Source organism: Triplophysa rosa, linkage group LG4 (genome assembly GCF_024868665.1).
Source record: "Triplophysa rosa linkage group LG4, Trosa_1v2, whole genome shotgun sequence".
In the NCBI taxonomy this organism is placed as follows: domain Eukaryota; kingdom Metazoa; phylum Chordata; class Actinopteri; order Cypriniformes; family Nemacheilidae; genus Triplophysa; species Triplophysa rosa.
In genome coordinates, this window is record NC_079893.1 from 20,853,209 (window position 1) to 20,988,274 (window position 135,066).

The 135,066-nt window shown below is 38.8% G+C and overlaps 5 protein-coding genes across 14 annotated transcripts; 3 read left to right on the forward strand and 2 right to left on the reverse strand.

Moving 5' to 3' along the window:
• Window positions 1-11,252: 11,252 nt before the first annotated feature.
• dclk2a (doublecortin-like kinase 2a) lies at window positions 11,253-55,911 on the forward strand. Of its 9 annotated transcripts, XR_008962720.1 has the most exons (19): window positions 11,253-12,051; window positions 19,916-20,256; window positions 32,506-32,635; window positions 34,644-34,751; window positions 35,667-35,717; window positions 36,842-36,936; window positions 38,264-38,311; window positions 39,269-39,353; window positions 40,495-40,600; window positions 41,078-41,135; window positions 41,675-41,794; window positions 42,150-42,296; window positions 43,584-43,717; window positions 43,862-43,939; window positions 44,630-44,726; window positions 48,553-48,639; window positions 48,751-48,864; window positions 51,364-51,439; window positions 54,510-54,624. XR_008962720.1 is itself a non-coding variant. In XM_057330577.1 (18 exons), exons 1-18 carry the CDS (start codon window positions 11,655-11,657, stop codon window positions 54,825-54,827), a joined length of 2,514 nt encoding a protein of 837 aa, XP_057186560.1. In that variant the 5' UTR covers window positions 11,253-11,654; the 3' UTR covers window positions 54,828-55,911. The 9 variants fall into 9 exon arrangements, 6 of the variants coding, with proteins under 6 accessions (XP_057186560.1, XP_057186561.1, XP_057186565.1 ...); XR_008962718.1 differs by having other exon boundaries at window positions 48,751-52,685; window positions 54,510-54,622; XR_008962719.1 differs by having other exon boundaries at window positions 48,751-51,439; window positions 54,510-54,544.
• A 501-nt stretch (window positions 55,912-56,412) lies between these two features.
• Window positions 56,413-88,584, forward strand: fam193a (family with sequence similarity 193 member A). Of its 2 annotated transcripts, none has more exons than XM_057330572.1 (23): window positions 56,413-56,716; window positions 69,997-70,065; window positions 70,320-70,598; window positions 72,485-72,654; window positions 72,777-72,944; window positions 73,037-73,268; window positions 74,640-74,764; window positions 74,846-74,993; window positions 75,458-75,532; window positions 75,634-75,711; window positions 77,437-77,555; window positions 81,792-82,031; window positions 82,434-82,566; window positions 82,650-82,793; window positions 83,088-83,354; window positions 83,848-84,061; window positions 84,196-84,420; window positions 84,707-84,989; window positions 85,753-85,936; window positions 86,282-86,512; window positions 86,592-87,405; window positions 87,497-87,578; window positions 87,655-88,584. In XM_057330572.1, the coding sequence occupies exons 1-23, from the start codon at window positions 56,573-56,575 to the stop codon at window positions 87,746-87,748; spliced, it is 4,518 nt and encodes a 1,505-aa protein (XP_057186555.1). In that variant the 5' UTR covers window positions 56,413-56,572; the 3' UTR covers window positions 87,749-88,584. The 2 variants fall into 2 exon arrangements, with proteins under 2 accessions (XP_057186555.1, XP_057186556.1); XM_057330573.1 differs by having other exon boundaries at window positions 70,320-70,550.
• Window positions 88,585-94,299: 5,715 nt separating this feature from the next.
• Window positions 94,300-98,282, reverse strand: tnip2 (TNFAIP3 interacting protein 2). Its single transcript, XM_057330586.1, has 6 exons — window positions 97,664-98,282; window positions 96,726-97,019; window positions 96,475-96,564; window positions 96,020-96,298; window positions 95,740-95,856; window positions 94,300-95,610 (listed from the first exon to the last, which is right to left on the reverse strand). Exons 1-6 carry the CDS (start codon window positions 97,982-97,984, stop codon window positions 95,365-95,367), a joined length of 1,347 nt encoding a protein of 448 aa, XP_057186569.1. The 5' UTR covers window positions 97,985-98,282; the 3' UTR covers window positions 94,300-95,364.
• Window positions 98,283-103,758: 5,476 nt separating this feature from the next.
• scpp1 (secretory calcium-binding phosphoprotein 1) lies at window positions 103,759-107,094 on the reverse strand. The gene is made up of 9 exons (XM_057330593.1): window positions 106,756-107,094; window positions 106,584-106,647; window positions 106,441-106,488; window positions 106,302-106,358; window positions 106,187-106,216; window positions 106,063-106,098; window positions 105,922-105,960; window positions 104,713-104,778; window positions 103,759-104,618 (listed from the first exon to the last, which is right to left on the reverse strand). The coding sequence occupies exons 2-9, from the start codon at window positions 106,635-106,637 to the stop codon at window positions 104,127-104,129; spliced, it is 822 nt and encodes a 273-aa protein (XP_057186576.1). The 5' UTR covers window positions 106,638-106,647; window positions 106,756-107,094; the 3' UTR covers window positions 103,759-104,126.
• A 1,292-nt stretch (window positions 107,095-108,386) lies between these two features.
• sparcl1 (SPARC-like 1) lies at window positions 108,387-121,689 on the forward strand. The gene is made up of 11 exons (XM_057330585.1): window positions 108,387-108,590; window positions 109,402-109,457; window positions 110,311-110,376; window positions 110,711-111,658; window positions 111,806-111,908; window positions 113,568-113,689; window positions 113,921-114,041; window positions 114,371-114,507; window positions 114,693-114,841; window positions 120,729-120,877; window positions 121,023-121,689. The coding sequence occupies exons 2-11, from the start codon at window positions 109,404-109,406 to the stop codon at window positions 121,049-121,051; spliced, it is 1,878 nt and encodes a 625-aa protein (XP_057186568.1). The 5' UTR covers window positions 108,387-108,590; window positions 109,402-109,403; the 3' UTR covers window positions 121,052-121,689.
• The last annotated feature ends 13,377 nt before the right edge of the window (window positions 121,690-135,066 follow it).

Sequence of the window (135,066 nt, forward strand, 5' to 3'; positions counted from 1 at the left end):
AAAATTTTAATATAAGCCATTTTTATAAGACTTTTTAGCCCATAAGTAACCAGTCTAACTAAATGAGCAATGCTCATTCACACCCTACGTTCTCTTGTAGTTCACTGAGCTTTGAACGATTCACTGATCTCTTACATTCTGTGTAAACGAATTGGTTCAAAGGAGTCATTTTTTTACGAGTCGTTCTGATCGCAATGTGCGTTCATACTGGCGAACTCGCTGTGTACAGAATAACGCTGATTCAACGAGCCAACTTCACAGCTAAAACATTAGAATGATGTACAGCAAGTTAGTTTAGGAAACCTTTTCAAGAAATTCAAGAAATTTGCGCCCATCGATCTGCGCAGCGGAGTCAAACAACCTTTCTACCCTTGAACTGGCCGCCCTCTCCTACCAAGCGCACAGCGCTCTTTGTTTGACAGATGTTTTGGTCGTCAGTTATTATTGTCGGTGTTCATGGAGAAATACTCACTATCATTGCTCGTGGCCGGGAGAGTGCTGTGTCTGGCAGGAGAGAGAGGCGCTGCTGCTGTAGGAGCAGCGGTGGAGTTTGTTTTGGGAAAAAGCAGAGACTTTGGCAACAATCTTTTGTAAATTGTCTTTTTTCCTCTCCGCTGGTGTAGCTGCGTTCTTTGTTGTTTTATTTCCCTGCGACTTTTACTTCGTTTTGCAGCTAATGTACCACACAGTGACACTCTCGCTGTGGGCAGATCTACTAATTCCGCTGCTGCGTTAACTTTCTCTAGCTGGTGTCGAACTCGTCTTGCGCATATACGGTGCTAATGGGATGGTCCACTCCAATCTATAATGGGGGGAGTGCCTTCGTACAGATGTAATAACGTAAAACGTTAACAGGTATATCCCGACTATTTTGATGATTACTTGGGGCTACGTGGCTGCTGACATGGCTTATTGGTTAAGTCCACCCCTTCCTTTTGGGGGCCCCTGTATTTCGGGGCCCCAGGCGATTGCCTACCTTTGCCTAATGGTAAGTCCGCCCCTGCATAGAGGTTTCATTTGGTTGAAATTCAAAAACATTGGACTGGAATGGCCACAATACATCTAGAAATGCTGATTTGAAATGAAAATTTGGAATGGTCTCATATTTTTTTCTGCGGCTGTATTTGCTTTTAATAAAACCTGTTCCAATTAATTAGAAAGAAAAGACAAAAGAAAGTGACATTCAAGAAAGAGTTTCTCACTATAATATTTCGCAACTGAATTATTAATTTTATGAACAACACAGGCTGCGTGCTTGAAATCGCATTCTTGCTATATATCTGTATTGTATTTCTAGCCCTATACTCACCTCACTGTATCTTTTACTGTATTTGAACACTGACCACATCAGTTAATGGAACAAAGAACAATTTTAACAGAGCATATAGCATTGAAGAATGCTTTGTTTTATCCCAAACTGAACCAGAAGAAATGGAAATGAGCAACAGATGGATGGCAAGAAAGAGAGCATGAGAGGAAATAAGCGAAAGAACCAACCGGAGATTTGAGAAGCATTAATTAATACTTTGCCAGAAGCATAATATCAGACACATTGAAGTGGTTTGGGGTATTTCGCACTCAATCCACAAATAGCGAATAACAAGTTGGAAGTGATTAAGTGGCCATACATATTTCTCTCCACTTCCAAGCCAATTTTCGTGCAGAGAGGTGATTGATCATTAGAGGCACCTCGAGAAAGGTTGGAGACCAGCTGAGGAGATTGAGGTGCAGGTTTCCTAGCAACCAGAGGAACCATTGTCTTGGTGAGGCAGTAGAACATCTGAGTGAGATTCTGTTCAGCTCTGGATCGTTTGAAATGCATTTCTCACAAATCAGATGAAAATCTGCTCATGAATATGGGCAAGCTATCCAGTGACATTGGAATTGATTTATCTCATGTCATCATTTTAAGCTATAATGTACAACGTAGTGTATTATTAATTTCCTCACATTGTGAAAATGAAATGTGCAGAAGACATGGGAATGACCAACAACACAAAGAAACTTTAAAGACGGGGTGTCCGATTTCTCTTATCCATTGTTGATGTTCAAATCACCAAAACAAACACACCCCTACCCCCATCTTTCGCTTTCGTCAGCGCTCGGCTAATGTCTGTCCTGTGCACTGTGCACCTTACTGCTGATTGGCTACATGGTTGTTTTGGTACTCGGCCTGACTCGGTTGTCTAAAGCGTAATTCGGAAATCTGTTACCCCGCCTTTAAATAAAGGGTCCCTAAAAACATCCAGTGCAGTATTTTTATTTTATTGATGCAATGACGGGTTGTCTATCACACAGAGTTTTGATGAATTGAAAATTCCGTGCACAGTTTAAACCAGGACAGAGAGTTTGAACGATACTCTGAGGATTGAAACCAAAAGACTGAACAACCAACCCAGTCTCACGGCAGTTCGTGACATAGACACGAAATTTGGAATCTATTCATTGGTGTTCATGGACACGAATATCCCCATTTTTTCGTGTCAGTGAGCACGACCTTTTTTTAATGTCACTCAGCACAACTTTATTTTCGTGTCACTCAGCACGATTTTCAATACACAGACTGCGTGTGTATTTACATATGAACTGACAGTTCCATCTATTGACCAGTCACACAGAATAGGCTATTTGTGGGTAAAACTTTTACAGTTTCTCTTCAACTTTAATAAAACACTTACATTTGAATATTATCTTCAGTGTTATAACATTTTAGAGCCCTTAGCTTACAACCCTTAAGTTGATTAGTTGTATTTGCTATTTTGCAGCGGAACGACACATGACAACATCGGTAGATGACATGACAGATATGTTAATGGCCATTTGTCAGTCATTATGGTCTTCTCACCTCAAAGTGTTGCGACTTGAATCATGTAAACTTTCTTTTTCAGCGTAAAAAAAATGTTACAGCACTAACAAAGAGTTGATATTTGGTGAAGAATTGCCCACATAGCGTTATCCCACAAAGAGTACTTGATATTCATTGTGAAATTAGCTGTCAATGAATTTGACTCATTTTGAAGCAATACATGTGGCGAATTCGTGAAAGAGAGGAAATAAGACAGGAACTGAACAATGACAAAAAATATAATGTAAAAAAGGAATATGGTGGGAAAGGATCTTGGTTTAGAATGTGATGATATAATAAATGATTCCCATGAGAATTACATAGACAGTAAGTGGTAAAATACTCAGCACAAATCTCTCAAAACGTTTATATCAAAAGCTCACGCATAACCCAATATGGATGACTTCTCATACAAAGGTTCACCGTCCTTACTCATATTATTAATGCAAGCATGTTCTCATCTGCTTGAAAAATTACCATATGTGTCCCAGCCTCATGGCCACAGCAGACATGCTGTTATTTCTCAAGGGAGGGTTTTTAGTGTGAGGCATATAAGCAGACGGGCTGCCCATTGAGGCCGTCCTGATGTGTGTAACCTTGGATCACTTTTGGGCCACAGATGAGACAGACGCTGCTTAGTAACAAATGGACTGGATGACAGATTGATGGCATTTTTAACTCGCGGATATTTTACTCGCCTGGTGCTATATGCTGTCAGCCAACATCTTCATTTGTAATAAAGAGCACTCTATTTTACGGATGCATCGTTTGCACAGATGCAAGGCCACTATTAATGAATGGCCAAGTGAAAAGTGTGTGTTTGTCAGTGTTCTTGTGTGTGTTCAGGAGTGTGTTTAGGTATGAATATATAAAAAATATTATAAAAATAGTTAAATAAAACGGTAATATAAAAAACACGTGTTTACGTACGTGTGTGCATATGTCTTTGCATGTGAAGTCATCCTTGTGTTTAGACCACTAGAATAATTTGCCACTGACAGGACTGACTTTATTAACATGCTAACTAGTCAAGAATAATTCTTATCAAGATTCATATGTCAAACAAATGTGCTTATACATAAATAGTTACCGGCACTTCTGTCAAACAGCCTGTGTCAACTTGTGTATTAGTGCATCCCCATGTGGCAAAAAGTGGAAATGCAGGCCAGTGTAGGGTGAATTCGGGTAATCTGGGACACCTAAACTCCAGTGTGTTTATTTCCTGTTCTAACAAATTTTAGTCAACAGGACTTTTACTGTCATTTTAGTATGGATGTCATGTGATGGGTCTAATATGATGAGTCTAATGTGTTAGATAGATATCGATATAAATCACAGGGGTCAAAATCGCAAAAACGGTCTCAGGTTTCATTTAGGTTGAAATTCAAAAACATTGGACTGGAATGGCCACAATACATCTGTGTATCGCAAAAACTATCTCAGATTACCCAAATTCACCCTATATTTCTGTACGTTACAATTATTCAATTCAAATGTATTGCTGTTATGCTTTTCACAATTTTTAACAGTGTTTGGGAAGCTACTCTGAGTTAGATAAGCTACAAGCTGCTCATAAATTAGAGTAGGGCCTATTAAGATACAGTTAAGCTAACCATCTGAAAAAGTGGTTAGCTACGCTACAGATGACTAACAAATTACTAAACTATTATGTTAAAGCATTTCTTCCATCTGGGAAATATTTTTAGGATGGGTGGACATGCTACAATGTTTAAAAAGTAACTGAACTACTGTCAAGCTACTGAAAAATGTATTTAAATTAGTAGCGTTACTACTAGTTAACTACTCCCCAACACAGATTTTTAAATGAAAGCATTTTAAAGACGCTTTACAATAAACAAATTTAAGCAACAAAAAATATATATAATTATAATTAAAAATATAATTAAAAACAGTACAATTATGAATACATGGTATTGTAAACAACCTTAATAAACAGGTGAAGGGCAGGTGACTCAAGTGTGGGGGATACAGAATAAATAAAGACTGAAGAATGTCATTGAAAAATCGGTTGATCAACCACTTCCTGTGTTTTTTTCATCTTTTCATGAGAGCAGTGACTAGGTTGATGATGTCAACAATGATGCTTTTCCCAGTTTTAAAAGTGACACAATCTGGAATATTTTACATACATAAAAACCACCAAGCATTTTTCTGTGGCATGATTCAACTTTCACCATTCTCTTTCCTTCTCGATGCTGCCGGCCAACATCCCACTCCTAATGGAATGTGAACAATCTGGGTCATGGGAAATGTGTTTCCCGCTAGCAGACACCCGCCCACTTGACTGCACAACCACTGGTGTAGAAGCTGGCTGTGCTGGTTGGTGGCCTAAGGTGGTATTTTTATTAAAGGAATAGTTCACCTTCAAAATGAAAATTCTGTCATCATTTACTCACCCTCTTGTCATTTCAAACCTGTATGACTTTCTTTCGTCCGCAGAACACAAAAGAAGATATTGGATTGGTTACAATAGAAGTGAATGGGGGGCTGTGCTGTTCTGTTACCAACATTTTCCAAAGATCTTCTGTTGTGTTCTGCAGAAGAAAGAAAGTCATACAGGTTTGAAATGACAAGAGGGCGTGTAAATGATGACAGAATTTTCATTTTGAAGGTGAACTACTTTAAATGGTTACAGTGTGTAGAATAAGAAAAGGGTCTTGTCTTTAGCCCAGGCGAGACGCTTCTGATGCTCCCTGCTGCTGACCAACTTTATGGAGATGCAGATTTCATTTTCCAACAGGACTTGGCACCTGCACACAGTGCCAAAGCTACCAGCTCCTGGTTTAAGGACCATGGCATCCCTGTTCTTAATTGGCCAGCAAACTCACTTGACCTTAACCCCATAGAAAATCTATGGGGTATTGTGAAGAGGAATATGCGATATGCCAGACCCAACAATGCAGAAGAGCTGAAGGCCACTATCAGAGCAACCTGGCCTCTCATAACACCCGAGCAGTGCCACAGACTGATCGACTCCATGCCACGCCGCATTGCTGCAGTAATTCAGGCAAAAGGAGCCCCAACTAAGTATTGAGTGATGTACATGCTCATACTTTTTATGTTCATACTTTTCAGTTGGCCAAGATTTCTAAAAATCCTTTCTTTGTATTGGTCTTAAGTAATATTCTAATTTTCTGAGATACTGAATTTGGGATTTTCATTAGTTGTCAGTTATAATCATCAAATTAAAAGAAATAAACATTTGAAATATATCAGTCTGTGTGTAATGAATGAATATAATATACAAGTTTCACTTTTTGAATGGAATTAGTGAAATAAATCAACTTTTTGATATTCTAATTATATGACCAGCACCTGTTTATATTTTGCAATTGTCCCTGTCTTGGTGTGTGTAACTTTTATCTAAAAACATAAATCTAGACAAAATTTATAAAACTTTCAAGCTGTTACATTTGCTGATGTATACAGCAGTCCGTTTTGTACATGGTGACAGTAATCTCTCACTCTTTCATTGTCCTTGCCTCCCTGACTATCATCTTGTGCATTCGCAGTTCATCCACTAGATGGCAAACTCTTACGTTTTTTTTTTTGTAAATGGATGCAGTGGTAAATGTGCAGAAAGTCTCCTGAGGTGTGCAGAAGTCTCCTGCAAGCATTCGTTGAGACACATTTGGACTTCAGTTATTATTCAGACATTCAGTGGCCTTCCAGTGATCTAAATTCACAGTAGGTACTTTTCTCCCTAAACTTATTTTATATTTTTGATTTGAAGACTTAACAATGTTGTAACCATTTACATAATGCAGGCACTGTATTTACTATTTAACCAAAACATGAAACCTCAAATAATGACATAAAACAAAAAAAATACTTTGGACAACCCTGCAAGTTCATCTTTAAAATTTAAACTGAATAAATTACAAATTTATATTTAAGATTGTTGTTCTTCCAGCTGAATGGTTTTAGTGATTATGTAAACCAGAGCCTTAGGCTGATCTTTCTCTGCAGAGAGAGGAATCTCCTGTCTCTCTCTCTCTTTCTTCATTGTGGGAGGGATTCTTCTCTGTAACTGCTATTGTCTTCAGGATTTCCTGTCTCCGGGGCTTTTCTTTCCCGTTGACATCCTCTCGAGAGGACTCAGCTGTTTTAAGTCTTCCTTTAATTTATTAAAGAACCACCATGTACGTATTTGTCCTAACTGAGGAGGGTATACTCACAGCAGAGACACCAGAGTACATTGTCTTGTCTGTGTTAATTTTGAGTCAGCTCTTTTACTGCTGTGTTATGTGACTGCAGCCTGTGGCTCAGGTGCAATTGTTGCTCTTATAAAGGTGCCTAATTTTTAAGATAAACTTGTGTGTTAAATTACCTTGAATGTCATATTCATGTTTACTGAAATATAAATACTGTGCAGAATATTGTATAAGCACCCTGAGTATTTGCATATTGATAAATTATGAGAACATGTTGTTTCTGTTAATATTCTACATTCCAGATTTTTCGGGGTGCCTCACATTGAAGGGCCAGCCCATACATTATTGCACTTTGTACTATTGCACTTTGAACATGCTTGACTGAACTTATATCTCATATGATGCTAAAAACAGATCAGTGGCTATGATTTAAATTTTTTAGACATTCCAAAAGTTTTTATAATGTTAATGTTAATATAATCTTTGAATAATATGATGTTAAAAACTGAATTTGATGATGGTTTCAAGCCTAAGACTCTAAATTTCTAACGATACCTACAAATTTTGGACTAAATAGCAGAGGTGTGGACTCGAGTCACATGACTTGGACTCGAGTCGGACTCGAGTCATGAATTTGATGACTTTTGACTCGACTTGGCAAAATGTAAAGAAACTTGCAACTCGACTTGGACTTTAACATCAGTAACTCGTGACTTCACTTGGACTTGAGCCTTTTGACTTGAAAAGACTTGCTACTTTCCCCAAAACCCAAAGATTAAAAAGTATGTTGACGTGGACCGCTCTATCTCTCTCTGTGTTTATGTGCATCTGTGTGTGTGTTAGAGGTGGGCGGATCGATCTAAATATCGATAGTATCGATGCCAACACTGGTATTGGTATCAGATCGATACAATTGTAATTGAATCGATATTTTAATTTAAATATCTCACCTCTACGTTCATTATACTTTGCTCGTGTCTTCTACCTCTACAATCCTGAGCAAACGCTGCTTTCACATCCTGGCCCACTTTGCTACTCCTCCCCCTCCTGCTGCGATTCGTTGTTGTGTCGTCACGTGACTCACTGACACAACGCGCCGAGGAGCAGCGAACTGAGTGAGCGAAGCTGATAGCACATTGAATGAGAGATCAGGATGGCCGAGAGGAAGAGAAGCGTTGTGACTTCAATACATTAATAAAAAATATTGTCTAAAGAATTGATCATTCATTCACCTGAGAAACAATGACATACTGCTCTCCCCTACACAAAAGTATTTTTTTTAAGTAAAAAGTATCGTATTGGTATTGGTATCGGCAATACTGACCCTATATGTATTTGGTATCGGATCGATACCAAATTTTGCAGTATCGCCCACCATCTGACTGTGTGTGTGGTGTGTGTGGTGTGTGTGTGGTGTGTGTGTGTGTGCTGTCGGCACAAATCCAATCAATTTAGATCCACGTTGTTTTGATCCGACAGCATCCATCCAATCAAATTGCAGGACAACCAATGAAGAAAACTGTCAAACAACGCGCCAGTTGGCAAAAATGATACCAAAGATAGTTTCGTTCGGGTATAAAAACTACGAGGTGGTCAACAAAAAACGAATTGCAATATGCAAAACATGCGGGTCGAAGATTACAGATGGAGACGCAACAACTTCTAACTTCTTCGACATTTGAAGTTGCACAAAGAACGGTAAGTTTTGAATGACGCTAACGTTAGCTTATCGGCTAAGTAACTTTGCTAGCTGCATAGTTAAATCAATGAGACTGTAAACTCACTGTTAACGTTACATTGCAAACACGTTAAAAGGATCCCTGGGTATAGAGCGATGTATGGCTTAATATATGAACAATGGCATTGACTTTATAATTGTGAAATAAAAAAAACAGTGTAACTGTCACAGTATTCATAAACTTTAAAAAATATTTTTACTGGAGGCCGCCATTTTTTTGCGTCAGAATCCGTGATGTCAAATGGTTGCGACCTAAACCTGTTCTCTTTCGCAACAGCGAAGCACACACTTTTCCATATATAACAGTAAAATATGACACGTAAAACATAAGATCAGATATAAAACACACAGGGACAGTAGGTGGCGGTATGTCCTCTTGACACAAGCCAGCCTGCCAGCCATAAAAGAACGCGTTCAGTATTAGACGTCTGTTCAAGGTGAGCGTGCATTAAATCATAGCTTTAAACTACCGCCTTTGAGACATTTAAGACTATTTAAGACATCAGCATCCACCTAATCGTATACTTTATACATTATGAGAATATACTGATAAACACAATAATAATGCTTGCGGTTTGGTTATTTATTCTGTATTAGAGCACACGTGAATATTAGCCCCCGTCAGCTAATGACCGAGGGAGAGAAGACAATAACGTTAGGCTACTGATGTTGATAAATCAACATCAAAAAGTCAAAATCTGGATAAAATGCATTGTATAATGGCTAAAACATCGTGTATATGATAAATTCGAAATGATTTTGGTTATTAATATGCATGTTTGTGTTGTTTCTGACAAACAATATTAAAATGTAGGAAAATACACCAAATAGCGTCTTTATTTTCTTTCTTTCTTTTTTTAGCATTATATAAAAGGAGGAGCGACAACAGTAAAGGACGAGAGAGAACCAGGCCTGGACTTTACGTTATGTTTTATTATGTGTGACCGGCAGTCGACCGTGAGGGAGCTGCCGGCATTTTACTTTCGTTTTGTTGTTTGTTTATTTTATTAAAGTTTTGTTGTTCAACGTTCGCCGGTTCCCTCCTCCTTCTTCCTTGCTGTGAACATTGTTACACACACACACACACACACATATATATATATATATATATAATCCTACAGAACCTTATATTTACTGAAGAACTGATTAGTGTGTCGGTGTTTAGTTTGGCTGCCTAGCTGTGCTTGCAACCAGTTTACCTCATCGAAAAAGAACATGGCGGCCTCCTTAGGTTAAAATTAGTATTACATTTAGGGTTTTTTTTAAGAACTGAAAATATTTGATGTGTTTCTAAAGACAAATGCTAATAGTGTAAGGCTATTACAACGCATTAAGCCATACATCTCTCTATACACCGGGTTCGCTTTAAAGGGACTCGAAAGGACTCGAAACTCAAACTGTAGGACTTGGGACTTGACTTGAGACTTGTCGGTCTTGACTTGGGACTTAACTCGGGACTTGTCTGTCTTGACTTGGGACTTGACTCGGGACTTGAGGGCAAAGACTTGAGACTTACTTGTGACTTGCAATACAATGACTTGGTCCCACCTCTGCTAAATAGACATAAAAGTAGAAATGAGGAGGTGGAGACAGTTACGCTTACTTTTGTATTAGATAAGCATGAACTTTAATTTGGAACGTCATGTAACTTCTAGAACATTGCTGTAAAAACACAATTTTAGACTTGATCTCAGGATTTTTGATATTTTGGAGGAACTGTAACAATAAAATATTGTCATCTTGGAATTATAAGGTTATAATTGACATTTGTGTCAGTTATTCGCATATTCTTATTCTGTGACACACATTTACATAAATCCATAAGTTTTTCTTTATGTTGTACGTTTGGGAATTTTGTAGAAAACAGAAAGGTTCTATCTACCAAATCTAAGTCATATGGAATGCCAAAACATGAAATCTCTTCAAATATCTCAAAACTGCTTAGAATTCCAAGGAGGCGATATGCATTGTTTGAACTACAATAAAAGCATAGAATGTAATAAATGTTCTGGTATGATGAAGAACTGTATTGTTTCACTCACTGATGTAAGTTGCTTTGTTTAAGTGTTTACGAAATGGTTAAATGTAAACATAAACCTAATATCTATTAATAGGTATTATTAGATAAAAGCTTACCCCACAACTAAAATATCTGAATAATGACTAAATAATATTAATAATAAAATTGATAATAACGATAATAATAATACCCATAAATAAAAATTAAAAATGTAACACAAAGAATTACAAAGCAAATAACAAAATTATACAAATAAGAAAAAAACCTTGGCAGAGAATTCTGGGAATGCACCTTTACACACAAAACAAATTATATTATATTATTATTATTATATGAAATTATAAATATTATTATCATTATTAATTTTAGTGCATGGTTCCCGTAAGACCAAAATATATCCGATGTTTTTAGGACCGTGAGGAGGAGCAGATCTCGCTCCTCCAGTGGCGCTGCTGAGGTAGGTGTGTGTTGTTCTGATTGTGTGCCAGTGGAGGGATGAATAGAGCGGCGTATGGTCACGCGTGTCCAGCATGCGCACATACAACTCTATGCGTTTCATCAGGATGATCGGGGCTCATGCGAAGGATATTATTTGTCCAGAGAGCACACATTTGTCTTAACATCGTTGTTCTTGGACTTGTGGACTACTGGGCCTCTTACAACCTTGTAAATTCTAAATTTATTCATTCTTTTGCTGGGTTTAAAGTAGCTCGAAAGCTGCTTTTGATCCAGTAGGTACAGTTGTAGCCTACTAAAAGAAAGCGCGTCCAATTTGATAAAAGTCAAAGGAAGCAACTGATAGCCTACATTGTTTAGAAATAACACGTAAAAGTTCTTATATTAAAGAATCAGTGCTTTGACTTCAGGGAAATAAACATGTCCAGCAGAAGTATCGAGTGGGAGCATTTCGAGGAGCGCGAGAAGAGTCACCGTTCTCCGCGCGGCAGCGCCGGTACTCACTCCGGCTCGCGGGGTAACGGGCTCGTGCCAAGTCCCGCACACAGCGCGCACTGTAGCTTCTACCGCACGCGCACCCTGCAGTCGCTCACCACCGAGAAGAAAGCGAAGAAAGTTCGCTTTTATCGAAACGGCGACCGATATTTCAAGGGCTTGGTGTACGCGGTGTCCCATGACAGATTCAGGTCAGTGGATGCGCTGCTGATGGAGCTGACCCGCTCTCTGTCGGACAATGTAAACTTACCACAGGGAGTCCGGAGCATCTACACTATAGACGGGACGAAGAAGATCACCAGCCTGGATGAGTTAATAGAAGGTGAGGTGTAACACTTCTGCATACTGTAGATGTCTATTTAGACACAAAAGACCATTAAAATGCTTTTTAGACATCCAGGCGTTTAATCATCTCTGGTGTAATCATAATAGCCTACTTTATAATTCAAGAACTTTATTTAACAATGCATTTTAATTTAATTTTTAACTTAATACTTTCATTGTATAACAAAATATTGTTATTGTTTTATAATAATTATTCATAATAATAATAATTTATCACGAATTGTAAGGATTCATTGTTTGCAAAGTGCATTGATGATAAGTTTGAGTAAAACTTTTCCATAGGATTCCATAGGTCCACTAATTCTGTTTTTTTTTCAGCACCCTTGTTACTCTTTACTTGACTGACTTGACTACTAACTGATGAAATATGTAGAGTAAGATGTGGTTGTATGTAATTGGCCACTTAAAGGCTCAAGTCACTTAAGGTCAAAGCCATTATTATCTCCATTCTTTTATAGACTGAACTTGACTGTAGACAGTAATAGGAGCTTAGCTGACATTTGCAAGTCAAAGCCAGTCAACCGTGCTAGAACAAGAATGTTTTATTTTATCATAAGGACTAAATGTGAGCATGTCACTCAAAGCACACTTTTTGTAATAGATGGCATTGTAGAATATTTTTTAAACTGATGATAAAATGCATGTTGTTTGTAGATTTTGTACATAGTCACACAATCCAAACTATTTTTACTAAATTGGTATGTGGTATCTGCTTTGGCCCAGAATGCGAGTTTGTGACGCAGAATGTGCCTTTGTGTTTGCTCTGTAATGCAATTGTCCGTGAGCGTTGCATCTGAAGTGCCGAGCTGAGCATCTCTTCACAGGACTGGCGTAGGTCTATTTGTGTTTCAAAGACTTATACACTGCGTGAGCAAAGCTATGAATGCTTTTCGTTAAACAACCAGCAATAGGCAGCCATGTGAGAAAGTGTTTGTAGCTGGTGACATGTCTTGACACATGGCCCCACTAAGCTTTGTTGAATGAGGGGCACATCAGGGTCCCATCTGCACATCTGATTATGAGGGTGTGGTAGAGGGTTAATAACCCATGTGGCTGTTTCACACCTGAGTCCCATGTGAACGACATCCATTCTATGATACTTTATTCCCCAGATTTCTTTGTCGCCACACGTATAAAGTGTCAAGTAGCTTTCATTCCATTCGTATTTTAGGACAGTTTATACATCAGTATTGCTGACCCCATCTGGTGTCGATTAATTAGCCTTTTGTTAATTTCTCAGCTTAATAAAGCCCAGTGCCTTGGGAGCCCCTCCCTCCTGTTTCAGAGCAAACTGAGTAAAATTGATATTTTAATCCAGTGGCAATGAAATGACGTTTATATTGTGGATGAATGGCCAAACGTTTGCCGTGTCCTTAAAGATCTATTAGTATGATGTATTAACTTTGTTATTGTCTATCTGAAAATGCTTTCAAATATTGGATACATTATATTCTTCTATACAATATTGAATTTTATTAAATACAATTTGGCCTTAATCTTGTCTGTTTAAATTTGGACTACAAAACATGCAATATACTAGACTTTATAGAGTTTTGGGTTTTGTGTATCAGGACTGAGTCCAATCACACCGCCTGTATACTCTCATGTGAATAAACAAATGTTTAATTCACACTAGCTGAGTCACCGGTTCCAGATGCCTGATTCCCTTAGCAACTGAGATCAGAACTACCGCATATATCATATTTTCTTTGTCACATTTTTGGGTTCCTAATTCCTCTGAATGTTTATAAATATATTGTGCTTTTATGGTGAAATTCAAAAAAGCTATGACGTTTCCACGATCTGCGTTGTGTGCAAGTGGTTAGACATCACCAATATCACTTTTGCTTAGTTATATGACATCTACAGCTTGACATCCATAAACCCAGTCTCTAAAACTAAATGTTACACTTACATAGGCTTGCATGATTAATCTTATTTGAATTGTGATAGAGATTTCTGCCTCTTACGATTAAGTAAGCATAATTGTTGCCATACTAATATGTTAATAGGAAGCACAAAACATTAATGTGAAACATTTTGGTTTGATAATTTGTTTACATTATCCCATGTTTTTTTTAAATATGTACATTTTTGGACTTTTTTTAAGAAAACAAAAAGGTTCGATCTACAAAATTGAATTATAATTTGGTTCTATAAGGTTCTGTCTGCGAGCCAGTCAGCACTTTGAATGCACACAAGAGGACCAATCAGGATAAGCTTTCTTGGTTTTGTTTTAGGTTTTATTGAGGATTAGGATTTTTTTATATTTAAAGACACAACAGCTCCTAATACCTGTGTTTACATAGACTCTCATAATGCTTTAAGGATTTTTTTGCAATTAGAACCTTATAATTCTAAGCAGAAAGTGATTTTTCAGAATTAGAAGGTTCTAATGTATCTGCGTTTGACCTGTTCCAAAAATCCCCGTTTAGAAAATTCAGAAAATGTTGATATTGTACATGTAGAATACATTTACAAGAGATATACAAGAGATATTAGAATACAAGAGATTTGTTCCTCATATAATTTTTGCTATGAAATGCAAAAACTTTGAAGCTCATTATCTACCATTATCTCATAACCTTAAATTTCCAAGGTGACGATTTTTGTGCATGGTTAGGTATATTTATCAATTTGGGTGTTCCCTGTGAACCACCAAGATTTTCCACAATCTATGTTTTTTAAAGTGGTAAGTTTAATTTAACTGTTTGTTAATACAACCCGATTCCAAAAAAGTTGTGACACTGTACAAATTGTGAATAAAAACAGAATGCAATGATGTGGAAGTTTCAAATTTCAATATTTTATTCAGAATACAACATAGATGACATATCAAATGTTTAAACTGAGAGAATGTATCATTTTAAGAGAAAAATAAGTTGATTTTAAATTTCATGGCATCAACACATCTCAAAAAAGTTGGGACAAGGCCATGTTTACCACTGTGTGGCATCCCCTCTTCTTTTTATAACAGTCTGCAAACGTCTGGGGACTGAGGAGACAAGTTGCTCAAGTTTAGGAATAGGAATGTTGTCCCATTCTTGTCTAATACAGGCTTCTAGTTGCTCGACTGTCTTAGGTCTTCTTTGTCGCATCTTCCTCTTTATGATGCGCCAAATGTTTTCTATGGGTGAAAGATCTGGACTGCAGGCTGGCCATTTCAGTACCCGGATCCTTCTTCTACGCAGCCATGATGTTGTAATTGATGCAGTATGTGGTCTGGCATTGTCATGTTGGAAAATGCAAGGTCTTCCCTGAAAGAGACGACGTCTGGATGGGAGCATATGTTGTTCTAGAACTTGGATATACCTTTCAGCATTGATGGTGCCTTTCCAGATGTGTAAGCTGCCCATGCCACACGCACTCATGCAACCCCATACCATCAGAGATGCAGGCTTCTGAACTGAGCGCTGATAACAACTTGGGTTGTCCTTGTCCTCTTTAGTCCGGATGACATGGCGTCCCAGTTTTCCAAAAAGAACTTCAAATTTTGATTCGTCTGACCACAGAACAGTTTTCCACTTTGCCACAGTCCATTTTAAATGAGCCTTGGCCCAGAGAAAACGCCTGCGCTTCTGGATCATGTTTAGATATGGCTTCTTTTTTGACCTATAGAGTTTTAGCCGGCAACGGCGAATGGCACGGTGGATTGTGTTCACCGACAATGTTTTCTGGAAGTATTCCTGAGCCCATGTTGTGATTTCCATTACAGTAGCATTCCTGTATGTGATGCAGTGCCGTCTAAGGGCCCGAAGATCACGGGCATCCAGTATGGTTTTCCGGCCTTGACCCTTACGCACAGAGATTGTTCCAGATTCTCTGAATCTTTGGATGATATTATGCACTGTAGATGATGATAACTTCAAACTCTTTGCAATTTTTCTCTGAGAAACTCCTTTCTGATATTGCTCCACTATTTTTCGCCGCAGCATTGGGGGAATTGGTGATCCTCTGCCCATCTTGACTTCTGAGAGACACTGCCACTCTGAGAGGCTCTTTTTATACCCAATCATGTTGCCAATTGACCTAATAAGTTGCAAATTGGTCCTCCAGCTGTTCCTTATATGTACATTTAACTTTTCCGGCCTCTTACTGCTACCTGTCCCAACTTTTTTGGAATGTGTAGCTCTCATGAAATCCAAAATGAGCCAATATTTGGCATGACATTTCAAAATGTCTCACTTTCAACATTTGATATGTTATCTATATTCTATTTTGAATAAAATATAAGTTTATGAGATTCGTAAATTATTGCATTCCTTTTTTATTCACAATTTGTACAGTGTCCCAACTTTTTTGGAATCGGGTTTGTACTTTGCATCTGTTAAGTGAAAATTATGTCATCATTTACTCACCCTCTTGTCATTTCAAACCTGTATGACTTTCTTGCTTCCGCAAAACAGAAAAGAAGATATTTTGAAGAATGCTGGTAACTGAAGGCGGTACCCATTCACTTTAATTGTATAGACAACATCAATGCAAGTCGATGGGTAACGCCATTGTGTTCTGCAGAACAACGAAAGTCACACAGGTTTGAAATGGAAAGATATGCATATAAATGATGACAGAATCTTTGTTTTTGGGTGAACTATCACTTTAAGCGAGACAATTCACTGATTAAAGGGATAGTTCACCCAAAAATGAAAATTCTGTCATCATTTACCCACACTCAGATTGTTTCAAACCTGTATAAATTTCTATGTTCTGCTAAACACAAAGGAAAATATTTTGTCAGTAACCAATCAGATCTCATCCCTATTGACTCCCATAGTATTTATTTTTCCTACTATGGCAGTAAATGGGGAATGAGATCTGTTTGGTTACTGACATTCTTCCAAATATCTTCTTTTGTGTTCCTAAGAACAAAGCATTCATGCAGGTTTGGAACAACTTGAGGTTAAATAATTCATGACAGAATTTTCATTTTTGGGTGAACTATCCCTTTAAGACTGTGCCTCTTTTCAAGGGGAACTATTTCAATATATAATTTATATTTATATTATTTTGGGGATCTTTTCATTGTATCACATTCTGGTTTCCTTCCATATAATTACCTCATTCAGGTTTTCAATAAAGCAGGTTTTACAGTATCTGTATAGCATACTAAGCATTTTTTCACTAAACATTATTTCAGGCTATTTTTTCCCACATCACTGGCAGCAAAGAGCTTATGTGCTTCCAACAGACCCTTCCTGGACTACACCAAGAATTTTAATATCAATTTATAAGATGTGTTGTTTTATAACCGTCTGGCTATCCTGTCTAATGACCCCATCAACCTTAACATCAAGATAGGTTTACCACCATAAAGCTTACGCAGTCCGTTTAGTCGATACCTCTCTCACTGTTTGCTGATGGAAGTGGCTCACCTGCTTCAACAAGAGCATCATTCATCATACAATTGTCATAGTCATGATAAGTTCATCATTATGGCCATACTTGTGTATCTTACTAATTCACGCCTTCATTATGAACATGTCGCTCAGACGTATTTCCACTGAGGGAGGGTGAGAGTGTCAGCGGATGTTTGGAGTCGATGGTTGTTTGTCTTGTTTTGATACACTAGCATGTCTTTTGCAGTGACAGCCCTACTCTTCTTACGATGACAAAGCTCCATTTTCAGACCAGCTGCCTCTGTGGTAGTGCCAAGATGTGCCATCTCACATACACAACAAACATGCCCTTTATGCTGTCATAAACAATTTCACAGGCTTTAAAAACTTAGCAAAACAACAGCTATCAAACAAGCAGGTGCAAAAGTTCCTTCGTGAGTGCATTTAATCAGCATTTGTTAGCAAATCATATGTTTTTAAAAAAAACTTGTCCATCTTGTGGTTTTTGTTTACTAAGACCTTTGGGTTTGAGGTGTAAGTGCAAACTGGCTGGCATTTATGTTGGACGTTGTCCAGAACTACAGCTGAAAAGTGCCGAGAGGGAGAACTAAACACCTCACCCCTACAATATGTTTTGGGTGTTCTAGGGTTCATATCTGGACTTTGTGCAGACCAGTCAAGTTCTTCCAGATGCATTTCTTCACTGTTGCAACAGAGTTGGAAGCACACAATTCCCTAGAACGTCATTGTAGGCTGCAGCAATACCATTTTCTTCAATGCAACTTTACCCAAAAATGAAAGTTAACTCATAATTCACTCATTCTCATGCCATACTAGTTGGATGTTATGCCTTTTCCTCAGCTAAAGATAATCTAAGATTTTTATAACAACATCCTTCATAAAAGTACTTTTGTGAGTTCATAAATGTGTTGTTAGTTTGTGTGAGAAACGGTTAACATAGTATGCAATACTGCAACAGACACATATTAGCCCTCAAATCAAACATGGCAGCACATCAATATCTCAAAATCATATTGGACCATGCGTATCTTGTGACAACTAGCCATGAGACATGAACACAATAAGATTAAATTATGAGATCATTCTTCCTTTAAAGCAACACTAGATATCTTTTGCTTATGGTTCCCACGTGTGGTTGATAAGCGCAATTGTCTGTTATCAGTGTCGTAAATACTGTCACTGTATAAGCTTCCCTGTCGGCAGGGCAATACACGTGAATTTGTTGACTAAGCAGAGACCGCTGTTACATCATGTCACTTCATAAACTGTGCATGTACTAAAGCACTCTTTTGGCTCCCGCGGGTATACTACTGGGCTATACTAATAGCTCAAACTAGATTCTGAGGTAGCAGCTGGTTGTTAGCCGTTAGTGCACATTTGCTGTCACCCCAAAACACAACGCATGGACGTGAATGTGTTTTGTAACCAATGAAAATCATTTTCTGTAGTTATATTTTCTGAAACACACTTGCAACCAGGCTTGTGCTTTGTGTAATACACACAACTCGCTATGGGAATAGTGCCTAGCATAGTAACTATACCGATTAGTCTACGTGCGTGAACTAAGGAATCAGCAACTTTTGACCATACAACATTTATTGTGGTTTGGTAGTCATCGGAATACACTCAGTTCGAGACGAGGCACAATCATGCTACGTAAGCTATTGAGACCCGGCAAAATTACATTATCTCTAGTCTACCTTACAGTTATAAATTGTGAACCAGTAACTTTAGTGCGCCAATAAACAACCTGAGCACAGCCTAATAACTAATAAGCTCAAATCCAGTAGCAGGAAGGCTAGATTTTGCCACCCGTTGCCTCTTGCAGCTCGCGCCACCGAGTGTAAGTCCGTCAGATATTGATTCATGTTCGGGCTCGTGTCCGATCACTCTCTCTCTTTTCCTCTTTGTTTTTTTTGCTAGCTCTGCCATGATGGTTTGAAGACTTGCATTGAACTAGATCGTTTCGTTTTATTGTTAGCTGTTCGCTAACTTAACACGAGTAAAACGTGACGTATGCCGTAAAGCAGGTGATGGGTGGGGCTTGTGAACCTACCAAAGTTACAAGTGTAATTTCAGCCGATAGACGGCTGCTTAGGTAGCAGCGGCAGTAAAATGCGTCCAGTTAAGAGTTGTCCTACCACTAAAATAATTTTAGAGAGATTATTTTAAAGTCGAAAAACTCTCTAGTGTTGCTTTAAAGGGCCTTGAAGCCATAAATTAGAGGGGGGCGTCCACAAATTTTGGCAACATAGTAAATTTGCTAATTAACCTTTTGGTACTTGTACAGAGATGTAGTATCATATTGACTCATATTAATGCTAGATTGTGTGTTTTGTGTGTGTGTGTGGTTCAGTATTTTAAGTAAAAAAGATATTTAGAAATGAATTAATGATTCACATTTCCAAAAAAAATCATTATTTGCATACTAAGCATTTGGCACTAAACATCATTCCATTCCTCTTATTCCTTCCCCTCTGGCAGGAGAGAGCTATGTGTGCTCCTCAAACGAACCCTACCGTAAAGTGGACTACACCAAGAACGTTAACCCAAACTGGTCGGTCAACGTGAAAACGGTCATGTCGCGCTCGCTACCGTCACTTATCACCACTAAGAATGAGCAGAGAGAACGGGAGAGCAAAGACTTCATCAAACCCAAGCTGGTGACGGTCATCCGTAGCGGCGTCAAACCGCGCAAGGCCGTCCGGATCCTACTGAACAAAAAAACGGCTCACTCCTTTGAGCAGGTGCTCACGGACATTACCGACGCCATTAAACTGGACTCGGGGGCCGTGAAGAGACTCTATACTCTGGAAGGCAAACAAGTAAGTGATGTATCGAAAAAGCCATTTAGTAAAACGATTTAAATAAAGATATTAGCTAAAACCCCACGGGGTTGTGCAATGGACCCTATATTGCCAAAGGGCATCATTAATCCATGTTTTCCAAGTGAGTGGGTGGTTATGTTATCCTCTCTGTTCACGAGGTACTGTAGGCTGGCATGAATTGGCCGTTGTGACACTTATGCAAATTTAACATCTTTTAGGTTGTTTCTTGAGCCGAATAACCTTATTTTCTCCCTGAAGTGCCAGTAGAGCATTGTCTTGTAAAAAATGGCCACACTTTTTATCACCTAATAAATGTGAATGCTTGCCTGGTGCTGTCCTCAAGGGAACCTCAAATAATGATCTAAGCCGTTGTAGAATTTACATATAGATAGTACAGAATTATACACCAGGAGCTGGTAATGACCACCTGAACCCTCCTCAATTCTCAACATGCTTGAGCCAGACAGGAAACCCAGATGGGACATGTCTGTGGTCACCTCTGTGGTTATTAGAACGGTAAAACAATCTTCCTTGTGTTATTTCCGGGGTTATGACCCAAAAACGAATAGTAAAATTCTTTACCAAGTTTTATAAACAGGCTAGAAAGAACAAAGCTATTACATGCAATGAGAAATGCATTGACACTGAGGGAGGAGTCTTATTGAGACTCCTGTCACTTTCTGTTGTCACTTTCTGGCGTCTTGATGATGTCATCAGGGATTCGACTTTGCAGTAGTGTATTGTTGATCTGTCATAATTATGCACAAGTGTCTGCAAAAGGTGAATGCAGAATTATTATGGTAATGTCCTTGACTGGTTTTTGCATGAGTAAAAATGCTGGTTGTTGGTAGTCTCTATTCAGACTGTGATTTGGATTTGTAGTATTTTTAAAGTGAAAGTGACCTATTTGTCAGATATGGTGACCCATACCCAAAATGGAGATAACTTATTTACGAAACCGTACAGCAGTTTGTCTGTTTAGAGCTACTGTAGACACAACATGGCAAATTCCATGAAAGGGGACCCGCGGTGTATGTAGATAGAAAAAGCTCATTCTAAGGTTATAAAAACATAACGCTTCATTGTGTACGGTCTTTATACATTATATTGCATTTATGTCAATAGATCCTGGACCTTTGTCCATTGGACCTTTAATAAAACTTTTGAGTATCCTTTTTAAATTGAGAGGTTTTTGCCTTTACTGATTTATTGTATGTAGTCTCTGGGGAATGAAATTTAATAATGTAATATTTTATTTTACACTAGTATTGGTTATTAAAGCAGCATCAAGTTCATTTTGTTCATGTTTTAAGCCTCAGAAGAGCAAATGTTGTGCAAACTTATAGATATTTGTAAGAATGTCAGTAACCAAACAGATCTCATCCCTCATTAGCTCCCATAGTATTTATTTTCCCTACTATGGCAGTAAATGGGGGATTGAGATCTGTTTGGTAACTGACATTCTTACAAATATCTTCCTTTTTGTTCAACAGAACAGATAAATTTATACATGTTTGGAACAATCTGAGGGTGAGTAAATGATGACAGAATTTTCATTTTTGGGTGAACTATCCCTTTAATGCTCTCGGATTGAACCTTCTGTCATTATCTACTGCTAAGTGAGTTACATTGCTGGTAGGTCCTAAAATGTGTCACACAATCTTATGACAGTTTGTAAATATTTGGCAAATTCATATGAATCTAATTTTTACGTTTTAGTCGATCTGCTTTCACGCCAGTGGTCAGAGTTGGGAGTAAAGCTTCATTCTTGCTTTTTTTCAAATAATCTTCTGTTTCTATATTCATCATACCAATTCATACGAAATTGCCACCTCTTAAAATAATTTTGTTTCCTGTGAGAACAGGTTGTACATGCCCATTAAAGCAACTGTTAGATATCAATTAAAAGACAATTTGATTATTGTTGGGTGGGGAATGTTTCAAGTAAATTGGTCCGGTCTCTTGTACTTTTATGCTGGAATGAGCCATGATGGTGTGGGGTTGGACAAGTGGCACTCTCACGGTTTGTCTGTTCTTAGCCTTGTGAGTAAGATTAAGTTCTTTGATTAATCTCTTGATCTTTCAAGGTTTGACCTAAACACATCCTGCTCATTTTCCATGGAAGTGCTGATGGGATAAGAAAGTAAAACTTTAAAATATTCCGATATTTTCTGGAATCTTATCAACTAATGCATCTGCCAAATTATGAAAGCTTTTTCAAATCCATTAAACTGATTTAGATGTGACCTGTCTTACAGTTAAGCTTCTTTTCACACATTAAATGCACATGTTGTTGCTTTCAGGCTACGTGTGCATGTATGAGTATATATATGAGTAAGCACATGCGCACGAGGAGAGAATTTCACTTGGCATTGTGTTGACTTGAGAGTTCTTGAGATCTGGTTCAGGCAAGGCATTCCTGCCTATGATATGTGATTACGCCCGCACCAGGAGTGTAAAGAGTTTAGGGTGGAGTGACCACGACGCACAGCTGCAAACACACCCGATTTCATCCCTCATAGATGAAATGCCTTTGTTTGACCATTATTACAATTAGTCTCAAATAATATGGGTCAAAAACACTTCACAGCCTCAGCATCATTCACGCATAAAACCAGTCTTAAGTAGTACGGGAACATTTTTAGTAATCGGCAAAAATACATGGTATGGGTAAAAATTAACGATTTTTCTTTTTGCCAAAAATCATTAGGATATTAAGTAAAGATCATGTTCCATGAAGATATTTTGTAAATTTCCTACTGTGTATAAAAACTTTATTTTTGTGAGTGGATGGTCTGCTACAGTGCCTCAGATTAACAACTTCAAAGGCAATTTTCTCAATATTTTGATTTTTTTGCACCCTCAGATTCCAGCTTTGTAAATAGTTGTTGTTCCGCCAGATAGTATCCTATCCTAACAAACCATATATCAATAGAAAGCTTATTTCTTCAGCTTTCAGATGATGTAAAAATCTCAATTTTGAAAAATTGACCCTTAAGACTGGTTTTGTCGTCCACGGTCACATATGAATATTTAGGGGTGGCATTCATGTTAACTCGAGAGCCACTGGGTACCATCTGCTTCTGAGCATTCCGAGCCTAATTCTCGGCAGGTGGGGGTGGGGCGGAGAGGCGTGGGCACCCCACTGCGACTCCATCCAGCTCTGCTGTAATTGAACCTAAAGGCTGGGGGATTTAAAGTGCAGCTGGCAGGTGTGGGACGCACGAGAGGGGGCCAGCAGTAGGCAACACAAGATTCTCAGTCAGACATGCTCCTTAACGCCTATCTCCATGAATGCCAATCGCCTTTTTCCTTTCTTCTTAAAAAGCTTTGCTTGGTTTTACATCTCAACAGCAGATGGACAGAAAGAAGCCACACACTTTCTTTGGCAGAAGTTCGGATTTGCTGTGCCAAATCAGTAATCGGTAAATAAGACTAACAAGTTTGATGCATTGAAGCTGTTAACTTGGTTATGTCCCCTCCGATCTGTCTGCTTTGTGTTTAGCCGATAATGGCATCCAATTACATGGTAATAGACCCTCTATAATTGTTTTATAAGTCGGCGCAAGGACAAGTCTGTTTCTAGGGCAACAGCAAAGGGGAGGTACATGTTATAGTCAAGCCAAAAGAGGGTTCATACACTTAAGTTATCATTAGTATCCTATAAGCAGTGTTGGGGAAAGTTACTTTTAAAAGTAACTAGTTACAATATTGAGTTACTCTATAAAAAGTAACTAAATACGGTACTTCAGTACTTTTTGTGGAAAGTAACTGAAAGTACTTTTTGCGTTACTTTAGCGTTACTATTTCTCACCTAACTGATGCTCATGCTTTTCAGACTTTGCTGTTCTTTAGTGTTTAACACTGTAATGCATTTAACAATCCTATATAGTCTATAACACACCTTTATTTTCTTTAAAAAAAGACATTTCAAATATTTTCTGACCAGCAGTCCTCCACCTCATCAGAGCTCAGCCTACTGTTGACACTGCTAACTTCGGTGTCACTCTCCATATTTATTGTGTTTTGACAGCGCGGCAAGTTGCACAAGATGGCGCCGGTGAGCTTTTGGGATGGCAGAGTCGGTTCCAGTCATATAACACTGTGTGGGAAAAGGAGGATTTTGGGCCAGAAAATATAGGTGGTTTTTTTTAGATTTAAAAAAGTAATATATAAGCAATATGACAGATCCTCTTTGCATTGCTGAGCACTTCGTTGAGCCAAAACAACTTGATAGTGTTATACAAAATTATGATTAATCTAATATATAATGTATTACTAATATTATATCATATTATTTTGAGGGGAAAATGACATTTAACATATTATGTTGTATATATGCTGGTATTTGGTGAGGAGACTAACAGATGACAGTTGTTTCATCTCTTTCTCCCGTGCTCCGCCCACTCCCCAACCCTTCTTCTAACAGTGACCATGCCCATTTAAATCTGCAGATCTGTATTGACTGCCACAAACAGTTGAACACAGCATATGTTTACATTCATGAGGCATGAGACCATTGATTGGCTGTTGCGTGTCATGACTTGCGCTAATTTCGCGATCTGAAAGTTATCTTCCAAACATGATCGGCATTTGCAGGACAATTGATTGCTGTTGCGACTCGTGACTCGCGCTAATTTCACGATCTGAAAGTTGTCTATTGAGCATGACCGGCATTTGCAGGCATTTTGTCCATGGTGGCGAGTGCGGCCACACTATAGCTCCGCGTCTGAGCTCTGGCCTCCCATCACTGTGTCAAGGGTTGCCAGATTTGCGTAACAAAAACGAAGCCAGAACACTGCAGCACTGCAGACATGGCAACACTGCCTATGTCTGACTAGCGACTGTTTCTGCGCAAGCATGAGCGATCATGTCTACACTACTTTTAATTCAGAATTTCACTTCTGCAGTTTAAAAAATGTTCATATAAATCAATGATTAGACTGAAAAGTAACTCGAGTTACATGAAAAACAAAGTAACTTGAGTATTTATATGTAAATTTATAAAGTAACTGCATTACATTATTCGTTACTTAAAAAATACTCTGATTACGTAACGCACGTTACTTGTAACGCGTTACCCCCAACACTGCCTATAAGTAGCACACGGATCACCTAAAAGCTCAAGAGCATTTTTATAATCATTTGTACATTCTTTGAAAACATTGTATAGGCCTTTTCTCAAAGATCTCAAAATATGTTTGGAAATGATAAACAAGCATGTTAGGTTCCCAACACCACACATGTTCTGTACCCTAGCTAGTTATCTCAATGTATTTCTTAATAGACTTAGTTAGAAATCAGATTTACAAATTTGTAAACTTCAGCAAAAGCAAAATAGTTTTTTTAAATGTAGGTAAGGGTCTAAAAATTAATACATAACCCAGTAGCAAAAATATTTACTTTCTTTCTTTAAAGTTTACTTTATCAAAGGTTGGTTTATCTTTGTTTTGAGGTCAAGAGTAAATGGAAGTGACCTAGAATGTTACAAAGTAGGACAAATAAAGCATCAGCTAAAGATTTTCATTGTTTTCCATCTTGTAGTCATACTAATTAACAATAAGCTAAACGATGTTACTTATTACTCCACCTTGCTACAAACTCAATGTTATTTATTTCATTTGATGTGCATTTTAGCAGATGACAGAGATACTGAGTGTAGATGAGAGTGTTGTAGTGTTTGAAATGAGTGATAAGGGTTGTGATGGACAGTGGGGGCTGGTGATTGACATGTAGTCCCTCGAGTGCATTAGCATAATAAAAGCCTTTCAGTGTTCGCACAACATCAGGATAATGTTCACAGTCAACCGATCTCTGATCTGTCAGATATCCCCTGCATACAGTCTCATGGCAAAGACAACAGACTTCAGAATCAGATCACATTCTTTGAGGACGTGATTCACATTAGATCATGGACTCATCAATAAATAGGACACTTTGTTTTAAAGGTCCAGTGTTTGAAATTTAGTGGCATCCAGGGGTGAGTTTGCGAATTGCAACCAACGGCTCACTCCCCCCCTCCCCCCTCCCTTTCAAAGCACAACGGTGGCTGACACAAGCATTAGATGTCGTCACGTTTTCACTTCTTTGCTGAAAGAGATAACGTATTTATGAAACGCACTCTGTAAAGCAGTTTGTCCATTTACAACATGGTGAATTCCATTCAAGGAGACCTGCGGTGAATGTAGATAGAAATAGCTCATTCTAAGGTTATAACAACATTGTTATGTAAGGTCTTTATACACATCTGAAAACATAGTTATGTAAATTATATTGCTTTATTTTTTTGTCAATAGATCTTCCAAATATAACACACTTGACCTTTAATACTTCACAATCTATCTGTTAGCATTTATTTAGACCAACCTGATCTCTGTATTACCTTGCAGTCAGAGCTTTAATAATGAAGTTGATATTAATTTATCTCTGAATGGATTATATTTCACACTAAACATTTTTACAAAGAAAATTAAGTTTAGTTGCTTTCATTTCAGATAGCTTTCAGGTAGGTGACTGCAAAATGTCATACATTTTGTGTGCTTCACACTTTTTAATAAATAATTAAGGTCAGACCTACAAGATACAATCATTGTTTGACTTCAAACTGTTATTACGCCACCATCTGCACCCCCATCAACATAACTATTGTGCACAAGTAACAGGAAAAAATAGAAAGTTAAACCCAAAGAATTTCATGTCCTGTCTATGGCCTTTCTCAGCAGGCATCGCTAGAAGACACAGGGCTGGCACACGAGCAGAAATGTGTCAGTGGAGCCAACCGGGGTCATTGTGTGATCTCAATGCCCTCTTTTGTGTTTGTCTGTCTGGAGACTTTATCAAGTGAGGAAAGCCTTTCCATGTGCCTCATTGTTCACCGGCATCACTTTTCCTGTTGGTTCATTTTTGTTTGTACTAGGGCTGACAAAGTCAACTCATTTAAATGATTAATTAGAGATGTTTAGGGAACTTTTTTTGGAATGATATGAATGTATTTCATGTCTTTAGCAAAGCATCGTATCAGTCAGTCACTACATGATGTGTCTTGTTTTTCAAAACAAGCCATTATTTATGCTTTTAGTCGAGTTTAAAATATAACACTAATTATATTCTGAACATATGAAAAATATATTTGAATAGTGACAGATAAGTCTACCCAAGAAGCACTTTGACTTTAACCAACACAGATTTGGGGGGGGGGCATGGTGCTGATGTTGCTGTGGTTGGACAGCTCATGTCATCACAGTGAGAAATTAAAGCTGATGTTCTATTCGCTGCCTCATCCTCATCAGTTGATGACCGACTTCTCAAACGGTGTTCATTTTCTTTTTGCAAGCATTAGTCTCTGTAAGAGTTGCTTGTGAAAACAAACAACTAATATGGTATGTAATGTGTTTAGTTTATTAGGCCTACTTCATTCTTGATGTTTTTCTTGTATTCTCTTTTACTTATTTTGTTCCCTTGCATTGAACTCTTTGGGAACAGAAGCACCCCATTAAATGTAACTTTAAACTTATCAGTCTCTTAACGCATAGTCATTACTGGGAAATTGTCTGTGAAAGGCTCATTTATCAACACTGCCTTTAACGGTCCATTAGCTATTACTGAGGAAAAGAGAGCATTTTTTCTTCAACTGCCACTCCTTTGCTTTAGTAGCTAATGGTTGTTAAACATATCCAAACATAGTTGTTGTGACGAAGGTTCCACCCCATTCAAATCCCCTGAGCCATCACTTCTACTTGAAAGTAAAGCTAACACAGTACATTAGCACTAATAAAACACTGGCTGAGGAAGGTACAGGTAATGCAGAGTTTTATTTGTGTGCGGTTTCCTTCTCCCAGACAGTTTTATCCAAAGCAACTTACAAATTAGAGAGCAATTAATGTTCACATGTTTCTTAGTGTGTGAAGTGCATTGCCCAGACTTTGGTCTTAGAAAAATGTAATGAGATCATCTTAGCTTTACTATATACTGTATATATGTAGATAACTTTCAGTTGACTATGATGGCAGTTTATGTTAAATTATTGATTGCAGAATTTGATATCTATTCTAACCGATGTGACAGTATAGGCTGTTTGTCACTTTCCTCAAATATGACCTATGGGTGTGTTTACTAAATTAGCTTCTCTGCTGTCTTTTTCTAAATGGATATTGTGGTCAAGGGATCGTGTAAAAAGTGCACACACTGCTTATTAACGAACCCGCATTTTGAGTGATAACGATGGTCAAACATCATTATACGATGCACACAACACTACACTGCAGATTTTTTACATAATCTATAGGGGGTGCCTAACTTTTAAAAGCAACTATAGGTCATAATAAGCAGCCTACAACTTATGGGCTCATTTTTAGAGGAGGACAGGCTCTTTCTTAACCCTAATGTTTGGGGTCTATAGAGACCCCAGGCAACAAAAGGTTTTTTGTAACAAAATATATATATATTTTTAACAAATGTAATTTTAAACTTTACTCTGTTTATTAATGTTTTTACTCAACATATGTGAAATTTTCAGAGGATTTATGATATTTAAAAAATTTATATATATAAAAAAAGTTTTTATACAATAGCAGCTTTTTATATAAAATTCACTTTATAAAAGACCCACATTTCTAACTTACATTCATGGGCATAACATGGATAATTTGACATGGTTTAGTATAAGAGTTTTGACCATCTTTTGGAAAATGTCGTTTTAAAAGTTAAAAATGATCACTTTTACCATGTAGATTGCTGCAGAGCTCCACTATTTGCTATGTGCTATAAGACCAACTGAAAGAAATATTTTCACAAGTTGTTCCAGTTGGATTCGTGTTATGGATTGGATTCATATTATACATATTATGAAATCACAATTATAACAGTAAAAATAACTTTTTGTCAAAGTTTAGCATTTTTTGTACTGAAAAAAAATCTGTTTTTCAATAATGTTACTTTATGATTAGAATTAATCCTGAACAAGGTGTTACAAAGAGAAAAGTTGCAGTCTTCAGAGTTTACAATTTATTTCAATCATCTGATTTTCATATAATTCTACAAATTTAATCTAAACAACTAACTGTAAGAGAACTTTGTGTGTGTGCTAAATTGTTTAGTCTCATCCTTTCATCTCTCTCTCTCTCTCTCTGTGTGTGCGCATGTGAGCAAGATCATTTTGCATTGCGGATGTTTTTGCATTGTTTGAAGTTTGCCACTTTATTTCTGTCTATGTGTGATCTGCGTTGTTTCTGATTTTGAGGATGAATTTTGTCCATTTTCTAAGTGGGTACCCCGAAGTGTGAGTGTGACTTTTTTTACACACCAACGTAAAATCAAAATATTGTTACAATTTTTTTTTATTTGTAGATCTAGAAAGTGTTGACCACTTTACAAAGTATCATACCATTTGGACAAAGAGAAAAACATTTTTTATTTTATTTTAGCATACGTCATTTGCGGGTCAAAAAGACCCCGAAGACCGCATAAGGGTTAAACAATCCTTGAGAAAGACCTTTGTTTTGATAAAAAAATGTATCTCTTCATTCCATTTATATGCCTTCTATTTCTCAGTCCCTTCTTTTATGGTCTTGACACAGTGTAGAAGGGAGCTGCTCTTACACCCTTCATTATTGTCATGTGAATAAAGCAGGGCTGTTATTATACTCAGCACGCTGTCAGGTCTCTGAGTGCAGGCCTGTATTTTACTGGTCTTCAGAGGGCAGACAAGATGTCAAGGAGCTTAATAATACAAGTCTTAATGAAAACTTTTAAGATACTTAAAATAAAAAGATAAACCAAAGACTTGGTTAAATTTTTTTGTGTTAAGTATAATGATTGTATAATGATATTTTGAATAATGAAGTATAATGACTTTTTGCGTTAAGTGTAATGATTGGTCACCTTTGAGATCATCATTTGCTAATGTAAGCATTACAACTGTGATTGCTCATACTTGGCGATGCTTAGCTCATACTTGATACATAATATTGTGTCTGTGGGATTATAAAAGTGATGGAACAATCATGTAGATCTGCATGAATGGAGGGACCCAAATGATTTCTAAAGACATGAATATTAGAAAGATTTTTAGTGAGTTTTATTACATGTAACGTTTAAGTAATGTTTAATGTGCGTGGACACTGGATGTGCAGCCAGCGTGTTTACAGCATGGATGAGGCATGCGTTTATACTAGATTTTGTGGCTGTCTGTCTATATAAGAGCACAATATAACAGTTTTGATTTCCTTGTTTTTTGTGAAAACATAATTCCTGTAGTTACATATTAGCTATTCCATAGTTTTGATGAGTTCTATATGTATTATGTGTAAAATTAAGATGTAGTCAACATTTTGTTTTAGATGCTTATATAAAGAATGTGGCATGCAGTTACTTTACAGAAAGTTATAAGACATTATAAAACATATTTCAATCTAACATCTAATTAAAATTGGTGGTTCTTGAGATTATACCTGGTTGAGTGTCACGGATTAAACACGTTTGGGAACCCCGTTCATAAAAAACTAGGAAAGCAGGCTATGCGCAAAAAATAATAAATAAGTGTAATTTACTAAGAATGTTTTTCCAAGAATTGCAGTCGCTAAAGCTGCTGTTGTGTTTGACTCCATTAATATAAGTTTTTAATTCTAGGATGATTTTTCTCATCACACACAGAAAAGATTTGGAATGACAAATACATCACAGAAAAACTCCAAAAAGGCTCCATTCCAGACTGTATTTTGTTTGACAGATCCAAGATATCAGCTAAAACATATCAGGCATAGTAAATAGTCTCCCAGTGTGGGTTTAGTCTGTAACTGTACTCAGGCCAGCAACTGTGCCCATATGCTCCTCTGATCATTTGACTGATGGGAACACAACTTAAGATCTGTCCCACAGACCTGTCATTTGTAGAGTATAGCACTTTGGTAGCAGCTCCATTTAAAGGAAGACATTTTATGTGGTTCATTAAGAAAAAGTGTTTTCAGTAACACTTTGCAATAAAGTTACAATTTAATGAAATGAACATGTATTATTATTTACTCATCCTCATCAAATCTAATGTGTTATGTGGTACACAGTAGGAAAGATCTTAAACGCTAGTTTACTTTAATATTGTAAGCTATATAGTAAGCTATATCACTTTAATAATGCTAAATTGGCTAAATAAGTCTAAGCATATGAACTGAATGATACTTCTCATCTTTGTTTCTGTGGGGAAGTGTGGTTATTGTGTTTTTCAAAGAATGCCCATTGAGCCTGTTGAATAGCAGATTCATCATTAACATTTTTAACATGTAAACAAGAGAGACTCCAGAGCTTTATCTCCCACCAGTTCTCTCTTGTCCCTGTTTGTCATGCTCTGTACCCTCTCTTTCACTATTTTCACTATTTTCATTATTCTGTCTAATGTTGTGTCAACCTTATAAAGAGGAGGATGGGCCTCTGTACCTCTGCTTTCCATCTGTGACCATTCTGTCAGTTCTGTGTGTGTGTGTGTGTGTGTGTTTGATGGAGCTCCACATTAGGACCATCTGTTTCTTGCTGCCCACCTTCATGAGAAGAGGAGAGTGGGCTGAGATCCGGACATCACTCCTTGCCCACTTCCACCGAGGTTGTGTGTGTATGGGGGTGTTTGCATGGTACTTCCAAAATGTGACACACTGTATGTGTTACTCAGCTGGACTGCAGATTTGGTGAACTTTTCAAAAAAAATCCATGTGTGGCTTTTGTAGGTTTATTTTCTAGAGGAAAAATTATATGGCAACAGTAAGGATTTGAATTGCATGCTTTCTACTTTTCCTGTATTTAAAGTGAATATGCCATTTTTTAAGCAATAGAGGCACTAACAGCATGTTTTGTTAATGAGAAGTATTACTTATGTCAGATACACATAAAAAGTAGCTGTTCATTAATAATCAATATATTTAATCAAATGCACAGCTAATTTATGTTATTATTTATTATCACAAACAGTAACTTAATATGGTAGGAAGATATGGTTTTTACTACCCTGTTACCAAGTTTATGAAAAAGACATAAACTTACATTTATTAATAACTTTCAAACAATACATTTATTTAATTTAAACAATCGTACGAGTTTTGGGCACTACTTTTTGTTTTGGGGTATTTCAAATGTTCTCTGAAACTTTGTTGTGAACGACATGCTTTATCAGTTCATCAATATCTGTTTCTGTCACATGATTACGTCCATTCATTTCTCAAACAGTGTTTCCCTCTTTCTCTCTCTCCACCCCTCTCTGTGTAGATTACATGTTTGCTGGATTTTTTCGGGGAGGATGACGTGTTCATTGCATGCGGGCCTGAGAAATTCCGCTATGCACAGGATGATTTTGTGTTGGATCACAGTGGTAAGGCTTCTGCAGCCTTTCTAACCGGTAGGATCAGCTAAGCACTAACTTCATTTTTACTTCATTATTGCATTTCAAATGCCATACTTTAAAGATAATTTGCATTTAACTTCTTTTACAGATAACGTGCATTCAACTCAAATCATGAAAATGAGGGTTTATAAAAATGTCATTTATAAACATTTTAAATGCAGTCAAGAATAAATCTCTTGCATATTTAGTTGTCCTCAGTGAGAGTATCATCTCATTTGTAGCTTTATTTATTGTTGTATTGTTATTGTTACTGACTTGAAGGAACAGTTCACCCAAATTCTGTCATCATTTACTCACCCTCAAGTTGTTCCAAATCTCTTACAATTCTTAGTTCTGATGAACACAGAAAGATATTTGGAAGAGTGCTTGTAAGCAAACAGTTATTGGCCACGATTGACTACCATAGTAGGACAAATTGCTTTTTACATTTCTTTGTTCTGTCAAAGAATATATTTTGAAGAATGAAGGAAAGCAAACAGTTCTGGGGCACTTTTGACCACCATTGGTAGTCAATGGTGGCCAAGAACTGTTTAGTTACAAGCATTCTTCCAAATATGTTTCTCTGTGTTCATCAGAACAAAGCAATTTATACAGATTTGGAACAATTTAAGGGTGAGTAAATGATGACAGAATTTGTATTTTTGGGTGAACTATCCCTTTAACAGCACACAGTTGTCTTTTATAAGGAAAAGTATTCAATAGTATCTGTTCCAAAATGGAGTCATTCATTCAAATGCAAGGTTTAAAAAATTAACCCTCTTCATGCCCAAAAGCCATTGGACAAGAGACTGCATGATTGCCATTGTCATGAAGTGACCCTGTTATCCGAAGTGCCCCACAATTGTTTCATGTGCACTTTGTCTCATTGTGAACTCGATAGGTGGGGAAGTGAAGATAGTCTGTGATTTATGGTTAAGTTTGAAATAAAATAATATGAGCTTCCTGTTTCTCTGAAATACATCCAGTTTTTGTAGCTTTTCCCACACATGAACTGTGATAGCTTGATTCATAGCCGTGTGAATTTAGTTCATCTGGTTGGCATTTTGTCCCAGTTCTTCACCACTGCCCCACTTAGACTAAGTAGGACTTTTCCAAAAATATAAAGAAACTGTAAGTTAGCGTCTGACGGTATTTACTCCTTTTCTTCTTACAGCAGCGTGAATGCTTCAATACGTCAACCCACCACAAACCTAAATTCTCTGTAACTAAAGAGCTCATTACATTTTGTCTCTCAGAAGCTGCTAATAAATTCTTACATTAATCCCCATGAAATATATTATATTGATAGTAATGACATTTCAATTTCACTGTTTAGCTTGTTTTATTTTTGTCATTTTGCAATCTGCTGTTTATCAGTTTATTTGTGAATAACATGTGCCTTGAAATCAATGGAATGGATCAAGTCCGGCTGCCTAGAAAAAGCTTTAAAGTTTTGCACCTACTTCTCTCATTATAGCGATGGGCTGTTCTCATAGGCCTTGGGCAGGCAATTTCATTACGCCTCTGCATAGCGCTTCAAAGTCTTGGCACATGCAAAGCTGAAATATTTCTGCTGATGTTTCTTCACAACTCACTTACTCTATATGTTTAACTGTACGTATAGGACAATCGGTTTGTGATCATTACAGTAATTGGTCAAACATGATATCAGCTCTGATTTGAGCTTGACTGTGTAGTGTATGTTTGTTGTGTGTGTCAAGAACATTCTGTATCTTCCTTTCAGTGTGTCAATTGTACTGCTTTAAAGGGTAAATTATATATTTTTAAATGAGGAAATGAATCACAGACAGATTTGTACAGTTAGTCAAACTGTTAAATCAAAAAGTTAATCTTGGAATAAAGACAATAAGTGCTCCTAATTCTTGTACCTTTGTAAAATCTCTGAAACCACTGATTCATACCAACCTAACACTTTAACCTCAAACAGCTTTTAATTCTGTGTTATTATGAGACATCAAGTAAGTTATCCTCTCCCAAATAATAGAGTCTGTGTTATTTCCAGAGTGTCGAGTAATCAAGTCGTCTTACTCTCCTCGTTCTCCTGCCCCTGTGAGATACTCTGGAATTAAAAGTCCAGGTGTGACCCGACGCAGCAAATCCCCTGGATCAGGTGAGGATACACAGAGCACTGTGCTGGGGGGGACAACCAAGACACTAAAGACACTAGGGGGCACTAAATGCATCTTCACACTAAACAAGTTTATGCATAAGCCACTCAATTTTTTTAGTTTTAACTGCTACTTTTAGTTCTCCCTCCTTTTAAAGGAACAGTACACATAACAAAATCTGTCATCATTTACTAGCCCTCACATTATTCCAGAACTGTATGATTTTCTTTCATTCATGTAGCACAAAAGGATATATTACGATATATGACATGTGTTCTTTGTTCCTTGTCTCCTGAAATGGTACGATAGTGTGTTAGGAATATTACCTGAAAAGTCACTGACAAACTAACTTCATCATACAGTATATGAGATTTGTTGGCTGTAGAAGTGGAAATGTTTTATTGAATAAATTAAGCTTGACTTGTTTACCAAACAATGTAATATGAGGTTGAGATAAGACAAATTGTGGGAAATATACAGAGAATTGACAATAATTCAAATACCGGCTGATTATATTGGCCACTGCAATATATCAGTATATGACTACTTTTATACTTTTTAAAATTTGACAACCGCTGTGGTCTTGTTATTTATTTATATTAAAAAGTTCAACAAAAACATTCAAGTAAACTTCATATTTAGTCCAACACGAGGATGAGTAAATGTTGACAGAATGAGTGAACTATCTCTTTATCTGCAATTCAGAGTTTGGTTCAGTGCTCACAGCAAAAGTTTGGAAAAGAATAACAAAAACAGAAACTGAATTTCTGACTTTGATTTATTGCGATTGACATGTCCCTGAATCATGTGTCTTTCAGTTAGTCCTATTCCCACTCCTGTCACAGTGTTTTGCTCTTCGTCATGCTCTTTCAGTCTTCTACCTTTCTCACTCTCTTCTTTTCCTTTTGCCTTTATAGTGAGAAGAACTGCAGGACACTTCTCTAGTCAGTCTCCAGTTAAATCACCAAGTAAGTTTTGCTGCTAAAACTACAACCTTAATATTACAAATGTATTTGTAAATATGTTTTTATATCTAATAGTAATCCCTAGTATATAATAGTCTAAAATTAATAGTTTCCAATGTGGTACAATATTTTGCGGTAGACTCACAGACCGATCTTCATTTTTTAAGGCATATTTGCCCACAATTCCATTTAAAAAAAGGATACAAAATAGAAATTGGGACTTCATGTGTTCTTGAACCGGAAGTCAGTAATTGTTCTCATCTGAAAAATGAGCTGACACCCGATGAAGTTCTTGAGGATATTGAAAGGAATTTAAAACATTTTGAAGTGGCCTAAAGGACATTCATCTGTGGAATTAACTGTATGTGACCTCCTGCCCTTCAGTGTAGCATTCAATCATGCTAATAGCTCTGCTTCATGGCCTCCAAATCCATCAAATAGTCTACAGGGCTATTTCAAACTCCCTCGCTGGCCACAGCTCCGCACTTTGACACCCACACACTTAAACCCATGCAGACTATTTGGATGTGGATGCTCAGGCAGTCTCATATGCCTTTTGCTTAAAGCAGCTAATGCAGGACACGCACCCCTGAAGTCCTTTGCCCCTTAACTACAAGGTCCCTATCACATGTCTCATGAGAATTCTGCTCATGCCACCATCAAAACACTCAGCGGGAAACGCAAGAGCTGCTTTTCTACAAAGCTGTGCCCCCTGCGGAGACTGACGTACTTGGGATGCAGTCCATAATGTGCTGTGCTTTGTGCTGCTGACTTGTCCTGCTACAAAATATGTGGGACATTAGTGAAAGGGAATTTGCTGTGTTTATTTATATATAATATATATATGGCCTTTTGTAGTCTGACTGAAGTGTGTATTTGAGCTCAAGTAAATTGTGCATGTGAAGTCTTATGTTTGTGTGTTGAGAGACTTGTCGATAGCCTATTTAATGCATTTACCAAATGCACCTCAAACACATTACAGTAGATGGATGGTGCGGATGTCCTAATCATTATAATAAATGAAGACGTAATAGTGACCATAAGGGCACATGATGAAGTGAGAAGAGAAGTAATAAGGACAAAAAGTAATGTTCTAATATCTCCTTCCATCTTGTCTCTTTCTTCAGTAAATGGAGCACCCAACAGCCAAATCACAACCCCCAAATCTGCCAAATCCTCCAGCTCCTCCCCAACCAGCCCCCGCAGCATGCGCAACTTTAAGGTAAACCCGTTGGCATAGCAACAAGCTTCCTCTGTGCTGCTAATCCGTTTACTGTCAAAACGTCCCAAGTTTTAGAATAGATTATTTTTTGTCAAGTCAGAAATAGGATCAGGCATCTGGATGCTGACTCGTGGATGATAGCATCACATCACTCGTAGACGTAATTGTTGTGATTAAGAAAGAGTAGAGCTAAGATGGCCAAAACCACTCACTGCCAAAAACATACACAAAACATACTTTAGCAATTTCCACTAGACCCTTCAAGATGACCAAAAATGCATCTTTTGCCATCTGCCATATATAATGTTTTCCTAATGTAATCTATATTTTATACAAACAGGGTTTTTCTGGTTCACGTACAATAGACACAAAGTGCCCTGGTATGAAATGCTTCATCATGTCACATTTCTTTCCTGCCCATAGTAAGAATAATATTTCTTTAATTTTTACAAATTGTTTGCAAAATAACAATTTATATCATATTTATATTATAAGGAATATTTTGTAAACTTATTTTGTACATTTTGTACAATACATGATCCAGACAAACAAAATAAATGTGTTAAGTTGATATAGTTTCTTGATCTGGACAACAATCTACAGTACAAAAGTTGTAATGGAAAATCCGCTAATCACACCTATTCTTAGAAACATTGTGAGTCGATCCATTGATACTGACGTCTTACTGCAGCAAACTGTAGTTTAACCAAAGGTCAAAGTCAAATACAATCAAAAGCTTGAGAACTGAACTCTGGGGTTAATCTACTTAACTCACTGCCTGTCAGACAGATACTGTAAGCTTCTTGTTGTGTCAAGGAGGAACTGCTGAAGAGACACTTTCATGCATTCAGGAAAATCAAGTGCTTGATTTTTAGAGAGGATTTTTTAGATAGTGGATTATTCGATGCACCCTCACAGAGAAAATAAGATCTCAATTGTTATTTCTAGACAGCAAAGGGATTGAAAAGAGAGCTGAAGGACTTCTCATGTTTTTCTCTAAAGAAAACCATCTTCTCCAAATTTTAGAAGATATCTCAACACATGCCAGAATAGTTAAGTCTGCAAATAAAGATTTCAATACAAAAACAACCTTTTGTTGTTTGTTAACCTTTTTTACACTATTTTCTAAGAATATCTATTTTGAAACTGGTCTCAATGAATTATTCATAATATTTAACCATTTTTTCTTTTCTTACTGAATAAGTGGTTTGGCAGAAAACTGCCCTTCAGCAAGGTTCTTTGCACATTGCTCCTGAGAATCCAAGCTTATTTTAGACCAAATGCACCAACGCTGAAGTTACATAAATATCTTCCCACTTGCCTTTAGTTTAGTTGCAACAAGCGGATGGGAGTCCCCCTCCGTCTCACTCGACAGGTATTATGAAACTCTATAGCAGCATTTCTGATTGGTTGAAGTTCCCTTTGGGTATTCATATCATGACTTGGGATCTTGCATCAATGATTTTTAAATCAAGAATGTCATTCAATAGCATAGAGTTTGGCATTATATTGAATTCAGCAATACATCACGTTACAGTATATGTTTATGCTGAAAACACCATGTATACCCAGCTACCTGTGTACCCAGAGGAATCCTTCAGCCTGTATTAAACCAGCTTTAACCAAAATGCTGCTGGCGTTTGTCTTTTCTTTGGATTACTTAGTCTTTTCTCATGTCAATGTCACATCAGTTTAATTCTTATTTTGCTGCTGATTTAAGATAACAAGCAAGCTTTTTAACCATGTAGATTGTCACATCATTTTAAATCCTTTAAGACAAGGTTCATTATTTGTTATTTCAGTCATCCAATTTGTCTTTCAGGCAGTTGTTTATTTAGTTAACTCTTGTTGTTTATTCATTAGTTATTTACTTTCTTAATAATAATGCTTAGTGTACGATAGCAATATGTTATTGTGGATAAAATGGAAGTGCTTCATGCTTTATTATTCTTCAGCTTCTATAACCAGGTTACATCATTTAGTTTTTTTGGCTGGGCCAATCAATTGACTGATAATATTGATGATATAGGATGAAAATGTGTAAAAATAGACCAAAAATACGAATGCCTCATTAATGACTCGTCCTGCACAGCACAAATTTTTGTCCAATCGGATGTTCTAAAAATGAAAAAGTGATAACCTATTGAGTCTTTTTTTTTAAGTAATTTTTTTACATTTTACATACATACTTTCTCAGAAGGCTAACAAATTGAGTATATTTGTATATATATTTTTTGGCTTTATCACCCAGCTCTATTCTAATGCTTGTGATCCTTTTATTATTATTTCTCTAATTTTTAAGGTGATTTATTTGTTTTCTGTCTGTCTGCAGATTCCAGCACATCACTCTTCTATAACCAATGTGAACGGCTCCTCTGAGCAGCCCCAGCAACATAACAACAGTGTGAGCCCTGAAGGTACATGTCCATCCGCTGTGTCTCTCTCTCTCCTTCTTGATCACCGTCATGCACTCGCTCACCTTGCCTCTCACTGTGGCTTTCAGGCCCAGAAGTCCCCAAAGGGCATTTCAGGGGCATGGCAGTCTGGAGAGAAAGTGCTGACACACATGCCACTCTTTGCCACATTTGCACCACACACTCTCTCACACTGTGGCGACAGTGTATTAGGAAACATCCCTGCTCAGCAGCGCATGAGTCAATTGACCTTGAGTTGTTTGTCTGTGTAAGGCAGACGCAGACGCACACACACGCACGCACGCACGCACACACACACGCACGCACGCACGCACGCACGCACGCACGCACGCACACACACACACACACACACACACACGCACACACACACACACACAAAGTTGAAGGTGAAGGTGAAGGCGAAGTGTGTGATTCTTGTGCCAAAAGCTTCACTAAACAGAGTTGCAGTGTGTTTTTTGGAGTACTTGACCAGGCTGGAAATAACAACATTGGCTCAACCAATGATGTGAGCTTGGGGCGGGGCTATCTGTTTTCTGACCAATGGTGAAGGAATTATTACATTTTTATATTACACACTTCACCTTTAACACCTTTGTGGTTTATATATTGTTTGGACATAGTATTGTGTATTGTTAAAGGAACAGTTCACCCAAAAATACAAATTCTGTCTTTGTTTACACACCCTCAAGTTGATTCAAATCTGTATAAATTTCTTTGTTGCTGATGAACACGGAGAAATATATTTGGAAGAGTGCTTGGAACCATACAGTTCTTGGCCACTATTGACTACCGTAGTAGGAAAATTTGCTTTATAAATTTCTTTGTTCTGCTGAACACAAAAGAAGATATTTTGAATAATGTAGGAAAACAAACAGTGCTGGGGCACTTTTAATTACCATTATATTTTTTCCTACTATGGTAGTCAATGGTGGCCAAGAACTCTTTGGTTACAAGCATTCTTCCAAATACCTTTCTATGTGTTCATCAGAACAAAGAAATGTTTACAGATTTGGAACAACTCAAGGGGGAGTAAATGATGACAGAATTTTGGGGGTGAAATGTTCCTTTAAGACGTCACAATTGTCTCAAAATATGTGTAAGATATTGCTTTGTTCTTTTTTAGTTAATGGCAATCGGAACCTTGCTGCCTCCACTATTTTGGACAAGTACAAAATTGGCAAAGTTATAGGTGATGGAAACTTTGCTGTTGTAAAGGAGTGTGTTGAGCGGTAAGAAAACCACCAAGGCTTATTTTATCTGATGTTATTTCTGTTCTGTCAGAGAAAAACAGGCCTTGTGCAAACTGTGCATACTGCCATTTTGCAAGTGATATGATCTGATCTGTTGGTTCAGTCATTGTCATCATCATCAATATCCAAGTATATCTACATTAACACCCATAGTTATGGTGTCATGTGTTTTTGGATGTTTTTTGCAAGTGTTTAGATTTCAGTCAAACATGCCAAAAAGTATTCTAAATTGTTGCTTGATGGTCAATACAACTGTAATCCATTGTACTGTAAGATGTTTCTCCTTTCTTGAAGTACACAATAGCATCACCATTTGGATTCTGTTTACGGTTCTTTTTTTTGCCTTAAACATTTATAGCACACCTCTCTACTGAAAGGAAATGAACCGTATAAATTGATTCTTAAGGGTCATAAGCACTGTAAACCTATTGTTCTGTTTTATCTTTCTCTGCACAGATGCACCGGAAAGGAGTTTGCACTAAAAATCATTGACAAAAACAAATGCCGTGGAAAAGTGAGTTACCTTAGGGGTATTCACGCTGGTTTGGATATTGAGATGTGAATTATTTATATTCCGCTGTTGATCCTGAGGTTGTGGGGCATTGGCTGAATTAGATAATGGTTATTAGATTATGTTTTATTTATTGTCATACATCTATCATTATGCTTGCATGCAAGTTTTTGTAGACAATGGCCAAACGCTGGCCAACATCTAAGGACAACAAAAATTTCACTAAAGTTCACTAGTCTCTGGAATCACTAGTTGATTGGTTTTTAATGTAAAACTGATTCAACTATGATGTACCGATAAAATTAATGTAATGGCCTGTTGTTTAAGCAAACAGCGGTTATGTGTAAGGTGCAAATGTATTATGGTCTAGTTTCAGCCTGTGCTTTAACTGAGGACGTTAGTTTCCTGTTTGCCTGTTTCCTGCAAAAGCAAACCTCAGGAGTTCATGTAAATGTATGCCTCAGCAGCTAAAGACAAAAGAATGCTGAGATGCTGTAGGGTACGGTTGGGAATTTTTAGTGACACATGCTTTGAACACTCAGGAGCACCTGATCGAGAATGAGGTGGCGGTGCTGAGGCGTGTGAAGCATCCTAATATAATTATGCTGATTGAGGAGGTGGATACGCCCACTGAGCTCTATCTAGTCATGGAACTTGTGAAGGTATTGTTCATTTTATCTCTTCTCAACAACAACACACTTATACACACATTATACTTTTCCTCTAACCAAGGCCGTACAGGCACGAAAAATCAACTTTTCATGATTTCCCAGAGAGAAAATCTGATCCATTCTGATTTTATTTTTATCAAATTTTCTTTTTTAATTATGTTAAAATGAGTTGCAAATTCTGTTTGTTGTTATTAACCTAAGCTACATACATTTTACTAAATTTACTCTTTAAATATTGATCAGACCCATACAAATAGTAAGCAGTAACCCCTGTGTGAAAGTGTTTTTCTTTCAAAATACAACTTTATTTTTCTATTTATATTTTAACCTGTGTGTTTGTTACCAGGGTGGAGATCTATTTGATGCAATCACCTCCTCCACAAAATACACTGAAAGAGATGCTAGTGCAATGGTTTTCAACCTGGCTGCGGCTCTCAAATATCTGCACAGAATGAGTATCGTCCATCGAGACATCAAACCTGAGAATCTGCTGGTATGCAAATTCCCATTCGTTTGATGAAGAGCATGTGCGCTCGAAACGCTACACGTTTTGTGAAAGTCGATTAAAACTTTTGATATTGTTGGAGCATTGGTGTGCCGATTTTGTATATATATTTTTATGCAAATTCCCACAAACACCTTTAAAGGTGTATTAGTGAGGACCTCTCATAGACGCAATAGTGACATAGGCTACTAATATTGTCATATTTACCATAACCAACCCCTTTCCCTGACTCACACAAACCTGTTAACTTTACATTTTACATCAATAAATGCTGTGGCTGATTTATGAGCCCTTCCTATAGTAAAGCCAACTCAGATGTTCTCAGAGGAATGTTTTTTACCGTTTTCAATCTCTTCTCACAGCTAAACATATACATCCACACACACACTTCCTCAGATACAATATTCAGGTATTGATGAACAGGGTAGTTCCAGTCCTGGATTCTAATTGGTCCACAGCAGTAGTTTAGTCATGATAAAGCATTGCTATGACCCCTACTGAGCCACTTGAGGGATAGTTTACCCAAATAACAATTGTCATCATTTACCCTCATGTCATTTAAAACTTGTATATGACTCTTTCTTCCGCCGAACATAAAAAAATATTTTGAGAAATGTCTCAGTGGTTTTGTGTCCATACAATGGAAGTCAATGAATTTTCATTTTGGGTAAACTATCCCTTTAAGCCTATAGCATCTGTTTTTAAAGCCTGCTATTAACCCATCTAAAGAGATGTTTTACACTAGTAATTTAATGATTTAATTACTGAAGTATAAAACACTTGTATCTGTAATATTTTGATTAGGGACACAATATGTTTTATAAAAAATGTTATATAAAAATAATAGGGCTCTTGTGGCTAGAATATGTGAATATGGTCGAATATACTCATGGCTAAAGGGTGAAGGGAATCTATTCACAACATAGAGTAGACTCTCATAGTACATACTAGACTACAAATCTGAAGATACTCCAGCTCATAAACAAACCCACACACCAACATACAAACCCACACATAAACGCACCTAAAGAACCTTTTTTAGCATACACATGTAGAGGCACGAAGCTTGTGAATCATCGAGTATATACACACCTACACACACCTACTCCAAATCATTTAACCAGTACGCACAAACACACTGTCACTCATGACTTCATGTAACCAAATATAGAAAAACATGTAGCAAGTTTGTACATAACAATTGACATGAGGTATGTCAAATGGAGAAATGAAAAGTCTGGAGGATTAAACAATAACTGAGTTTATATTTTCAAGGTGTGTGAGTACCCTGATGGCACCAAGTCTTTAAAGCTGGGTGATTTTGGCTTGGCCACAGTGGTAGAGGGGCCGCTGTACACTGTGTGTGGAACACCCACTTACGTAGCCCCAGAGATCATAGCGGAGTCAGGGTAAGAATCACTGGATATAAATCATTGGATATAAACAATATTTCTATCGCTACAATGTGTGCAAGAATAACATTTGTTTAAGCCTTCTAAATAATGCGGTTTGAATGTTTTTGACTCTGTCTTCATGTTTGGGCATTGCTGTAGCTACGGGTTAAAGGTGGACATCTGGGCAGCTGGTGTGATTACCTACATCCTACTGTGTGGCTTCCCACCATTCCGCAGGTACAACAAGATAAAACCTGCTGCTCAGTTCTTAATGTTTGTATCACTACTTAAGATAGTCTCTTAGTTTTAAAGGGATACTTCACCCAAAAATGAAAATTCTGTCATCATTTGTTCACCTTCGAATTGTATATATTTTTTTGTTCTGATGAACACAGAGAAAGGTATTTGGAAGAATGCTTATAACCCGACATATCCCCCCCCCATTGACCACCATAGTAGGAAAAGATACAAGTCAAAAGTGCCCTCATTCTTCAAAATGTCTTCTTTTGTGTTCAACATAACAAAAAAATGATAAAGTAATTTTTCCTACTATAAGAATTCTTCAAAATACCTTTCTATGTGTTCATCAGAACAAAGAAATTCATACAAATTTGGAACAACTCGAAGTTGACTAAATAATGACAGATTTTTCATTCTTGGGTGAAGTATCCCTTTAAGTACATGTCCAGAATTTAGTCTCATGACAATAGATACAACTCAACATTACTGCACATTTTTTATATTCATTTATTTATATTAATGAATTTTAATATTAATTAAACTTGTAAGAATAGTCTAAGCTGTTCATGCAACCAAACACATGGTGTTAGATTTGCTAACATGGTGCTTATAATGTATTTGTCAGTTATTGGTCGTAATGCATATACTGTACATTATTATCTGTACGCACTGCATTTGTTTTTGTAGTGAAAACAACTTTCAGGAAGACCTTTTTGATCAGATCCTGGTGGGCCGCTTAGAGTTTCCTTCACCCTTCTGGGACAATATCACAGATTCTGCTAAAGTAAGTGCAGTCAAACACACATCATCACCTACACACATGAAGGTTATCCGCAAGCACACAAATAGACACCCTCTCGCTTGCTCACTCATTTACTGTACCACCACATTGTTCGTTCCTCATCTTGCTTTCTCTATATTGACTGCATCCTACACTCTGTCATCCTACTCACTTTATCATCTCATTCACATCCACCCCCTCTCATACTCCACCACATCCAGCTTCAGAACTGTAGGATTTTACTGTATAAGTTTTGTTTCTCACGTCTTTTTCAGCACTGCATTGCAGAATTTTTAGCTGTGTTTGCAAACATCAAAATCCAGACCTTAATGTTTGGATGATTTAACAATATGAGCAATGTTTGTGTTGTTTTGGTTGTTTTTTAAAGCAGGGTGGTACTTAAAGGGATAGGTCACCCAAAAATGAAAATTCTGTCATCATTTACTCACCCTCTTGTCATTCCAAACCTATATATGACAGTCGTCTTCAATTGGCGGACCACGGTCCGGATCCGGACCTTTGCTTCGTTCCGTCCGGACCGCGAGACATAGCCTAATAAACCATTTAAAACTTTAGACTATTTTGGTTGTTTAAATTGAGCCGCGCATCTACACAATGAAGAATCACACACGCTCTCAGGAACATTTATGTAATTGATCTTTTGCCGCTATATTCTCTAATATCTTGCGCCAAACACTTAATTTTAATAACCCTTTCGCGCGCGCGCTGCTTCTCTAACGCCAAAGATGCGCCGCATGGAGAGCAGCAGAAACGTGCTTATTTTAACAACACTAGTGCAGACACGCAGAGCACGTAAATGGACACACAGTAATGGACAGTAAACAAAACGCAGCAATATTAAAGTATTTGTATCAGTCAGTCTGTTTACTGTTTGCTAAATGTCTTTAACTTTTCAACCAGATTTGTGATATTTTATGAACCATAACGTTTTATCTACATTTAGCATTAGCATTATTGATCAGCATGTAAACATTTGTGACTCTGTGCAAACCCAAGCTAAAGTCTCATAATCTAATTAATTATTAGATAACAAGCATCAAATATTAATTTCAAGCATTAATTTCACTAGGATTTTGGCATTATTCAGTCAATATTGAAGATATTGTTATATTTTCTCAGAATATTCTGTAGGAGAAATTTATGAAGGACCTTTGCTGGGTTTTCACAAGCAGGGTCGCATTTTGTAATGATCAACGCTCTAATTGGGAGATTATTTAAAGATAGAAGTAGTTCTGGTATGAATGGCATGGAAAGTCTAGTTTAGTAAGTAACTTTGTTTTCTGTTTATGATGAGAGCATTTTAATTGTTACATTACATTTGCTGTTTGCATGTTGTCAGTAGTTTTTTTATTTACAAATATTAATTATCAGACTTCTATTAAGAGGGTATTCCCCTAAAGCCACAGAGCCTACAATACATACATACATACTGTGGATATCAAAATATAAAATGGCCTGATAAAAGATCATATCTTTTATAGAGTGTATCCAACTCGGCTAAATTGTTTAAATATTTATTAATAAAAACATTGTCCGGACCTCCGTTTGGAAGAAAATATAAAGACCGGACGTCTTGGAACTTTAATTGAATACCCCTGCTTTATGACTTTCTTTCTTCTCTGGATTTGAACAAAAGAAGATATTTTGAGGAATGTTGGTAACCGAACAATGGCTGGACCCATTCAGGGTTTTTCCTATTGAAATGTTTTTGGTGGCTGCCAAAATGAAATTTTGCCCCACCAAAGGTTTATTTGATCATTGAATGTGATTTATGAGCAATGAATGACATAGAGAGAGTCTCCAAACTAAGGTGTGTGTTTGATTTAATTTTGTGTTGCGCAGATCGATCGGCATATGACGTGAAGTAGCCCTTCAAAACGCTCTGGCGGAAGTTTGATATCAAATGCTGATTGGTCTGCGCAGCGCTGAATGAAGTCGAACATGTGCGTCTCCCTCACACATTTTAAGTGTGTTTAGGTCATTAAGCAAGAGCGGTTAGTAAGATTTAGTCTAAATAATCTACAGTATTTACAGTTGATTTATATGACAAAATGTGTAGTAACTAAACTAAATCATTTAGTTTACACAGAGAGAGGTGAAACCAGAACAAATCACAAGTTGTTGTTAGCTAGCTGGTAATAAAATAAAATAAAATGTAATTGTATGTGGTGAAAATAAGAACTGTTACTTAAAATAAGGATGGGATATTTACTTTTTTTATGCTTTTTAATGCCCTCAAAGGGAAAGAAAGGAGTGAGAGTGACAGGTAATAGCTGTGACACATAATTTTATACCCATTATGTAACTATCAAATGTTTCTTTGCATTTAATTTGGATTTTTTGTCAATATTGGGCTCGCAGTTCAAGAGTAGGGTACATTTAAAGCAACACTAGAGAGTTTTTCGACTTTAAAATAATCTCTCTTAAATTATTTTAGTGGTAGGACAACTCTTAACTAGACTAATTTTACTGCCGCTGCTACCTAAGCAGCCCTCTATCGGCTGAAATTACACTTGTAACTTTGGTGTGCGGGAAGGTTCACAAGCCCCGTCCATCACCTGCTTAACGGCATAAGTCACATTTTACTCGTAGCCTGGGTGATCTAGTTCAACTTAAGCCTCCAAACCATCACCATGGCAGAGCCAGCAAAAAAAGAACAAGAGGAAAAGAGAGAGAGTGATCGGACACGAGCCCGAACATGAATCAATATCTGACGGACTTACACTCAGTGGCGCGAGTTGCAAGAGGCAACGGGTTGCAAAACGGATAGAGACCTAGCCTTTCTGCTACTGGATTTGAAAGTCTTATATGTACAGTTTTTCTTACTGTCCTGTACTCTTGAGCTTATTAGTTATTAGGCTGTGCTGAGGTTGTTTATTGGCGCCCTAACATTACTGGTTCACAGTTTATAACCGTAAGGAAGACTAGAGATAATGTAATGTTGCCGGGTCTCAATAGCTTACGTAGCATGATCGTGCCTCGTCTCGAATTTAGTATTATGCTTGTAAACGATGACTACCAAACCACAATAAATATTGTATGGTCAAAAGTTGCTGATTCCTTAGTTCATGCACGTAGACTAATGTTATCGGTATCTATAGTTACTATGCTAGGCACTATTCCCATAGCGAGGTGAGTGTAAGTTAGTGATTGCACCTATTACACAAAGCACAATGCCTGGTCGCGAGTGTGTTTCCGAAAATATAACTACAGAAAATAATTTCCATTGGTTACTAAACACATTCACGTCCATGCGTTGTGTTTTGGGTGACTGCAAATGGCTGCTATGTAGCTAGCGCGCTATGCGCTAACGGCTAACAACCAGCTGCTACCTCAGAATCTAGTTTGAGCTATTAGTATAGCCCAGTAGTATACCCGCGGGAGCCAAAAGAGTGCTTTAGTACATGCACAGTTTATGAAGTGACATGATGTAACAGCGGTCTCTGCTTAGTCAACAAATTCACGTGTTGAGCAGCCCACGGGGAAGCTTATACAGTCAGCGACAGTACAGTATTTACGACACTGATGATAACAGGCAATTGCGCTTATCAACCACATGGGGGAACCATAAGCAAAAGTTATCTAATGTTGCTTTAACAGGTTGATGGATGATGTTCATCAGCCACCACTGAAGACCCATTTTGACCCAGGAAAAACCCTGCCATTGACTTCTAGACACGCCAGTGCAAATCAACGTGTACCGCCGTTGTTCGGTCACCAACATTGTCTTTCTAATTGGCTACTGTGATTTGTCTGCTTTGGAAATTTGACAAGTCACCTGTTATATTCCTATTCAATATTCCTACAGGAGCTGATTGGTCATATGCTGCATGTGAATGTGGAGGCCAGATACACTGCAGAAGATGTTCTCTGTCATCACTGGGTCACTGTAAATGTGGGTGTGAATGTACCATGAATTGCCATAAGGACTGTTACTCAATTATTTTAATCACAAAACTGTATTTAAATCTATGCATGACTACTTAAACATGTACTACTGTCCCAGGAGGATACTGCAATGGATAACAATATGAAGATGGAGGTGGCAGGTAAACTCAAAAAGCACTTTAACTCTGTGCAGAAACAGAGCAACACTACTCCTGGAGTCTCTGTGATTATGGTGAGAACACACACTGATGTTTGTGATAGTTTGCGCTTAAAAACACAATCCTCATATTCCTGGGCTGGGTTTCCCGAAACCTTCTTAACGCTACGCCACTCTTAAGTTATACCTTAAAGATGGGGTACACACGCAGTTTCTGCCAATCTCATATTAATGTTGAGTACCTATACAGTAGTATTGCATACTTTGTATATTCAAAGAGTATTTAGTTTGATCAAATTTATAAAAGAGAGATATAGCTGTATGATTATTTCCGGAAAAAGACGAGCTGCTGGAGGCAAGCAGGGGCGACGGAACTACATCACGAGCACACAATACATCATCACAATATCCCTTCGTGTTGTTTACATTATGCACATACGCGCCGATTGCCAACAAAACACAGACATATGAGTTTGATTTACAACGTGAGGTTCATGTCCGGCATCTTTTAGCGCTGGGACCGCACCATCTATCAGTTTTAAACGATCTCCAAATTCAGCGTTATATCCACCGTTTATAAAACACTCATCACTGAAATGCAGTGTGCAAACAAACACAGCTAAACTTCCGTCAGCTGAGTGAACCGGCATAGATGGACGTTGTAACGCGTGGCCTTGCTCTTTATCTCCCGCTAGCGCGTGGTCCTTCGCTCGGTGGATGATGCGTGGGCTTGCTTTTCCAGGAGAATGGCCAATAAAAGGAATAGGTTACGAAACAGGGATCCAGGCTTATAAAAAACCGAAACAAGTTGGAGTGCTGGGGGAGTGTATCGAGCACAGAAATACTACGTCATACGTCCAACTCATTTTTTAACAAGTTGACCATGTTAAGCATGAGATGCCAGCAGGCTTAACAGTGTAAAGAAGTCAGAATGCATGAAATAGCATGTTACCCCATCTTTAAGAGTGGTAGCGATATATTCTTCAGAATGACGTAGTGATACAAAGGTTTTGGGAAACCCAGCCCTGGTCTCTACTGATTAGTATTTGGATTACACATAATTCCAACACATAGCGTCACTGAAATTCCAGCTGCTGTATAAAATACAAATCAATCAGTTTCTGGCCCCAACGCTCATGATTTACATAACTGACAAATCTCAGCAAGAGCATTAGGGATTATTGTATTGTAAGCAAGCACATCACAAAATATGCCAGATCTATGAAATTAGAAAAGTCTTCTGGGAACAGCACACTGGCCCCAGAGCTTTCACAGTGCTTGACTACGGCAGAATAACTCATCATAATCCTTTTATTATTTGGCAGAATGTGCTCTTTGAGGCACGAGTGAAGCATTTTCAGCCATTTCCACCCTCACATTCAACTGAGCTCTCATTCCAAACACATTGAACAAGGAAGTGATGGTGTTAATACTCATTTGTGCACCTTCTGCACCATACTCTGCCTTGTGTCTCAGTTCGTCTCCCTGTTAGTCTCTGTTGTATTCAATGTTTTTAGTGGTCTGTCGTGCAGCTTCATTGCTACATATTGTTTGTTCACTTATTCTTAAACTTTGGACTAGGAAAAGTGATCTTAAATTAAAGATCACAGTCTACATTTAAACAGAAACATCCTTTTTTATTATTATTTTAATAAACATTTACTCGGTAACACTTTACATTTGTTAAAAGGATTGTCCACCCAAAAATGAAAATTCTGTCATGAATTACTCACCCTCAAGTTGTGACAAACCTGTATACAAAATTTGGTTGAACACAAATAAAGATAGATAGATAATAGATGGATGAATGTTACCAACTGAGATTTCTGGGGCATAATTGACTACCATAGTAGGAAAACTTATTGTATAATCAAGAATTTAGGAAAGCAAACAGTTCTGGGGCACCTTTGACTACCATTAAAATTTTCCTACAGTGGTAGTCAAAAATCTCAGTTGCTAACATTCATCCAAATATCTTTGTGTTCAACCAAACAAAGAAATGTATACAGGTTTGGAACAACTTGAGGTTGAGTAATTCATGACAGAATTTTCATTTTTTGGTGGACTATCCCTTTTTACGCTCTAGCATCCATCAACCAACAATAAACATTATATTTTATAGCATTTATTAATCTTTGTTAATGATAATTAATATAAATACACATTTTGAAAAACGTGTAGCAAATAGTAAACTAAGGTTAATAAATGCTGTATGTTAATGAAGGTAGTAAACTAATGTTATGAATAAAACCTTATTATAACGTGTTACCATTTACTTTACTTTTTGGTTTAAATATTAGTTCCTCCACTTGAAAGAAATTCCTCTTTTTAGCCCAGCATATATGTCATTTTTGGAGAAAATTGTTTTATTATAGCATATAAATATACATTTTAATACATTGTAATATATTGCAATATAATATTGTAATGCATTATATTTAAATTTTTTAAAAATAAGAAATTATTATTGCTCATTTTCCATTGAAAAACAAAAGGAGTGTTCTGGAGCAATTTTTTAAAAGCAGCAGTGGGGACTCTGCCTGAATGTGTATTGATGTTAATCTCATTTGACAGTTTGAACTGTAAAGGGCAGTATCTACACCCCCTTGCTTTCCCGAGACCCGAAGTGATGTCTGCCACTGGAAATTGGGTATTTGACTCCAAGTCTAAACCTGTTTTTAATATGCTGCAGTTCTTTATGACTCTGTACTAAAACACTCAAGTCTGTCTAAAATCTGAGCTTGACCAAGAACTCTGTAGATTTTGACTGACATTTGTTAATTCTCACAGGGCTTATTTTATTTAGCCTGGTCTTGCTTCTAATTCCAGTCTCTTTTCAATCTTGCCATTTTTACATTCCACTCCATGGCTGTTTTAGATAGCTACTTTGTCACATTGTTTTCGTTGCACATTATTGTATAATGTTTTTTCTGGGCTCTAGCTGGAAGGTTTGTATTGGCGTGCATGCATTACTGACCGAATTAACACAGCAATGCGATAGCTTCTCTCTCTTTCTGTCAAGTAATCCAGAGACAGTTTACTGGCAGTATTTTCACCTCATGCCATTGCCATCTCAATTGGAAAGAAAATGGTTTAAACATGTAAAAAACCTGCCACCTTCTGGCCAAGTGCTATAAAATAAAACAATCAATCTACCTGTCAATTCTTTAGATGACAGAGATGGACAGATGCAAAATTATTCCCAGAAATTGCCTTGGATGAAATATTTACTGAAGGTTTTTGAAAATACATCAAATGGCATTTTGTTTATTTTTGCAGCCGCTATATTTACTGGTTGTAGTCACTTTGCCAGTTTTCTTTGCGTTACTGACGTTAGACTTTAGATCATGATATAACGGGGTAATTTACGCAAAATTCAGGCATTTGCCGAACAACCTTGTTCCAAACCTGTATGTTGTTAATACTTCTGTGGTCCATAAATCTTTACTGATAATCTTTTGCAGCTCTTACATCAAATGTGCCACTGAATTTACTTAAATTGAATCGTTTACCACACAAAGCTATAAGGTTTCAGAAAAGTTAAAATATAAAGAACACGTCGCACGGGCTATTTTTATTCTGCTTTTATAGCCTGTGGAAGAGAGTGTTTAAAAGACCTATACAGCACGTGAAGATACTTATTTACAAAATGAATATGGGTTTGGAATAACATTAGTTTTTTTTATAAATTATCCCTAAAGTGGCTACTTTAATTAAGTGTCCCAATTTAGGACCCGACACTGGTATTAATTATGTAGTCCTTGTGTTAGAGGTTATATGTTAGAACGGTGTGTATGAATTTGTGCTGTATGTGCTCTGTGAGTAAGACTAGTCTCTGTCCTCTGCTTCTGCTTTCCCCTTGGCATTGCTATTCTCTGACTAGCTCCAAGGCAATGGTATGTACTAACACTAACTGCTATGCTCCTCCCTTCCCGCCTGTCTCTATACACTCTTTCACCAGAAGTGGGAGAAAGTGACAACAACATCACTTAAGATACTAATCTGACCCAAAAAGAAAACAAAATTGTAGCAACAGAAATTGAATTGAAACTAAATTTTTGACGTTCTTTAATCCCTCAGTGGTGTTTCTCACTTTCTGCCTTTTTCTGTGACAGTCTTTTCTATAGCAGTCTCTTTCACTGTGGTCTTCTTCTACCTGTGAGGTGATCAATACGATTGACTTCACAGTTAAATCAGGTCATACGTACTGTCCTCTATCTGACACTAGTATGAACATTTTTTTCCGACAGCAAAGGGAAAAACTGTAGGAAACATTGAAGAGCTAAAAAAAGTAATCTTTAGGACTAAATTTATCTCTCTTTTGACATTCCTGGTCTTAAAGGGATAGTTCACCCCAAAAGAAAAAACTGTTTTATTTACTCTCCCTCTTGTTTTTCTGAAGTCATATTTTTTTCTGTGGAACACAAAAGGTGACATTTTGAAGCAGTTGCTAGCAGCTGCAAAAAACAACAGGGCAAAGCTTGATGATGCTATGAAGGAACATGGAATGATGGCGGGAGTTGTAGTCTTCACCTCCTCTGCTGATGGAAATCAATCTGATGGGACTCACAAATCATAGATAACGAAATGAAATGAGGTTTTATAACTGTTGCGTTATAAGGTAAACCGTCAGGGTTGCTTGATAGAAACAACAACAGAGTGGTGTGCTAGATGCTACAACAACAAATGTATAGTCATAGTTTTGCCATGACTGCATGCACTGTGCAGATCGATCGGTATATGACAGGTTTTGCGAGAGCGACTCAACAAACTGCTTTAAATTGCTCTCGCGATTCTTTGTTGCCGATCGGTCTACTCAGCGTCACATGAAAGTCAAACATATCTTTGAAATCTACGGCAGTTAAAGTGGAAACCAAGGATAACGTGGACATGACGTCATTGACAGGCGACATGATGATACCTGTGCTAGTGGTTTTAAGATATTTTCAAGCAAACGTATTACATATTGCGTCTTTAATGAAATTGAATATAAATAGATGAATGAATAATATGTGACCCTGGATCACAAAACCAGTCTTAAGTAGCATGGGAACATTTTTAGTAAAAGACAAAAATACATTGTGTGGGTCAAGATTATCGATTTTTCTTTTATGCCAAAAATCATTAGGATATTAAGTAAAGATCATGTTCCATGAAGATATTTTGTAAATTTCCTACCTTAAATATATAAAAACTTTATTTTTGTGAGTGGATGGTCTGCCACAGTGCCCCCGATTAACAACTTCAAAGGCAATTTTCTCAATATTTTGATTTTTTGCACTCTCAGATTCCAGAGTTTTAAACAGTTGTATCTCACCCAGATATTGTCCTATTCTAACAACTCATACATCAATAGAACGTTTATTTATTCAGCTTTCAGATTATGTAAAAATCTCAATTTCGAAAAATTGACCCATATGACTGGTTTTGTTGTCCAGGGTCACATATGTCAAATCTGTGTGCTGTAATCCAAGAAACGCCATGAAATTATTTTAAAATTCACCTTTTAAATTCCACTGAAGGAAAAAATGCAATGCGCATTTGAGTAAATAAAGGGATGAGTAAATAAATTATGTTGATGAAATGATGAAATAAACTGTTTCTTTAATTTCATATCAGTCACTTTTCCTAAAAAACATTTTCACTTTCCTTTCCATTTTGTGGTTGGGTGCAACTCAGCAGACGTGTAAATTTTAACACAAGCATTGTCTCCTCTGTAGAACACAGCTCTAGATAAGGAAACCATCCAGTTTACTCGTCTTCGCCAGGATCGCAGTTCCCCTCTAGGAAAGAGCCCCTCCTCCACACAGCCAGAGAGAAGACGCTCCTACAAGAGAAGGTCGTCTGCCCAATCGGAGGACTCAAAGAGTGCTGCTTCTGTTGAGCCTCTAGCTTCAACAACCCCTAATGCACCATCTGCACAGCCTCTGCCCTCCCCTTCCTCTGCCCCACCCCTACCCCCATCTCCCATCACCTCTCCCTCATTTCTCCAATGCAGTGAGGCTGAAGCCAGCAAGGGCTTTCCAAAGGAAGAATAATATATTGACCCACCAATATAAAAAGATAAAAAATACAGTAGAAGAAAACAATCTAAAACAAGGCACATGCAGATTTTTTAATCTTCATCCTATTAACATAATATGGTCGTAGATGTCTGTATAGTGGTCAGCTGCTTGTCTCTCCCAGGCTCTGTGCTTATACTTTATGCTTTCAATTTACAACACCCATTAATGGCTTAAGACTTAATGTGCCATTGACTGTATATATAGGTGTATTGATCGACTCCCCATCTTAGTATTTGTCCACATCTGTGAGCTAATGGTTCGGTTATAAGTATCAAATGAATTAGGGTGCTGCTGGGCTTAAGGATGCTACTTAGAAAAAAATGGCAAGAAACTTGTCCTGCTGAAACTTGAAGTTTGTTCTTTTTTCTTTGAGTGTGTTTGATGATAGACTGCTTGACTTTTTACTCTACTACTACTCAGAAAGGCAACTCACATTTAACGCGTGTGGTGCTGAGTGGGTTTTTCTAAGATGGTGTTCCCACACTACTGTGTTAGAGTAATTTTGCAGTAGTTTATAGTTGCCTTTATAAGAGCCAGCAAACTAAGAAATCTGTAGGAATTGTTCATAGTTATTTTATTTTTTGCTAACTTATTTGTACAGGTTAGAAATAATGTGAAAATGTACTTTTAGAATGGTTTGATTTGTCAAAAGCATTAAGTGCACAATGTTTTATTTTCTTTATCCCTATAGAGCCAACAAACGGAATAGTGACTCTGTGTTTGTTTACAATCTTTTTTGCATTAGTCATCAATTGCTTATTGTAATAGTTTCTCTGTACTGTGCCAGTGCTCAGTGGTCCCAGTTTCCCAAAGTATTTAAAGCATACAAAAAAGTCTGCACCCAAGGACATTGATAAAGCTGATTGTTGATATTGATATATGATGGTGCACAGATTTGCGACTTTTTGACATGTTTCGAAGGTTTTGAGAAATGTGGCACTAGGCAAATATGGCAATCTGCAGTGTCATTGCTGGATTTCATATGTAATTTTTAATAGTGTTCTTATCATCACAAGAATCAAAAGGAAATGCAATAAATTTGTCTTGTTTATCCTTGTCTTATTGTTTGTCACGGTTCTCTTAAGAATTTTTTTTTTTTGTGAAGTAAACGGTATCTTCAAAAGCTGCAATGTAACATCGCCATCTGTTGGCTGAAGAATGACACTAGGAAAATATTTTTTAATTCCAAACTGCAGCTTTTACAAAACAAGACACATATGACAAAGTTATATAAAAACAATTGTCGCAAGAACTATGAGAGACACCACATTTGCTTTTTTATCTGAAACAAAATATATTTCTATAATGTCACAATTAATAATAAAAATTGCATCGTCTCCGTATATCGTCCTAGTACAATTATCTGCTTTGCCTTTCTAACTGCAAAACTAGTTTTGGCCCAGATTTATCTTCAAGTGAAATAAAAAAAGTCGTATAACGTGAATACGTGGATGTCTTCTTATAAAACACCATTTCCCATAAACCCTTGACGTGCCATACGCTATTGCGTCATGGCGTAACACCATTGGCCAATTCTTGTTGAGTCGGCCATATTGGAATTTCAAGTCTGCTTTACTACGAGCAATTCGGCAGGCTCTTAGAATATATTTAAAATTCAGCTAAATTTCACCTCTACCAGCAGCGCCAGAGCCTGGCATTGCACCCGAGACCCCGTTGTTTGTGGACGGGACGCTGTCTGTGTATTTCGTGGGGTAAAAATGAGTCCTACAGACGCCAAACGCGGAGCAAAGCGCAGGAAGAATAAGCGGGGCGGCGGCGCAGGGAAGGCCGGAGCTCCGCCAACACCCTCTAGCAGCGTAGCTCACGGAGACCCTAGCACTATCCCCAGCCTTAATGGAGAGGTTAGTACGGGCTGGGGCATACGGGGCTGTTGATGGTGCATCGGACCTCAACTATGGTGCAGTTTAATCCAGATCTTGTGATGTTTGGGGCCTTATAATGGCTCCTGTAGTTGATCTCACGTTTACACGCAGGCTGAACATTAAGTTACTGGTGTAAAGCTTGAATTGTAAATAATTCGTCATGTGACCACAGGAAAGGAAGTGTGGAAATATTTGTAAAGCTCGTTAAAAGTGATTTCATCCTTCATAACAGTCTGTAGATTCCAGAGTTTGTGGTTGTGTCACTCGCGGTTATATCAAGCTAACTTGTCAAATGAAGTCTAGTGCTAGTTAACACAGTTATAGTGTGTGTTACGTTCACTATATTTAAATCAATAAGTTCATTTCATGCTAAATGTAGTTTTAGGCTAAATCTAAAGCTTTTTATCCTCCACAGTTCACCATATGTTTCCATGTTGATAGACTGACCCGATGCTAACAGCCCATCTTGTGTTTTGGTATTGACGATTTGTTGCATTGCTAATTGGCTAAATGAACAATTAGACTTCGAAGAATATAACCACTCTCTATTTAAAACCATTTTATTGGGTTATTGGTATTAAGTGAGTGTAATAGTTGCCCTTATGCACTCTAGCAATGGTTTCAAGTATGAACAAGCAGGAAGTAGATGTGAATGTCAACAAACCCCTTTAATAGATCTGTCATTGGTTTAGAAATGGGTCTTGTGCAAAATTTGGGCTCTAGACATCACAAAGGTGATCAGACTTACCTTGCCTAGTTACTATAAAACTACCTTCAACCACACAGCGTCATGGTAGACAATCACAGGAATATACACTTACTTGCCTAATGTTATCAGATGCTTTTAGTTGTTACAGTTGTCTGTTTATGTTGTTCACTCGATTGTTTGTTAAAGCACTGAAAGTGTCAGGGTATGAATAGGCCACTCAGGGTCCAGTGTGCAGGGCTTTGTCAGACACTTATTCCTTCTGGTAGTAGGCCTGTTTCCAAGGAGACCACATCTGTAGTTTAACAAGATTATCAGTCTGTGTTGACAGACTGGACTGAATCATGGCTTTCACTCAAAGTGAATTGAACAAACCTGGGTTAATGCAGTTTTAGTATCTATTCCAGAGTACCCAACATTGTGTGTATAAATTGAAGTTGTCTAGTTGAATTCAAAGCTAACTGTCAGAAAAACACGTTTGAAGAAGAGTGTGGCAGCTGTATGTATAATTATTATTTTGCCATGCTTGTGGAGTACATAAACAGCTTGTTGTCCCTCAGACAGGTTGACTTGAACTGACAGTCTGATTGAAGGTACATTCAGGTGAAGCTGCTGTAATCTACTGTACAGAGTTTGTTGCTGGAGGTTTCATTCTCAGACAGGTTTTGTGTTAAATTAAAGGGGTCATATGGCGGAAGTACGTGTTTTTCTGTGTTTTTGGTGTGTTATAAGTTGCCCATGCATGTATTAGACACGTAAAATGGCACAAATGAAAGTGTGGGAACAAAAGATGCATTCTATCTAAAAGCGGATGCTCAACCAGACTTGCCTGAAACGCCTCGTGTAACCACACCCCGGCGAATCTACGTAACTTCGTAACATGATTTGACTAAGACCGCCCAAATCTACACAGTTAATGTGGGCGTAATTGTAAATCTCATTGTATCGTCTTGTCAGTACAATTGCTTTGGAACCTGATGTTCCGAATATGGTAAGAGGCGTTACATTTCCGTCACACGCTTGCAGTATTCGACCAATCACTACGCACTGGTGAACTGGCCAATCATAGCACACCCCGCTTTTCAGAGCGATGAGCTTTGTAAAAAAATCAGCGCGTTTCAGAGAGGCGGGGCAAAGAGGGCAAAACTGGAATATCGCATAAAACATTTTCGAATAAGCACCGTTTCCATCCAACTAATCAACCGTCACTTCCTAATAAACTGCTACTAAATATCAGTAAGAAAAGTAAGAGAAGCCACTGAATATAATAATTTTCATATATAATAAAACTTGCGCAAGCAGACGATTACGAAACACAATAAATGCGGTGCTTTTGTGGATGCCTGCTGTTTGGGAAACACAGTCGTGACAGTTCTAAGAGGCAATTACAGAATACTTTGACGACTTTGCTCAGGCATTTAAGAATGACCATCACAACATTTCTGATGCTGTGTCACAAGATCAGTAGTCTGGTTAGTCAGGTTATGCAGTCTCATAAGCCGGGTTTCCATCCAAAGTTGCGAATTTATCTTATGCGCAAAACTGGAATATCGCATAAAACATTTTAGAATAAGCACCGTTTCCATCCAAATGGTCAACCGTCACTTCCTAATAAACTGCCACTAAATATCAGTAAGAAAAGTAAGAGAAGCCACTGAATATAATAATTTTCATATATAATAAAACTTGCGCAAGCAGACGATTACGAAACACAATAAATGCGGTGCTTTTGTGGATGCCTGCTGTTTGGGAAACACAGTTGTGACAGTTCTAAGAGGCAATTACAGAAATACTTGACGACTTTGCTCAGGCATTTAAGAATGACCATATCAATATTTCTGATGCTGTGTAACAAGATCAGTACTCTGGTTAGTCAGGTTACGCCGTCTCATAGTGCAATTACCTGACTTTTTGGAGGAATTTATTCGGCAAATGCGTTTCCATCTCCCATTATTCGCATTAACCCTTTTTCGCAAAAATGAAAAACCACCTCAAGCGAGCGTAAAAACTTTTTGCGAGTTAAGGGTTTTTAATTCAAAATTTGGCGTTTCCATCACTCGTTTCTGATGCGAAACTTCAAAATGAAAAAAACCAGAGTGATGGAAACCCGCTTAGTAACAGTGACAGAATTTTGGAAACGCTGTTTTGTTAGGTCAGTTGAATGTGACAAAGAGAAAGACGAGCTGCGTCGGCAAAGCAAAACCTCATGCTCGTGGGGCTGTACCGGTGTTCGAATTGTCCTACCCTGTCAGATTTTCCTACCGCAGGGCAAAACTTAATATAATTTAATCCACATCAAGAAAATAAACAGGTAGGATGATTTTACAATGCAAAATACCCTGTCAGACAGTCCTACCATCTTAAAATAATCACACAAAATAAATTTATATCGTAAATACCCTGTCAGATCAAATTGTACTATAGGTATTAAATAATATGTAGAATGATTTAACAACGAAAATCAATACTGAATCATATTCCCGTAGCAGTATAAAATAAACAGGTAGGATCATTTTATAGCGCAAAAAAATGAAGTAACATTGATGTGCGCATTCCTGGTAGGATATTCTGACGGGTAGGATGATATTTCAGGGCATTGCAACATTTTTCTACTGCATAAAAACTGTGGTTTATCTACGCGCTTTACATGATGAAAGAAGTCACTGGTTTGTGCGCACGGCGTGCCTGTGTGTGTGTGTGTGTGTGTGTGTGTGTGCACATGCGTGTGCGTGCACACATGCCTGCGTTTGTGTTTGTTTGGCACTTGGCGGGTCCAGAACGAATTCCCCCCGGTCCGTATCCGCAGATTGATCATCTGCGCAATGTTGCATGAAGTCTAACTGAAGTCAAACATATTATCGGATATCGCGATGTCGATTGTCGATAAAAAATTTAAACACATCGCCCAGCCCTTGGTTACACTATGGAAAATCATTCATCAAATGGCTTTTTATAGTTTCGATCCATGCTTCAGCTTTCAGTTTTCAACCGAAACTTTCAAGAAAAGTTTTTGAATAAAGCTCTGATTTTATTGTAGCGGAAACAGTCTAAACAAGCATAACAAGGTTTATTGACTAACTGATAACCCGTCTGATATTTATGGTACATTCTGTTTACATTAGGGATGCTAATGATAAATCGACGATTGATTAATTGTCGATAACAGTTTACTCGAAATAACTTAATGATGACCGAGTTCAAAGTCATGCATGTGCGTGTGGCTTATGCGCATAATACATACAGCACACTCATAGAAAAACGCAATGGCTATCCACTTATTACACTACTTGGCTACCGACACACCTTAGTTTTGCATTTTTCTTTTATAGAAAGTTCATTTGAACAATGGACGCAAAGCGCGATAATTGACTTTGAAACCTTTTTATTCAGGTGAGGATGGCGTTTTGCGTTGCTTTTGCGCGCTGTCATGCCTATATGCCACTGCAGAGGCATATTTCAGTATTAATTTTAAGAGTAATCGATTAATTGATCGTTAATGTAAATGAAAATCGATTATGGGAATTTGTCTAAATTGACATGCCTAGTGTACATAACAAATATGTCATGATTTACATCACCACGCAATTATGTACTCCTGCATATTCATGTAGTCATATACTATAGCAGGGGTTCCCAAAGTAGGGGTCAGAACCCCCGAGGGGTCACAAGTCCACGATGGTCGGGTCCCAAGATGATTTCCAGAAATATATTTTATTATTAGGAATAGCGTATTTAATCAACAAGTGTAACAAAACATAAAAATATTAGTTAAGTTAAAAATAAAACCATGCAAATAAAAAGCCATCAGCCTTTGGAATTTCCTCCTCCTCGTTCATGACAGGTGAGGTGATTACGTCATATTAGCAACCGCATTAGGTTAGGTGCAGCAAGTCAATTTACAGCACCACGTTAAACATTCCCATATGTGCACGCAGATTATTTTTCAGGCTTTAAGTTTAGTTTTAAGTTAAGTTTTGTCAAAATTAAACGTTCGTGGGGTGAAGAAGCACCACAGACAGAAAGGCCATCGTCCTCATGTAGCTACGAAAAGAGGCTGGCATTTGAATAAAGATGACATCCATCAGCACTCGAATCAGTTTGATTAAATTTGACCATCTGTAGTAATAGTTCATGGTTTATGTTTAATAACAAGTAAAATAATTAGTAAATAACTATAAAGTCAGATTATGTTAGACTGTGTTCTTTTGTGTTGTCATTATGCGCCTGTTTGGATAGACCTAATTGGCGCATGTGCACGCAATGCTTGTATACTTTAGCCGCCTCTGAGGATAGTGGGGGTCTCGAGTCCCTGGCACTGTTATTTTGGGGGTCGCGGGCTGAAAAGTTTGGGAACCCCTGTACTATAGTATGACTACACATCTTGGCCCTATGTTTAGGTTGTTTTAAATTATTTTAGTTGATTTTAAAGAGTCATTTCAAAGTTTTAATCTATAACAAGTTTATAATGCTTACAAGTTTTAAAATAGATGCTCACATGGTCAGTAGGGCTGTTCAACGATTAATCGCATCCCGAATAAAAGTTTGTGTTTACATAATGTGTCTGTAAACTGTGCATATTCATTTTGTATTTATAAACACACACATATACAAACATATATTTAAGAAACATACACTAAACACAATTATAAATGCAACACTTTTGTTTTTGCCCCCATTTTTCATGAGCTGATGAAATATGCCACACCTGTGAGGTGGATGGATTGTCTCGGCAAAGGAGAAGTGCTCACTAACACAGATTTAGACAGATTTGTGAACAAAGTGAGAAATAGGCCTTTTGTGTAAATAGAAAAATTCTTAGATCTTTGAGTTCAGCTCATGAAAAAAATGTTGCGTTTATAATTTTGTTCAGTGTATATATTACAAAAATGAATAAATATTTTTATTAGGGCTGCAACTAACGATTATTTTAATTGTCGACTAATCTAACGATTATTTTTTCGATTGGTCGACTAATCTAACGATTATTATTATTTTTTATCTAATAAAGATTTTTTGGAATACATTATTAATCCTTTGGCAAACTTTGCAAATAAACAATAAGTTCTAGTATTTTCTTACATTATAAAGCAAATCATACTTTTTACTCCACTACATTTTATAAATAAATATTGTTGTTTTAACATTTTAATCCGTGTTTACATTAAAATCACCATCTTCTTTTAATTAAGTAGTTTTAATTTTAAAAGTAAAAAAATACTGATTTTTTATGTACTTAAGTACTGTATTAAAGGTAAAAAAAAATGTTTTATTGCACTTATGCTTTTTGTTGTCCTTATGTTGTTCCAATTGCTTCCATTGTTTCCCTCATCTGTAGGTCGCTTTGGATAAAAGCATCTGCTAAATGACTAAATGTAAATGTAAAAACATAAAAAAATGTGTATATGAAATACTAGAGCATAATATATCCTCTGTATTTTTTTCCTCCAAGTAATATCCGACTCTATTTTCAGTCTCATAATGTAATTGAGTAAAAGTAAAATACTACTATCTGTCTCTGTTTATTGTACAAAACTATCACCGTATAAAAGACTTTAATGCAGAGTTGCGTTAAAGCGAGCACACCCGGAACTCAGAATGATGCGCTTAATGCATTCGCTTCGTTATTTACAGTTATGCGCATCCCGGATGCACAATGATGCGCTTAAAGCACCTACTCCTTCTGAAGTCCCGTGGATCATTTTGCTCCCCAAAGTAAATAATAGTTAGAACACAACGAGAAGAGATGATATGTTACATGTTTAACACATAGTGCGTTGCATCAATCCGACAGTATACAGTTAAATCAGAGGTTTAAAAATAGTTATTTCGTATGAAGACGCAACATATTCAGACCGCTTCCAGTGCTTCTAACAAACTAAGCTATACTCAGCGAGTAACGTTAACTCACGGTCTCTAGTAAAATACATTTTAAACAAAACCATAGACTATCATCTTGTCATTATGAAGAATAATGAAAACATTGGAACATCTTGGAAAGAGTAGCGTCCTGACCGTCACCGTACATACGCATGCTGACTGGAGATTGACAGACAGCACAAGCAGAGGTCAGAGTTTCTTAATTATGCTATATTGGTTTATTCCTCGCATAAAGCTATCGAATGACATAAAAAGTGCATTGGTGGTTTCATGATAGTCAGTCATTTTTGAAGCTTAAGAGTAATTTAAGCAGGGTCACAATCTGCAAAGGTTCACATTAGGGCTGTGCGATTTGGGGAAAATATCTAATTGCGATATTTTTGACAGACATTGCGATTGCGATTTGATTTGCGATTTTAACTTTTCTAATTCAAGCTTCAATTCAATATTGTTGTGTGGAGCACAGTATGGGTATAGTTACCCTGAAAGAAAACAACAAAAAATAAACATTTAATTGTTTCCATTAAAACCATTACAAAATACATTTTTGTAGTGTGCTTTGGGCATTATTCAAATAGGGCTTACTGTTGTTCAATTGATTCCCAATTTCCAGATTACATCACACCAATAGAATCCAAATACCAGTGTACACTATTATAGTTTTCATTAAAACAAATTCAACTCCCATTGTAACCCTTAAATCCATAACATTTTCTATTGTGTTAGTGAATTATTAAAATAGTTCATAGTTTACATAGGCTGATTTATTATTGTTTAAGTATGTGGGATTTTTTAAAACAAGTAAAAAATGTGCTGAATGTTTAATTTCATCCAAGTGAAATTAGCAAAACAGTTAGATAGAATTTACATTTGTTTGAAACGCGGAGCTAGGCGTGAGTTTACACAGGGTGCGCACGCGTGCGTCAAGCCTCGTCCATATTGCCAGATGCCCGAGCCGGACTCAAGTAGGCTACTATAAACGTCATTACGAAACAGGCTGTGTATTATGGGGTGTGTATGCGCGTCAAGTTTAAACGGCTCGTCCGCGAGACGCGCAACGCGGGGCAGAGAAGCGCGAGTATGACACAGGCTGTGTGTGCGCGTCAAGTTTAAACGGCTCGTCCGCGAGACGCACAACGCGGGGAAGAGTCGCGCGAGTATGACACAGGCTGTGTGTGCGGTCTTCTGAATTGGACGGTTCTTTAGTATTTATTTGCCTAATATGATCGATTTGGCTCTGCAGATGCCATAATAACACACACTGTCTCTCTCCTGCCTTCTGTATGTTTGTTTTTTTTAATGACGGACGTTTATGCAGTTGGCTGGGGCAGTGCTGATTAGGCATAACAGAGGTGCGTTTACTCAGTTGGTTAGCAAGAATGCCACTCAAAGCGGGCTTGGAACAGACGCGTTTCCTATTTTTCACATCGCTTACACATCGCAGCCTCTTGCGATTAGCAAATCGCAACGTCTCACATCGCGATTGCGATTCGATTTCGATTAATTGTTCAGCCCTAGTTCACATACACTAACTTACACTACTACAATAGCGTTAATGTAAATCATTAATGTAAAGCGTAGTTTTACATTACAAAAAAGTAAATTACAAAAAAGTAATTTTTTTTGAAAGTCTACATCTACATGCCCCTCTCCGTCCGTTTGTGATTGCGTGTCCATGCTGTGATGATCGCATTCCGGGGGTAACGTTAGGGGGAATTCCTCCGTCCATTCACTAACTTACTGCGTCCGAGGCTCTCGATCGCTTTTTGTCGGGTGTATTATACTTTCTCTTGTTCTGCTGATTAACTTACACTAGCCCGGGAACAGAAACTGCTATTACAGCAGATAAATGTAAATTATACGAAGCGTCGACGCATTTCACACATGTCGACGTATTTTAGTAGTCGACGTAATCGACGATGTCGACGCGTCGTTGCAGCACTAATTTTTATTAAAGAGTACATAACTAGGGATTTTTAAGGTCCTACTTTGGTTTATGGAGTGTCCAACAACAAGTTTATGTACATAGGTGTAAAAACTAAGAGTGTAACGGTTCTCGGTAAATAATTGAACCGCACGGTTCTCCACCAACGGTTTGGCACACGGTCCAACGCGCTTGGACCGCGGCTCATCTTAAATCTGACGACACATTTATAATATGGTTCTTAAAAATTATAATGCATAAAACAGACTGACAAAGTTCAGCTAATGTATGTTTGTCGATAGATACACATTTAATACCTACAACAAATCAAATAACGTAGACAAATTTCAATAGGATTGAGGTATGCTGTAATATGATCAGTCATTTATGCTTTCATCACCCGGGTGTTGTGAGCGCGCGAGTGCAGGTGAGACCTGAACAGCACATGTTGCTGTTTAAACTACACTCATTCAAGCCTTGCCAATTTAAACATTTAAGTGCTAGATGATGCACAAGAAAACTCGCTTGCGCGCTGTGAGAAGATCCGAAGCGCGCATAAGGAAAGTCTCAGACATGGCGCAAATATTGAGTTGTCTTTGAAGCACTTAAACGGACAAATTCACACACGAAGTAGGTCAACATGCCCCTCTTGTCGAGTATCTTAACATAGTAGGTTATGTCTTAAGTGAACAGACGAAACGGACGAAAAACAACGCATGTGTACAGTATCAGTGTACTGGATCCGTTTCATTCCTCTTAAAGCGACAGCAGCATATTCCTGCTGTCTGTTAAAAGTCAAGGAAATCACTCACTGCTTGTGACTCAATAGCTTCTGTAACTTCAATTATGATTCGTCTTTATTTAATTTGTACATATTCAATGTTATGTTTTATTTGATTACTTTAATCCATTTCTACCTTAAAAGGTATATATATACAGTATCTTATTTCATTTTCTGCTATGCTCTGTTGTTTTATTGGTGCTGTTACTTGTAGCTTGTTTATTTGTTCTTACTTTTATTTGTCAGTAGTTCCTTTTCCCTGAACATAGCACAAATCGAACCGAACCGAAACCCTAAAACCGTGACACAGACCGAACCGTGAGTAATTTGAACCGTTACACCCCTAGTAAAAACACTATTATTTTGTAATAATAGGCAGTTATTCTTGCCTTACTTATTGACTGAGTCTCAAATGATGCCTTCCGCGATTCATCTGTCTAATCCCCTCCTTTCCACTATAGCCTAGTCTGCTGTGATTGGTCTACCGCGATTGAGGCTCACGAGGTACAGTGTTTGGGGGAGAAGAGTAAAGTTTTCGCAGGCAGTCCTAGCAAAACATAGGCGGGGACTATATGTAGTGACGTAAATCCGCGGCGGTTAGCGAATCAGACTAGGGACAACTCGTTTGCGTGATTCAGAATCGACTCCCTTTTTTCCAAGCCAATAACTTTATTCATTCACCTTCGGATTTACAACTTGGCAGAATGCTTACTTTTAAACATGAAAATTACGTTTCAGGCAGTGTGTAACGTTTCCATGATCTCATGTTATGTACTCTTTAAATGTAATTAAATGTATTATTTATACATGCAAATAAATATATACATGCAAATAATTTTCTCAATATATACACGTGTACGTCTATGTGTTTATTAATTATTTTACTTTACTACTTTTATTGTAGTCTTGCAAGTAAGAAAAAAACAGACTAGAAGCATTTCTATGACTGATAGCATTTTAATGGTGGCTTCAATTCACTCCTGATCAATTTACTTAATTTACAAGTATTTGGTGTTTGTATTATTGACAAGTAAAAGCCTAAACCTTAAATATATGACCCAATTTTTTCTGATGTTTTTCCAAGAAAAAAACATAGTCTTATACTCAGAACAATGTGGTCGTTTCAAAGCTGAATAAAAAATGTATGAGAATTAAACGTCAAAGCTCTAAAACAGACAATTAGCCGTCAAAGTCCTAAAAGAGACAATTAATCGTCATAATCGCAATGATTTATTAGACAATTAATCGTCAGCCAAATTTCATAATCGTGACAGCCCTATAGGAAATATTTAAATATTTAATATTTCGGAACAGGGATCCTATTCCTTTTATTGGGAAAATCTCCCGGAAAAGCACGGCAAGGCGAAAGAAAGAGCCCTCCCATGTGCCAACCAACGAGCAAGATCCTCTTGCCATCAAGATTGGCTTTGCTGCGCTGCAGCTCGGCACTCTCATGATAGTGAAGTTTAGGTGTGTCTGTTTGTTCATGGTTTGATAGATGGCGCGGTCCCAGTGCTAAAAGATGCTGGACATGAACTGCACATCATATGTCTGTGTTTTGTTGGCAATCGGTGTGTACGTGCATAATTGTGTGCTCGTGCTGTAGTTCCGTCCCACTGTCAGCCTCCAGCAGCTCGTGTTTTTCCCGAAGTAATCGTACAGCTGTATCTATCTTTTATAAATGTGATCACTCTTCGAAGATACGACGTATTCAATACTACTCTATAGGTACTCAAGAATAATATGAGATTGGCAGAAACTGCGTGTGATACCTGATCTTTAAGCTTTGCATTTCAGAATTTTCTTAAATGTATGCTAGTATGTTTTAATGTTTATAAAAACAAAATGAATATGCACAGTACACAGACATGTAAACACAAACTTTTATTCTGCATGGGATAAATCGTGATAAATCATTTGACAGCCCTATTATTAATATAAAATAAATATGCACAGTGCACAGATATACATTATGTAAACACAAACTTTTATTCTGGATGGGATTAATTGCGATTAATTGTTGAACCGCACTAAGGCCGGCATAACACTAGTTATAGTAGTAATTCTAAATCAGTATAGTATTTCCCTCTTCCTCTCATTGAATAAATTATTTATGGATGATTTTGCATGTAGCAAATTTCACTGGCCCGAAAACTATTGCAATTTAAGTTTACCTGCATAGGATGGATAATCCTCACAAATTTTCCCTTCAACAGAAATATTAAACACGCACTGTGGTTTGATACTGTCAAGGGTTCATTTTAGGTCAGCCTCCTTCCAGTGAACTCCGTGCCGCACGTTGCTACAAAGTGCATTTACTAGCATCTGAGAGCTATAGTAAATTTACTAGCATCTGAGAGCTATAGTAAATTTATTTGTTGTATTTAGGGATGCTCATTTCGGTTAATTTTCCCTAACCGAGAACCGACACTTGTTATCCGAACATTAACCGTTAACCGATAAGATTCTAATAATAAATTGGAATTAAAAAAAATACATGCTGCATCTCATTTCGAAGGCTGCGTCCTCCGGAGGTTGCGTTTGTCCGCCGCATGCGACATCCGGAGGATGCAGACTTCGAAATGAGACACAGCTACAGTTGACGAGGGTCTGTGACACGTTAAATATACAAACATTTTTTTCACAGATTTATTTTAACATGCAAACAACAGCATAACGAATACATCAACAACAGCACCTGCATTCACATATTATCACATTTTCACGAACCTGCAGCGTTTTGGACAATGGAGAAAAACTAAAATAATATATAAATCCAAAGCATAAAATAAACAGGCAAGAAAAAAAATGAATTAATTAACAAAATATGACAAAACGAAAACACAGAAGAACCGGCAAAGTTTATTTCTGTCAAAGTTTTTTCATCAAATAAAAATAGCAGGCCTACCTCAATCCAAAGCTTGGAGTTTTTATTTAATAAAGTAACATGTTTACGTGTTGTGGTGACAGTCTGGAGCTTGTTGACAATTAGACCCGTGGCAGAAAATACCCTTTCAGATGGCACGGATGTCCCGGGAATGTAGAGATAACGCCTCGGGAAGCGCGTCACATTTGCTTTCCACCAGCCAGTCTTAGCTAAACATATATAAATCCGATCTGCTATACCACCCAAAATACAAACATTATTTTTTACTTATTCATATTTCACATTCGTATTTTTACGTCACGTCTAAAAGAAGGCAGGGAAACCACCAGTCGCACCGTTTTCTTCTCCAAAGCGCATGGGCAGCCGATGCTAAGCATCCATGAGATAAGTTTATGTAAAGGATAAATTGATGGCTTGCACCGAAATTCCCTTGCAGTAGCTCTGCTATTAGCTTTGCTGAGCCGTAGACACGCCGGGAAGACAGAGAGAATGTCACAGCGCATTGTGAGCACGATTGTCCCGTGTCTACATTTAAAACAAAGATCAATTTCTTTTTTTTTAATGTAGACACGGGACAATCAGCAAGGCTGCCAGTGGCACTCCGTTTGGAGGAGTAAAGCCCTGACAAAGGTGGCCTCAACAATCAGATGAATTACACGTGTCCTGTTTCGTCAAGTGACTTGCGTGATCGGATTTTAATCGGTCTCGAAAACGTTTCGGAGGGCATTTACACCTAGTTGCTCGCGTCTTAATGCTTAGCATGTTTTTCTTTCACCATACAGAAAACTAAAAACATGTACGATTTAATAGTCATTTAAAAACGTATTATTAAATTATTTTTATTATTAATATTATTAAACTTAAAATAAACATACCTTTTAAATCGTAAAGTGATAGTATTATCATAGTAGTATACTGATAGTATTAACCGGTCAAAATTTTAACGATCAGTTAACGGTTAAACTGTCAATATGAGCATCCCTAGTTGTATTGTATGAGCTCTGAGCTGGAGAGGTCTACAATATTGTTTCTGCAATTCCATTGAAACAGGGACGAGTTGATTTTATGAAATTTTCTCCTTCAGGTTCCATTGAACGGCGCACCACAGTTTTCAGAAGGGCCTGTAAATGCTGATTTCTCAGGAGTCCTTCAGGTAAACAGGCAAATCACCTCTGAAGTATTCTGACACATTTGCATTTCCTCTGTATGGCAGCACAGCTGTGATTTTCTGAAAGACTGCTCTGCTGAAAGTCGAGTCTGTATTGAAGCATTTCACTCGGTGTCATTTAAAGTGTTACGTCATTGATCTGTACTAGATGCGTATTAATGCTGTCTGAGAATATTTCCACAAGCATTTTGCCTCACAAGCTCTAAGCATTGGCCTGTTTCTTTTTCTTACATGTCTAGACCCCATTCACTTTCGGTGTGAACCAGAGGGCCCCCTACACCACAGGTGACCGTTGTCTGCTATGTCGCAGCGAACGCAAGGACACCCAGGACGTGGGAGGATCACAGAATGGACCGACCCAATCGCCCAAATCTTCCAGTGCCCTTCAGCTGCCTCTGTATGTCTGCTCCGACTGCAAGCGAACCGTGGAGAAGGACGACCGCCAGCCACCCCTCGACCAGTCTCTGTTGGTACGTCCCTTAAGCCTCCAACACCGGCATGTTTCTCCTCTGCCTCCGGTTAGTAGAATTAGACAAATAATGATTGTGAATTGCCGTAATAAAGTCTGGGTTGTGTTTGTTGTTGGATGAGTCACATGAGTCTCATTTTTTTTTTAAGTGTGATTGTCAGTCAGGTAAAATATCTGTGGGTTATGTTTTTCTGCCAGTAGGAACAGTTGATTTTTTTTTTTTTACCAATTTTGTGTTTTCTATGCACCTGTGATAGACAGCTGTGAGACCACTGACAATTTGTATTAATGGATTAGAAATCGTTTAATTTTCACAGCACTTGGATTGCAGATGGAATCAGGCAGATGCACATCTTTTTTTCTTTGAAAGTTTTTATTTAATTGCAAGTACCATTTGCTTAAGTTTTGGATGTGACTTTGGGACTCATGTTGTGTTCCAGACAATTCAGGAATTCTCACACCTTGAAAAGAACAAATATAACAACTGTTTATTAGGAAGCTGTATGATAATGTCAAAATTTTACGTTTTTTTGCTTTTCAGTGACTGTTAAACATGATTTTTTTTGTTGACAGCTTGTACAATAATTGGCCTTAGAAAGCAAAATTGTATTGTTGAATCATGACACGGTCTTGTTTTGTTTACATTGACAGTGATGTATATATGATGGGAATGATGTAAATTGAGATGTGGGTAGGTTCATCTCAACTTAGCTGTGGTGTAGGATCATCTCAATTTAGCTGTGGTGTAGGATCATTGCTTAGGTACAACTCTCATGATAAACACCAAACTTTAATAGAATAACTCTTAATTTAATGTAGTCATTTGAATCCTGTTGTGGAATTAATACACTTGGTATTTATGTAAGGAATTCACATTTAGCACATTTAAGCACAAGTCAGTTCCCTGTTGAGTTGCACTTGCACTAGTTTATAATTTAATAAGGTTCTTGTTGCCTCAGGGGTCTTTTTCCACACTGTAGGGTGTATATGGAAAATTTAGCATGTATCGAAGGTGGAAAAGACATTTTTTCAAACGGTAAAGTTAATTTAAAATGGCAAGAGGGGTTATTCCCGTTATACCAAGCTTAAAGGGATAGGTCACCCAAAAATGAAAATTCTTTCATTATTTACACACCACCTTTTCATTTCAAACCTGTATGACTTTCTTCTGCAGAGCACAAAAGAAGATATTTTATAGAATGTTGGTAACAAAAACAGTTTGTTCCCATTGGTTTTGTTTCCATGCAGTAGAAGTCAATGGAGACCAACGGTTTTTGGTTACCTACATTCTTAAAAATAATTTTCATTTTTCTGGAAACAACATCGACTGCTGTACATCTTTTCTGATAGTCATTACTCTCTATATAGCTGTTTTTTCTGATAGTCTTTATACTGTAGTATTTTATGACGTGTCTGCTTTGAACATTGTACAATATCTTTGTTTAATCAATGCAAAGTATTCTGGCAATTTATTTTTATTTAAAGCAACACTAGAGAACTTTTGCTTATGGTTCCCCATGTGGATGATGAGCGCAATTGTCTGTTATCAGTGTCGTAAATACTGTCGATGTATAAGCTTCCCCGTGGGCTGCGCAATGCATGTGAATTTGTTGACTAAGCAGAAACCGCTGTTACATCATGGCACTTCATAAACTGTGCATGTACTAAAGCACTTTTTTGGCTCCCGCGGGGTATACTACTGGCCTATACTAATAGCTCAAACTAGATTCTGAGGTAGCGGTCAGTTAAATTCGTCCGGTTAAGAGTTGTCCTACCACTAAAATAATTTTTGAGAGATTATTTTAAGGTCGAAAAACTCCCTAGTGTTGCTTTAAGTGAATGAGTATTGATGTTCAAAGGAAGCAGCAAAAGAAGCCCGTTTTTGAGATACCGAGTTTTTATATTTAATTGTACGACATTATCATTCTTCTTCAGAATCAGGACTTCTTATTGCACATGCCGATGGCTAACGGAGGTTTGTATCAGGAGCCCATGGGGTCTGGTGGGAGACTTGCTGTCGGAGCTCCTACACTACCTGCACCAGATCTCAGTTCTCCCCTCAACACAGAAACAGTGTGCAGCTGTGAGGCCTGTTATGAGCGGAGGTGAGTCATCCATCAGCCATCATGTTTTCAGCTCACACAACCATGACATGTTCTATCCTGATTCAGAGATTTGAGGTGTCATATTTTTTCTCAAACTGCAATGGTGTCATTTCATTGGTCAGGGAGATCACGGCTGAGTCCGAGCGGGAGTCACAACAGCTGCAGAATCACTGGTCTGAGGTGAGATACCTGGTCAGGTGCATTTACCGTCAAACTGGAACTCCACTGGCTGATGATCAGGATCAGCCTCTGGACCGGGACAACGAGAGCATGAAGGAGCTTGTTGACAGGTATCGTTGAGAAACAGGCAGACTACTCCAAATAAACAATGAAACCAGGTGTTGGAAGTTAAATGAATTTGCTGTGCTTGGACATTATTCAGGCTTTGCGAGAAGGATCCGTACCAGCTGTACCAGCGTCTGGAGCAGCAGGCGAGAGAGTACGTGTTAGAGATGAAGGTGCGGTTACTGAAGCATCTGTCCGCAGGCTCCAAGGCGACTGTGGCAGTGGCTCAGGGTCCTCCACAGGCCTACCAGTTCATCTCGCTGCTGCTCGAGGAGTACAACGCTCTCTGCCAGGCTGCCCGCACCATCAGCAGCTTCCTGCTCACCCTGGTATGTTAATGAAACCACCTTGATGATAATAATTCTTAAAGTTGCCGTTCCCTTTGATGCCAATTTTCAAACTTTAGTTAGTGTGTTATGTTGCTGTTAGAGCATAAATAATATCTGCAAAATGATAAAGCTCAAAGTTCAATACCAAGCGAGATATTGTCTTTAACAGAATTCGCTTTCTGAGGATGGCTGGAATCGGACTACAGCCCTTTGTTTCCCGGGTAAATGATGTTACTATTCCGAGTTTTTGAATAACCTCCGCCCAAAGGAATACTCCAAAAAAGGGGCGAGGCCTTCCTTAAAGAAGAGGAAGAGCCGCTGGAGTAGTGTTTGGTTATCAGAGATTGTAAACATTTAACTTAGCTACGCGCTTAATTACTTTCACTTTCATCACAGTCCTACAACTCGTAATAAGAATTCAGCTACACGCATTCGAAGATAACCAATGGTCAAATAACAGCTTCTATGACTTTAACATCGACTGTGAAAACTGTTCTGTGTAATACACTGATATTGTGTGTGTGTTTGCGCATACCTCTAAAACACTTCTATGAAACGTCCTTTGAAGTCCTGCTTGCAAATGTCTCCTAGTCAATCTGCTTGTTTTATTATCCAACTTAGGTCCAATATAAAACGGTAACATTTAATGCTTCTTTTATTAGTGTTAATTAATATAACCGGTCTGACACAATCGGTCCGGTGTCATTTCCCTCGCCATAGTAGGAAAAAAATCGCGATCTCTAACAAAGATTGATGTTTGCACATGCACTAGCAGGCCTCCGTTACACTTCGATCGATCTGCATTTTTTTAACTGATGAAGTGAAGTTGACGCCATTGTTACTGTTTATTGCTTATGAATACACGTGCACTGAGAGGGGGACCGACCAATCACAACAGCCTGAGAAGCAGAAGCTTGCTGATATGGTATGGCTGGGACATCTTTAGACACATGCTCTAAGCGGGGAACCAATCACGACAGATTGGGTCAGCAGCGATTCGGAAGGAGGGACTTTATAGAAACCGGAAAAAATCCAATCGTTTTGTGAGAAGAGGGACAGCGGTGAACTATTGAATTGAATTTGAAACTAGAAACATGAAAATCCATTGTTAAACACCCAAAACACACAATCAAAGCTTTGAAAACAGCCAAAGAACAGCACGTCACCGTCATATTAAGACATTTAAATTACATTTACATTATGTCATTTAGCAGACGCTTTTATCCAAAGCGACTTACAAATGAGGTAAACAATGGAAGCAATTGGAACAACATCAGGACAACAAAAAGCATAAGTGCAGTAAAACTGGTCTCGAATCTACCACAGAAGACCTTGTCCTTGTAACTGACCTTTGCTGTTCTTCATACGCAGGAGAACGAGCATCTGCAGAAGTTCCAAGTTACATGGGAGCTCCACAATAAGCACCTTTTTGAGAACCTGGTGTTCTCTGAACCCATCCTGCACAACAGTCTACCTGCCTTAGTGGCCCAGCTCAGGTACGATCTTCTTTGATTCACAAAACTCCACTTTCAATATCTTAAATGCGGTGGTTCCATTATTGTTTTCTTTTTTATCAGGCAGGGCACGACATCCCATGATTCATACAGTGAAGATATGTACCGTACTCTACTGGAGAGATACCACCAGCTGGACCAGGAGATGAGTGCAGTGGCTCTAGAATGGCTGGAGTGTGAAAAGAGGATTGACGACTATGTGGATGAGCAGGCATGTTTCTTTTCAGATAGTTTCTGATCATCTTTGTAAACTTAGATTTATTTAAGGAGCGGTGTGTAATTTTTGGAGGATCTATTGACAGAAATGCAATATAATAAACATAGCTATGTCTTCAGAGGTGTATAAAGACCTTACATAATGAAGTGTTATGTTTTTATTATCTTAGAATGAGCTGTTTCTATCTACATTCCTCTTACATGGAATTCACCATGTTGTTTCTACAGTAGCCTTAAACTGACAAACTGCTCTACAGCGCGTGGTTCGTAAATACGTTATGTCCTTTGGCGACCGTAGTGCTTCGAAAGTGAGGGGTGAAGTGAGCTGTTGTTTGTGATTCGCAACCTCACCGCTAGATGTCGCTAAAATCTCCACATTGCACCTTTAATGTTAACCTAGCCTTATTGCAAGTCTTTGGCGTCTCTGAAGGCTTGCGTCTAATAGCTATTTGTTTACAGTTGCTTTTCAAGGTCGAAGGTCAGAATCTCACAAATCAAAGGGCAGAACCGCACAAGTCTTTAATTAATAGAAATGTAAGTCACATCACAATTCATTCAGTCATATTATCCGTGTTTATCCGTGGGTTGTTCCTTGAGGAGAGTTTATGTCCAACTGACGTTCTCCACTTTTCCAGATGTCTTTAAGAACAAAGCAGCGGATGCTCAAAGAAGATGCAGAGATCTTCAAACAGAAACGATTTTTTGAAGAGCAGGTAATATTTCCTCCAGAAATTTCACCCAAATGCCCGATTCACACATATTCCATGTGCAGTGCGTATGCAATGTGTAGAGCAACACGTATGCATTACGGATCCGTCATGCGCCATTGTGCTTTCACACATGCTACGTTTGTAGCACGCTAGCGGCCCGCGTCTTCTGTGTGATTCAGTCAACAATGGCAATTTCCCAATATTTGGATGATTAATCGAAACGTACGTTTTTTATAAGGGTTTATGAAACACTATTTTTATCACTGTGATTCTCTGTTTTATGTTTAGTGAGAGTGGTTGATAGATATATATAACAGCATCCACCGTGAACTTCCATGGTGTATCCAGATTAAAAATCATGACTTTGAATTAAGTGTAGGACAACACAGAAATAAAATGACAAACATTTTCAGGACTAAACACAATAGCTGAAAAGAACATACTATTTAAATTGTTTTATCTGTAGTTTTGATGTTACGATGGTACTTCAAAACACTTGATGCTTACGTGAAGTTATATTAGCCTATAGCCTATTAAAAGAGTTTCAAAATAACTTGCCATCCATTTTAGTGGCAGATGAAACTGCCTCCCATGCCTTTTCTTTAGCATTCAGGTCTTTATAAAAACAGTCCTGGGGGTCATAAATCACTTTGTATTTCTCTACCTCAATTATTAGCCGAGTGTCATCCATGTCTTGTACTTTTTGGGCCACCTGCTTATCACTATCTGCATAGAAGCACCTTCCCCACTCAATATAAACACTGTAGAATATTTGTACTACACAACATTTTAATCGGACTCCTGGTAAGTGTTTTGCTTTTATTGCTTAATTAAACAAATAACATAAATAAAAAATGGTAGTAAATTTAATTTGTATGCATTTATGGTGAAATTGCTGCATTTTTGTGTCAATTCGTGTTCATTTTGAGCATGATACGTGTGCTATCGCTTTAAATCAGTCTGTGCTGTACAGCAAAAATAGACTTGATGCGTAAACGATCGCTGCACTGACGCACCGCATCTGCAACGGATGGACCGCACCGCATCCGTGTGCTGTGTGAATGATCTAATCCGTTAACATGGGCATGTAATAACGCACTACCGCATACGCACTGCACACGGGGAATGTGTGAAACAGACGGGAGGTCTAAATAAGAACATGAATGAGGGTAAATGGAATTGCCTTCTCATTAACAAGCAACAATAAAAGTTTTTAATGAACTATTAAAAATAATAGTTTAATTTAATATTTAGTGTTTCTGATCAACAAGAATGCAGTTCATGAACCAAACCTTTAAAGATGTTATTCATTAACATTTACTATTATTTATATGTTTTACTATTAGCTCATTATTATGAGGGCATTCTCCAAAGGGCATGTAGGAACTTTCCTCTTTCTCTAGCCTTCTATACCTCTTCAAAAATATTCTTAGTGTTCTTTGTAAAACCAGTTTTAAGGTCAGTGCCATTGTCTAGTGGTTGTCTACAGCTTTTACGTAGTGCAATTAGTAGAACACGGTCTAGGGCATGGACATACTCATAAAATGTATAGCTTAAATGCACTGGAAGTCTGTTTGGATAAAGAATCTGGCAAATGTGTTTGTTTGATTAATTAAATGTTAGCTCACATTGAGCTGTGGTGCTCATGCTGTGAATTTGGCTTTGGTATTAAAATACAAATTGCATTCCCCTAAAATTTACAATCTTTTTTTACGTGTAATTTTGCAGTTCTTATCAAATAGTAAGAAGTCTCTGGGTGGCGACAATAAGTTCACAGACACGGTGAAACAGATGTTGTCCTCCAGGCTGAGCATTCCAGACTGTCCCAACTGCAACTATCGACGGAGGTACATTTACTTTTTTTAAAGGCCCCCTAATCTAGCCCTTTTACAAAATGTATTATAAATCTTAGGAGTCCACAAAATGTGTCTGTGAAGTTTCAGCTCAAAATACACCACATATATTTTATTATACTATGCCCTACATGTCCATTTTTGCCTGTGAGGAAAAACAGGCTGTTTTGGTGTGTGTCTCTTTAAATGCAAATGAGCTGCTGGTCTCTGCCCCCTTTCCAGTGGAATGCGAAGGTCTTTGTGAGTCGGTGCTTCCAGTAACAACAAAACTGAAGATAATCGTCATTAAGTGAATGAGAAACACTGTCTCATCTTTAAAAACCAAACACATTGTTTTGTATAAGTGAGAGTACATAAGACAAACGTGTTATTTGTTTAAAAACTCCGCAGACTGTTTTCTGAGTGAATGCAGAAAATGCGTTACGTCTTTAAAGTCTGAGTAAAGTGACATTGAAATATGTGTTTGTCACACAACAGAAAAGTGTGTTATTAACCACCCAGCCAAATTTGAATGGAGAAAAAAACATCCAAGTAAATAAAATAAATTATCAAAATCTTGGAAAAATAAGCAGGACTCACTGCTCTCAAACGCTGGGGGCGTGTCTGCTGTTGCCACGCCCACTCAAATCACTCAACCTGAGTCCCCAGCCCAGTAAGTTAGGCTATATGTGAATTATGTAAATATGTTTTATGGGAGGATTTGAATTCAAACACGCGCAAGTCAATGCGCACGATATTCTTCAATAGATAATTCAGGTATGCATAGTTGGCGTGCTATATCGGTGAGAGGGCTCTGAGCCCGGCAATTTCTTTCGAACACGGAGTACTCTCCCCATGTCCGGGGAGAAGGCTCCGGGCCCGGTATTAGCCCGAACCCAGAGCGCGTTGTGGTTACAAATAGCAGTCGGCAATGTTCAAAGATAGCATTTGTGCACGGAGGTAACTTCATAGGCAGCGTGAAGTTACATATTTAAAAACTACAATACTAATTTCATACTAAATACAATGGGTGTTTCGGACACCATTTTTTTGAGCTTGAGCCTTCTCGACCAATCACGTTCCTCACATGTTGTTATGGAAATGACAGGTCTCCGTCATTGGTTAGCTTTGAAAAAGGTGCTTGACAGGACGTTTTTTCAGAAAAGTTTAACTTTTTTCAACCTCAAAAGACGCTCTGAGCTGCAGAAAAAGACACTGGCGTTTTAAAAAAGCGCTTAGGACTTTTTTGAAAACACGATTTACTCCATGTGATTATAATTTAAAACAGACGCTAGCAGCCTCAAAAAAGAAGTGAAGTGTGAACACAGACAGCTTTGTCTATTTGTAGTGGTTCTCTCTTGAGCTGATAAGGTAGATGCTGAGATTGCTGATAGCGAACCAGCCGGGTGGATTATTTACTCGTGCTCGTCTTGAAATTTGTTAATTAAATATCATTCACTGAAGCACGTCACGATAACGCGCAGTGATCCTCCTTCCGTTCGCGTTATTCTCCTCCATCCATTCGTGTCTGCGTTACCATTTGCTTGTTATTTGGCGTGAAATTTGTTTAGTTGGGCAAAGTGAGAGCCTGAAAGTGTGTGATTGAGCAGACATCTGATGCTAGGTGCTCTAGTTGATAGGGGAGGGGCCATGCATGCTCAGATGCTCCATTGCGTCATCGATCCCCCATTTTAGCCCTGCCCAAAAAATCCTGAAAAGAGAATCAGTGAAAAATGGTTTAATGGTTTAACTCCACAATTCAGTACTACATACTTATGAGTCTTTGTAATGTGTTTCAGCAATACATTTCTAACATCTATAATGTGTTTAGAAACAATTCTCAGAATTCTCTTTACCCGGACTTTAAACCCGGCACATTGCTCTTATAAGTGAAAGTTAACATGATAAACGCATGATTTCTATAAAAACTGAAAACATGCTCTCTATGAGTGAATGCACAAATGCGTTATGTCTTTACAATGTGCACATTGTATTTATAAGTGACACAATACATGGGAAAATCGCATCATATGTTTAAAAACTGAAAACATGACCCATTATGAAGCCAGCATTTTACATTCGTTTGTGAAGCATTCCGGTGTAAAGTGACTTCACCTGATGTATTCTGCACATTTCTTTGAGAAGTAAAACTAATCCACAGTGTCTTCAGAGGCTCAGATTTCGGGAGTAAATTAGGGCGGAGACAGCACAGTCCATCAGCAGTCATGGGGCAGGGCTTAACCAGTGTGACGTCAGGTTACTGAGAGAATGACAACAGCTCGTTCAAGAGGACAGTTGAGCTTTATTGGGCAGAGGTTGCGCTAGACTTTTTCCGGACAGGCTTGTAAAAATCTGTCATGATGTTACGGGCTAATTACCCAATAAAGTTGAAGTCGTTTACATATTTAATGTTTCTGTTGTCAAAATAATAATTGCAGACAAATGTTTACAATTGTATGTCCAGTCAGTAATAATGACAGGTGCTTGTAAACGCTGTTTTGTAATCATTCATTCATTCACTTACAAGTAACTTTAAGCTGCTGTTTGGTTATGACTGTGCTGCTTCTGCCGCTCATTGAATGGAAAAGACGCAGAGAGACATTTTTCCACTTCAGTGTTTCCCCTACCATTACCTTAGGGGGGCGCCCCGCCCCTCCAACGGCACCCCCCGTTAATTAAATTTTCCATATAGCGCCAGATCACAAGAGAAGTAATTTAAGGTTACCTTTCCTATAGAACATGTCTATACCTTGTTTTTATTTATTTTTAAAATAGCATTATGTTATTTGTCTTATTTACATATTATGTTATTTTACATGATTGCGCGTTTACAATTCTCCTCTGCTCTCCGTATCGAGTTCTGCCCCGATGCGCGCAGACGCCCAGACACGTGCGCACACATACACAGGTAAGCACCCTCCCACTAGTGGACAGAGAGCGCGTGTTGCATCAACTACCTGAAAAGCAGATAAAAATATTTGCGTTTTTAAACGCTCCCATGGTGGTGAAAATGGCAATATTCGCTCTCCTGCTCCGAGTCTAAGTACAGAAAAGACGCACACCCTGCCCCTGACAAGCAACAGTTCAGTGACCACCAGACGACAGGTTTTCATCCAGCTTGGCTTCGTTCTATCCGCACCACAAGTTATAATGAACCATTCAAAACATCAGATATTTCTATAGTTTAAATTGAGCAGCGCATCTACATAACTGAGCTGTACACATCACGCGCACTCAGGGACATTTATGTTGATTATATTTTGCGCTATATCTTCTAATATCTTTATTTGGGGCCAAACGCGTTTCATTTTAACTCTTTCTGCTCCGTGAGTGCTGCTTCTCCCGCCAAAGACACGTCACGTATAAAGATCTGCAGACACCAAGAGCAGGTAAATAGGTTTTTTATTATTAAAATAGACCACTAGGACTTCGCTTTAGCCACCAGAGCCTACAAAACATTTTCTCTGTTACCAGACCTCCTATGTTTCATACTGTGGGTATCAGAATTTTTAATTAATGGCCTTATAAACCATCAGATGTTAACTTTTTATATACATATTCGACTGTGTTCAATTGATTAAATATGATTAATTAAAAAAAGTATTGTCTGGATCTGCGCCGCAAAGAAAGAGGACCCCTAAACCACCCCCCAAAGCCGTAAACCTAGGGGAAACACTGCACTTACTTAAAAGTTAAGGTTTATCCAAAATGACAATTGTCACTATCGTTTCTGAAGGAAAAAAGTCTGTAAACACCGCACCACTGTGCGCGCCTGTGTGTGTATATGAGCACGTGATGCGGCGGTCTGATTAAGTGACAGATGCATGCATTGCAGATCCAAAAACAAGGCCTCAAACAACGTTATCGCTGTGTTATTATGAAAAGTGTAAAAAGATTTTCCGTTCGTTTTGAAATGATGGCGAAACAAATTAGACTGTGGTGGGCCATCATAGTCTAATGCCTTGTTTATACACGCCCATGGCTCCGCACCGCGAGTCTCCACTGATCCCGCATGGGCTTTCCTGAATGGGCGAGGTGTTTATGAGTAATGAAGGGGAAACATTTGTCCTTTCCTCCGGTCACTTACGGTCACGTTCTGTTGAAAGGATATGATTGAATACTACCAACTTTTTTGTAATTCAAATTACAATTTTTTTTTGTACCAACCTTTAAGTAATTCTGTGGTAAAAGCATACACCGCTGTTGTGGATCATTGCATTCATAATTGTAACGGATTGTATTTATTTCTAGATGCACCTGTGACGACTGCAGCCTATCTCACATCCTCACCTGTGGCATCATGGATGCTCCAATGGCAGAGGACCTGCATTTAAAGTTGCCTCTACAGGCAGAGCCTCCCTGCGACTACCTGTCAGTTCACCCACCCAGCATGTCATCGGGCAGCTCGGGGTCCGGTTCAGCCCCAGGCTCGCCCATTACCATTCAGCAGCATCCACGCCTCATACTGCCACGGGATGGCACTACCACATTGTGAGTTACAACAATTTTATGTTTTTCAATGTGATGGTTGGCTGACTACCCTTAAAAGTCCTTGCTTTGGGTTTAGATTCAACCCATTCTTATTTGGCACTCTGCAAGTGTTTATTTTGATCCTGTGTGACTTCCTTTTACGAGAAACATTTTATACAAGGGTATCACAAGGACAGTGTTGCAACATACAGTTAGGACAATTGAATATGGGTCAGATTAAGCAAGAACAAGTTATTATTATAGTCATTTCTGCCTTTATGATTTTATTGACTTCATCTTGTACTTTCCTGCTGAGCTCATTCAGTTTCTGTTTTTCAATAACACCGTGTCATAAATCTGGAATGGTTTAGTCATTCGATTTCTTTTGTTTACTTGCTTCCGCCTTTTCTACTCCTGTGTTAGTGATGATGAAGTTCCTCCGTTGTCTGCCATCTATTCTCTAAGTGGGTATGAGGACCCTGCGGTGATGGTCAGCATTAATGGCATTCACAGCCAACTTGGTGGGGGGGAGGAGAGCATGACCCTCAAAGACAACGTAAGTGCCTGCATGTACAGAACATTTCAATAACACTTTAAATATGACTACATTTGGAATGTAAGACTCTCTTATTCTCCCAGTCGCCACGAGGTAGCAGCAGCAGTAGCAGTTCCTCTGAAGGTGATGAGGAGGAGGGGGAAAGTGGTGGGGAACCCCTAGGCCAGAAGGGGGCACTTTCGGGTGGAAAGAATGACTGTCCTCCACCATCATATCCTCACACACAGGTAAAAGGCCAGTGCTGGACTTCAATGCTGCATTTTAAAGTCAGAAGTGGGAATGTTTTAGAGTCACACGACCCAACAAGAAATCTGCATGTCATACGAAATGACATACACAGTCTTCCAGTTGTGACATTATCACTTGTTAGCTCGCTACCTCTTTAACAAGATCAGATTTAACATTTCGTTGATGTACCACTGATTCTTAAAATTTTTGTATATTTATATGATAATTTGCATGTATTACATATTAATCAGATTAACATTCTGTCACTCATATTATTATGTTACCTTTATTAGATGGAGCAGGTACATCATCCATGCGAGTGTCACATGTGTAATCAGGGCTCTGGAGACAGTAGCCCATCCGGCCTAGGTTCCAACTGTCTGCCTACCAGCAGGCTGCATGCGGGGGGTCACCAGTTCTTCTCCGACAAGACGGCAACCCACCCCGCCCTCCACCTGTACCCCCACATCCACGGTCATCTCCCCTTACACAACCTCTCCCACCTGCCCAGACCACTGCTACCCACCCTTTACTCCCCCCCTCCGCTTACACACAGCAAGGTTAGACACAAGCACAAAAACACAGAGCGAAAGTTGGGAAGACTGAGAATTTTCTGTGTTTGGTTATAATATAACAATTAAATTTATATTAATATTCATTTATATTAATATTTAATTAAACCTACTCAGCAGTTATAGATTATTTGCGGAGGTCTACAGGAAGTTAAATTAGGGACACATTACTTTATGTTCTTGCTGCTGAAACCATCTATAATAAAGGTGTTTGGTGACTATTGTGCCACAAGGTGGCGGTGTGTATTAAAGTCTTACAAAAGGACACAGGTGCAATAATTTCACTTCCTACTGGGCATGTACCTTTTCACACCACTGACAGCACCAACTGCACTACACTGATTCGTTATCTCAAACTATTATATAATTCCACCATCAGCATTGTCTATTTTTAGATTCTGGATTTTTTTGGTGAAAAGTTTTAGATTGACTTACCTTGTTGTAATGAAATGAACTTCCCTTTTCTCCATGTCTTCTCTAGACGCTCCATTCCACCCCCACATCCAATCACACAGGCGGAAAGCAGCTAGGGTTCAATCCCACCTTACCAGAGCACGTCTACCAGAGCTGCTTCAGTACAACGGGGGACTGGAACGGCTCTTTACCGTGTCCCTCGCTCAAGCTAGAGAACCTCTGGGACACGCACATGATGAAGAACTGGAACCCATCTGTGCTGCTGCAAGAGCCTTTACCTGGTCGGTTGTAGAGCTCAACTGTACACTTCCTGTTGTCACTCTCCCACTTTCAGCTAAATCTTATCTATGTCAACCAGCTTGGTAATGTTAACCTTGTTGACATGTTTACATCAGTAACGTTCTATTCTGTATAGGTGACATGCTGGGCCCTCCCCTTCCCGACGTTCCTCTTCTCTCCCCTTGTCTGGACCCCACTGTCAACCCTCACCATCCCCCAGATGGCAAAGAGAAGAAGAATAGCGCTAAGAAGAAGTGTCTCTTCAACTACCAAGATGCCTTCATGGAGGCCAGTGAAGGAGTGATGGCCACTTCCTCTGCTGTCTCCTCTGTGTCCAGTACCACCACCACTGTCCAGTCAAGTAATGATCACATGAACAACGTTCATATTAATACCTCGTTTAAGTAGTTTTTAAGGAATGTCAGGTATATCTTGACAATCTTTTGTATTCTTAGCTCTATTATAATAGTTGTATTATTGATCTGAATAGCGTTTTATTGTTTCACTATTTTGTATCTGTTTAATTAACTACAAAGCAGCTCTGATGCAGCCTAAAACAATTATTTTTTTCTGCCCTTGCACGCAAATTACATTTTCTGTAATTTCTCTCTATATTTCAAATTTTTTGTTCTCTTTGTTTTCTTTAGATGATGTTTTCCATAATTTAGGTAAAGAGGACCATAGACATCCCTCTCCTGTTGCTCCTAGAAATAGCCCTACCAGTCTGGCACCTTTCCCCCCTCTCAACGGAACCTCACATCCCTCGTCCCCCTGCACACACCTGCCCAGTATAGGCACCCAATCCTTCCCAAAGTCTGTAACTCAGGCTCCAGCTTTCATGGATGTCCATCCAGGTCTCTGCCTGTCAGCTAGTGACCAGCCAACATCTCCGCGGGAGGGTTTGGTCAGTGGTCCAAATAGTGTGTGCAGGTCAGTCCACCATCTTTGATTTTTTATATTTGCATGCACATATGTACTGTAGTTTGAGGTGTAGGTCTGAGGTTGTCCTGTTGCAAAGGCCATTTTAGGCCAGCATGAATTTTGAGTTGTGAATGCCAGTTTATGCTAGTTGGTGCTGGTTTTGTGGTGGTTTCTTTGGTATACCACCCTGACCACCCTTTTTATAGCAAAGCTTAAACTCCCCGTGAACCGGAAGTTGCGATTGTTTTTACTTCTGTATTTTGACGCATTTCTGAGTGAAATGGAATTTTAAATGAGAAAGATAATGGGCGTGGCTGTTGTCTTTCTCTGCGATTTGATTGGATGTATAAAAACAGCCGTTGCATTTTGAAATGGAACTGGCAGCAGACTGACAGTTGAAGGGGAGGAGTTAATGGATGCTCTGCCCAAGCTGTTTTACATACGTCATTTAAGATGGATAGTCATTACAGGAAGGAACTGCATTTTCAGATTTCAATTAAAGATTATAAGGGCACACATTTTAAAAAGAGAATGATCCACATTGATAAACTATTTACAATAAACACTGCAATATTTCATGAAAAAGTAGGCATTGTAATTTTTTATTTCACTGGGACTTTAAATATTTGTTGTATTTTTTACATTTTAATGTACCTCTTTGAGGTTGTAAGTGGAAAATGTCCACCTCTTTGACTTTGTATGGACAAAGCAGCATAATTATAACAAGATTAATAAACAAGATAATCACACTAAACAAGATTTTTTTTTTTAGTGATCCTGATTGTGAGGGTCATCGCTGCGAAGGTAACAGAGGCTACGAGCAGCCTTATGAAGGAGAGGAGAGCCCAGATGAGGACAGCAGCTCGGAACATAGCTCGTCCACCTCAACCTCCACCAATCAGAAAGAGGGAAAGTACTGTGATTGCTGCTACTGTGAATTCTTTGGTCATGGAGGGGTATGAAAACGATCTCTCTATACTTTTGACAAACTGCAAAATAAAGAGTGTTCCCAAAGTCTGTTTTCTATTACTATTTGTAAAATAAAACTGCATAAACACCTCCTGTACCCAGTTGTATTCATTTCCCTACCACAACCTTCAGGCAGTATAGTGTGTTGTACATTGACATATCAGGATCTTATTTCCTGTCTGCAAACCAGTTTTTCATGCACCAGTGCTTATGTAAATCAGCCCTCGAAATACACGCAAAACCAGTTTGTGCCACCAGTAACTATTAATGACGTGTAATAACCCAATGATGTACCCAAAGCTTATCATGCTTTTGTTTTTTGTGATGCGAAGCCCCCCGCTGCACCCACCAGTAGGAACTATGCAGAGATGCGGGAGAAGTTGCGACTCCGGCTGACTAAGCGAAAAGAGGAACAGCCTAAGAAAGAAGAACTGCTGCTGGAGTCGGACGGTGTAGAGGACCATCGCAAGGTGGAGGACCTGCTCCAGTTCATCAACAGCGCAGATAACAAACAACCCAGCAGCTCCAAAGCAGCAAAACGTGCCCGCCACAAACAAAAGAAGGTAAACTTGTTTGTCTAAATATAGCTTTAGTCTGTGTAATTGGTAACACTGACTGACCTGATGGAGTGTTTGAGTGCAGCTGGAGGAGAAAGCTCGTCTAGAGGCCGACGCTCGGGAATTGGAGGTACAGCAGCAGCTTTTGAAGGAGCAGAGGCGGCGGCAGGAGGAGGAGGAGGCAGCGCTAAAGCAAGAGCTCCTCCGTTTACAGGAAATGCGGCAGTTGCGTGCATCCAAGAAGAAGAAAAAGGACAATAAAACCAAGGAGGCAACCAAGCCTGAGAATCCTTCTCTCGTTCCAACAACCAACAACCCTCAACCTCTTCGGCAGACAGCACAGAGCGTTCTGGAAAAGAACATGCGAAATGGCAAAACTCAGCTACTTCACAGTCTCATCCGTCTTAGTCCTCATATAGAACCCGAATCCCCCATCAGTGCTAAGAACGGCCCCTCCCAGCATCCAAGCCCAAAGATCTGTAAAGAGAGGCCTTCGGAGTCTCCAATACTTCAGAATGGCACCTCGCCCCATCTAGAGTCCACCCTTATCAAGTCCAAATCCAAACAACAGACAAACGGCCCAAAAGCCAACGGTGAGGCCACCAAGAGGCCAGCAGAGACCTGCAAGACTCCAGAGCCTCCGAAATCCAGCTCTGACACCAAAGCAAAGCAAAGAGCTTCGGAGGAGTCAGTAACCGAGCTCAAGCGGGAAGAGAGGAGTCATGGGAAAAAGCGGCAGAATGGAGGGAAGGATGAGAGGTGCTCTCCTGTTATTGAGTCTCTTGCTTTAGAACCTCCTCTGCAGAATGGCAAAGTCCAAAACAACGAGTCTCCTCAGCCTAAAGGCAAAGCCAAGAAGAATAAAAAGAAAAAAGCAGACAAGATGAATAACTCGATAGGTGAGTGTTGTGAAATTCAGCTTTAACTGTCTGAATGATGAAAAAACAAAACTTTTGACATCATGTTCATGTTCGTGTTCGTGTCCGACAGATGATGTGTTTCTGCCCAAAGACATTGATTTGGACAGCGTGGACATGGACGAGACTGAACGTGAAGTTGAATATTTCAAAAGGTGCGATGCGTTGGTGTTTGCTGTAATGTTTGGTGATGTTTAAGAAGTTTTATTTATCTGGTTTTACCTTTCACAGGTTCTGCTTAGACTCTGCACGACAAACGAGACAGAGGTTGTCCATCAACTGGTCCAATTTTAGCTTGAAGAAGGCCACATTTGCTGCCCACTAATGGGACTTCCTATTAACAGACTACGGTGGGAATCGACAAGCGTTCCTCTGGTTTCTTTCTTTCACGTTTCTACATGCTGACCCCAGTGCTGCTACGCTTCAACCGCTCCTCCGGTCTACATTATCCATGCCGCCTTGCCTTTTCCGTGTCGTTGTGGGTTTCACAAAGAACCCAAATGGGCTTATTCCTGCAGTACTTCTGGAGACAAAACAAAAGAGCAAGTCAAAAAACAACCACAAAATGAATCGCTAATCTGAGTTTTCCCTTTGTTTTTCTTTTTAAAGCGTGTGTGCTTTTTGTCAGTGAGTGGGCCGTTTGTTTTAGGTCTGTATCATGTTCTGGGCTTTCTGAGGCCTTCACAGTTGTCAAGATGCTGTATGTACATGAGAATGAAAGCGGTGCAAAGACATGCTTAAAGAAAAAAAATTGATGAATTGACAAAAAAAATCTTTTTATTCAAATCAACTGTGGCTTTGCTCACCTGGCACTGCACTTCGTCACAGCTTCGTCAAGACAATTACGACTGGACATCATTCACTCCCATCATCGGGAGGATGGCTAATACTTGACAACATTCACATATGTTTCTCAGTTCATCTGTGTTCTTTTTCCTGTTTTTTTTCCAACTTGTATCGAGCTTCTATCAGAATACGTTCAGAATGAAATTGAAAAGAACAATACTCACGCTATCAATCTGTTATAGAGTGTATATTGTATTAACACTGAAGCCAGACTGGCTACTTTTTAACATATTGTTAAGTAATATTAAAATCTTGTCTTTCTTTTTGAAAGATGGAATACAGTAGAATGGCAGGAAATTTGAGTCTGTTGCCTTTCTTTGCTATAACCGTAGGGATATCTCACGGGGCTGGTCCCCCGGATACTAGGTCAACACACCTAACCTCAGTCAATAAAGGGGAAGTACAAAATCAATAGCAAATCGATGTAGAAGGGGCTCCCTGACGCCTCTCATTTGCATGACTTGGTGCTTTGGCGTGGGACCGTCCCCATCGTTCTGGAAAGAACAGATGCAGGTAAAACACCACATTGCAGTTTATATTCAATATTTATGGTTTTACGGTGACTGCTACTTATTAGTTATGCAATCATTATAGTAATCAATACATTTCAGGTTGACTTGAAATAACCTGTTTGTTTTTGTGACCTTGTTGCATGGGTGCGGTAGGTATGAGCCAGATACCAAGTTGTTGCACATCATGAAGAAGTAGGTGTATTGCTCTGAACGAAGTCCAAATGTGCAAATTGGTGCAGATAAAATCATTGTTAAGAGCGTGGATTTTATTCATAACAACAGACCAAACCCTAGACCGAAATGGCAGTAAAAGCAGCATTGACTCCTACGTAACCATCGTAACTTTCAGAGGCCAGAGTTACATGTGCATGTTTTATCCTTTTTTTTTTATTTGGTTTAATCTATTTGCCTCGTTCTAAAATGTAAATGCACTGAATCTAAATGAACACCCTAGAAGCGCTACTTTGTTTTAACCAATGGTTGGATCAAAGATATGGACAAACCCAACCACTAGGTAAAACAAACGTGTGAATATTCTTTGTAAGTTCACCCAATATTTGGGTTTGTCTATTTGTCTAAGTAATCAAAATTGATATATTTAAATGTAATATAAAGGTTTAAGACAAGTGTACGCTTACTCCGCCTCTCAACCGATGTCAACTTATTTTTAGCCCCTCCCCAAACTTTTAACAATTTTGTGACTACCCAATGGTTTAAATGAAGTGTTAGCCATACAATATTTGTATAGATTTAAATATTTAGTATTATCAGTAAACATAAAAATGACCAATTGCACATATTAAAGTTTACTCATAATTTAGCTTTCTTCACATTAACACTCTAAACATGATTTTAATTTGTAAAGTTTAAAAATTTTGATTTAAAGTTCTCAATTTTTTTTGTTATTGTGACATAAAATCTTCATTTATCCTTTGTAAGATATAATGTTAACATACATATGCTTTACATACTGTACATGCGGTAACCTACATAATAGGCATCACTCACAACGTTAACCACAAAAAAACCCCTCAAAGATAAATGAACATTAAACACTAACAAGTGTTTCTCTTTACTCAAAAACACATAAAACACCTAATTAAGAAAGTGACTATAAATGCAGTCTTATGCAAAGCCTGCTGGGAACTGAAAATCCTCCGACAAAATTATTCATGTAGTCCCAACTTGAATGGATTAAGTCAGACAACTAAATATGAAAAAACGTGTAACGTAAATTAGCAGCATTCCTCTTTTCACTGTATAAGGACTTAAACAAATGTTCAATGGTAGCATGTTTCACTGTCATGAGAAAGACATATCATTTTTGCTCCAGTTTTTTATATTGTGCCCTTAACATGAGCTGTGTCATGTGATAGCAAATGCTTGGTTTTGAGTTTTAGCTCCTCTTTTCTTTACTTTGGTATTTACCTTTATGTAATAATATCACCATTTCAGGAAAGTTTCTCTTCAGAGGTCAATATGACGTGTGAAACAACCCCTGTGACACAGTTTTGAAGTACTGATCATTTTCAAATCGAGGTGGCCTCGATATCGGACTCCGCCTCTTTCCCGATTTGAATCCTAGTTTGGCAATTTGCAACGTTATGGTAATGAGACCGCACTCCATTAACTTCGAGATTCTAGGAAATGGGTAAGCTTTGCTCAATCCAATCGGAAGAATTTAAATAAATAAACTCAAACTTGATCGTAATAGTTAAAAATGTTATTTGATGTTTAGTTATAGAGCAGCTGGAATTCTTTTTCCAGCTGCACCAAAAAGATTACCTTACTTTGGAATCACATTTTTAAATGAGAGGTAGTGCAAATTTCTAAACTTAGAAACCATTTGACAGACTATTTCTAAAGACTCCCACAGAAAGGGAACTTTTGTCACTATCCGTCATCATCGAACTTTGTTTTATGTAGGGCTTTTTTCTTCACTTCCTGCCAAAAAAAACTTTTTCGCTGTGGTGGCACGCCTACCTTCTTTTTAACATGTAACAAAGAAACACAAGAGAACTGTGGCGTGTCTTCTTGTTAGGTCTTGTTTTGAAGAAAAAAATCATTTAAGTTATACTGTACATGTTTTTACTGGTTTATAAAGATAAACGAATCAGTATCACTATGGTCGTCATTGTGGTATCCTGCTAGTGACAAAAAAATGACCTGTTCTTTTTTTACATCTTTTCAGCCAGAACCACAGCCATTTGTAAATTTGGGTGGTTTTATTCAACTTTAATCAAAAAACACAGATTTAACTTCAATTTGAGAATTTTCTTTAAAGGCAGTCCCTGTAATAATTAGAAAAATGTGTTTATTAATTTAAAAGAAAATTGAATGTGTGTTTGTCTGGGAAATTAGATTGTGAGCCATTGACGGGAGTTTTGTTGAATCTCCTGGTAATGCTTTTGTAAGTACTAGAGTCTGCCCACGTTTAGTCAACCATGATGCAATGCTGGAGTTGCCTCATTTATGTAAAATCTTTTTAGTAATACATTTCTAATTGAGGCCTGGTTTACATCATACTTCAACATGAAAATCTAAGTATAGTTCCAAAAATACAAATAACAAAAATCTGATTCCTCACATAATACGGACAACTAAAATCAATAAAAAACACACATCCTTCTAACAGAATAAATTTGATAAAAACTTTAAATTTTAAGTAAAAGTGAAAGTAAATATCAACGTATAATAACAACTGCCTTTTATTATATTCTCTTTATAGGATTTTTTGTGTGGTGACTAAACGTCTCTCACCTGTCTTTAAGATGGGGATTTGCACAATGATAGGTTTAGAGAAAGAGAGAGAGAGAGAAAGCTCGGTTTATTAGAGAGGAATTGAAGATTGGAGATGTGATCGTGCAGTTTATAATCACTAGGATCTTTTCATTGAGTACAGCTCAAGGGAAAAACCCCATCATTCCACATACTGGAATTAACAATAGAGTTCTGACTGATCCCTGATCTGTCTTATCAAAAAAATAACACAACAGGCCTTGATTTGCACATTTAGTAAGAACAACAATCTATGTTAAGTAAGGTGCTTGTCTTTCAAATGAATGATGTATATTCCAATGCTTGGGAATTTCCTGCTTTAAAGATTAAAGGCCAAATTTATTCCTTTTGGCATGGTGTTTTGCAAGGTTTTCCCGCTCGGAAAAGAACAGCAGGTAAAGTTGAGGATAATTTTGGTGTTTTTGTGTGGGAAATAATGTAGACAAACAGCACTTTTAAATCTTTGTGCGTGTGTTTTGTAGTGTCAAGCGAATATGTTGAATTTATAAATTCCCAATGCAGCTTGTTTTAAATGTGAGCTAAATTTATTTTTTCTGCTACAAAATTTTACTGTAAACGTCATGTGATATTGTGACCTAATTATTTCCACTTGATGAGGGTGGCTTGTGGTGTGTGTGCTTTTCAGGTCTGTGGGCCTCGTGTGTGTGTGCGTGCGTGTGCGTGCGTGTGCGTGTGTGTGTGTGTGTGTGTGTGTGTGTGTGTGTGTGTGTGTGTGTGTTTGTATTTGAGTAGGTGGGGAATCCCTTCCAGCAACCTTTCACTTCTCCGAGGAAAAAGGTTTCATAAAAGCACTACACCAGGCCCACACATCCATCACTTGAGCTTTTTTTAAATCTCTAGTTACATTCTTCAGAGATGCATGATATTCTCGATGACTTCACAACAAATTACTCCAGGTAGAAAAATGACACTGTTCTCTGTAAAACCTGATGACTGGTGAAGCCACGAGCATCTTCAGAAGTGCGTGTACTTGGGCGTCGACGTCATTTCGAGAATGTGACTTGACCGTAGTAGAGAGCACGAAACTCCTGCTGGAGTTTTCCCTCCTGCCCCCGTGCAGCAGCTATAGTCATGACCATGATACTCTTTAAAATTTGACAGAAAACCCTCCACAATGCGATCTTGTGAATACTAGTTGAAAATAGACCAGAATTTAGGTAGAAAACAAGCTGCTGATGTTTCAGATATTTAAATGGATAGTTCACCCTAATCTGAAACGTCTGTCATTTATTCACCTAATGTCATTTCAAACCTGTGTGACTTTCTTTCTTCTGCAGAACACAAAAGATGATTTGAACGTCGTTTCTTATAAAAACCAAAAGTAAACGGCTGTTCCTCGCGCAAGGTCTGTATTCGGTAAAAATGAGCTAATAAAATAGTTCAAATTCACATTTATCCTGTTTTTTTTCTCATGTGGCAAGTAAGGTATAATCCACAGCTAGCCGTGCGTTAAAGGGTTTTAATGCATAACGTGGAGCCCAAGATCCACCCGACGCGAAGCAGAGGTGGTTGCCTCCACGAAGTGCATTAAAATCCTTTAACGCACAGCTAGCTGTGGATTATCCCACTTATACCATGGTCATTTGCCAAGTTAAAGCTTTTATTGATGTTTACAGTATAATTTTAGATCAAACAGGTGAAAATGAGAGTTATTTTAGATTATAAAAAGTAAGAACACAGATTTAAAGTGACATCACATACTGATGTACTACAATCCTGATCACACTGTCGGGGCTTATTTCTGCGATAACAACCGGCTTGCCTGTACATTATCCCTTACTTAAATGTTGTTGTAAATAATAAAAAATGCACAGTGTAACAATGAATTGATGAGTGTTATAGCCCCGGCTTCACAGACAAGGCTTAAAGCTAGTCCCAGACTAAAATTAATTTTGAGCGGTCTTAACTGAAAATAACTTGCCCTGACACAACTTAAAATATATCGGTGCCATTGTTTTGTCTCAAGATGCACACCAGTAATGTTTTTCTAAGGTATTTTAATAAAAGTGACTTAAATAGGCTAAATTCTTAAAAGGCATAGTCCTGGCTTAGGATAAGCGTTGTCTGTGAAACCGGGCCATAATGTATTAACTTAAGTTACAATTATTCATGCATTATAAGGTGCATTACAAGGCATAATTAATACATTAAAACTACTTTTATAAAGCTTTATACACATATTCTTTAAGTAAAGTGTCCCACGCTAGTGATCCAGTATGTTTAAAAGTCTAAATTTAATTAAAAAGACACATTTTTGTTAAGAGGTATGCAGAAACAGCAACACAAGCATCCGCACATACTAGTTCCAGTTAAACTCACAAACACTAGCCTTGTTTGGTACCGCAGCCTCCTCCCCTTTAAATAGCCAGTGCTGTTATATCGCTATATCCTGCAGTCGCCTGTTTCTCTCGTGCTATTCACTCGTAGGCCTCAGGACAGCTGAGAATTTGCTGCAGTTACAGCCTGTCCATTCAGTACTGCTTGGGAAGGGGCTTTCCAGCACTTGCACACGTACGCATACTCTTATAAATCCCATGGGACTTGAGTTTAAATGCAATGACACACTGTGCCTCATGGTCCTACCAGCATTATTTCAGTGTCTGGTTTCCTCATATCAAACTTCTAATTACATCTGATCACGTCCACGTGTGCATTCATGTATAAACACACTCACTCACATACAAACAATCAACAAATACAAAGAAGACATTATGAGGTCATTATGCAAATATTATTTTATTACAAAAATAAATGCTTTTATGTCTTAATTTGGCACCTTTTCTGAAAAGTCGATATTTTTGATATTTGCCTATTTCTTTTTTATCCCCATAAGTGTTTAAACTCATCAGCCATTTTGTTAGACGGCGTCTGAGACTGAGAAGTGTGTACGTCAGTGTACCAGGATGTAGGGAACTTCCTCTCTTACTTAAAACTAGAATGTTTTCAATTGCAGAGGGGGATCAAATGGCAAGTACCGCACACTCAAAAGGTGCCTTGAAGTCTAAGAAAGTAATCATGTTTTATAACAGAACCATAAAGAACATTTACATTAGGAAAATTAACCTGTCATATATATATATACTGTATATATCAAGATATCAGAACATTATTTATAGTGTGTGCTGTCCTGCTCTCTATTTCCTGGTAAAATTTAAGTTATTTAAATCAAAAAATAGGAATATACCTACAAATAATACAGATGAATTACAATACACTGTACATTACTAATAGCACCATGACAATAAATGTCTGAATAATATTTTACAGTCTGTTAGTTAAGAAGCTTATGTATCAAATATAAAAGCCATGTGCTTTTATCTTCTGTATTCGGCAATAATTAAAAAAGCAAAAAGTGCAAACCAGTTGATAAAGATAACACATATTGAGGTATATGATACCAAGGATTCATCTGAATTAAACACAGATCTGCAATAGTAACACATTTAAAAAACGAAACTGTACCATGCTTAGACAAACTGCGTCGCTCTTGAACGCATGACAGCAATAAACCACACGCCATTACAATGTGAATGGTCTGAGGTTGATTGAATTGAGCATTTTTTACTCTTCACACCAATGAAAGCCATGTGCGTAAGCCCCAAACTGGGAATTCCTAAACCCTAATTCCGAATCGAGTCCACAACTGAAGTCAAGCCGAAAAAGCAACAAAGGTCTTTCTCCAGCGTTTTCCAACACACTTTCTGTCACACCTCCCATAGTCAGTGAGTTTGTAGTGATTCTGTCCTCAGTGCTTGTCCTGTGAAAAGTCAGTGAGGTGAGAGACTCACAGCTTGGCGCACTCGTCCCAGTGATTCAGGTATTCGGCCGTGTGCTCATCATCGTATGTGGTAAGACATCGAGGGCACTGCAGTTCAGATGCTCCCTGTGGGGCAGTGTTACTTATAGTCCTTTTAGAGGTTGTGTCCGGGGGACTGTTCCTTAACAACGGTTCGGCGACGTCTGTGGGTCGGTGAGGGGCTTTTTTTAGTCCCGCGTGAGTTCGCCGCGAGGACAAGGCTTCGTGGGTGCTCTGTGTGACATACAAAACTTAAAATAAGAATAATATATATACAGTACGTATGTGTATTATATAGTTTAGTTTGAGGAACTCTCATCATATATCAATCATATATTTCTTAGTAGGAATATGAATACTTGCTTGTTTGCGTATTTGTACTTGAAGTTGCGCAACTTGGTCTTGAAGGTCCAGGATTTTCCCTTGGGCCCGCTCTCTGTCTGCTCGCTCCGATTTGAAGTCCTCAATATAGGCCAGTACCTATAGAACAGCAAAGAATTACAGCACTCGCTTTATAGGCAGAAAGCCAAACACTTCTCACCTTTACTGTAACAAAACTGGCAATGACTTCCTGTTTTAAATGGGAATTGAGAACGCTTTAGCAGAACAGCACTGTTTGATGGTTGGTACATCCCAATCTTACCTGTTGCTCGAGCATCTGAATGCGCTCCTGGTCTCTTCTGGTATTGTCATCCTTTTCTCTGGTGTGTCTCTCACACTCCATCATCTTCTCCTCCAGGAGGCCGTTGAGTCGGGCGATCTCCTGCTGGAACAGATTGGTGCCCCCCGCTGCTGACGTCTGGGCGAGGTTGGGACCTGAAGATGCCAGGCCGTTTGATTCTTTCAACTTCTGACACAAAGCCCTCACATACTCTTCTCTACTCGAGTCGTATTTCTGCCACTTTGAGTTTAAACTTTCCACCTGAGATGAACGGAACGACATGTGTGTTTATAATGTGAACAGAAAAGAAATGACATGACATTTCCAAGACTGTTACTTTCCGTAAAAGGTATGGGTATAGATATTTTCTGCTTATGAAAAAGGTCAAATGACTGTCAGTGGGTGATAAACAACAATTCCATCCAATTGGTCCTTACATATGCAACTCTTTTTTTAAGTTGGTCGTTCTCCTCTTGTAACTTGCCGATAATGATGTTTAGATGAGAAACCTCTGAGGAAACTGTTGTCTGGTGAAGATACAAAAAAGCAACGTCAGATATAATTGGAAACATTTAACATGAAATAAGACGCAATGTATCATTTTACGCTAAATGAGCAGTCTTGGTTTTGAAAAGTGGCTTTCACTTGCGTAAATGGGGTATGTTCTCTGTGACTGTCCTTTACACACCTCATTAACTTGAGCTCTCTGATCCGGCGCTGTGTTGTTGCTTTTCTCTTTCTCCAGTCGCCCCAACAGCTCCTGACACACCTGCACCGTGGCCCCGAGCTGGGCCCTCAACTGCTCGGCTTCTTCAGCGAGGGAATTGCAAAGGACGGCCCTGGTGGCCTGTGCCCGATCCTTGTCGGCCAGAGTGGAGCGAAGTTGCTGTATCTCCCTCTCCTTCTCTTGCTCAGGCCTGTGCCTGATCATCTGCAGTTCTTGATCTTTCTCTTTTAACATTTCTTGCAACCGCTGGATCTCCTGGAATGAATAAACCATCAAAGTTTGTTTCCAAAATTAGACTCGAGTCGACGCATTAAATTCCAGATCGCCAGATTTATTACCATTGTACAACCTTGGTTTAACTATGTTAAATTTGTATGTTAAATTTAGAACTATGATTATTGGTGTTATTTCATAAGGGAAGGCTTTAAATATACACTTTTAAAGGGATAGTTCACCCAAAAATAAAAAAAATTGTCATCATTTTTCGTCACCATTCACCCTCATGTCGTTCAAAACCTGTTTATGAATCTTTCTTCTGTGTAACAGAAAGGAAGATATTTTTAGAAATGCCTCAGTGGTTTTGTGTCACACAATGTTAGTCAATGGGGTCTGATGTTATTTGGTTACCAGCATTCTTCAGATTTTTTGTGTGTTCTGCATAAGAAACAAAAGCCATAAAGTTTGAAATAGCATGAGGGCGAGTAAATGAATGGGGTGAACTGTCCCTTTAAGTGTATACACTTATTCCATGCATTAGGGGTCCTTAGCTTCACTTTAGAATGTGTAGTAACTATTTTACAGGTAATTTGCAAATAAGGTTGAGGGAAAAAATGTTGACAGATGATGTTGACAAATTATTGGGTAAGTGCATAAGAGTACAAAAATAACAAATAACTTACAGCTTTACTGGTTTCCAGTCTCAGGGCGGCGTCCGTCTCTGACTCTTTAAGTTTCTGTTTTAATTTGCAGATTTCCTTACACAAACTCTCGATCAGAGACTTCGATGGTCCAACAAAATAGGGCTCCTCTCCTTCCATGACCACAGTTTTCTCATACTTCCCCAGCCTTGCCCTCAAATCGGCAATAATTCCGTTTTTGGATGTTAACAGTTGATTTAAATGATCAATCTCTTCTTGCGTTTCGTGGTAAAACGTGTTGAGCTTAGAGCAGCTGCGCAGCTTCGCTCTGAGCGCCTCGTTCTCCCTCTTCATCTCATCCATACTGTGGTTTAAAACTAAAGACACGACTGTCGTACATAAAGCACTATATACCCGTCAATCGTAAAAGCTCGGCAGGCGTCTGCTGTACACTAAAGACAGAGAGCTTCAGCCTTTGAGAGCCACACTCAATTTCGGAATGATCTTATGAAGAGGGGATTTCCTCGCGGGGACTTCCCCAGTCTCAATTTGGGTATATTTTTCTCGCACTTCACACAAACGTCGAAAAATAATCGGTTAGCCCCCTTTTCGCCTTCACCCATTCCGTTAATTGTCGAGTCATGTGTGCTTTACTTGTCATTTAACAAGTTTGAAGGACTGTTGTTGTCCCTCTCGAGATCACAGTTCAGTAGGTCTGGCGCCACCTTGTGCGTTTGAAGAAGGTTGCTTTGCGCGACCGCGACGCGAAATGAGGCGGCGCGACAAAGTAGCTACAACGCTTCCTTTATAATCTGTTTGTAGACTTTTTTGGCATGTCGCGTTGGTGAGATAAAATCTCACTCATTCTTTTCTATGCACCGACTCACGTTGAGCATGTGAATGCAGCAGCCTTCACTTTTCCTGTTGCACTGAAAAAGGCCCATGATGTACAGAACCTAAATGTAGCCTTTGACTTTATTAACTTATATGTTAACTATATTAACGTTAATAATCAAATATTAATAGTTTGAAAAAATATAAAAAGAATATAAGAGTCATAATACACAGGACGAGATGTTATACTGTCCCTTGTGCCAGTAGGTGGTGATGAGCACTTGCTTGGTTAGACTTGTTGTTGGGAGTGGTAAACGATCAAGTGATGCGGGTGGGGGGGGGGGGGAGAGGGGGGTCCGCGTGTTGTACGGGAGGTGAATCTTGGCCAGGGTAACACTCCGGGGCAGTTGGGCAGAGGACACTTCTTCAGTAGTGTGCCACTTCTTCAGTAGTGTGCCCTTGCATCACTGGGTGTTACTTTTAAACATTATGCACCCTCTGCAGGGGTGGCCCGCTACAGGATGATCAGCCCTCAGCTTATGTCCCGTGCTCAACCACCTCTGAATTTCACCCTCAGTCAGGGCTCTAGACTAACTTTATGCACTGGTTGCACTGGTGCGCCTAACTTTTTTTCTTAGGTGCACCCAAATTTTCGACCACATCGCATTTAACACCACAGTTTAACCAGTTCATTTCTTTTTAAATCGCTGTCCATATAGGCAAAATTTACTTGTAAATGATTAACTAACAATCTGGTCAACATAAAGTTCTTTATTTGAAGCACAATTCTACAAGAAAGGTAACTTACTGAAAAAGTGTTGGTGCTTAAAGTGCTTCACTGAACTGAAACTTAAAACATCTCAAGATAAATGGACCAGGGCTTGACATAACCTGGGAGGTTGATGGCTCCGTGTCAGAGCATTGCTTATGATTTTAGGACGGATCAGGCCTTAACTTAACATTATTCACGAAAAAGTTGTCAATCGTTCTTTTCATCTTCTCTCATGATCCACTCTGTTTAACTGACGGGCCTATAGGCTCCTCACCTCTCTGTCTGACTGCAGCACACGCATTTTCACACGTACACACCAGAGGTTGCGCTAGACTTTTTTATTGTCCGTCATTTTGACTGACAGGCTCGTAAAAAATCCGTCATAACCTATTATTACCCGTCACTATGGTGCAAGGTGGCATTAGGTGGTAATTAGTTTGTTCGTGACGTCATCACGCTGTACTTGCATCTCGGAACTTGTTGTATTTTAATACAACTGAATGCCCAATAAAGCCGTTGTTGTTTATATTCATCTATATATTTAATGTTTTAATGTTTATGTTCATATGTGATTCGATCTGGGAAAACCCAACACATGGTGCAAATTTATATATTACAGTTTTTGATACCAAGACCTTTCCAAATCAGTTTTTATTTTGCTCATTGTATGTATGTAACAAAAGTTATGGCTGAGGTCGGCTGAAGCGCTAGGATTTTCAGGAACGGAATTAGGAGAAAAGCGGGTTTAAAGTTAAGTGATGAAAATAAAAGCACAACAGTCCAGTGTCACAAGGAAAAGTCACTTTACGGTGGTAAAAGACTTGCTCTAATAACAATTTAATAAAAAAAACATTCCCTAGTGTTGAAGTCTAAAAATATTGTACAAAACCGTTTGAATAAAACGAAAGTAAGGAAAATGGTGCGGGCACACTTAAAGAACGAGAGCTCTGCCGTTATCACTACACAAGGAAACTAGCAAACATAGGACAACAACTAATAAGCAGTGAAGCAAGTTTTACCTTGTTTATCATGTGCATAGTGTCTGGACTTTTGATCATCCCTTGTATGTTTTGCGATCAATGAGCAATGAGCAGCGATAACTCCCGGTGCTGCAGACGGGGAGCTCCGCCATCTCACGAAAATATTGTATTAAAAAAACTTTGCATGCCATAGTTTACACAGGACTGGCGGGAAATGTGCATTGATACTCCTTCATTCTTCATGTTATGTAGTTTACTTTGATAGGTGAACTGTCTTTCCCGCGTCCCAGCGCGACATCCGACGGGTTTTCTCAGATCGCATCACATATGTCTAGTCAGTAACAATGACGGGTGAAAACACGCACGTCCCTTCGCGAGCATATCACGTTCTAATGAAGGGAAACGGGGAGTTACAAATTGTCCTCATTGTAATCCGTCAAAATAGCTGACGGACGGACGGCCTTCAGATTTTTCCGTCACTGATAAACATTTTTTGTCAATGACAGAGAATTTTCGGTTAACACGACCTCTGGTACACACACTTACAGGAAAATCTGGACCACGGCCAATCAGAGGGGCGGTCCGCCCTTCACTGTCTCTGATTGGTTTAGACCACGATATGGGCCTAATGTGTGTCTGTTATTGAATCACACGGAAACTTTCAGAGTCGCGGAGACTTTTTTTCTCCCTCGAACGGCTGGTCGCACCAGTGCGACCTCAGATTTTTCTTAATCGCACCATTGAGAAATCAAGTCGCATGTGCGACCAAATTGGTCGCACTCTAGAGCCCTGCCCTCAGTGTACTTGGGGCCCAGCAGGCACGTGCAGAGGGGGTTGGTTTGGGGGCTTGAGCCCAGGCCCATTTTCATCCTCTTGAGAAAGTGCCCTTTTTCTGGGATTTTTTTATAAATGGATATATGAATGTGCACGCGTATGTGTTTCTGTTTGCGCACGGCTTTCCTTATCAAACAATTAGAAAATGTCAGGTCAGGAAATGAGTTCCGATGCCTTTCTCCCATCCGCGTATCCACGCAAGCGCGCAGCCGCACATAGCGCGCACGCGCAGCACAGCTGTGTGTGTAGCACGTTTGGCACACCAGGCAGAGAGCCACAGAAATGAAGCCCTCCCTCCTTTCCAGTAGTGTTTGTCTTGGTGTGGAGATGAGTGGTGATGAATAGACTAGCTACATGTGCTTTCGAATTCACACCTAATTATCCAAAACACAAACCGCAAATATTGTTTTGCTAACATCCATCACGTATGAGCTAATGAGTAAGCTAAAGTTTCGCTAAGGCAGTATATCATTGGCATACATGCTAACTTGATGGAGAAACGACAGCTGAACACAGTCAAATTAATAACGTCATCAGAATCGCCTCATTGATATGTAAACCAGGCAGTAAGTAATTAAAATTAGCTAACTTGCATACATTTGTCAGGCAATTCAGATGAACAGGATAAACAAAATAACTAAAGCATACCAACAGTTATTAGTTAATATGACTTACATCAAGAGTCTTTTCCCTTGAAATGTTATGTTTACATATGCAGATATATATGCCGCTTGTTTTGGGTTAATTTAGAAGAAATCTACAGAAGCAAACAGATGAGGGGGTATAGAAGGCTTAAAACAAACAACTTTAATGGAAAGGAAATTTCCAAAATACACATAGAGCAAAAGAAGACATGAAAGCAAAATAGACCAACATCTCAAAATTGAACAGTACATTAAGTGTCCCGCCTTAAACAATAACTTGATAAGTTTGATGTCAGACTCCTCATCTGATAACTATCCATTTTATATGTTGTGTATGCTGATAGATCTAAGCAGCCCTCCCTCAAATGTGAAACAAAGTTCTTGTCACCATAGTGTGTGTGTGTGTGTGTGTGTGCGTGCGTGCGTGCGTGGTACAGTAAGTGCAATTATAGCAACAATAAATAATAATAATAATAATTAGTTAAGCTGCTGTTTTTTGTATTTTGTCAATCATTTTTTGCAGTGTGTTTTAATTTTTTTTTGCAGGTTTTTGTCCTGTAAAATAACAAATTAGCACCTACTGCCTTTTTCAGTTTAGTGTGAAGTTCATTGTTGGTGTCCCAATAACACCAAAATAATTAAAACAGTTTATTGGCTTGTCCAAAATAAATTATATATTATATATATATATAAATTATTAGTGAAAATATGTCATTTTACTTTGTGCAGTCATTTATCCTAAATATATACTTGAAACTTTAGCATATAACATACACATTGTGGCTTAATTTCCTTTGTTGTTGCCTGTTCTTGTGATAAAATTTGTGAATTCTACAGAAGACCATTGTTGGAAAATGAAACAATTGGGTGAGTGTGAGGGATTTATATAAATAGTTATTTTAATATATTTAACATTTTGTTTGGAAAAAATTAAAACAAATATGAGAAGTTCCACTTGAGCCCATGCCCCTCAAAATGTCTGTGCACGTCCCTGGGGCCCAGCATGGGTCATTCCGCTTGAGCCAAATCCACTGGCTGCCTTCTTTCAACCACATTTGACATGGATCTGATGGTTTTCTGCATCTAATATATATACAATATATATTTTGTGTTGTATTTAGAAATGATCAGGTCTTTCTATTACAGGATTCGCTGTTTTTAATGTAGTCTAATGTTACAGTGTAAAAGCATGGTTTACTGAAAACTGTAAAAAGTAAAGAAACAGGGAGTAAATGGATTAAACGAGACTCAGCAGTTTTTTTTATTTATTTCAGATACCCCTTGAGTTTCTTGCTTTATCTGAAATAATTGGCTTCTATTAAAAGGTCTAAACCCCATTATTTAAAGTTTTCATTACATACCATCTCTCCTTGTTTTGTTTAACGTCTGTTAAAGATACCTTTCATTCTTTCACACAGCTTCCATAATAGCCACATAATTCCTGCCATTATCTTGGATCATATAGTGTCAATTGTCTAGACAATGAATGCCAATGGTGCTTATATAGTCTGTTATCTGAAGATGGAAGCATAAACCAGCCATTTAAATTATACAGCAATTAACAAACTTACAACATCTAAACCCTCATTCTTAGTGTTAGGAATCTTTATTCCTCTTCCAAAGGCAGCACACATGAAACAGTAAAAAAGTCCCTCTCATCCTGTAATGTTTGGGTTAATTCATAACGTGCAGCGCAGGGAAACCCCACACTGCTCTCTAAAGTTTGCCACCCCCTTGTGGTATGAGATCAGCATTGACATGTGTTTTATATGCAAGTTCTATTTCGTAAGAGTTTATATATGTAATACGAGTTTAGTCGTAAGTTAATTACATATAAAGCATCTGCTGTGTAAAAACATCTGCTAAACATATTAGAAAGAGCCGTTTTACATACATTCTAAATCATAAACATGTTACAGACGTCTTCTAGAGGTCTATTTGACATCTGACAGCAGACGTCTCCGAGACGTATTGCAGATGAGCAAACTAGGCTGTGTTGCAGATCTTGCAGATGTAAATGCTGACATCAAGTAGACGTCTGCCAGTTCAGGGTAATTCGATGTAGGTTACTTGCATATTTTAGTACTGTGAAAAAACACTCCTTATCCAATTGTTTATATTTTTTATTTAAAAATGGTTAACACCAACTGTATAAATATATGACTACAAAGCGTATAAATTAGAAAAATACTGCAGCCTTATGATGCATATGAAAGTAAAATAAAGTTTAAAAAATGCTTTTAAATATACAGTATGTTTCAAGTGGACTGAGGTAACCTAAAAACATTACCTACACGTTTTTTTAACTAGCCTAAGTTTATATGTGGAATAGCCAAACTATACATACCCTCTTTTTAATATTTCCCTATGCACATTCCTACTCTACTGGGATTTCCATTTGCAGATATCACAGCACTGGGTCATAAACAATTACAAAGCTGTTAGGACTCGACATAATCTGGCATAAGGAAACCGTTGAAGGGGTCGGTCGCACCATCATCGCCAATGTCGTGGGGAAAGTCTTCCTCACTGTCACAGTCTTGGCTGTCGGTTCCAGAGATGCACTCCACTGAGTGACTGCTGTCATTCTGTGTGCTGTTACTGGACTCTGTGCTTTCGCTGCTGCTGCTGCTGCTGCTGCTGCTGCTACTGTTACTGTTACTAGTGCTGTACTGTGCCCCCTCAACACCGTATGTGTGTTCGACACTTTCGCTTGTGTCAGCACCGTTATTTTCATCTTGCGTGTCAACGGTGTTCGCACCGACCTTCTCCAAACTCTCGCTTGATTCGCTGCTTTCGCTCGGTTTTGATGTGGCACTGTCTGTGATGTCCATAGATTTGACCTCATTTGTGACGTCGCCCTCATCTGGTTCACTGGTTGCTTGCACGTTGCTGTAGTTCGCATGGACCCATTTGAGGGTGTAGATCCAGCCCTGTATTGTGATTATCATCATCATACGTTTATTAGTCATTATTCCAGTGAAAACAAACATTGATCTGTGTTATATGCAATTTTATGTTACTTACCCTGCGCATGTTTTCTTTACTGCTTTGAGTGTTATCTGATGTCACTGCAGTGTCACTTTGTCCAGTCTAGTTAAACATAGAGAACATCGTATTGATGGACTGTATAAATAAGAAATCTATGGCCAATATGGGCAATTCCGTGCAAATGTCAACCTTAAAGGTCCATGGAGGATCTATTGATAGAAATGCAATAAAATATACATAACTAGTCTTCAGAGGTGTATAAAGACCATAAGCGTAATGCTTTTATTACCTTAAGGTCTTTGCACATACAGTCCGAAATTTTCGTATGCGTTTTATCGTAGGCTATTTGGCGCTCGTTTGTACGGTTTCTCTGGATTGTCAAAACGCCTCTCAAAATGCTTGCTATGGATGCGAAAATCGCAGAAAATTGAACACAGTCCGAATCTTTTTATGACGGACGAAAATATCGGAGGCAGTGTGTAAATGTGATCGACACAACATGAGGTCGTATTTATTTTTTAACGTGCGGAAATTTCGGACGTAAATATCGGACTCAATGTGCAATGGGTTTTAGAATGAGTTATTTCTATCTACATACAGCGCGGGTTCCCCATCGTGGAATTTGCCATGTTGTTTCTACAGTAGCCCTAAACAGACAAACTGCGCTACAGAGCGTGTTTTGTAAATATGTTATCTCGTTCGGCAAAGAAGCGAAAACGCGACGACATCTGTGTCAGCCACCAGTGCTTCGAAAGGGAGGGAGGAGGGGTGGAGTGAGCCGTTGGTTGCAATACCGCTACACCACTAGATCATGCGAAATTTCATACACTGGGACTTTCAGATGAAAAAATATAGTTTTATCAAAGGTTTTCAAACACAATATTTGGTGGTTTAAATACCCATGTGAAGTCTTTGTTAAAGTTTCTAAAGCAGTTTTTATTTATTTAAAGCAAAATTGTTATTTCTCAGAAACGTCTGGCCTTTTTGTCACATCCAACACATGTTGATTTCCCTTTATTAAATGGAAAACTTGTAAATAGACTGATATTTTTCTGATGCTATCAACAGGGGTTTAGTAAAATTCAGATGATTCAATATATTGTTAGGAAATATGCCCTAAGAGTTTGTGTCACATCCATAATGCTAAATGTCCCATCTAGAACGCTCAAATTGCCCATTTTTGAAATTGACAGTATGTGCATTAGAGCATGATTTCTGTATAATATATAGGGCAAGAAAACTTACCAGACTTTCCACAGAATGGCTTTGGCTCTCATCAGAGACCTTAATAAAAAACATATAGTACAATATTTTCAATTATATTTGAACATTAGTGATTTTGTGAAATGATTGAAGTTTAATGTACTGTAAACAGTGAAGTTATACCGGTTTGGCTGAGTCAGACTCAAGTGATTCTGATGTCTGTCAAGGAATTAAAGCAATTATTAAAAGCTATCCTAGATATGTTTTCATAAAATGTATTTATTGACATTAATGTATATGCACTTACATTGCTGTCAGAGTTATTATCGTTGGAGTTCTGTAAAAAAATGAAATGTTACCTCAAACTGGCACGTTTTAGTAATTTCAGAAAACACAGTGCTTAAAAGTTTCTGAAAGCGCACCTCATCAGAAGGTGCAGAGGCATCATTCTGCTGAGAGGATTCAGAAGAGCTGTCTAACTGTAATATACGATAAGGAAATGATTATTTAAAACAATTTAAACTTAGCAACTCTTGTTTTCAGTGACCTAGGAACACTTACAGAGTTGGATGCATCTTTAATCATCTCCATAGCTGTTTTATGCAAGAGCTGAAAAAAGAGAAATGTTTGTAATGTATACCAATGTTCTTTAATTTGTTTCTTGTAATTTCCATTTTTAAAAGCTGAAAAACTCTAGTACTCACTGGATTAGCATAGACTGCTCCCAGCAGGCAAAACACCAATATGACAAACTTCATTCTGAAAACTCTGAAGTTAAAAATGAATAAAAATCTGTATCATTTATTATCATGAATTGATATTTCATAAAACAATTCCATTTTAAACGAAAATAAAAAGGGGTAGGTTAAGTCTTACCTTGATCTTTTCTTAGTGTAAAACAAGTCCAACAAAGCAGTATAAATTTGCCTGTGTTTAGCTAGTAGTACAGTGTTTAGCTAAAGCTCACGACTGGACTTAATGTGTCTGGAAGAGGAGCTATTTATCAAGCCGAGTCTTCGTTACTGTAACAGCATCACTTCCTGCTCGCCAACACTCTATTTGCGCTTCCACCCTCAGACGGCTGTGGGGGCACGTGAACTGAAGCTTGAGCATGCATGAGAAAAGGAGAGTGCCACACTAAGAATGTTTACATAACACAATGACACACACTATAGTGTGCACTCAGACTTCCTTTACTGTATGAGTCTATTTTAAGTTGCCAAACTATAGGGTGTGTGGCCTCTAAATACTATGTAAGAGTACCGTCTCGTCCCACACTGGGACAGGAAGTCCATAATGAGAGCATACCAAGCTCCTAATGGAGGTTAACTCCAGATTTTTATACACATTCAGAATATACAGTACATTGTTTAAATTGTACAGGTTAATGTTGGATGAGATAAATGATGCAAATTTACAATTATTTTCTAATATTATATGTATGGATATTCTTAAATAAATTTAACTACACAGGGTTTTCGTTCAAATGAACATGAAAACGCCTTACTTCCTGTTACTCCATATTTGGAGTGTTCCTGTTTTTTTTCTGTGGTATTTGTGGAGAGTGGAATATTACCCTTTTTTTACAAACATTCCTCATAATCATCACACAGTGTAACCAAAAAACCCACATAAAGCACCCATCCGCGATGTGTACTACTAATGGTGCTAGGAAATATAAAACAATGCACTGTGAACTGGTATTTACTTGCAATTTAAGTGGAATTATAATTTGATTTGAGAATAGGTGGATGAGGGTAATGTACCGTAGATATGAGAAGGATAAGCGAGAGAAATAGAGATTTAAAAATAGAGAGATAAGATTTAAGACAAACAATTTTGAGAAAGAGGCAGATAAAATAACATTATGTGAGTGAATAGGGGGAATTCAGATTGTTGGGGATATTTTAGTAGATTTAAATAAATGACAAAGAATCAAACAACTTAAATATAAATCCCCCCCCCAAAAAATGTTATGGTCTCATGGTTTATTTCATGGTTTTCTGTTTCAACAGAGAGAAAAATGTGTGTGTTACAGATGTGAAAATAAAGATGCACATTTTGAGAGACAACATTATATGATTTCTGTGAATTAAAATGCACAAATCAGAAGCAGTAATACCTAGCAAATGAAAAATGGTTGGCCCTTCATAGACTATAAAATAGTTATTTCATTTAAATTTTCACGAGACCATTTATGAGGAACATGGACTGTTATTGATGTGACAATTCACTTATCTGACTATGGAAAACTATGCTTTAAAAAAACAAAAACTGCTTTAAAAACTTTAAGAGAGACTTGACATGGGTATTTAAACCACCAAATATTGACATCTGACCTACTGTATCAGCGTGGTGAAAACCTTTGGTAAAAACTTTTTTTCATCTTAAGGTTGACATTTGCATTGAATTGACCCTACCACTGCTGGTGAAAGTTTGGACATCTGAACATGGGGGACGTCTCCCTTTTCCCAAATGCGCATGTATATTAAATAATATGAAAAAGTTAAAGTTGTAATGGCTGTGTTGTTATGTTACTCTATTCAGAAAAGCCCACTGCCCTCCCCCCTTGTATGCCCCTTTGCACATGAAGGGCATCCTGATGTACTTCAGTGTTGAGAAAGGCATAAGTGAGAGGGGCTTGGACTGACTGCCTGAAGTGTTCCGCTGCCATTTAAAGTTTCCTCTTTGCATCATTCCTCAAAGCTCAGGTAAGTCTTAGTTGTATACAGTATTTTAGCGAGGTAACTGGATGATACTTTTACGTTGCATGATGCAATGTCATTAATTAGACTAATAATTTGCCTCTTTTATTTTTATTGCCGAAAAGTACTGTTTTGGCAATAATATAATATATTTATTAATTATATGGTTTATGAAAGTTTTTAAAACATTCAGTCAGCAAAGTATTCACAGTGCAATAAAAAAACTAAGCAATTTTTACTGTGCTTCTTTTTTTTTAAATGTTCAATAACAGTTCCCAATATTTGTTCTGTAAAACATAGATGATACAAACAAAATGAAAAAATGTAAAATTCAGTTAAATTATGAAATGTAGCTGTCATTATTTATCATCTTTTGGTATGTGGTATCTTCATGCCGTTTCAACCCTACCATTGTCCACATCAACATCGGCACATTGTCGCTGTGCAGGAGGCGAACCGCTTGTGTACTTAGTCAACTCTTTTTCCAGTCTAGTAGCTTCTGATGTTTGCTTTGCCCCTCCAGACTTTGAATGTGATTTGAGTGAAGCTCATCTCCCAGGCCCTGTTGCCACGACAACTAAGGCCGCCGATTTATGCTGGGGTGTCATGGCAGCACTATGTTCAGCATACAGATGGGCAGTAAACCAGAATTCTCATAGACAATAATAACAGGGGTGGGGATATCGTGTCATTTGAAATGCTTCAAGAGGCTGATTTCAGACAAGACGATGTTTGTCACATCCTGAAAAACAGGAAACATCCAAGAATGTCATTGCTAATCTTGTAAGAAATAACACATTTTCTCTTTTTTTTCTAGAAATGAAGAAACACCTGTTTTTGTTGTGCTTTTTAGCCTCAGCACTGTCTGCATATGTAAGTTAAATTCATCAATTCATCATCAGCATTACTGTAATCTAACGATCAACATTATGAAAAGTCAGTTTACATACTGTACATTTCATCTGAACCAACAACCTTTTTCAGATACAATAAAGTACAATTTTGTAAGCTTTTAGAGAGCTAATGAAATCTTATTAAGATTTTACAGTAGATAAAGTGAAGGAAACAGGTAAATTGGTAAGGGAATATATTACAATATAGCACCAGGGTCAACAGAGAGTTCAAACACTAGATATTATTAAACTGCCTGACACTTGGGAATGGAAAAGGGGTTACTCTTAAATTAAGTGCTGAGCATAACAATCAATGACACAGTCTCAAGGCAGATGATGAGGTAATTGTGTAGCTTTAAAATGGCTAAATACCTCCCTTAAATCAGTGACTGAAGCAACAAGGATAGTGTAAATTCTGGAGTCTTAACATTAGTTGCTCATCAGGCTACAGAGGTAAGACAATACATCACTCCACTGACAGAAAGGAAATTACAACATCGCAAGTGGATAGCCATAGATAACCTCAAACTACTAGGTTGGAAAGAGATTATGACCGGCAGTGTAATTGGAATATAGACCAACCTGCAGTTGAAGGAAGATTGAGTAACTCTCTTTTAACTCAGATGTTCTGTACGTAGAGTAGTTGGCGTTAAGTGTGCATATGATACTCATACAAACCCTGTGCAACATTTTGGATATAGAGACTCAACGGGGTACTATTTATTCATTTGCAATATATCTTATTTATGACTTCCCAATTATAGCAAATCAAAACAAAATGTTAAGTCACTTTTTTTACTCTGTGTTCATCGCTCTTTAAATGTCTTTTTAAGGTACAAAGTAAACCTCATGAAAAAAACCTGCATGTTTCCAAACACAACCAAACTCCAGAGAGACAGGTAATTCTGAAAAAGCTGCATTTTACACTTTTCTTTATTAGGCTAATTCGTCAATTTTCTTATAGTTGTATCTCGGCCAAATATTGTCCTATCCTAACAAAAAAAATTGACCCTTATGACTGGTTTTGTGGCCCAGGGTCACATTTGATAAATTGACAGTGTATAAGATGATGCACCATCAAAACCCATGTATAAGCAAGAAAGGACTTTTTGATAGCTGTCCTCTGTGGTGACCTCTAGGCATTAGAGGTTATAAACAAGTTATAACGTTTCTTTTTTTAAGAAAAACTGTTAATCTGTTAGAAGTTAAAAGTGGATCTTTTATGGTTTTTAGCACAAGCCAGAGTCAGTGAAGCCTAATGAGAGTAAAGGCAGCATTCTTCCCACATTTCTGCCTTTCGAGTCTAGCACTCAGGACCCAGAAGATGAAGACATGAGTGAAATAGAGCTCAAAGTCTCAGAGGGAGGTGAGGAGAACACTCCTTTGCTCCTGAGCGAGGAGGCACTGACTGAGCTCCTGCAGGACTCTAAGGAAGCAGAAGATCTTGTGGAAGATGATGAAGATGATGACAAGCCAAGAGAGAGTGAAGAGGTAAAGGAGACAGAGAATCAGAACAAGGAACATGTGGAGTCTCCAAAAGCAGAAGTAGATGAGGCGAACAAGTATAAAGGCGAGAATAAGGAAGATGTTGGGACGGACATTGACAGCAGTACCGATTCAGAGATACCAATGGATTTGGATTATGCATCAGATCGTGATGCCTCACAACCACTGCCCATCAAGCTGAAGGACTCCAGAGCTTTAAACATCAGCACTTTGGATAAAGAGGTGGAGAAAACGGAAGATGTGATTCCCACAGCCATGGACTATGAATCCCAACAATTGAGCAGCTCTGAAGACTCCAAAGAGGACATTGTAGAGAAACAATCTGAGCAGGACGTGTCCGCAGACATTCAGAAAACTCAAGAGGAGCTGACAGAACCACTTCATGATTCTGAAAATGACAAAAACAATATGGGTGAAAATGAGAAGAGGGATCTACACGGTGAGAAGGACTCTATTCCTACTAGTGGTAAGAAAGCGAAGAAAGCGAAGAAGGAAAAGAAGCAGAAGAATGAGAATGGTCATGGAAAGGGCAAAGGCAAGAAGCAGCAAACGAAGCAGCATGTGGAGGACATGCAGAATGACCAATCCAGTACATTGAAGAGAGACAATCAACAGAAACAGGTGGATCCCTCTGAAAATACAGTGCCAAAACCTAGAAAGAAGAATGGGAAATGGGTATGAATTTTCATTACATAACCAGTGCATTCTTTTATGAATTCCCTATTTAATAGGAACAGACTGTTATCAAATTAATACAAACAATACCCTACAAATCTTTTAGCAATAATTGATATTGATGTGTTTGGTTTGTGCTCTGTACAGTCACGTTTGGTTGGGATAAATCCAGTCCAGATTAAAGCCACTATGGAGCTATATCCTGACATAAGACCCACCCATCGACCCAGCGGACAGGAGGTGCCAGCTTGTAAGTGTTATTTCAGCAATGTGTTTCCACTGCCCTGAATATTTATTGGGAATCTGCTGAGCAGAGTTTTTCAAACTGTCGATGCAGCCTGGCTTAAAAAGTCAATGGGACTCTTAGCCCCCTGCATTACACTATGCAAACCAACAGAACTAAAGGAATGCAGGCACTCTTTTTTACAGTGAGGTTACATGCCAACACAATCTCACAGCAAAAAGGTAACTATTTTACAATGTGGCTAATTTTGGCTAATTCGCATGTATTCGTACAATCACATTCATACATTTGTGGATGATTTTCTTCCGTGTCAGTGACGTTAGGGTTAGGGGTGGGGCTTCAGTAGGCCCATTGCTTTATTTTCACATCGTACAAATTCATACAAATAAGCTGCCTTGTAAAATAGTTACGAATTCCTGTGGGATCAGGTTGTAAATGCAGGGGTTAAATTAGGATTTGTTTTGTGGGGGGGCTCCATGGTGTCGGGCTTTTAAGGGGTGCAAAGGTGTTTGCAAAGCCTACAAAATCTTTTTTAACAAGTTATGAAAGCCCTCTGCTATGTTGTTATATATACGTTATCAAATTAAATCATTTACACTGAAAAAACAACTGCATTAGGCCAAATAATGTTATGAGATTGTTTTAAATATTTTTTGAATATACTAATAAGAAATGACGGGGGAAATTATATTTTTAAACTAAATTAAAGTACCAGTATAGGTGATGGCAAGTGAGTGTCTAATGAGTCATTGAGTCATTCATTCAAACGATTCGATCAAAGAATTGATTCACCAGGGCCTCATTTATAAAAATGCTGCCTAAATACTGTCCTTAATTTGATTTTATGATCATTCCTTAAAGTGCGTATGTGGGATTATTGGAACAAACGTACGCACAGATAACATGCGCATGCCTTTCAGGTGTGAAATCTATAAAATACATTTTGCGAAGCTGAACAGTTTCAGATATCTTCCTTGTAAATGATGTCTAATTAATGACATATACTGTAAAAGAGCACATCAACGTCCAAATCCTTTACGAGCGATAAGAATGGCTTATATTTCCAAAAACATGCAGCACTCGGACAAGCAAAAGTGCGTACTGAATCATTCAGCAATGAATCGGGTTTCTGTGAGACGTGCTGTGGTTCTGCTGTCTTTTTTTGAAATTATTTTCGCTGCATAAATAGAACAAAGTAGTCTAACAAAGTAGTTTAATAGTAATTAAAATGTAAGTTGTCGGATTTTCACAGGAAATGTCAGTTTTATGTATTTCGAAACAAAGTATGTAAGGTAAAGATGTGTGTAAAGTAGCAATTTTGTTGTACACAGATTGTGATATAAAACCAAAAATTATAAAATTGTAAAGCAGTCATAGATGTTTGAATTTCAGTGTTTGAGCTGATTATTGAGCTAATAATAAGTTAAATAATATGCAAAGTAAAGAGAGACATACTTAAGAGAGGGTTAAATACAGTAGTCCAAAGTAACAAATGCTCACCTCAAATAGTCAAGTAATGGTATATTTTGTCAACTCTTTTTTTATGATGTCTTTACTTATGGGCGGTGCTACATTAAATTTTTCCTTGGAGTCCCCAAAATTTGCAGTATTCTTCTGTACAGACGATTTGTCCCACTAAACACATTCTGTCCTTATTTAATCCAGACCCCTGTGAAAGTTTTCATTGTAAGCGAGGAAAGACATGCAAAATGAACAATGACAACAAGCCCACCTGTGTGTGTCAGGAGCCTTCAGCATGCCCTCCCAGTCTGAATGAGTTTGACCATGTAAGTGTCGTTTGCAATTACCTGATTGATGTTTCAGTTGAAACAGTCACAAAAAGCATAAAGGTGATATGATGATATCTACCAAATATACAGTATGTGTAGACATATGCAAACGGGGGAAGACTGTTTTCAAAAACATGAATCCATGCTAAAACTGGGTGGAACATGCTTGATTCTCAAAGAATCTAATAACTAATAATATGCTGCTGATATTGGGATTTTTTGTTGTAGGTGTGTGGAACGGACAATAAGACATATGACACATCCTGTCAGCTTTTTTCCACAAAGTGTAGCCTTGAGGGGACCAAAAAGGGCCACAGACTTCATCTGGACTACACAGGATCCTGCAAATGTAGGAAACACCTTTGATTCGACTGCTAGACAATGCTAAATTTGATGACAATGATGCAAGTATGACTCATACATTTAGCAACCCAGTAAGAATAGATCATAAGATCGTTAAAATCCACAATACTAGCACAACAATTTCCTGTTTAAATCCAGGATTTACAATGGATTCCCATATAGACTTAATCATAAATGTTGCAAAAACATTTTTTAAATGTTGCGCTAACATTCAATATGAAAGTGACATATACCACACTCATTAGATTGAGATCTCATACATGTGCTGTCATGTTGTGCTATTTTTTGCAAATGTTTATTTTGTTTGTCTGGCAGTTATTGCTCCATGTTTAGAGGCAGAGCTTGTTCAGTTTCCTTTGCGTATGCGAGACTGGCTGAAGAATGTACTTCTGCAGTTATATGAGCACGACTCCATGTCTCCTGGCTTTCTCACAGCTAAACAAAGAATCAGGGTATGTCTCTCAAAAATATACAGGATGTGTCATTTTATCACATTGCTATCCAATAAAGACAATTAATGTGTCCATGACATAAACTGGAGACACATTCCACCTGCCAACTCTTGAAAAAAAAGCAATTGACGCTATTGTGTCTAAACCATTAGTTGTTCATAAATTAATCTGAATTTGTTCTACAGGTTCAGAAGATCTATGAAAGTGAGTGGCGCCTTCATGCAGGTGATCATCTCATAGAGCTTCTACTGCAGGACTTTGAGAAGAACTACAATATGTACATTTATCCTGTCCACTGGCAGTTTGCACAGATGGACCAACACCCTTCAGACAGGTGGGATCCATACAGTATTCTTTGGTTTATTCTTTAGTTGTACTAAACTTTTGATTAAGTCATGTCTACTTTGCAGCTAATTCAAGTCAAGAAGAGATAACTTGGCTGAAAAGACTGACATTTAAAGCGAGCGACCACAATCTGTTTGTTTTTACAAGGTCTTGAGGGATGGATAAATTATAGCAATAACCCACGGTGGAAAATGCAGTTTTGCTGGTGGATGTTTTTCAAACATTTGTACCAGATCCTGTCACTTGTTCTTCCTCGAAAGTGTCTGGCTTTTTTGAGCGCTGTGTGTATGAGACAGACAGTGAACGGTCTATGGGTTTGTGGGCAAACTGTCTGAGGCTAAAGCCTCATTGAGGAGTTTCAGTGATATTTTTAGATGATGTGGTTGAGGGACGTTTACAGCAAAAGACGGACTCAGTGCCAATATCCCTCCTATAGGCAACATTAGAGGTTTATATAGATTCAAAAACAAAATTTCAAAAAGGCGTGCACATCCACACATCACACTTGACGAAGACCTGACGGTCGAAACGTTGCTGATTATTTATTAAAGTTGTGGTGCAGATTTGAGTGTGCGGACATTTTGTTTTTCCTGCTTTCATTTAGGTTTATATACATTCAAAAACTTTGAGTTTTGACTTTGACTGAGATGTTTTGATTTTAAAAAATCTTTGCCAAAAGTATTTGGTTGCCCCCTCCTAATAAACAGGTTTGACTACTTTATTCATTTCCGTGGGTACCAATCTTAAAGTTAAATATAATGATATTCTATGGAATTGTGTGCTTCTAATTTTATAGCAACAGTTTGAGAAGGGCCCTTTTCTTTTCCAACATGACAATGCCCCTGTGTATAGGGCAAGGTTCCGAAAGAAGTGACTGATTCAGTCAGTGTGACAGAACTTGACTGGTCTGTGTCATGATCCTGTCCTCTTTGTAGTTGTTTTTTTCAGATTTTCAGATTTAGGTTCAATTTATTGTCATTGCACATGTACAAGTACAAGGCAACGAAATGTGACCTCTGCATTTAACCCATCCAGAGAGTAGTGAACACACGCACAGTAAGTGGTGAACACACGTACCCCCGGAGCAGTGGGCAGCTATCACTTCAGCGCCCGGGGAGCAAGTAGGGGTAAGGTGCCTTGCTCAAGGGCACCTCAGTTGTTACCCGCAGGCCCTGGGAATCGAACCGGCAACCTTCTGGTCATGAGTCCGACTCTCTAACCATTAGGCCACAACTGCCCCTTACAACCGCCCCCTTGTTTCCTTCATTATCCCGTTATCAGTTTACGCCCTTCACCTGTTGCCCTCGTTATGCCTCTTAATGTTAGAAGCACACAATTCCATAGAATATCATTATTAACATTAAGATTGGTACCCACGGAAATGAATAAAGTAGTCAAACCTGTTTATTAGGAGGGGGCGACCGAATACTTTTGGAAAAATAGTGTATGTACAGCATGTCTGAATGTTTTATTATTTACTATTAAATTATTTATGTGGAGAAAATCAAATGATTTTTTAATAATATTCAATATAGTGTGTGTATATTGTGACAACATATTTATTTTCTTTGCTACACAAAGATACACTATTCATATTCTTGACTGCTTCCCCCCTGTCATGCATAAGGCATGGGAAATGTCCTATTGGGCAATTCAATTGTGCTGAAATAGTGGGATTATAACACCTAGTCCTATTAAGCGAATCTGAATAATCTGGTTAAAACCAGTGACTGCTGTGAAAGGGCAGTTTACAACTATGGAAAGACCTGGTGACAGGTGAAAAGCAAGAACCCAAGGTCACAGAAGGAGACAACGGGCTGACCTAAGTCCAGGAGATAAAAAGAAATTGACAGACTTGTCAGAGAAAGGAGGAGCCTGAGGAAACAGTGGAAGAAGGCCACAGAAGAGGAAAGGAAGGGCCTAGAGGCACTACAAGGAGATGTTAAAAGGCGCCTGGCCTCATTGCATCATTGCGAAGAGCAGAGAGCTTGAGAAAGCAACATAAGAAGAAGGAACGAACCAGGACCGCTTTCTACAAAGATCCTTACAAGTTCGTCAGTTGCATCTTCAGCAAGGAGAAAACTGGGACCCTTAAAGTACCTATAACAGATATTGAGGAACACCTACGGAAAATGTATTTCGACAATCAGAGGCATGAGCCAATCTCCATTCCAGAGGACATGCCACCAATTCAGCTACCAGAACACCAGATGGACACAAGGCCCCCTAAATGGAGCGAAGTTGAGAGTGCAGTAAAACGGGCAAGATCAGCTTCAGCTCCTGGACCCAACGGTATACCATACAGGCTCTACAAGAAGATTAATGGCTGTGGCATGGAAAAAGCAGGTGATACCAAAGGTCTGGAGAAGGGCAGGAGGCATACTGATCCCCAAGGAGAAAAACTCCTCAACTATTGATCAGTTTCGCCAAATTAACCTCTTGAATATGGAAGGTAAGATTTTCTTCAGCGTTGTGGCCAATAAACTCTCAGGATTTCTGAAGAGAAACAACTTGATTGTCACTTTAGTGCAGAAGGCAGGCATAGGGGGTTTCTCTGGATGTTTGGAACATGCTAACGTCATCTGGCACCAGTTGCAAATGTCAAAAAAGGAGAAGAAAGACCTGCATGTGGTTTTTCTAGATCTTGCCAATGCCTTTGGATCAGTGCCATATGAGCTGCTGTGGACAGCCTTTGACTTCTTCCACGTTCCAGAGCAGGTAACAAAGCTGATTAAGGCATATTTTCAGGATCTCCAATTCTGCATTATCACACAGGATAGTACCACCACGTGGCAACAGCTGGAGATTGGCATAATGGCAGGTTGCACAATTTCACCACTGGCTTTCACAATGGCAATGGAAATAATAATCCGGGCATCGCGTTGGGTGGTTGGAGGAGAGCGTTTGAAAAATGTCTTGCGCCTGCCTCTAATCAGGGCATACATGGATGACATGCCAACTATCACAACAACAAAAGCATGTACAAAGCGCCTGCTGGATAAGCTCCAGGAGAACATTAGTTGGGCACAAATGGAGGTGAAACCCAGAAAATCCCGCAGCATTTCTATTGTCAAGGGCAGGCTTACCAATGACAGGTTCTGTATAAAGGGTGAGCCCATACCAACGGTCACGGAAAAGCCCATCAAAAACCTTGGACGGTGGTACACCAGAGACCTTAAAGACTCCGAACAGGTGGAACAACTCAGGCAAGAGACAGCCAGTGGACTCAAGAAAATCAATAATACAGCTCTTCCTGGGAAGCTGAAACTCTGGTGCTTCCAATTTGGCTTGTTTCCACGCCTGATGTGGCCAGTTTCTATGTATGAGCTCACAGTGTCTCATGCCAATAACCTGGAGAGATTGGTGAGTACACAAGGAAATGGAAGGAAATGGTTTGGGCTACCAAGATGCCTTAGCAACATAGGGCTGTACGGGAATGGAGCTCTCTCTCTTCCCATTTCATGCCTTGTGGAGGAATATAAATGCACCAAAACAAGGTTAGAGATGACGCTCAAAGAATCCTGTGATCCCTGTGTAAGAGATGCTGCTCCAACAGTAGCGACAGGAAGGAAATGGAACCCAACAACAGCGGAAGGAGATGCAAAAGCAGCCCTCAGACATAAGGACATCGTGGGACAAGTGCAACATGGCAGAGGGGGACTTGGTTTGGCATCAACCACACCCACGTGGCGAAAAGCGACACCAAAGGAACAGCGTCACCTGGTAGTGGAGGAGGTTCGGCATCAAGAGGAAGCGAGTAGATGCGCCAGAGCGGTCTCTCAAGCCCAGCAAGGCCATTGGATGAGGTGAGAAGGCATTGAACGGCACAAAATCACTTGGAGTGAGTTTTGGAGTATGGAAACAAACAGGCTAAGTTTTATCATAAGAGCTACATATGATGTGCTGCCCTCACCAACAAATCTGCACGTTTGGTGTGGACAGGATCCAGCCTGCCACCTATGTGCAGCTCCAGCAAACCTCAAACATATTCTTGTGGGTCGTAAAAAGAGATTAATACAGGGGAGATGCACATGGCGCCACAATCAAGTACTAAAGTGCTTGGCTGCAGCAGTAGAGACCAAGAGAGTGGCAGCAAATGCCATCCCCCAAAACACCAAGGCTAACTCGCTAAAAATGCAACCCTTTATTTGGGAGGGGCGGAAACCGCGGGCCAAGCCCTAAACCCCAGATTCAGGTCTGCTGAGTATAGCCAGGGATTGGGAAATGCGAGTTGATTTAAACCACAGACTTACTTTCCCCTTGGAAATCGCAGCGAACAACCTGTGGCCTGACATGGTTCTGTGGTCCAGCTCCAGTAAGACAGTCCTCATAGTTGAGTTGACTGTACCTTGGGAAGAGGCCACTAACGAAGCATTTGAAAGAAAGAATCTCCGGTATGCCAACTTGGCAGCGGAGGCTGAAGATCGGGGATGGACAGCGAAAGTGTTCCCGGTGGAAGTGGGCTGCAGGGGCTTTGTTTCCAATTCCACTACAAGGCTGCTCAATAAAGTGGGGATCAAAGGACAGGCCCAACAGACGGTAGTCAAACAACTTGCCACTGTCGCTGAGAGAAGCAGCCACTGGCTGTGGTTGAAACGGAAGGACGCAATATGGGCTGCCAAGTGATCATGTAATAAAATGGTGTTGTGTTGTATTGTTATGCCATACGGGACCGGGGGCACAGAGCTTGCATTAACGGAGCCAGTGGGGCTATAACAGCCTTAGCCAACGGGTTGGCGCGTATTGTTGAGTTGAGTTTGGTAATGTGTAATGTTATGCCATACGGGACCTGGGGCACTGAGCTTGCATTAACGGAGCCAGTAGGGCTATTACAGCCTTAGCCAACGGGTTGGCGCATACGGTTGCGTTGATTTTGGTAATGTGTTGTAATGGTATGCCATACGGGACCGGTGGCACTAAGCGCGCATCAACGGTGTGGGTAGTCGTGGGTAGTCTGTGGTTTAGGTGGATGGACACAGCATGGGCTGCCAGATGACCTTGTAACAATGCGACACACACCCAGGTCTGATTAAACTACGGTGGGCCTCCCTTGACTGAGGGTGTCTTGCTATAAAGGGCCAAAACACCCAATGAGGCTGAGGTGCACAACTGACGATGTGTCGCATATAATCATTTATCCCCCAAACACAGAGGATGCCTACCCGACAAACCAGTGAATCCTCAAACCTCCTTTCCTCTATTCATATTCTTGACTGCTTCCCCCTGTCATGCATAAGTAGTGGGAAATGTCCTATTGGGCAATTCAACTGTGCTGAAATAGTGGGATTATAACACCTAGTCCTATAAAGCGAAGATGTATTCAAAATAAAATATTATTAAATGGATGACCAAAATGAAAAAAAGCAGCCTAAAGAGCATAAAATGTACAGTATGTGAACTTTAATATTGTTGCATCCTAGGGTGCGAAGCTGCTTGTACATTTTACAAATTCTATAGGCAAAGGATGACTATTTTAAAGAAATATACATAGTTTTACTTTATTTTGTATTTTTTCAGTCACCAATTTCATTTGTGTATTTTGTAGTTTTATGGGTTTATTATTTCTCGTGAAGAAAGTTAAGGTGACCCTAAATGTTTGAACGTAGAGTACACTCTTAAAAATAAAGGTGCTTAAAAGGTTTTTCACAGCGATGCCATAGAAGAACCATTCAGTCAAAGGTTCTTGAAACAACCATATCTTTTTTATTTTTTCCGACACTAAGAACCTTTTGTGAAACAGAAAGGTTCTTCAGATGTTAAAGGTTCTTTATGGAACCAAAGGTTCTTCTATGGCATCGAAGAACCTTTTGAGACACCTTTTGAGTGTGGCAGTAATTTGAGGTTTGTCCATTAATTGAAATTCACTATCATTGCAGGTTCCTCTCTCATTCTGAGCTGGCTCCTCTGCGTGTTCCCCTGGTACCCATGGAGCATTGCACCTCTGTCTTCTTCCAGAAGTGTGATGATGACAAGGACAAGCTTGTCTCCTTCAGGGAGTGGTGCAGCTGCTTTGGCATTAAGGAAGGTAAGCATTCCTTTTCAAATTCTCATCCCAATCAACTCGAAGTTGCCAGTAAAGTTTTTATTCAGTAACACTATAAATATATCAGCTATTTCAGAAACAACCCTGGGTAGTTTTTTTAACTTTTTGCATCGTTTCATTTCAACAGAGGATATGGATGCCAATCTGCTTTTCTGAACCTTCCCAAAGGCCCAAGTAAACATATCTGAATGACCTGGAGAAACTGTAAGAAAACAAATAAGGCTGTGTTTATTCAAAGGCGATATAGGAGAGAGGTTTATTAAATTAAATGGAACTGTTTTCTTAAAGATAATGATTAAGATGAAGGATAGTCATAGAATGTCTCTTGGTTTGTTTGATTTATTAAAAGTGGAAGGGCATTTTAGTTAGCAATTTATGAACTACTGAATATTTGTTTTTTTTTTTAGTATTTTTGTATATGTTATACAGTATGTGGGATAAAAGTTTACATAGAGCAAAATAAAATAAATAGAGGTTGGAAAATTATTCCATATTATGAAGAAATGGCACTCATACAGTATGTGCTTAATGCAGAATGATTGGCCTAAATATTTATTATAAATGTATAATTTCAAGGAATAAATCAGGAACAGAACTGACAAAACATTTTTATATGTTCAAGTATGTAAAATATTTTAAACATGTTTTTGTTACTGTAAAACTGTATTAACTGTATTAAAGTTCAATTTTAATCGGCATCACAAGTTTAATGTCCTAATGTTTAATGTCCTAATGTTTAATGTCGTATCTTTATAAACCATTTGAATGTCCTATGTGCCTAGAAGAAATGGTCCACTTTAGTCAAAATAAGAGTATACCATACATGTAAATGGAAAAAATAAAACATTTATAGGTAGACAACAAAATAATATTTGTGGGGTTTAGAGAAAGACCCACACAAATATGGGACTTGTTTTTCTTGGAAATGTGCAAACTTCTATAAATAGTAAATAAATTATAAAATAGTAAATAAAGATGTTTATTATTTTGTTCTGATGTGTGGGTTATGGCACTGTAATTAAAATTAAAATGGTCTCTGTACAAAACAATTTTGCATGACTCATAGTTCAGTTACCATGTTACTGAAAGTAGCAGTTCAGGGTTAATTCTCTATGATGAATACTGGCGTCTTATTTGTTCAGGCTGTCTCAAAATGCATACTGACAGAAAAAAACGTGCAATATGTCACTGGGGCAGTACCCTCAAAGGTACAAATATTGTACCCTTTCATATGGGTACCCAGACAGCAAGCAACCATTGAATCAATGTTAAAAAATAGTTGATTTGTCAATGTTAATTGCATTGAATCAATATCACTTTTGCACCCGCAATTAATGTTGAAAAAATTTGAAATTTCAACAAATCAACATTATTGTGATCAGTGTTTGCTTTTGTTGGGCTCTTGATTCTTGAGTTTTGATGTTAAGTTTTCTTTAGCTGTCCAACACGTATGTTGTGGCAAAGAAAATTAAGATCCAGTGGGATCAGAAAATGATAGTTATTTTCTTCACAATGAAGTTCTGTAAATTACTTTTCAGTGTGATACATTATTAATATGTGAATGTGCAGTTATAACACAGTTTAAAGAGATTAAAGCAGTGTTATGGACAAATAACAGAATAAATGATTTTCACAAAAATGTTTCATTTTTGAATCAATTACACATGAAGAATCGGTGTATGAATCTCAACAATGGTAACTATTTTTTAACATTGAATCAATGGTTGCTTGCTGTCTGGGTACCCATGTGAAAGCGTACAATATTTGTACCTTTGAGTGTACTGCCCCAGTGACAAGCCATTGTACCCCTAAAGGTACAAATTTTGCTCATTTTTTCTGATAGTGATAGAAATGAGATGATCTCAAAAAAATTTGTAGTTTTACACCAAAAGTTCTAGTAGTTCGAGCACCAAAATATGACAGAACAACAATATGGTGGAAATATGAGTCTCAGCGGGACTGTATTTCAATATTGCCCTGCAGTAATTACTACCCACAAGAATGAGATTATATATAGCAAGCAGAAAAAAGAGCTGTCGTAATATTTCTCTTTTAGTCTGTCTGCTAGGATTACATCAGTTGCACTGAGACCTATCAAAATAAATAAATACATATAGGAAAAAAATCATATGGAGAAGAATGTGGGTTCATTGCTTATGAATAATACATAGAGTGTTTCAAAAGTATGATTTATGGAAATGTGTCATTTTAGCAGGATACGATAATGTTATGGGCATTCTTTAATTATTTATAAATATGCTAGCTTTTAGCTATTTTTAAATGATATAAATGCCAGTTCCCTTTTTGTCGGTCTCTCGACGTTGTGTCGAACCGACAGATGGGGTTCGTCCCTGAGAACCAATCATTTCCGACTACTTAGAAAAGGCAAATGAAAATTGGCAAATGAAATTTGCATGCCGGACTCCGCCCCGGACATCCGGGTATAAAGGGGAGATGGCGTGCATCATTCATTCACCTTTTGTTCTTCGGAGCCTTCGGTTATGAAGATCTTCTCTTGCTGCTTAGCAAAAACTCTACATTGCCGGTTCTACGACGTGGTGCAGCGGACTGTCCCTTCCTGCAGCGACTTCCCCTGGGCGTCCCGGCGGTTCCAGAGGTGTTCGAGCCTGCAGACGGTGACTCAACTCTAAAAGAGCTAATTTCTCCAGCGTGGCATGTCCCGCTGTTCTCTTGGGTGCGGAGACGTTGCAGTCACGGGTGGCTGTTTTCTCCCGAGAATCAGCCACCACACCTCGCATGCTTCCCGGGCTGTGACGAGGATGGCTAACGCCATTACGTTCGCCAAGGCGAGCGGCGAGGGTGATATGGGGATTTCTGCGAGCGCTAATCCATCAGCCAAGTGCTCGCGGACCGCTCGCACCCCGTCTCGCTCGCCTCATTGTTCCCTAGCTGGCCGTGCCACACCGTCAGCATCCTCCTTCACGCAGTCGGACACGATGCGTGATGAGGATGAGATGTCCATCGCAGCATCGGAGAGCGAATTGCTGGCATCCGATCCCGACGACTCTCTGCAGCTCCCCCCTAGGGGGGGACGAGCTCAGGAGGAGGCGGATGTCAAGATGTTGGCCATGCTTTCCCGGGCCGCCGTGTGCATTGGGTTAGAGTGTACTCCGGTGCCTCTCCCCCAGCGCTCACGGTTGGATACGTGGTTCTTGGGCTCTGAGCGCGACTCCAAGCCGCGCCCAACCCCGGTTCCATTTTTCCCGGAAGTGCATGAGGAACTGGCGAAGATGTGGAATGCCCCCTTTTCGGCGCGTACACGTCAAACCGGTTCCGTCGCTCTCTCTTCCCTCAATGGTGGGGCGGCTAGGGGTTACGTCGACGTGCCCCAGGTGGAACGTGCAGTCGCGGTGCACCTGTACCCGCAGGCGGCGTCCACCTGGAGAGGTCGACCGAAACTCCCGTCCAAAGCGTGTAGGACTTCGGCATCGCTGGTGTCGAAGGCCTACACTGCCGCGGGCCAAGCTGCCTCCTCTCTCCACGCCATGGCCATCCTGCAGGTCCATCAGGCCAAGGTGTTGAAAGAGATCCACGAGGGTAAGACCGACCCGGGGTTAATGCAGGAACTCCGCACCACCACCGACCTCGCTCTAAGGGCGACCAAGGTGACCGCGCGGGCCCTGGGTCGGGCGATGTCCACCATGGTGGTCCAGGAGAGGCATCTCTGGCTCAACCTTGCGCAGATGAGCGACGCCGAGAAAGTCGGTTCTCCTTTTGGCGCTCGCCTCCATCAAGAGGGTAGGGGATCTACAGGCTTTCTCCGTGTCCCCTGACTGCCTAGAATTCGGACCCAGGGATTCTCACGTTATCCTGAGACCTCGGCCCGGCTACGTGCCCAAGGTTCCCACCGCTCCTTTTCGGGACCAGGTGGTGAACTTACAGGCGCTCCCCACTGGGGAGGAAGACCCAACCCCGTCCGTGTTGTGTCCAGTACGCGCGCTGCACCTCTACTTAGACCGCACACAGAGTTTCAGGAGCTCGGATCAGCTCTTTGTCTGTTTCGGAGGTCAGCAACAGGGGAGAGCTGTCTCCAAGCAGAGGTTGGCCCACTGGATTGTGGACGCTGTCAAGGCAGCTTACCAATCCCTAAATCGCCCATGCCCCCTAGGAGTGAGGGCCCACTCCACCCGGGGTGTTGCCTCCTCTTGGGCCTTGGCACGGGGGGCCTCTCTCGCAGACATTTGCAGAGCTGCGGGTTGGGCTACACCCAACACCTTCGCGAGGTTTTACAACCTCCGCGTAGAGCCGGTGTCAGCCCGCGTCCTGCATGGCCACATGTAGGACCGGCAACTGGTAGGGTGTACGCCTGTTCGGTTCTTTTCCCCCTCTCTCGAGTGGGTCAGTATACCGATTTAGCCTCCATTCTTTCCCCACTGGGCGAAGAACAGGCACTCTATCCATCACTAAGCAAGCACCCCCTGGGGCGGGCTGGGCAGAGCAGCCCTGCCCCTTAGGCCGGGTTTCACCTGAGTTATTCGCAGCATAGCTCTAACCGGACCTAGTGCTACCAGACGTTGCAACTCCCCAGTAGGGTGGTTCCGTCTGATGTATCCTCATGCTGGTTCCCACCTTGGTAACCCATGACCTCCCCGGGTGGACCTTCACCTCGCGGTTTTCTCTTCAGCCGCACTTTCTTCCCATGAGTTCTTCCCCATCGGTGAGACCATGTTGGTATCTCCACTATTCTCCTCCCTGCGGTAGGAAGTGGTCTCTGTAGCGCATCCCCCACTTAGGGAGTAGCGCTTACCCAGTGCCTTACGGTTCCGGGCGGCTTCTCGCTGTTAGAGAAACAAGGCCGCCGCCTGTGAGGCCGAAGGTAGGGGCCTTCCCACCTTTCAAGAAAGCTCTGGGACCCCCTACCTACCCACTGGTAGGTTACATTTTCGCGGTAGCGTTCACGGCTGACACGCCCAGGCCAGTCACTGTCGCTTCGTTGAGATTGTGACAGGGCACAGTGTTATGGCGTTTTCCATTGGAACCCCATCTGTCGGTTCGACACAACGTCGAGAGACCGACAGAAAGGGAACGTCTCGGTTGCGCTTGTAACCTCGGTTCCCTGATGGAGGGAACGAGACGTTGTGTCCTCTTGCCACAACACGTGCTGTCCTCTGCAGCAGTCGTGAGAGGTCTCAGGCTCCTCAGAACTAAGGTGAATGAATGATGCACGCCGTCTCCCTTTTATACCCGGATGTCCGGGGCGGAGTCCGGCATGCAAATTTCATTTGCCAATTTTCATTGGCCTTTTCTAAGTAGTCGGAAACGATTGGTTCTCAGGGACGAACCCCATCTGTCGGTTCGACACAACGTCTCGTTCCCTCCATCAGGGAACCGAGGTTACAAACGTAACCGAGACGTTTTCCATTGTGTTATGATATAAACATATCATCAACACAAAATAAAGTAATAAAGTTACTGACTGTCTGGCTGTCATCCATCTTCAGTTAAATACTATGATTTAATTAAAATCTATTGAGCTTTGTTATTTCCTTTAAAATAGACAACAGTTTAATATTAAAGACAACACAAATGTAAACTACAGCTTTGCTAACAACGTGGTTACAACTTTCTGGAAAATCTGGAAAAAAAAAACATTTCACAAGAACATAACAGTTTGATTATGTATTCAGTGGTTTTAATCCGGAAATATAGAAACAAACTTGATTCCCTGTCATTGTAGTTTTTGGCACTCATTTGCCACTTAACTCTATACAATAATAATATCAAGATTAATTTATTGGCCCAGTTTCACACACAAGGCTTAGTTTAAGCAAGGACTATGCCTTAGTTAAATTAGGATATTTAAGTCGCTTTTAATAAAATGCCTTAGATAAAAACATTACTGGTGTGCATCTTGAGACAAAACAATGGCATTGACATATTTAAAGATATGACAGGGCAATTTATTTTCATCTAAGACAGCTCAAACATTCATTTTATTCTGGGACTACTCTTAAGCCTTGTCTGTGAAACCGGGCATATAAGTACAAAAAAAGTGAAAGTGATGTGATGTGAGGCCAAGTATGGTGTTCCATACTCGGAATTTGTGCTCTGCATTTTAACCCATCCATGTGCACACACACAGCAGTGAGTAACACACACACCGTGAACACACACCCAGAGCAGTGAGCTTTCTTTAATATAGGTTACCGTATAAAAATGATTCCTTTTAGTGATTTGAATTTAAAAGTCTACATGACATGTGTGGGCCACACATTCCTTTAAACACTTTTCAAGAAGTTTTAGTATATGACTATATTAAAGAATCTTGTGCAAATGACATCTTCAAGGACAAGACTAGAGTAATGTTTGCAGTCTGTGCGAATGTGTTTCTATCCTACAGAGAGATTTATTCTTTGGCTTTTGTTGCTGTATTTAAAGTTGCCGTTTTGATTCAGAGAGCAATTTATTTATAATTAGAAGACTAATGTTCTGGAAGGAGAACTGCATCTGTGAAGAGACTACATACAAGCCTAAAGTACTCTTCACTAATTTCTGCCAGAATTTATGTATTTTGATGCGTGGTTTCATCAAGCAGCATTATACTGTATGAATATGCAATCTGCATTTTGTAAATCTGTTTTGGGACTGACTTCTGAAAAGCAATGTTAGCTATTGCATAAATATTTGGCCATGGCCTATGAGCATTGCATGAATAATTGAAACAGCTAATAGTGTGTAAGTGACAGTTAAACAGATCTCTGACACAACAAATGATTTTTTTATAAATGTATAACATTGAAATCACATGTGACAGTAAAAATGTGAAAACCTGTTTTCTACTAACAACTATAAATAAAATTCACAAATTATTTTAATATAGGAGGGACTGAAATACATAAAACCATAATGCAAAACCACTGCTAGAGAAAATATGCATTTGTGTAAATTGACTTTTGTGTTGTATGTCAATTAGTTTTGATGTTACACAAATACAGAGACATGACCCAAGCTCATATAATGTATTTCAAGCCTTTCCTGTAGAGGGCAGTATTACATCAGCACAATATCTTTAAAATGCGTGTGAAAATGATTTTAACTTCGAGAGTCCATGTCACAGCCATACAAGCTTTTAGCCTGCACTAAGCACAGCACTCACGTGTTTCTTAACTCTAACAGAAATTCTCTTAAGATATTTCTTTCTGGAGTATGTTTTTTTTTTTTGTCTAAAAGTCAGTTTCGACTCTTTTTGCTATTCAGTTAGGTATACGGTCAAATAGCTATACGTTTACATGGACCAATGTAATCTAATTAAAAGTCCAATCCGAATGAAAACGCTCCATATAAACACGTCAATCAGATTAAAAATGCCCAAACCGATTGAAATTTCAGTCGGATTGTAAAGGGTGGTTTATGCCGTTTGTAATCCGCTTGATAGGACATGTAAACACTTGATCAGATTAAAAACTGAAGTAGGAAGTTGTGCGCATGTGCAAAGACGATGCTGGCTCGTACAGATGTAAGGGTGTATCACGCACGGAACGGAGCAGCTGCTGCTAAAGAAACCAAAAACCATAAATCTGACAAAGCCGTACAAATATCCATATGCTTGTCATCTCTAAATGAACATATTAATGTTTCTATGCATTTAATATGTCTGTGCATTTAAACTGTTTCCCTGGAGTGAGTTTTTAACCGCAATTTCTCAGTTCCTTTTTAAAACACGATACATTTGCAGATGTGCAAACATACTGTAGGCTAAATATCTAATCATAAAATTTCATTTATATTCATGGTAGGCTACTGAACATTTATTTTATTTATTGTTTACTTACATGTGCTTTGGAAGGATTAACTGTTTTTACCATGGTCGCTGTAACAACCTTGCTTCATTGATATGTAGACATTATTTTACGTTTATGAATTGTACATTATTATGCTGGTGTCTGTGACATAAAATAAATACATCTGTGCTTACAACATTGTTTGAGTAGCCGTCTCTGTTTACCGTTAATGCTGATATATGAATCCGCATATTATCACTTCTAATGTTCGGTAGGCTACTAGCTGTTGCTAAACATTTATTTTAATTATTGTTTGCCTGCAGACTTGGGTCTTGGTAGTTTTGTCATGGTTTTACCATGGTAAAACCGCATCGGATGTGCTCGTGCTTCATTGGCACAAGACATATACTCTGCCTTTATAAACTGTAATTTTTTTTCGTGCCGTTTGTAAAATAAAATATACACAACATGTGCTTTAAAACACTGTCTTAGTGGGTATTTAGGTGAACACTTGTGCAGTGTGCGCATGTCAGCAGATTAAATCTGTTGATTAAATTCAATCCGATGTGTCCATGTAAACGCAGCTATTGAAAGCGTGTTAGGCATGTGAATACAAAACCGCCTCCCGAGGACAGGATGTTCAAACAGGTTTTCTTGCTGACTTCTGAAATGCAATGTTAGCTCTGGCATAAATATTTGGCCGTGGCCTCTGAGCATTGTATGAATTAGATGAAGCAGCTAATGGTGTGCAGGTTACACTTCAAGGGCTCTCTGACACTTTAATGGAGTATGAAGAGAGGGTGTATGTGAGATGTGCTGTCAGAGAACGCGCTGAAGTGTGTGTGTGCGCACGGCTGCGGTAGCGTCTGACTTTAACGTCCCCCTTTGATCCCCAATTCAGCTCTTTGTGAAAGTTTCCTGGTAGCATCCTGTCCATTTACCGATCGCTGCTGTAAATTACGGCGACAAGAGGTCATGGGAAAGCACGTCATGCATTTGGAAAATTGCGTGTTATTATTGCACATTATCATAGTTATTTTGTGCATCATCGTAAAGGTGTGTGACAAGCATTACTTTGATGTTGTTTGGTCTGTACTCATCTGATTTATACATTTTTGGTTATTTATTTCACTTAGACAGAATAATTACATCACATATTTTAAGTGAGTGTTTTTAAAAGTACAGATTGGATAAATCCAGTCTCCTGTGGTCACACGGAATTGTTTGGCAGAGATTGTCAGAATTGATTGCATGTTCAACAAACAACCTTTCTGCCCTTCCTGGCTCTGAATATTAAAATGAATTTTACCACTGAAAAAGGCTTCATTATAAAGCTTTCATGTAGATCACTGCAATTAAAGAGTGCATTTATCTATTCACTAAAAGAGGCTGCTATTCCAGTAAAATATTTCAGCTCACTTTTGAAACGGAAGGAAGGAAGAATACGTTCTTTCACATCCAGGCTGCGGTTTTCTGCTGTAGTTGTTATGAATGGCTTACACATTGCTTGTAAATTGATTTTTTGAGGTTCAAGGTTGGGTTGGAATGTCCTTTTAATTAAATTAACTTTCAATTCACTCAAATGCAGTTGTACTAAAAGCTGTTCATCCAATTTAACCTCACCTCTTTTGCTCTTTTCTTGGACACCTCTTCTTTTCAAAGAACGCAATCGAATGTTGTTGTATATTGTACGCAAGAAGCAGTAAAATCAACAGAATTGATGGGTTGCACAGTTCTTCAAATATGAATGAGGCAAGATTTGTAAAAATATCTACAAGCTGTGGTAAATATGCAAATGGACAATTCTAGTGTTATGGATAAGACGTTTTCAGTAAAAACTTGAAATACATTTTCAGAGAACGTTTTTACTACCAATATGTTGAATCATCGGTTTATATTTAACTAAAGCCCATGATGACATCAGAAAAAACTACACCAGTTTTCTGGTTTCCAGTTTTCTAAACCCAGTTTTCTATTTCTAAAGTGAGAAAAATTAATGGGTTATATATGTGAGATGAAAGGACACTTATTTTTGAGAGACAGCATACTTTGTTGAATTTCTGTGAATTAGAATGTACAAACCAGAAGCAATAATACCCAACAAATGGAAAAGGGATGCCTCTTATAGATCTCACAATAGTTATTTTATTTTCAAGTTGGTGCCCATTTATTATGGAATTCGTTTTGTGCCAATAAAAATGAACGCAGACTTTAAAAAACAAACGAAATATACAATGAGAAAGAATTTGACAATGAAAACAGTAAACTCAATTGCAAAAATGTGAAATGATTTTCAAATAAACTGCATTTTTTCGTGTATCACAGGCAGTTTCTGCCAATCTCATATTAATTGTGTGCCTACACAGTAGTATTGCATACGTGATATCTTGGAAGAGTATTTAGTTTGATCAAATTTATAAAAGAGAGATACAGCTGTATGATTATTTCTGCTGCTAGAGGTGGGACTAGTTTGACTTACCAGTGCAGTTCATGTCCGGCATCTTTTAGCACTGGGACCGCGCCATCTATCAGTTTCAAACGATCTCCAACTCCAGCGTTATATCCACCGTTTATATAACATCCATCACTGAAATGCCGTGAACAAACAGACACACCTAAACTTCACTATTGCAAGATAAATGAGCTGCAGTGCAGCGCAGCCATCTTGACGCAGTGTAGACAGTCTTGATGGTAAGCAGGTCTCGCTCGTCGGTTGGCTCGTGGGTGGGCTGCTTCTATCACCTTGCCGTGCCTTTCCGGGAGAATGGCCAATAAAAGGAGCAGGATGTGTGACGACACAGGGATCCAGAATTATAAAAAACTTTCCAAAACAAGTTGGAGTGCTGGGGGAGTGTATCAAGTACAGAAATACTACATCATACGTCCAACTCGTTTTTTAACAAGTTGACCATGTTAAAGTCCCAGTGAAATGAAAAATGACGATTCTTATTTTTTCATGAAATATTACAGCGTTTATAGTAAATAGCTTATCAATGTTGGTCATTTTCTTTTTAAAATTCATGTACCCTCATAATCTTCGGTTAAAATCATGTTGCGTCTAAAAAGAAAGAATTGGTTCCAGGCCTGTTGGGTATGAATATTATAGGGCTGTGCTATAACGTATTATTTGAAGAACATGGCGCTGCTTTATTTTCAGTCCCATAGGTGAAGTTTGCAGAATCAGGTTGGAAGGATGCATTTCTGCAGTGCCAGAGAACTAATGATCCGTCTTGGTCTGGTTTTATTGGACATGTACGTGTACAAGCTAAACATCCTGTGCAGATTCCAGCTTGGACAATGAGGTTAGTTACAGCTGACTGTCCCAACAGTGTTTCAAATGTAGTCACTCTACTGGAACCTTTGAGTGGTGACTGTAGTGGTGGATTACCTCCTGGAATTTTGATTCCTCTTGCATTGTTACAGTCTTCCCAAAATACAATTTGTGTACCTGTGGTTAATGTTAGTACAGAGATTGTATATTTACCTGCAAAAGTAAAGTTGGGTAGTTTGGTTGGTGCTGAGGTGATTAATCAATTTGACAAAGAAATTTCTTTTGAAGAAAATTTGCAGGGTAATGTTGGTGAAATGGCTATTCAGTACCAGATGTCTGCCTCTGTTTCAAACCACAGCGAGCTGGAGAGGGTTGAGTTACTTGGGCACTCAGGGTCAGAAAGAGAAGAGGTTAAGCATCACTTGTATAAATATCAGGATGTTTTTGCTAAGGATGAGGGAGACTTGGGTTGCACTTCCTTAATAGAGCATCACATCCCTGTGTTGGATGATGCTCCAGTGCTTCAGCGCCATCGCCGAATCCCCCCTATTCAGTTAGAAGCAGTGAAAGCCCACATTAAGCAGCTGTTGGAGAGCCAGGTCATTAAGGAGAGTTGCAGCCCCTATGCATCCCCGATTGTGCTGGTGAAGAAAAAGGATGGCTCCTTAAGAATGTGTGTAGATTATCACCAGTTAAATGCAAAGACTCGAAAGGATGCTTACCCTCTTCCCAGAATTGAGGAGTCTCTGGATGCACTGACTGGGGCAAAATGGTTCTCTACATTGGACTTAGCAAGCGCTTATAATCAAGTGCCACTGGCTGAAGCTGATCGTCCTAAGACTGCCTTCTGTACTCCTTTTGGACTTTTAGAATTTCTACGTATGCCCTTTGGCCTTTGTAATGCACCAAGTTCCTTTCAACGGCTCATGAATTTTTGGAGACAAAAGTCTTGATGATGTGATTATTTTTTCGACAACAGTAGAACAGCACCTGCAACGGTTGGAATTGGTACTAAGTCGTTTAAGACAACAACATTTGAAAGTTAAACTTAGTAAATGTTGTTTTTTTTGCTCTGAAGTACGTTATTTAGGACATGTTGTGTCCGCTGCAGGAGTCAGCACCGATCCAGATAAGATAGCTGCAGTGGCAAACTGGAAACGGCCAAAGACTCTTCAAGAACTCAGGTCATTTTTAGGCTTTGCAAGTTATTTTCGACGATTTGTAAAAGGGTTCTCGCGTATTGCAGAGCCGTTGAACACTTTAGTGGCACAGGTCATTCGGGCACAGAAAACCAAGCGGCCAAAAGTTGAGTTGGGGGATAAGTGGGTGGAAGCCTGTGAGAATGCATTTCAGACCCTTAAGATAGCTTTGACCAGTGCCCCTGTGCTTGCTTATGCTGATTTCAGCCAGCCTTTTATTTTGGAGATAGATGCTAGCTTTCAAGGCTTGGGTGCCATGCTGTCACAGGAGCACAAGGGCAAATGTAGACCAGTTGCTTTTGCAAGTAGAGGGTTGAGGCCATCAGAGCGAAACATGCGAAATTATAGTTCCACGAAGTTGGAATTTGTGGCTTTAAAATGGTCTGTAACTGAAAAATTTCAGGAATATTTGCTGGGCAATAAATGTACCGTATATACAGATAACAACCCTCTTAGCCACTTGCAGACAGCAAAGCTGGGAGCACTGGAACAAAGGTGGGTTAATCAACTTGCAGAGTTTGACTTGGATATTAAATATAAGCCTGTGCGTAATAACGGCAATGCTGATGCTTTGTCTAGACAAAGTTTTTCACCATTAGGGGAGCTGGCTTCAGTCACATCCGTACCTGAACAGATACAGCAGTTTCTTCCTGATCATGGCCAAGTGTCAGCGGTTAATAGTATTTCTGTCTTTCCTAGACCATCAAAGGAGAATTTAGGAATGTTACAGGAAGCCGACCCAGTTATAGGAAGGTTCATGGTCTATTGGGACCGTAAGCAGCCACCAACATCACAAGAATGTATCCTTGAACGACCAGAAGTCTTGGAACTAGTTCGTCAGTGGGGGAAGCTTGAGAAAGTAGATGGTGTATTGTATAGAAGATTTTGGCCACAAGAGGGTCATAAGGAAGTTCGACAGGTAGTGTTACCATCCGTTCTGAGGGAAGAAGTTCTCACCAGTCTTCATGATGACCATGGTCATCAGGGGATGGAGCGAACAGCAAGGTTAGTAAGGGCTCGATGCTATTGGCCAGGGATGTATAGCTATGTTAAGGATTGGTGTATAAAATGTCAGCGCTGCACCCTATCAAAGATAGTTCGACCGAAGGTTCGTACATTCATGGGACATTTGATTGCTGATCGACCATTAGCTATCTTGGCTATTGATTTCACGCTGTTGGAACCATCATCCAATGGGATGGAAAATGTGTTAATTATGACAGACGTTTTTTCAAAATTTACCCAGGCTATCCCTACTAAAGATCAGACTGCTAAGACTGTGGCTCGAGTATTGGTGGAGCAGTGGTTCTATAGGTTTGGTGTCCCACGACAGTTGCATTCAGATCAAGGAAGGTGCTTTGAGAGTCGTTTGATTGGAGAACTTTGTGAAATTTATGGTATTACAAAGACTCACACTACACCATATCGGCCACAGGGGAATGGGTCAGTGCGAGCGGTTCAATAGAACCATGCATGATCTGCTGCGAACCCTCCCAGCTGAGAAAAAAAAGAGATTGGCCGTCTCATTTGTCTCAGGTGGTCTTTGCATATACAGTGAGGGAAATAAGTATTTGATCCCTGCTGATTTTGTAAGTTTGCCTACTTACAAACAAATGAAGGGTCTATAATTTTTATGGTGGGTTTATTTTAACTGATAGACACAGAATATAAAAAAAATCAGGGGGAAAAAATGTTATATAAAGGTTATAAATTGATTTGCATTTCAGTCAGTGAAATAAGTATTTGATCCCCTACCAACTAGCAAGAATTCTGGCTCCACAGATTGGTTATGTGCCTATATGGACCACAGATTAGTCCTGTCACTTTAAGAAAGTACTCCTAAATCAGATTGTTATGTATGTAAAAGATGCCTGCCAACAGAATCTGTATCTTCCAGTTCAACCTCTCCAACACCATGGTCCAGACCAAATAGGTTTTAAAGGATGTCAGCGACAAGAT

What these genes read in the sequence shown, in the direction of transcription:
- dclk2a (XM_057330577.1), top strand. Translation starts at nt 11,655, where the DNA reads ATGTCCAGCAGAAGTATCGAGTGGGAGCATTTCGAGGAGCGCGAGAAG. An exon ending in GTAAAGGAGTGTGTTGAGCG is followed by an intron (nt 40,601 to 41,077) that starts GTAAGAAAACCA and finishes TTCTCTGCACAG; the next exon opens with ATGCACCGGAAAGGAGTTTG. An exon ending in ATATCACAGATTCTGCTAAA is followed by an intron (nt 44,727 to 48,552) that starts GTAAGTGCAGTC and finishes ATATTCCTACAG; the next exon opens with GAGCTGATTGGTCATATGCT.
- fam193a (XM_057330572.1), top strand. Translation starts at nt 56,573, where the DNA reads ATGAGTCCTACAGACGCCAAACGCGGAGCAAAGCGCAGGAAGAATAAG. An exon ending in CACCACCACTGTCCAGTCAA is followed by an intron (nt 84,421 to 84,706) that starts GTAATGATCACA and finishes TGTTTTCTTTAG; the next exon opens with ATGATGTTTTCCATAATTTA. An exon ending in AATTCTTTGGTCATGGAGGG is followed by an intron (nt 85,937 to 86,281) that starts GTATGAAAACGA and finishes TGTGATGCGAAG; the next exon opens with CCCCCCGCTGCACCCACCAG.
- tnip2 (XM_057330586.1), bottom strand. Translation starts at nt 97,984, where the DNA reads ATGGATGAGATGAAGAGGGAGAACGAGGCGCTCAGAGCGAAGCTGCGC. An exon ending in GACTGGAAACCAGTAAAGCT is followed by an intron (nt 97,020 to 97,663) that starts GTAAGTTATTTG and finishes TATTCATTCCAG; the next exon opens with GAGATCCAGCGGTTGCAAGA. An exon ending in AAGTACAAATACGCAAACAA is followed by an intron (nt 95,611 to 95,739) that starts GCAAGTATTCAT and finishes TATGTCACACAG; the next exon opens with AGCACCCACGAAGCCTTGTC.
- scpp1 (XM_057330593.1), bottom strand. Translation starts at nt 106,637, where the DNA reads ATGAAGTTTGTCATATTGGTGTTTTGCCTGCTGGGAGCAGTCTATGCT. An exon ending in CCTCTGCACCTTCTGATGAG is followed by an intron (nt 106,217 to 106,301) that starts GTGCGCTTTCAG and finishes ATTTTTTTACAG; the next exon opens with AACTCCAACGATAATAACTC. An exon ending in GTAAAGAAAACATGCGCAGG is followed by an intron (nt 104,619 to 104,712) that starts GTAAGTAACATA and finishes ATCACAATACAG; the next exon opens with GGCTGGATCTACACCCTCAA.
- sparcl1 (XM_057330585.1), top strand. Translation starts at nt 109,404, where the DNA reads ATGAAGAAACACCTGTTTTTGTTGTGCTTTTTAGCCTCAGCACTGTCT. An exon ending in ACCAAACTCCAGAGAGACAG is followed by an intron (nt 110,377 to 110,710) that starts GTAATTCTGAAA and finishes TATGGTTTTTAG; the next exon opens with CACAAGCCAGAGTCAGTGAA. An exon ending in GACCAACACCCTTCAGACAG is followed by an intron (nt 114,842 to 120,728) that starts GTGGGATCCATA and finishes CTATCATTGCAG; the next exon opens with GTTCCTCTCTCATTCTGAGC.